General features: G+C 38.2%; 1 protein-coding gene and 1 long non-coding RNA gene across 3 annotated transcripts; both read right to left on the reverse strand.

Moving 5' to 3' along the window:
- Positions 1–14,796: 14,796 nt before the first annotated feature.
- Positions 14,797–91,232, reverse strand: LOC306659595. 2 transcript variants are annotated; one of them, XR_013763343.1, is made up of 4 exons: positions 74,973–91,232; positions 66,219–66,470; positions 64,562–64,640; positions 14,797–15,050 (listed from the first exon to the last, which is right to left on the reverse strand). It is a non-coding gene; the product is annotated as an uncharacterized lncRNA (long non-coding RNA). The 2 variants fall into 2 exon arrangements; XR_013763344.1 differs by lacking the exon at positions 14,797–15,050 and having other exon boundaries at positions 63,979–64,640.
- A 7,155-nt stretch (positions 91,233–98,387) lies between these two features.
- On the reverse strand, positions 98,388–102,189 carry LOC306660617 (glucose-induced degradation protein 4 homolog). Its single transcript, XM_079138984.1, has one exon. The coding sequence runs from the start codon at positions 102,123–102,125 to the stop codon at positions 101,649–101,651; it is 477 nt and encodes a 158-aa protein (XP_078995110.1). The 5' UTR covers positions 102,126–102,189; the 3' UTR covers positions 98,388–101,648.
- Positions 102,190–144,179: the final 41,990 nt, after the last annotated feature.

Raw genomic sequence — 144,179 nt, forward strand, 5'->3', positions numbered from 1 at the left:
GCCATGGGCTCAGGGACCTGGGTCCAAAAGTAAGGAAAGTTCAATGCAATCATCCGCCTGTGTGTGCTCCCGCTTCTGAGCATCCATTTGCTTCTCTCCTAACTAGATTGACTAAACCATGGGCATAATGTTTCCTTAAGCAAAACCAACATGAAAAATGATGAAAAATCCCCAGAACAGCAAAGCACAAAGAATTAACTAAGGCATTACTCACAAAACCATCACACAGTGAATCACTTTGGGGTAGTGGGTAGCTAAAACCGATAAGGAAGAAGCATGGCAATTAAACAGTAGGTCACATGTGGCAGCGGCCGGGGAAGGAAGTATTATCTAAGTGATGCAGGAGCAGGCTCCAGAGCCGCAGAGCCCAGCGGCTCTCAGCAGTCTTCCTGTGTTCATGGATCAGAACAGAAATGACCTGAAAACAAACTGGGCCAGTTGAAGCTCACTTAAAGATCAAACACTGAAGTAGATAACTAAGGGGTGAATTTGCATCCTATGTTTGGATGTCAGATGTTTTTATAACCTGGCTGCTTTTTGAAGGCAAAGCATATGGTAAAGTATTCCTCAGTCTTTTGATATTGAGGAAGTTACCCAATTTCATGAGGACCCTTGAAAATCTTTTGTTTCAATTACTCAGGTAATAGAAGTAAAATGTCTGAGAGTGGCAATAAAATGAGGTGAGGACTCGATTGCCTAGATTTCTATTTCTAATTTCTGTGTGATGTTTTATTAAGGGATCCTTGTCTCCAAATCTTGGCACCGTCCTCACTTCAAAAACCCTCAGTTGACCTCCTTAATGGTAAGGTCAGATTTTCCAGCAGTATTCTTACTGAACCAGCACCCACTATTATCGATTACATGACATTTATATGAATGATTATCTCATTACTGATTCTTCTTCCCCCTTGACTATAAACTCTATGAGGGCAGGGTCCCTTTCTGCTTTGCCCAGCATCACACGTCCAAATTTACCACAGGTTGAAGGCGCTGAATATATGAGGAAAACAGAGATCATTCATTGCCGGAAATTAATGATCCAGAGCTAAACCTGTCACTGCATAGAGATGGATATGGCCAGTGGTAAAAGACCTGAGGGCTCGTTCCATGTCCATCTGTGTGTTAGTTAAAGATGACTGTCTCACAGATATCAGGGGTGAGAAAAACTGGAGGTATAGTGCCAAAAGAGGGACAAAATTAATTTGGTCAAAGGAGGGAACGTAATATCTCACTCCTCTCTCTACGACCAAACTCTGTTTAGAGTTTATGTCAAGAACAACTTAATTTTCTCCAAAGTAAACTTTGGATTGGGTTTAAGTGGTTAAAATTCAATTTCGTATTTGTGGTACAAACTCAATTAGTATAGAAGTTTTAGAAAAAGGATAAGATGATTTGGTAACATTCTACCACATTCCTATTCTTTATGATCATGATGCTGAAAAAAGTCATCAAATACAAGAATTTGAGTTGAAATAAAACCCATAATCTGGTTTGGGGAAAAATAGTAAGACGTGTGTATGTCTATGTAATTATACGAAACAGTCTCAGAAAATTAAAATTGATTTTAAGAGTTTTCAAATTAAGCAGAAAGATATGCTTTGTGAGATAGGGAAATGTATTCACCAACAAGTCTATTTTGCCCCAAAGAGTTAATTAGGCACTGTTTCATAGATGTGATGCTAAGATAGGGGTTTAAACAGAACACATTGCTTTCAGTTCAGGATCCTAGATACATGGAAGTCAGAGTTCACTGCACTCATAGAGGGAATGGGAATAAGAGGTGCAAAACATAAACACTAGGAGGAATCTAAAGCAATCATCCTGAAGTCAACAAAATATCTGTTTCAATATCACCTATTACAGATTTTTAGACATAGTCTTGTCCTTTTGATTTACACAATAATATTGGGCCCATAGTATTCTAAATATGCTGCCTAAAATTCACCCCGTATTTTTATTATGATAACAGGGTGGAAAAGTCAAAGAAATGATCTTTTTTCTTAAGCTTATATTCTATTTCCATGGTTGACATGTTAACATTTGTTATTGTAAAAAAAGAAATTGACTTCTTCCTCTATAAAAAATAAAATAATGTTTTGTTTTCAGAATATTTTTTGATTAAGGGAATTAATTTAATCTTTCTACTGCAGTGTATTTTTGAGGGTTCCAATGGATTATGGAAAATGAAGAACTCCACTGCCTTCAGCCTAATGAAATACTTATTATGGGGTGAGGTAAAATTAAGGGGGCAATTAAACTCCTGATGTCAATAATTTTATAGCCTTTGCTTGATTTAAAGAGTACAATGATAGTCTAGTAGTCATCTAGTGGTTGGAAATTAGCTTTAAACTCTCTGGCTGTCATATCTAATGAGTAATGTCCCAAATGGTTCCAAATGGGCTCCCCAAAACATGACCTATATGGGGTTAGGAATCTTGGAATGTTCTCCTGTGAATATACACAGAATGAGAATTCGGTGTATCACAATCTGTTGACAAAGGTCTAACATTCTGTGAGTCTCTCATCTTACGAGTGGATTCTAAGATAATTGTGCCATCTCAACAATATGGTTTTTTTTTTTCTATTTTTCTCTGTATTTTCTCGATCTTTATGACATTAGGCCTTTGGAAAGCCCTTGTAAAAAATGTTTTCCAAGATACATATGTACTCAATCTGCACTTTGAGATTTATGATACTAATTACATGACTGATGTACTTTATAGATTAAGTGAAATCACCTCAATATTTTGACCTTAACTCATTCAGATCTGGCATGTTCTGAGTAATGTGGTTATTTCATTTAGGCTTTAGTTTATGTTTTACATTATCACCACATCTTGGCCCATCAATCACTAGTGCTGTCTTAGGGAGATAAAAGGAAAAATGTTAAGATTCAGTGCTGATAAAGGAGGTCTGAAATTAGGGGTCTTACAAATGTAGTGGTAGATGGAGGCATCTTTCCAAAAGTAAAACTGATCAAAATAACTGAGGAGAAAAAATAGCATTAGCATCAAAGTAGTAAAATTGTAACCAATTTCTCACTCTACACTAGTGAGACCACTTAAATCTGAGTGCTTGCCAGTTTCTTAGAGGACCGAGTTTTTTCTTGGTTATAATATGCATTGTGCTATGGTTTGAATGTGAGGTGTCCCCCGAAAGCTCACCTGTGAGACAATGCAAGGTTTGGAAGAGAAATGATTAGGTCATAACCTTAACTTAATCAGAGAATTAATCCCTGATGGGATTAACTGAGTGGTAACTGGAGGCAGGTGGACTGTGACTGGTGGAAGTGGTTCACTGGGGGACGTGGCTACGGGCATATATTTTGTATCTGGAGAGTGGAGTCTCTCTCCCTGCTTTCTGACCACCATGTGAGCTGCTTCCCTCTGCCACACTTTTCCACCATGATGTTCTGCCTCACTCTGAGCCCTGAGGAATGGAGTCTGCTGTCTATGGACTAAGAGCTCTGAAACCACAAGCCCCCAAGTAAACTTTCCATCCTCTATAATTATTCTGGTAGGGTCTTATAGTCACAGAAGCAAAAAAGCTGACTGAAAAGCATAGATAATCCCTAAAAGACTAAAAATAATCTTAATGTGTACAAGACAAAAATATGACAAATGCACTAAGGGAGTAGTTCCTCTTCAGCCAAAAAATACATAGTATGGTGTACTTGTACCTTCTAATTACCTCTACAATGGTCACAAGGAATTTGTTGCTCAAAATAGCTAAAGTACCCAGGTTTGTGAATATTTACTTTAAAAAAAAATCAGTGTTTGCAAGATTATTCCTGTTTAAAAAACACTTTTATTGTTGGTATTTGATTGAACTTCATAGAATGAGTCAGAAAAGGGCAAAATTTCATCCATGATATCAGGAATTGTCTTAACCCACAGCCTGTGTTCACCAAAGCTTGCCATGGTTGATTTGTTAATGTGTTATGTTATGCTATGTGTCATGCAATGATTAAGTGATCATAGTGTTTCTTTAACGCCCCCCCCCCAAATTGTTTTGAGCTTTTTCAAGATCTAGTATAGTCCATGTCAATGCCAACTCTCATGAGCATCAAGGTGGAGAAAAATATTGAAATGATTTCTATCAAATAATTTTGATGACTCTTCTCTGATCCCAAGAGAGGGTTAACTGACCCTGAAGGAAGGTCTGTGCTTACCCCTATCATAGCATTGACCATTCTGCAGTTGAAACTGCTTACTGCTGACCTGCCTCTTGCTGAGCTCCTTCAGAGCAGAAATAGTATCTTACACATGGAATGTACTCAATAAATACTTTCAAGCTAATAATTTTAATAACACTAGATCAAAACTGTATACAAAGAATGGGCTATACAAAAGCAAAATAGGGAGTAGGTTTATTTTATAAATTCCCTGATATTGTGTGTACCAGATATGCTTTAAATGATCTTACAAAAATTTGTAAGGAAAATTCGAAATTTTTATAAGGAAGCGTCCACCTGTTGCATGGACTCTTTTTGTTTTTAAGTTAAGCAATTTCTACTTATTCTAAAGACGTTTCAAAGTCTTTGTTAACATTAATTGAATATAATCCAACCAATGTTATTGTGTTCCTAGGACTTGTTCAAAACCCCCGGGCCCAGACCCATGAAGTCAGAATCTCTAAAAGTGAGAGCCCATGTCATTGTGATTACACAGTACAACCCAGGCTGGAGGGCACTGATTTAGACAGATTCTTCCATTAAGTTATTCGTGAAGAAAATGAAAGCTTAAGTAATCTATTCAAAGTCAGAGAAAATGGAAAATAGAACACAAGCTTCCAGTTTCCCAGCACAGGGGTCTGACCACCAGATGGAATTATATCTAACAACACCGGCAGATCACCCACCAGCACTGACAAGTCAGGTCCACGGCACCCATTCATTCACACTCTTGCATGCCAAGTGCTAAGAAATAGAAGATACTTTTACTTTCAGAGGTAACAATCATGACAAACTAATTAGGAAGCCATAATATGCATAATGTAAATCCAGAGAAGATATAACACGAAATATATTTAATGGTAAAAACACATGCTGAAAGAGTCACGGGAATTCAGAGAAATGTAAATTAACTCTCGAAAAGATCACTCAAGGAGGAGACAAGACTTACCAAAACAAAAACTTGAAATTACAAGTATTTTCAAAGACAATGAATGATATTTCAAGATCTTTCCCTAACAAGTCCAATAATTCTAACAGATATGTCCCTAAGTTATTTAGTATTGGTTTTATTAAAGAAGATTTAGTAGATTTGGGAGAAATTTATAGCCCTTGCACAATTTCCAGTCATAAATCAAAATGTAGATACAGTCATTTTGTCACTGAAAGATTAGGTCAATTGGAGGGAAAAAAATCCAATTAACGGCAAAGTAAGATGAGTTATTACTAATAAGCTCATGCAGCTATGAAGAATACTCTTTCAAAATATTTTTTCAGACACAAAGTAGATAACCTATTTAAGGGGCATGGTGATAATATTCACTGTGCCTCATGTAAATATCATAAAAATACAAATTTGGTTGATACTGAAGAGCATATTGGAGAACCAGAAAAGGCCAGTTTTCTATAATATTGCAATCACCAGTCATCCCATAACCGTCTTCTTTTCATCCTTCCCTTCATATGTCCATTAAACTTGAATTTCATCTCTCCTCTGACATCGTCCACTTTTTGGTTTGGTTTTTAGATTATTGCAAAGTGCTTATACTAGCACCTTGAATACAGATACTGGTTGTTACTGTGCTGTGCACTCCCAGAAATACCCAATATGATTGAAAGAGTCCATGGTGAGTGGCTAAGACATGAACCTCGGACTGCTTAAAGTCAAACCCAGACTCTATCACTTGCCAGGAGGATGATCTTGAGCAATTTACTCAACTTTACTCAACCTCTATGTATTTCAAATTCTTCATCTCTAAAATTAGAATAATAAGAGTATCTGCCTCAAAAATTTTAGTGAGGAAATTTAAATCAGTTATATTTGCAAAGTGGTTAAACCAGTGCCTTGAGTACAGCATTTCTCAATGGATTTTGGTGGCTATTTCAGTATCCTAGACTAACAATTCTTCAATGGACATTGGGTGGAAAGGTTGTTAGATGGGAAAATGATATAGAAATAAAACAAGTGATGAAAGAATAGCATATTCACTACAAACAATAGCACTTGATGTTTTTCCTGATCTACTTTAAACTTGCAATAAAATCCTAGATAACTTCTGTAAGTTCTCTTTGATCTGAAAGTTATGAAATAATTACATTAATACTTCTTGCTCTCTTCCAAGTGGCATGTAGATTAATTCTATAATATTTTTCATTGAAGCACCCGAAGATCACATTTTACAAGTATAATATATTATTTTTAAATATCTTAGTTTCTCTCCAATGCTTTCCAGAAGGATGGAGTACTCCTTTTGACAGAATCCTCAAAGAGCTGAATATGTATTTGTTCAGCTTGGCAGCCTTGGAACCTCATAGGTGCTAATTGTCTAATGGTATAATTAGAGACATGGTACTAGAGTTTGGCATCTGCAAAAGCACATATAGTGAAGCCAGATACAGGTCTTATCTGGAGACTGTAGTGAAAAGAACAAAGTATTGTGACAGCATCTTTTAAGGAAAGTGGCATTGTTCTGACATATACTGAAAAATGCCCAAATACCACAGCATAGGTTTCATGACATTAACCTATGTAAAAGCATCGAAGTGATGACTTCTCGAATTCAAAGTGACCCCTTCTCTACGATCAATGTCTTCAAGAGAGATAAACCCAAGTGTTGTGGAGGATGTTTAATGCATGACCCAAGAGAATAAAAATGAATGTTAAACACTGATTTATTAAGTAATTTCTGCAAAAGCTGCACCTAAGAGATACATCACAGGGTCTGAGTTATTGGAGGAGAATGTCCCAGCCTGTGGGAAAGCGGCACAGGCTTCTTGAATTTACAACTTGCCGAAAGAAAGGGAGGTGGGGGGAACTGCTAGAAGAAAACCTACCATTCCATTTGGAGGTGTGATAAATTGTGATTTGTGGAAAGTGCTCATTTCTAAGCCTGTGTGTTTTATTTTATTAGCTTATGCCATTGCCTGTCGCATTTAAACACATGTTCTGCCGAGGAAACTAACGGGAAGCTGCCTCTGGGATGCAGAACAGACTCATGCATCTTATCCTGAGTGGCTTTTCCTTCAGTAGAAGATGGCTGTCCGTTTAGGCCTTGATCTATACCCCAAACCTTTGCAGAATGATGCTAGATTATTCTGAACAACACTCTCCATCTAATTTCACTTCAAAGGCTTTCAAAGCTGAAAAGAGCCTTGGAGATCATCTAGTGACAACATTCTCATTTTACAAATAAGGAAGTGGAGACTCAGAGAGCTATGAGACTTGGCCAGGATCACACACCCAGGACCTGGTAGTCTGGACTGGATTCTAGTGCCCAGGCCTTGGACCAATGTCCTTTCCCTTGCTTGAGCTAATGTCTTAATTAGGTTGGATTATACTGCATATACTGCACCTGCTTGAGTATTTAATTTTTTACCTGAAAACAACTTAGAATATTGGGAAAACTCAAACGAAAAAACATAGGAAAGCAATGGTGTTGCTTATAATGAAAATTTAGGCAAAAAGGTCAAAATTCATGTTGCTCTTAAATATGTAGAGAATAATATGGTTAAGTGGTTTGATCAAAATGTTAGTTCTTAGTGGAATGAATTTGACCTAAATTTGCTATGTACATATATGAATATATCACAGTGAATCTCTGTATATCAACAAGACACTAATTTTTTTTAAAAAATTGTAAGAAAATAGCAGGAAAATCAGTAGAGTAGAGCGGATGAAATGGGAAGGAAGAAGGAAGGGAAAGGGGAAGCACCAGAGACTAAATTAGAGAAAATAATATTCCATGCATTTATAATTATGTCCAAATGAATCCTAACATTATGTATAACTAAAAAAGAACCAATAAAAAGAAAAAAAATTGTTAGTTCTCAACCAGGTAACAGAGAGAAATCTGGGAGTGGGAGAAATCTGAAAATGTTGTTTGCAAGGATTTTAAACTCATCTGATCCCATTCCATTTTAAAATCTCATTTTATATCACTGACTTCCTTACCATTCAACCAGAACACATGCTTAGACAACCACGAGTACTTCTTTCATGACAGTTAATCTGATTCTCAGCAATAAGCAAAAGAATACTCTGTTTGTGCAATGCAAAATTAACTTTACATAAAAACTTCATAATACCCACAAATGATTAAATCTATGTGTCCGGTACAGCAATCTTATTCAACAGAGCACTGGTCTTCTTTTATTTTTCTCTAAATATTTATCTACGTGTAAATAAATATATGTAGATGGCTCTATCTCTATATTCACATACATCTATCTATAGGAGTATGTGTGTGTTGATTCAATTCCACCACTGAATATGGTTGGCATTTAGTACCTCAGGGAAACTGAAAGTGATATGAATATCACTTTCCCTTAACCTTCACTTTGTTTCTGGAGCACAGGGTAGCCAAAGTTCCACAAAGTAGACTTTTTGATTTTTCAAATCTTAACTCATTAAGGCTATTTAAAAAGCTCTGAAATTCTTGGATGGGACAATCTCCCAATAGACAGTGAATGAAAATGCATAATTTAATACTAGATTGTAAAACTGATCGCCAAAGTAAACCTTGAACCAAATCAACTTTAATTTAAGTTCACTTTTATTTGAACTTTAAGCACCAAGTTCCAGTTTTCCCAAACCCTTTGCCTTGTGATGCTCAGAGTTATAAGAAGCTAGGATATCGGGTATCCCTGCAGGGTGGCATATCTGAGAATCAGCAGTGCTGTTTGAGTAATAGAAGTCAGTATCTTCCTGACGGCTTCAGAGACCCAAATGTTCGCCTGGACCAGTGGTAGTGAATTATTCATGCAGATCCCTAAAACCAAACTAAACACGCAATCAAAAATCTGTTTTTCCTCAATGCATGAATAATTCTGTAGGGGAGGAAAGATTTTTCTTCTCTCCTCCCAGGTTGGAGAGCTGAGTCTGTAAAATAAACTGACGATAGGCAAATAAGCAGAAGAAAAGGCACACGACTGTATTAATTGTTAATATGATGTGCATGAAAGCATCACAGAATAAAAAGGTAGATATCCAAAAGAGGGGTGAGATTTAAGAGTTCAAGTACCACCCTAATGGAGAAAGGGGATGGAGAGGTAGGTCACTAAGGGGAGAGTAAATGATTTTTAGGAAAGATGGATGGCCTCTTAGAAGAATGTTTAGGAGCTATGATAATTTGTGACAAACCATCAGGGTGTGATGTCGACTTCTAGTGTACTTTCCTCCCTGTTTGGTAAAACTCCAGGGAAGGGATTGACAGCAGTGGAGTTCCTTCTGACGGATGTATCCTTAGGCAGTTACGGAAGTTCATAGTTCATGGAAAGATTCTGCCTGCATTTGCCCATTTTTCAAGTGCTTTCAGCTCCAAATAATCAATATACCAACATGGCATATTTTCAGGTAGCAGGTCTGTTATGTTTTGGATTTGAAGTGTCCCCCCAAAGCTCTTGTGTTATTGCAGGAATTTTTGGAGGTGAAATGATTGGAGTGTAAGAATTATAACTTAATAAGTCTGTCCTAGTTGAATGGTGGCTGGAGGAGGTGGGTCAAGGGGTGCATGGCCTGAAAGGTTCATCCTCTCTGTGGCCCCTTCTCTCTCTCTACTTTCTGTCTGCTGTGAATGAAGAAGTGCCCCTCCACCTTCTGCCAGGATGTTCCATCTATGGGCTGAGACCTCTGAAACTATAAGACTAAACTTTTCCTCCATTGAATTGTTCTCAACAGGTGTTTTGGTCACAGCAACAAAAAGCTGACTAAAACAGTGTCCTAAACTCCTTCATATTTGGGGGGCAACATGTTCAAGTCTCACACAATATGTAATCATTAGGAAGTAATTATAAATATTGATAAAAAGAAAAAATAAAAACAACTCATAATCCCATCACTCTCAGATAGGTAGCATTATACATAGCCCTCAGAGCACATTTTTTTCCCTAAAAAGTAAATGTGAATCCTATTGTGTTTTATAACTTGATTGTTTAATTTCTCTTTAAAGATATAAATATTCAACCTTTTATATCATTTTCAATATTTGTATAGAATTTCCTTGTAAAGATGTTTGCTTTTATTTTGCAAATCCCCTAATGTTGGATATTTAGTTTGGTTTCAATTAAAGTAAATGATGCATTGAACTAATGTTGGATACTTAGTTCACTTGTAATTAAACTAATAGCTGCATTGAACTTCACTGAAGGTAAATCTTAGAACAATCCATAGTTTATCTCTTTTTTTTGTTTGTCTCTCAGTTTTTATTGTCATTATTTGAATCATAAAATCAATATATATATTCTAGAAACTTTTGAAATTTCAAACATATAACAAAATAAGAAGTTAGTAACTTATTATTTTACCATCCAGAATCTCCTTTGTGAACATTTTGATGTTCCCTTTTTTCCCTGTGATTGCTTACATTCTTTTTTGTTTGTTTGTTTGTTTGTTTTCAGTACTGGGGATTGAACTCAGGGGCACTTAAACACTGAGCCACATCCCCAGCCCTATTTTGTAATTTTTTTCAGAGACAGGGCCTCACTGAGTTGGTTAGGGCCTCGCTTTTGCTGAGGCTGGCTTTGAACTCGAGATCCTCCTGTGTCAGCCTCCTGAGCCACTGAGTTTACAGGTGTGTGAAGTTGTTCCTGACTGTAAATTACTTACATTCTTAAGTTTCTATTGTGTATACAATTCTACACTCCTTTAAAAATACATAACTAAATGTCTTTATGCCTTTTTCCATATTAGTGATGATTTACTTTCTCTCCAACTATGTGCCCTCAGGAGATGGTCCCCATGCCTGATATTCCTTCTTCCTTGCTTCATTCTCTTAGTGCTCTCATCCTCAGAGGAACATAGTTTATCTTATTCCTTAGGATATGCTTTAGAATTGCTAGTTTAGAAATATGCTAATTTTAAACATTTATTATCATTTCTAAACTGCTTTATGGAAAGGCAATATTAAGTAAAATCCCAAATAGTATAGTCCACATAGTACCTTCTATTTCACAATGAACTTCTGAATTTTCTATGTGACTGCTTAGAACCCTAAAGAGGTTTTTCACATCTTTCAGTACTGTCATTGCTGGTTATTATCATTTTCTCAGTTTTGGCAAACAGAAGCAGGAAATCATCACAGGGCATTGTCATGTTATAGGTCTTCTTATTAAATGTAGCATTTAGTGAGTGTTTCTGAGAACAAGCACCTCTAGAGTAACAACCCTGTGCCATTAAATATTAAGATAAATATAAAGTGGTTCCTCCTTTCTAGAAGCCTGCATCTAGAGAAGACTGCTGGAAACAGGAACCTTCCAAAGGACAAAGAGGCGGGGGTCGGTGGTTAAGGAGGAGCTATTTTAAAGAGGGTGAGTGCAAAATAGTGAGCTGGCCTGGGGCAGTCACAGGATTGAGTGTATTCAAAGGAATGCTCTGGGCTACTGCAGCTCCTCTAGCCTGTCAATGGGTTGATCTGCAGTTCGGCTGGTTACATTCGTAATAAGTTCTTCGTTTCTGCTTAGAAACAATGGAGTGATTTTTTTCCCTAATGTTCAGTTGTCACTTTCCTTTTATGTGAACCAATAACAGTGGGCTTTCTCCCTTCTATATATTTACCTCTGACCTGAGATTATGCAGCCAAGTAGATGCACCTCATTTTTGTCAAGTAGGGTTATCATGTTCCTGGCAGGTGTGTGGCTCATCAGAATCCTTTATATTTGTGCACATGCCTTTTTTTTTTTTTTTTTTACATTATTCTAAATGCATGTGTAGCACATATTATCAATCCCCAACATCAGTGAACTGAACTGTGTGTTTATGCAGCCGCTGATTTTCTAAGACACCCACTTGGAAAAGGGACAAAAGTTCTGAATGTACCTTTTTGTAAATCAGAAAATATACAGAGTCCAAATTAAAAAAAAAAAAAATGATAAGGGTTTTCAATTCAAAAGCCTTGCCAACAGGGGCAGTGGCTGTGCACACACTGGGCCATGAAGAGAGACCTCTGCTTCAAGCATCTTCTTGGAAGCAAGAATCACTATGTGGAATGTGGTGGCATTTGTTTCTTTAAAGAAAATGAGTTTTGCAGGATTGCAATGTGTAGTATTCATTTATTATTTTTTGTAGTATGTCTATACAACAAGAGTTTATAGAATCCCTCCTACACTCTTCCACCCAACTGCTTGACCTTACCAACTTCCTGCCTGTGCCTCTTTGAGCTGCTTCCAACTTCCATCAACTCCTCTTGCTAAGCAGTTCAGGAAGTACAGTTTACATCATCTCCACTGAGTACCAATCATCCCATGAGAGAGACAAAGGCAGAGGAAAGGTTCCTTTCACAGATGACAGGGGTAAGGGAATGTCACCCCCAAAATATGGCACTTATGCATACTGAGTATTTCTAACTGAAGAAAACAGGGAGAACCTCAGAATCAGGAAGACTTCCTCAACTTCTGCCACCTTTTGTCCCCTGAGGTGAGTTAGAAATTGAAATTGCCCTCATTCCTTCACCCCTGAAACAGGCCGTAGAATATAGAGAGGCCATTAAATGACCTTCTCTCTCACTTTTCCCCCCAAAGATCCTCATGTGACAGATGTCCTGCCCTAAACCCAGAGGAAAAGAATGTCACCCAGAGAAGTCACAAGGAATATGGATGAACAGAACTTACTGTTCACCACTCCCCACCCTGATGTTATCATTGGTTCACACCCTTTGGCTTCCATCATACTTCTGCACAATCCATAAAAGTACAATTTTCCCTAGGTCTTTGGGTTTTCGTTTCTGAAGGCACCTGTATGACCAAAAACATCTATCAAATAGATTTGTTATGCTACTTTCTTCCTAAATCATATTTTGTCCTAGGGTACTCAGCCATGAACTCAGTGATGGACAGGGAAGATAGGAATTTTTTACCTGCTACACAGATGAGGAGGCTGCAGCTCAGAGAGAATAAGTGTCTTGTCCAAGGTCTGCATTTTTTCTGAAGGACGCTCTAGGTTCCCTGAGTGTACATGCAGAAAATTGGTAGGACACAGGTCATTCTGTACCCTTTCCAAGGAAGAATTCTCTCTAGGATTTAGTCAGGGGAAGGTTGTAGGGGACTGTGTCCTCTGCTGAGCTGCCCCCTACTCTGTCACCTGGCCTCCAATATTCTCATTCAGTGCTTGCGAGGAGTTTCTAGTTAGAAGTTAACATATTCTCATAATTTAGGAAGTGTGAAGTGGGAGGGGCAAAGTCAAATCTACATGTACTTTGGTGGTGGTATGGAAGCAACGCCGTCCACATATCATATTGTTGCTGTTTCTGATCATCTTTTATTTCAGAATAACTTCTGAATTTTTTATATGGTTGCTTTGGACCTTTAACAGTTTCATTTTTTTAAATTTACCCTTTTGACAAATATTTATTGAGTCATTATTCTGCTGGATTTCTGAATTTACAAAGCGGTAAGTAAAGCAATTTCTCTGTTTCTTCTTTCCGCCTATTCCTCCTACCCTCTGAGAGCTCACAATAACAGTGTTATATTGAATTAAGTTTTCCTAAAGCCACCTCCATACATATTTTAAGTTTGGTCTAAAGGTTCCCCTTACTTAGTGAACTGCACTCTAACTTGATATGTTTATAGACTACAACCTACCCTTGTAAGTAGTTGCTGAATCTCAATCACCAGTGATCACTCACAATCATAGCCAAATTCAAATAAGACAGATAGGATCCATAACCAATTAGGTTGTTGGGGGCTGTGCCATGTGGGCTGAGCCAGGATGGCGCCTGGTGGCCAGCTGGAGGTTTTGATCACATCGGTGGGGAGGAGGTTGATTGATATAAGCACACCCAGGTGATTTATCATTGGCCATATTCAATTAAGTTCACGCACACAATGTGTGCACAGGTGTTCCCGAGTGCTCCTGCTGGGGCCTGCTCGTTTTAACCTTTGCCATGATAGGGCAGCTGGCTCCACGCCTGATCTCAACTGGTGTGGCCCCGCCCTCCGCCTCCTGGAGGGAATATAAGCAAGCGGGCAGTAGGCAGAAGGCAAGAAGCAGCAGCTAGCAGAAAGAAGAAGCAGCAGTAAGCAGAAGTAGCAGTAAGAAGAAGCAGCTAGGAGAAGCAACTAGCAGAGAGAAACAGGCAGAAGGCAGATCGTAGAGCGGAGAACTGAGAACACACCTCTAGGTCGTAGATCACAGATAGATAGCACCTAGTTCACAGGATGCAGGACGCACCTCGAAGAAGAAGAAGCAGAACTCTAAGAAGAAATAGATCTCTGATAAGCGTAGAAGCCTCTCTTTCTCTAAAACTTTCTCTATAAGCAAAAAGCCTATCTTTCTCTCAAAGTCTCTCTTCCTCTATAAATTAGTGAATATAGGAAAAGTAGTTTATTTTCAGTCCACCTCCGATAAATACCCGCGCAATTGTTGCTGCGGGCGGCGACATTAGGTTATTTCTGTCTCACTTTCATTTTATGCATGCCACTTCCTTTTCTCGTGCTATAAATATAAACTGTCATGTGGTGGTTCAGGACACTGCGGTCATATTTGCTACAGGCTACTGCTCAATGCTAGAATTGCAAATAATGTCAATTAAGGTCTGGAAAACTAGGTTTGTTATCTTTTTGTCTTTTGGCAGCAGATGCTCCGGCTTTCTTCTCCCTGCTCAAGCTGTGTTACTAGAGTGGTAGGTATTCTGGAGCCTTACCCAGGGAGATGTGGTCTGGGACACACGCTGGGACCAAGTTTATTGTGGGTGTGGAGACTCCTCTATCTGGAGCTGGAGTCTTGTACAGGAGTGGGTGAGATGAATAGGAGGCCTGACGCTCCCCAAAGAATCTTTCTTTCTGCCTTCACAGTTTTCCTTTTGAGAGCTGAAGCTGCCTGGGACCAGTGCGACACTCCTGGAGCCCGGTCAGAGGTGCAGCCGCTGCCACCTTAGCATCACTGTTTCTGTAAACACCACAAGAAATCACAGCAAGAATCATTAAATGGGATAGATTCAAACTAAAAAGATTTTTCTCAGCAAAGGTACAATCAATAATGTGAAAAGAGAGCCTACTGAGTGGGAGAAAATCTTTTCCACACCCACTTCAGATAGAGCACTAACCTGCAAAATTTATAAAGAACTTACAAAACTTTACACCAAAAATACAAAGAACCCAATCAATAAATGGGCCAAGGAACTGGACGGATACTTTACAGAAGATATTGTCTTTTTGTTATTAATTGGCTGAGGGGTCTTTCACTCAATTCTGATATAAATTGTGGAAAAGCAAAGCACAGCTCTCTTAGTGCCATCAATCAGATGTCCACCTTGGCTACTTCAGTGGCCTAGACTGGCTGTCATCGTGGCAGTAGTCAAGGCCCCTCCAGATTCCACTGCTGCTTCTGCAGGTACTCCAGAAACTTCCAGAGTTGTCAGAATTGCCCTGGAGACCTCCACTTCTGCTATGGAGGCCACCATTTTGCCATAGCTCCTGAGGTCTCATCTCAGGCTGAGGCAGCCATGACTTCAGCCTCACCACTTACACAGATACTGTGGAAGCTATTAATCAAGCAGCTGTTTCTTCATCAGTCTGGCCTACCTGTCACTATAACAGCTACTGCTGCTCTAGAACTTACTACATGGCTCTGGGAGACTTTGCTTTGGCTCATGCAGCCCACAGTGTCCCATGACTACCCCAGATGACTCTTCCTACAGCTTCTTTGGATGTCTCTATCCACCTTGCAACTGCTTCAGATATTCTCACTCCTTCAACAGGGAGAATTTCCCCGACTAATGACAGCCAGGGCAGTTGGGTCCAGTATGCCTCTGCAGAATCGCATGACAATGTTAAAAGTCTGCCAGTTAGCACACAGGAGAATGTGCACGTGCTTGGTCAGCCCTTTCAACTATAAAAGCAGACTCTCACCCCCATCAGGCCAATCCTGTGCACTGCCTCCCTGTGCTGCAGCATAGGCCCCATCTTGTTGGGATGGTTTTGTTGTATATTTGTGATCATCTAGGGTAGAGTGGGCTAAGCTGGTTGCACTAAGAACTGGTAACACCAAGGGCTGCTAGCCTGGAGAATGCTTTAGCAGTCAGAAAGCTATTGAAGAACTTTGAGGAACTCTGCAGAGCTGCAGAGAGCTGCTAGCTCCAGTTGCTAGAAGAGCTTTAGAGAGCAACCAGGGGTCTACTAGTTCTGACTGTGAGGAACTGCCAAGAGTGACTGAGAGAGCTGTCAACACCAACTGCTGGGAGCCGGGCACTCAAGACACAGGGTTATACCAAGAGCTGAGAGCGCTGTCACTCAAAGCTCAGAGATATAACACGTAGAGCTGAGAATCGCTGACACACAAAGTTTGAAGCTGTATTAAGAGTGAAGAGCCACTAGCACGTGGAACTTGGAGCTGCTAGCACTACGAGAGCTGTGCTTTGCTTTTCCGCAATTTATATCAGAATTGAGTGAAAGACCTCTCAGCCAATTAATAACAAAAAGACAATATCTTCTTCTGTAAAGTGTCTGTCCAGTTCCTTGGCCCATTTATTGATTGGGTTCTTTGTATTTTTGGTGTAAAGTTTTGTAAGTTCTTTATAAATTTTGGAGATTAGTGCTCTATCTGAAGTGGGTGTGGAAAAGATTTTCTCCCACTCAGTAGGCTCTCTTTTCACATTGTTGATTGTATCCTTTGCTGAGAAAAAGCTTTTTAAAAAGCTTTTTAAAAGCTATCCCATTTAATGATTCTTGCTTTGATTTCTTGTGCTTTCAGAGTTTTGTTAAGGAAGTCTGATCCTAAGCCAACATGATGAAGATTCAGGTCTACTTTGTCTTCTATCTGTGCAGAACCTCTGGTCTAATTCCTAAGTCCTTGATCCATTTTGAGTTGAGTTTTGTGTAGGGTGAGAGATAGAGGTTTAATTTCATTTTACTGCATATGAATTTTCAGTTTTCCCAGCATCATTTGTTGAACAGGCTATCTTTTCTCCATTGTATGTTTTTGGCACCTTTGTATAGTATGAGGTAACTGTATTTATGTGAGTTCATCTCTGCATCTTCTATTCTGAGAAGAAAATATATGAGTGATTAATAAATATATGAAAATGTGTTCAATATCTCTAGTAATTAGAGAAATGCAAATTAAACAACTCTAAGAGTTCATCTTATTCCAATTAGGATGACTATTATCAAGAACACAAACAATAATAGATGTTGGCCTGGATGTGGGGAAAAAGACACACTTTTACATTGCTGGTGGAGTTGCAAATTGGTGCAGCCACTCTGGAAAGCAGTGTGGAGAATTCTCAGAAAACTTGGAATGGACCCACCTTTTGACCCAGTTATCCCACTCCTCATTTTATACCCAAAGGACTTAAAATTAGCATACTACAGTAACACAACCACATCAATGTTTATAGCAGCTCAATTCACAATAGCTAGATTGTGGAACCATCCTAGATGCCCTTCAGCAGATGAATGGATAAAGAAACTGTGGTATATATACACAATGGAATATTATTCAGCAGTGAAGAAGAAGAATACTATGACATTTGCAGATAAATGGATGGAACTGGAGAATATCATGCTAAGTGAGATAAGCCAATCCCAAAACACCAAAGGTCAAGTGTTTTCCCTGATAAGTGGATGATGATATATAATGGAATTGGGAGGATGGGGGTGAGAGAAGAATAGAGGAACTTTAGATTACGTAGCGGGAAATGAGAGGGAGGGGGGTATGAAAATGGGGAATGAGAGAGACATCATTACCCTATGTACATGTATGATTACATGAATGGTATGAATCTACATCGTGCACAACCATAGAAACGAAAAGATGTATCCCATTTATGGACAATGAATCAAAATGCAGTCTGTAAAGATAAAATAATTTTAAAAAGATACCTTAAAAAGAAAAAAAAAAAAAAAAAAAAGACAAGGATGTGTTGAAGAAGTTACTGAGCTGAGTCACTTGACAGGACCAGAGGGTCTGGAGGGGAATTTTTCCAGCATCCCAAGGTTGGGCTCATGCAGAGGTATGGGTATCATCTGTAAGGTGAATTTGGATAACCAGCAAGAAGCAAGAGAGAAGAGTCTGCAGAGAAAGATTTGCCCTGGAGTCTCTGACTTATTGGAGTGCAGAAAGACTGATAGCCACTATCATCTCACAGGGCAGTCAAAGTAGCCTAAAGACATGTGGTTTCCTTCTCAATAGCTCCACAAGCGTTTGATTATGCTTAAAATAAAATCCAAGTTTTGCCCTGGACTGCGAGGCCCTTCATTGCCTGATTGCAGCTTCCACCCCATTTCATTCCCTCTACCCCTCTATCTCCCTTGCAGTCACTGGAATCCTTGCTGCCTTCGTGCATTCCTACCTTGGGTGTTTTCTTTGTCCATTTACTCTCCCTGCTAGATATTCCTTGACTAGATTTAAGATTCTATCCAGAGCCACCTCAGAGGCCCTCTCAGACCACGGCTATCTAAGATAATACACACTGCCCATCTTTATCATCTTCCCCTGCTCGTTATATATTTCATGGTTCTTATCCCTGCCTGACATTCAATTCTATACTGATATGCTGTTTATCTGTCATACTCACTAGCATGTAAGGTCCGTGAAGCAAGGGTCTATCCTTCTTCATCACTCTTTATCTTCAATGCCCAGAGCAATGTTTACATAGAGGAAGGGTGTCAATAGGTATATGTTGGATGAGCAAAAAAATATCAACTTGAAAATGATCTCAGGCTATATAAAATAATATGGGGGTTTCTGTGTCATCGATTTTAGAACAATTCAATCAGCTCATGTGCTATGCTAATGCTGGGACTAATTTCATTTTACCTTCAACTAACTAGACAATTCAGTGAGAATAATTAAACAAAAACTACTAAGACTTCTAGTGATAAAATTTGGGTAGTACTAAAGTCATGTATTATAATGTGCCATGAAATGAAATAATGGCATGCCAACCTATTATCCAGAGTACAACAGTCTTCCCTGAGGAAGCGACACCTAAGCTGAAACCAGAAAGGTGAGAAGGAGTTATTCAAGTCAGAAAGAAGAGTTGAGCATTTCACCTGGGGGGAATAGCATGAGCAAGGGTCCTGGGGTAGCTTGGAAATTAACATATTAAAGAAACTGAAAGAAGATTCAGAGTAGCTGGAGTGCAGAGAATGAGCAGATCGGTCAGGAAATGAAGCTGGTGAAACTGAAAGGAGCTGACTTTTAGGACCAAAACCAGTTCCCTGATAGATTTAAGAGATGGGTGACATGGTCCAATTTTCCTTTTAAAAATATCAGCTTGCATAGTGTGGAAAATAAATTGGAACATGGCAATACTGAAGCAGGGAGGTCAATTGGGAGACTGTTAAAGTAATCAAGATAAATATCATGGTAGCTTGGACTAGAGAGGCGCTCACACAAATGGAAAAAGGTAGGTAGATTCTGAGAGCCGTGAAGAGGCAGAAGGCCTGGTGACGGATGCAGGTGGGACAGGCTGTAAGGAAGGGGTAGCAAGAACGATCCTATCAACTAAAATGGGCCTGGAGTCGGGCCAGCCCCTAACCAGGAGGACAGGGATCCTCACACCAGGTAAATCAGAGACAGACATAACTGCACAGGGTGCGGGTGAAGATAAAGGCAGAGAGGACAGCGATGCACCTATAAACCTCGGAATGCCCGAGGACGGCCAGCAAGCCACCCGAAGCCAGGGGACAGGCATGAGAAGGATTCTCAAGCTCTCAGAAAGAAGCACCCTGGCTGACACCTTTATCTTTCACTTTTTACCTCCACAACGGTGGGTCAATACGTGTATGCTGTTTCAGACACCCAATGTGGGGTACTTTGTAACAGCAGTCTAAACAAAATAATGCGCTCCCGCTTCCAAACAATACCTCCCTGTAAGTTCTATGCTGAAGGACAGTGGGCAGGCATGACGGTGCCCTTTTTTACCTCTTTCACCCCTAAAAGCCTACCCCTACCAGAGACCTGCAGAAAACACACAGAGATGCCAAAGACACAGAGTAGAGAATAGCTCATCTATTCCTCTATCCATTCATCTCTATTCAACCACTGCTGCTTTGAGACCTAAACTGCTTCAAGTGCTGGCTAAAACTTGAAGTATTATCCACATAGATTGAAAGGAAGCATTTGTTTGCGGGTGGTCAGGAAAATTATAGCCAAACTCTTGGATTCAGATGAACAATGAGAAAATTTGGCTGACCTTCAAAAGAGCATTCCTAATAGTCAAGGCTATTATTGTTCAAAGAGCTTCCCAGAGAATGGCAATAATCCCCTAGCTTGAGTCAGAGGAAAATTTGCTGGACAGGACATTCAATAACACACTTTGGGGAACAATCTTAAATTATAAAGGCAAGTAAGCAGGATTACTTGATTGTTTCCATCTTCATTTTCTATAAAAGCTCCTTGTGGAACTTCACAAAATGGGTGGCCAAATTATAACCACAGAATGATATAGTGGAAGATGAATCAAAATGTCATGATTATTCTTTCTATTTCTGTTTCCAACTTTTATTTGCAAACCTCACCCTCTGAACTTCTTAGGCCTTAGCGTTTTCAGTTAATACTGTTTTTCAAAATTTTCCACAATTGGTTTTATGTTTAAGTTGCAGGAAGTTTTAATTAAGATACAGAAGATATACAGAGCCCTGTTCACACATCTTGTGGCACAGCTGTAGAAAGTAGTCTTTCAGGTGCAAAAAACTGCCAAGACAATTTGTGCGGAGTCCACATCTTTAATATTATTTTAGTAAGTATCACTTCAAACATTAATAGGAAATTAGCGAGAAGATAATGATCACATATTCTGTTTTTGAAATGCCTATATTTTGTGTTTAGTTACTGAGTTTCAGCTTTCTGACGACGTTTAAGTTACTTCTTAGTCTATTTCTGCATTTCCAGGTATCTAAATGGATTGGGGTAGGAATGGGGAGGAGACAACTATAGGGTTACTAATTTAATTAGCCCAAAGCAAGGAATAAAAAAAGCTTCAAAAAGTTGTCACAGCTAAATTGGCTTATCATCAAATATCCACTGATGCTGATCAAGCAAAAATGACCTGCTTCTAGGGAAGTGTGAACGCTGGTCCCCATTATAGAACATAAGGACTCAAATGAGGTCATCTTTATTTTTTGCACATCCATAACAGAGGCATAGGCCTCATGAGACACATGGGTCTGGTGTGATAACACCCCAAAGGCCACATCCTGGGGTTTTCTGATTCAATGGTTATTTCTGCCCAGAATGCAGGCAGGGCTTAGTTTAGTGTCTCAAATTGTGTTTCACTGTATAAAAGAACAGCTGAGGCAAGAAATCATTTCTCAAGTCACCCTTTTCTTTGGGAAGCCTTTTCACAATCCATTGACCTTTCCATCAAGTTCTGACTTTTTTTCTTCTTGAAAATCCTGAGCCTCTCAGCCAAATTTCAGGCAAAGAAAAGTCTTTTCTGTCCTTTATCTGCCCCTGAATTACAGTGATTGATCAGACAGAGGTGTGAAGGAAGCCACAGGAAGCACAGAGCCCAGGGCAAACAAAGTGAAAAAAGAAAGGGAAAGGTTTGAGCACACAGGGTGTGGTTTTGTTGGTTTGTGGTTCTATTTTGTCTTAAGGACTCAAGACTTTAGCAAGTCATTGTTAACAGGAGAATGAGGCTGGGATGTGCCTTGGTGTAGAGCGCATGTGACACCCTGCCTTCCTCCCCAGCTCTGCTGCATAGATAAGGTGCTGTAGCTGCAGCAAAGGCTGCAGGGCTCAAAGTGTGTCAAACGTTCCGTTTCTTTCACTCTTCTTAAATATGTCCAATTGAAGGGATCATGCACTTGTATTTGAACTTTCATCAGCTATGGGAAAAGGACATAGCCAGAGATTCTGAAAGCACCTGCCAATGACATGGGAGTGAGTTGTACATCCATTCTCCTGGTGCTATAACAAATTATCAAAATGTTATTAGCTTCAAAGACACATTTATTGTCTCACAGTTCTGTGAGTAAGACATCCAGGTTGATATGGCTGGTTTCTTTGCTTTGAGTCTCAAAAGTCCAAAATCAAAGTGTTAGCAAATTGAACTTTTATTGGGAGGCTCCAGGTGAGAATCTGCTTCTGGGCTCATTCAGATCAACAGCAGAACTCAATTCCATGTGGTTGAAGGACTGAGGTTCCTCTTGCCTCCCTAGAGATTTGATGCATCAAATTGCTCTGGCCTCCCTTTCCACATAATTTCTCTTCCTTTTTTTCTTCTACTACATCTACTTGATTGGCTATGCCCCCTTTCTGTCATGATTTTAATGGTTCATGTGTTTACATAGGGTTTATCTGACTAATCCAGGATAATTTCCTAGTTTCAGATCAGTAGTTTAGTAACCTTAATTACATATGCACTGTGCCTTTGCAGTAGTTTCTAGATTAGTGTTTGAATAACCAGAGTCCTTCAGGGATAACTGTACCTTCTGCTACCCCAAGGAGTGTGCTGGGAGCATGGCCTCGACCAATCGTGTATATCAATAAGTTAAACCAATATCAACAGAGGTCCCAAGATGAAGAACAAAGAGCAGGAGCTAAATACCCCAGATCCTAATGAGTTATGAGGCACAGGCTTAACAATTACAGAATGGTTTTGGCCAGCGGTAGTCTGTCACCCATGTCTGCTCTGTGAGAAGCATCTCAGAATGTGAGGACTACGTTCAGAGGGTTGTCAGGATACTGCACATTCTGAGCTCACCAGCAGGGAGAGAAGGGGAGAGGCATGCTTCTTTCTCCTCTAGCTAAGGGAACACGATTTCATGACAACCACGCACAGAGCTTGACACCGATACCCTAGAATTTGAGGAAAACAAAAACAGGTCTGATATGGGTCTCAAAAATCAAAAACAAGAGACTTCTCTGGTCTCGTGGAGAACCATGTATCACAACTACACACAGGAATAGTCTGCACTCCGAGTGTTAGGGGCAGGGGCAAGGAAAGACATGAATACCCCCAAGGATCAGGAGTAGATCTGTGGAAGAGGCCAGGGACTCTGCCCAAGATCATCTTTTAAAAGGTATGGCATGGCCCAGCAGAGGAATTGGTGACTGAGGGTAAAAAGTAATACAAACCAGATTGAGCAAGGAAATATAGAGGAAAAGCCTCTGTCACGGGGACTGGATCAGTGGATGTCCACAAATTCCAACAAGTAGCAACAAAGAGGATTTAGAATCTACCAATGCCAGATCACAACTATACCAGCAGTAAGGGTGGGAAAAAAATACCTTTATATATCTTAGGATTGTGGTTGCTGCTCCGATCCAAAAGGCAGTTTAACAAGAGAAGAGCATACAAATGTATTTAATATGCCTTTTTTTGCGACCCAGGCACCCTCGTAAAGAAATGAAAACCTGAAGAAGCAGTTAAATCTGAGTGTTTCATGCTGGGTTTGATGAAGAGTAGATAATCATGGGAAAATATAGTGGAAGGAGTTATGATCTAATAATAAAATTGGGGAAACGATCAAGGTCTATTTGTTTAGATTCTCTTTCTGTTTGTGTATCTTTGTCTCCTTTCCTGTGGGTGTAGGGTGGCCACCTCTCACATAAGGGTCTTATGACATGCTTCAGGTGAAGATCAGAAATGCCTCCTGGTTTCATGACCCGCTTCAGGGAAGAAGTATGGGGGAAGTCATAATAACTTTCCTTTGTTTTCTAAAATATTTTCAGCTTCTAATATTCAGTATGTCAAAGGGCCATATTTTGAGATAGTGTATTCTGAATCCCATTGCAAACAAGCTAGACTACTCTATTGCATACCTACCTGACATTGTCCACTTCTGTTGACCCTAAAGATAAGGTGAAAGAAAGAGGGGAAGAAGTGACCTGTGCCACCAGCAACTGGAAGAGAGGGAAGATTTTGCTTTAAGGGAGAGTTTGTAATTATGTGATTATTGCACTGGACTAGCCTGAACTGGAAAAATTATGGCAGTTCCCTAATTTTTCACCTTGGGATAGTAAAAGAGCCATTCAATATGGGAACCTTAAAAGAGAAGCATGATAAAGAAAAAATGGCTTTTGGATCTTAAATCTAGCATGTTCAAAAAAATACATGTTTTATGTGTCTTTGATTATTAACATTACTTATATACTGAAATCATTATTTTAATTATGATGAGATCATCTCTCAGCCTTGTCTTTACCTATTTAAATAATATCAATTCCTTTAACTGAATGTTTTAGTCATCTTTGAGCACCACCTGAAAATCATCTCTTTATGGAATTGGGCAAAAGCCAAGATAATTCCATAACTCTTGGCTCCAGTTTTTAAATATTCAATCTAAAAGAAGGTGAACAAAATGACTTTACAGTTATTTCCAGCACAACAGTTGTAAAATGAATTATAGTTTTCTCCAAGTTCTCTTTAAGGCCTTATGTTATGATTTAGATTTGAGGTGTTCCCCAAAAGTTCATGTGAGACAATGCAGGAAAGTTCAGAGGAGAAAAGATTGGGTTGTGAGTCTTAACTCAATCAGTGAATTAATCCCCTGATAGGGATTAACTTAGTGGTAATTGAAGCCTGGTGGGGTGTGGCTGGAGGAAGTGGGAATTGGGGGCATGGCTTTGGGGTATATATTTGTATTTGGCAAGTGGAGACCTTTCTTTCTGTTACCTGATCATCATGTGAGCTGGTTCCCTCTGTCACACTCTTCTGCCATGATGTCCTGCCTCACCTTCAGCTCAAGCTTCAAGGAATGAAGCCTGCTATTTATGGATTGAGACCTCTGAAACCATGAGCCCCTAAATAAACCTTGCCTCCTCTACAATTGCTCTGATTAGGTCCTTTTAGTCACAGAAGCACAAAAGCTGACTAAAACACTCCCTGATATGGATTAACTGGGTGGTCATTGTAGGAAGGTAGGATGTGACTGGAAGACATGGGTTATTGAGGGCATGCCTTTGATTTATATTTTGTCCCTGGTTAGCAGAGCTCTCTGCTTCCCTGTTGCCATGTTCTGAGTTGCTTTCCTCCTCCACACCCTTCTGCCATATTTTACTTCACCTTGAACCCAGCACAATGGATTCAGCCATCTATGGACTGAAACCTCCTAAACTGTGAACCCCAAATGAACTTTTTCTCCTCTTTAATTGTTTTTGTCAGGTCTTTTGGTCACAGCTACGAAAAAGCTGACTGAAACAACTTAGTTAACAGGTTTAGTTAGATAGAAATCTGATAAACCCACTAACAGCTCTTCACAGGGTACCTGGCTCCATGAAATGACAATGCAGAATAATCTTCCCACAGTTCATGTCAATCATCAACAATCATCTCCATCTGAGACACATCTTCACTTCATCTTTTCTATGCTCCTGCCCTACTTTTCTCATTCTGCAAAAAAAAAATGGCAGCTATACCTATTTAAACCCTATTCACTTCCAACTCACTCTCATCCCTAAAGTGAGAGAGAGAGAGAGAGAGAGAGAGATCCTCTTAGAAAGGAAGTCAGTGTGATTTTGACAGAAGCCCTTTAACATTGTTGGATATCCCAGAAGAATAGCCTATGAGTCAGAGAACACTGACATCACCAAAGTAAAACTCAATTTATACACTACAGCAATTTGGGGTAGCTATAAACCTGACATTCAAATAGAATGTTTTATGGCATATCACTACATCTAGATTAAAGTGCTTTTTAATAGAATACATAATTTAGAAATATAAAAGTACATTTTAATTGCCCACAAATGAGATTTTAAAGTACTAACTAATATCAGGGATATAAAATGCAAGGGATTAGATGAATTATGTTGTTAAAACTAATACTTAATTTAAATGCCAATCATTATATAAGGAATAGCAATATAGCATTAAGACAAAATTATATAAACTGCAAAAAGCTCATTTTATTGCTTTAAAGTTCTGTCATGCAGAGGTACATTGCTGCCACTTATTTAGTAGTATCATTACAGATGGTTTTGGGATCATATGATTGTTAGTGACAAAGAAGACTTGGAATATACAGTCACCTTTGTCCCTTTTTATGTAGTTCTTCGCCCATCGTTGATGAGACATTGCCATTTGCAGCTTTCTTGGCTTTACTCAGCATGAACCTATTTTTTTGATTTTTCATTCTTACCAGCAATCCATGTCTATCTCCCTGTTTTACATTTGACCAGATCAGGAGCTTTAGACTCGATTTAAGGAGATTTTTATAGCATTTTTCTCTTGCTTAGGCCTCATGTCAGCTCATCAATCCTCTGCACTACAGTTCATTTTTCTTACACATCAAGTTCTAAACAAGCAAACTGGTGAGATTACAAGATCAAGGACCTCTGGTCTATCCTGACCATTGATGTTAATAAAAATAAAACATGAGGAGGAGGAAAAAGAGGAGAAGAAAAAGATGGAGAAGGAAAAGGTGAAGGAGAAGGAGAAGGAAGAATTTGGCCAAAACTCAGGAGCTCCAGTACATAAAGTTCAATAGAAGATCACATATTGGAAAAACTAGAGGTGCTGAAGGGTAACTAGTTGACTGTTGTACCCCAGAATTCAGGGAGATAGAGAATAGCAGATAGGAGGAAATCATCACTAGAATGTTACAGTGAGAGGTCAAGTGAAATGAGAATTAAAAATGTCTTTATAATTTAGAGATATGGAGGTCTTTGGTGATCTGGCCAAGAGAATTTAGAGAGTAAATAGCATGAAAAGCATGATTTATTTGAGCTTGAGAGCTGAGGAAGCTCAAAATATAGCCAATGTTTTTTTAATTTGTGTGACCAAATGTTTAGTTTTGCCCAGGACAGTGCCAGTTTGTTCTATTGTCCTGAAGAAATTATTAATAGCTTTCTCTTTCAGTCTCGAATGTGTCCTGGTTTGAATGACAAAAAATGCATCACCCATATCATGTATAAGAGAAGAGTGGCAACTGAAGGAGGAATTTGCATGGAGGAGCAGTCCTTAGCTCTCTGGGCAAGAGGGTGGGAGCAAGGACCTGTGAATACATGTACATATGAAGGCGGACTGACCTACGTACAATTTTCCGTTCTACCATTTTTGGTTGTGGGACTTAGGGTAAATATATTGCAATTTCTGACTTAAATTTCAAGATAGCATGAGGGTTTTGTGTAAAGTGCTAACATATCATACTCAGCAAACGTGACTTCCCTTCTCTTTCTTCCCTATAATTTGTTCTTTGATCCATATTGAAATTCAACTTCATTTCCTTCCCTCTCTTTTCCCTTCCTTCTCCTTTTCTCCTCACCCTAAAGTAACTCAAACACAGTGGAAGTTTTTATTTCTGTTTCTTACAAAGTATTCTGTCCATGTAAATGTTTCATTTTTCAAAATATTTTGTTGAATTTGGTTTCCATTTATTGTTCTAGCTGGGCAACATTATTGATACCCAACTCATTCATGTCAGTTCATTTCAACTGGTATTTAGGGAATATTGCTTGCATCCCATGCTAAAAATGCTTAGACATTCTGTAATAGGTACTTAGAGGCTGATTTTGCTAAAAGCACTCACTTTTCACATGGGCCTACAGACATCCAATGGTTAACTAAGAGGATAAAAGTTTGCTATCTCTGTCTTTGTTTTGCATCTGCCTCCTTTCTGCCTTCAACTTTGGGTCAGATTCCTATTCAACTCTGAACATAGACATGTTCTAAAGCTGGTAATACTCATCCTTTAAAGCTCAATGCACCAATATAAGAGCAGCTAAGGTTGCTCACAGTTTCAAGATTTGCAGGAAAATCAAATCAACAGATTTTCAGCTGCTATCTGTTCCTGTTCCAGACACCCAGAATGGCACCTAGGAGTCTCCAATTGCCCTATACCTGAAGGCCTAACTCCATCTTGCCTTTCTAACGCTTGTCATTTTCTCTGAGTCATTATCTCCTATAGTTACCTTGGATTCCAGGAACAACAGGTCTAATCAATAAACATCCTGTAATAAGAGGGTGTCAGGCATCAGCAGCTTTCTTATAAGTGAAACCACTGTTTGACCAAGACTGTATAACCATCTTACTTCTTGTTCACACTTTTGACCCTTCCTCTGTTTGAGCCTGAAGCTCAGGCCAATGCTGCTGAAGACAAGACTGAGTACACTAGATCTCTTGTCTTCCCTGTGTGGCTACACTGAATAAATTTCTTTCCTGCTTTTCATCATTACATTTTCCATTTGATTTTTGGAATGAGTGACTGAACCTGGTTTGTTGGGATGTCCCTGAGTCAGGTCCCTCTGGCCTAGGACTTTGTCAACAATTCCATAGGAGTCTCTAATGTGATTCTTTATTTCAAAAAATAGTCTTTTTCAAGAAGACAAAACACAGTGCATACTATTTCTTTTTTTTTTTTATTATTGTAAACAAATGGGATACATGTTGTTTCTCTGTTTGTACATGGAGTCAAGGAGTGCATACTATTTCTTATGCTAGTATTCCTACTACTGCTCCTGGCCTCTGTTTGTTGAGAACCTTAGATATAAGAGGTTAAGCAGCCAGCACACACTATTGCATTAAGTCTTTAGTTTGTGCATGGTATTATTATGATAATTCCATTTTATAAATGAGAAAAAGCAAAGTTCAAAGAGGTTAAAAAAACCGCTCGAAATTACACAGCTCTTAAGTGTTCAAAACGGAGTTTGAAGCTGTATCCATCTGACATTGAGGCCCATGATCTTTCCATTTCTCAAAGGAACAAAACCAAATGAAATATTTTAATATTTGTAATTTCAAAAAAGAATGCATACTCAGATTGTCTAAAATTTTTTATTAGAAAACAAAATAAAGTCAGTTTCTAAAAGGGTAAAATTGGCTTTCATCATGTGTCACAATAAATGGCAGACTACAACTACACACTTTCTGAGCAGACCACCAGTGCTGGGGTGCCCAGGAAAGAGAAAGGGAACCCAGAGCACATTGGTGGCAGCACGTGGATAAGTAGGAATTGAATGGTCAGGAAAAATTGATCAGAGCATGTTAGGCAGGTGAATGTCTAAGATGGGCAATGTGTTCTACAACTTGTTAAACTAGAAATGTTTCCCAAGGGATTAGATGTCTAGATGACTAGAGTCTCTCCTCTCCTCAGCCTTAACTATTTAAAGCAAATTTTCACTTAAATGTTCTTGTAGCCAAATTGGACCAAATCGACATTGCTATATTCTAAAAGCTCCAAGCTCCCCCAACATGAACTGTCAGCTTTATGAACATGACCAGATGCTCAAAGTTCACAATGACAGTGTTCACTCCAGTTTGCCAGTAGCACATTATTTGTTTTCTGTCCCTGCCTCTTGAACTGAAATGACACAGCCTTTAGCATGATCAAAAGTGTCTACTTAAATCCTAGCCGAATAGTACTTGACTTTCATCGCTGCTGAAAAGGCACTGAAAGCGTAGCCCTGGTAACTGTGTCATCTTCTGCAAAGCAAGCTTGATTAATTACAAGATTGCCTCACCCTGACATCCTCCCTTTCCTCTGAAGTATGACTGGGGCTATTCCTGAACAGGATCCAGCTTTCTTTTGCCGCACTGGTGGGGCTCGGTGACCCAACAGGGACAGGAAGGAAGGTCAAAGTTAGCATTTGAATTTGGGGTGTGGGGAGCTAAGAAGATTGGAATTGGTCCTATAAAGACTGGTGAGAAGGTTCTCCATGTTCATGGCCCAGGGCTGACATCAGGGTGGAGTCCGCATCACACCTTCCCTGTCCAGCCAAGCAGGCACCATTTTATGGGCAAGCCTTCTGGAAATTGTTGATATCATTAGTGGGTGTGGTTCCAGGCACTTTTCCCGCCTTTCTTCTGAAAACAAGCACTCTATTCTTCTACACAAGAATTTTCAATCTGTGCTCCATGGAAGCTTGCCACAGACCTGTGGCCTGTTTCAGAAATGCAGTTCAGACTATGGAAATTTTTGCAAGTTTTTCTTTTTTTCCCCCTTTATAGCTTACATTGAAAGTAAGGACTTTCTGTCATGATTTTCTCCAAATTTTCACATCACTGTCTTGCAGCATGGATGCCTGCCTAAGAGCACTCCAGGAAGATATTGTAAATTAGTAAAATCCCTAGGAAGAAGACATTTTGTGTTATATTGGAGATATAGAAGGGTCCCCTGGCTTTCAGTGCCTTCAACTAAGTGTTTTCCTTCATTGCTTTGTCATATTTGTAATTATTTAGTTATTTCTGTACTTTTTAATATTGTTTTACCCCAATCTGGTAAGCTCCCATGTGAACAGTAACTGTATTTGCCAAGGTCCCACTACATAAATCCAACAACTGTTGCTATTTCTGGCACACGGCACAAGTACACATTTATTATGTACATATACCCACCCTATTCATCACCTCCATCACTGACACAGGCTCAAAACTTTGCAACTTCATCAAGATTATAAAAAATAACATTTAAAATGGAAAATTTTGATCTTTCAAAAACAGTGAAAAAAAATTTTTAAAGAAATGGTCTTTGGGTATTGAGAAAAAAAAGTCAAAACCTCCTCTGGACCAACAGAGAAAGTTGGCTTTCCTTTAGCGGATTTTCTGGTGAGTGTTATGTAGTTAGAAGCTAACTGAGCATTTCAAAGAATATCACTGACATTCATTCACTAATCAACTCTAGAGAATTTAAGATCTGCTAACTTATCCTTAATTTATCTTTAGAATTCCAATCAGAATTCCAGAATTCCTGAGTAAATCAGGCATTCATGTAGTAGTTATTTAAGTCACCAACTCACTGGAGAGTGGGTGGCATGTTCTTCATCAATATTTGAAATCAACAAGCTAACATCACATTCTTTATCAAAATGCACAATTGAACTACTTTAAATTCAATATAGGTCTATTAGAATTGGACTTGCCAGGCAACAGGAAATTTTCTCCTTACTATAAAACTTAGTAAGAAAGGGGATGGCATTGCCTGTATCAGGAGTCAGTTATGTTCTAGAAACTTGCCAAAGTGCTTTTACATATATATTCTTATTTAATCCCAAGATCAACCTTCCAAAGTAGAAATTGAAATCATATCTTTTTCTGGGAAAAACCAGTTTTCAGAGAAGTTAAAATACTTAATGTATGGAGTTAGTGTATAAAGTTAAAAGAAAATCAGATCATGGTGTAAGAGATGATCAGATGGCACAATGGTTATTTTGTGAACACTCAGCTTCAGTGATCCTTTTTTAAACAAGGCAAATTACCATCTATTAAGGATGGAATTGCTGCCCCCCCCCCCAATTCATATGCTGAATTTCTAATCCCATTATTTGGAGATAAAGATTCCAAAGCTTTTTAAAGAGGTATTTAAGGTTAAACAAGATCATAAGGATGGGTTCCTACTTCCGATAGGACTGCTCTCCTCATAAAAGGACAACTGGCCAAGGTGTGCTTACTGCCCTGTCACCCTGTGTCACTCTCTTTCCCCCACATTCCTGCACAGACAAAAGGCCACCTGAGGACACAGCAAGAAGGTGGCTACCTGAAAGCCAGGATAAGAGCCCTTACCAGAAACCAGTCCTACCAGCACCTTGGTCTTAGACTTCCAGCCTTCAGAACTATGAGAAAATAAATGTCTGTTTTTTAAGCCACCCAGTCTGTGGTATTTTGTTATGGCAGCCCAAGAAGATTAATATATTACCCAATTAGTTAACAATAATAGTTTCTGAAATTAGTCTACCATTCTAATAATTATGATTATTCCATTATTAGCAAGTGGTCATTTCTTGTCCCTTGATAAGAAAGTCATGTAGCTGGAAGTCATATGACTGGTAGCATAAGAGAAATTAGAAATTAAGTCTGTAATCTCTCCATACTCAAATTAGACCAAGAAATTTTAAAGATATATCTGGATAAGAATAAAACAGTTCATTGTTATGATAAAGACAAAAAAATAACATAAGACAAGTAAATGAAAAACTATTTCCCTTTTGCTTTGGAGTGCACTGTAGAATCTCTAAAAGGAAATTTCCTTTTCTAACAGTGTTTTACTTGAATCCATTTAGCATGATTTGAACTCACAGCCACATCAGCTAGGTAGAAGAAAATCAGCCTGACTTCTGCAGGCAATGGAAAAGGTGAAGAATTTACTTGTGAATGCTGTGAGCTCACTGTACTTGGATTTTGTGCGTGGATACAGAGTGGTTTTCTGTTAAGTGGGTAATGAGATAAAATTTAAGCAAAAGTTTAATGGAAGGAAATAGAATGTTTCCGGCAAGTGTGAAACCACCATTGGGTTCCAGGTAGGTGCAGTTTGATGGGAACATTCTGCCTGCAGATTAGAGGAAGGAGTAGAACCTTCCTGCTGCAGGGAACTTGGGCCCAGAGAACTAGCAGTGATCAACAAAAGAAATCAAGAAACAGACTAGCAGACAGATGATATTTATTGGGAGTTTATGAGAATTGTCTTTGTTTTAAAAAGAGGATTTTCTTCATATGGATATGATAAATACCACATTTGTCACCTGGTATTCACTAGATGCCCACCAAGTTCATGATTAACACTTGAACATTTCCTATGTCTCTGAAATTGTAGTGTCTTCTTTATAGCCTTCAATATATCATTTAGAAATCTGTATTACAATTTAATTTGAATATACAACATAAAAAATTTATCCAAAAAATAGAAATCTTGCTTGCACAAAACATACTACTTAAGTGATCTTTTCTCCAGAAAGAACATGGTTAAGAAAATTCTTCTTATTATTTGTATCTTTTTTTTTAAAAAAAGAGCACTAGATTTATATATATATATTTTTTAGTTGTTGATGAACCTTTATTTTATTTATTTTTATGTGGTGCTGAGAATCGAACCCAGTGCCTCACACATTCTAGGCAAGCGCTCTACCACTGAGCTTCCATTCCAGCCCCTTCTTATTTGTATCTTAATTCAAAATTATTACCAGAGTCCTGCAAACATATTCTAAAGACTGGGTGAATACTGCCATGTGCGTGTGCGCGCGTGCACACACACACACACAGACACACACACACACAACTTGGAAGATAAAACCTCTCTTTTATAACTGAAAGTGGCATTGCTGAACTTTCAACAGGACTTCCTGGGGGTTTTCTGCCTGACCACTCCCTGTGAGGTCCTAAACACACATGATTTTCTACTTTCTATTCCTATAACTTTTCAGGATTTCAGATTCAATTTTTCAGGTGATTTCAGAAACAAAGAACTGCGCATTTGTTCTCTTAATCTTGATGTTCCAAATTATAACTTAAAGCATCTTATTTAATTAGTCACGTTCTCTCAGATGAAAACATCAGACAGACAACATAACCAGGTGGACAATATTTTGATTTTTGGTCTTAAAAGAATAGTCCTTCAATCACAAGTTGATATCCATGTGTTAAATTCTCAGCTTGCCCTTAGTAGAAGATGTTAATATGAGTCCACAATGCTGCTTTGAGGAGAAAAAAGTTTTTATGGAACTATTATGAGAGGAGTTCAGTGAAAAATCTTTTTCTCCCTTTAATAGGCAAATATGGATTGTTCAAAAGTTATATCTCCAAAGATGAGAAAATCTTTAGAAAAAGTGTTAAATCACAAATAGCACCGAATGTGCATTTACCTTTAAGTATTCTGCAAAAAAATTGACCTTGACCTTCCCTTCTATAATATTTACTAAAGCGTTGTGTTTGCCCAGACTTTTACTAATATGTGTTTTTTTCTGCTCTTGCATTTCCCATCCACTTTTTATATTGTTTTTAAAGAGTATGTCATTTTATAGAAGAAAATTGCAGGTTGGAGATGAACAGAAAGGTTTTTCGAGAGGATAAAAGTGACTCTTACAGTTTTCCCTTCCCATCTGCAGGTTCCACATTCCTAGATCAACCACTTACTGAAAATATTTGAGGAAAAAAAAATAGCGTCTGTACTGAACATGTACAGACTTGTTTTCTTTATTCCCAAAAGAGTCACAGCATAACAACTCTTTATACAACAAAGATTTTGTATTAGGCATTTTAAGTCATCTAGAGATGATTTAAAGTATATGGGATGATGGAAATATGCATAGGTTATATAGAAATACTACACAATTTTACATAAGAGCCTTGAGCATGCAAGGATTTGGGTGTCTACAGGGGACTCTGGAATCAATCCCTTGAAGGTACTGACCAAACTGACTGTATTTGTTTCCAGTTGCAAAAATAGAGGCCTACTTGTTCCCTCCAAAGCCATCCCTCCTTGTCAATCTTTTGTCCTATCAAAGAGGTAAATTCTCCCAGAAACACAACACAAGGTGGTGCTGTTGTATTTATGCTAAACTAGCCGCCAGCCTGGCCACTTAGGCTATCTGGAGATTTGATCTGAAAGTGTTAAATATGTGCCAAAGGCAAGGAGGGATCACTGTTGCATATTTAAGTGTTTACAGTGAGTCAAACTTCCAGATAAGAAAAGCTAAGTAGAAGGAGTGAGGAGGAAAGTCAGCTTTTTCCCAGCGTGGAAGGTTCTGAGGAAACCATTTAACAAAAGAAAGAGACAGTACAAATGGGTTCCCTTGATTACTAAATTGTAGGAAATTAAAGAGAATTAGAGCTAGAGGAGATACGAAATTAGCCAGTGCCCATTCCCTATCTGCAGACAGGATTTCATTTATAAATCCTCAGTTAAATTTTTCTCTTGGTTTTATACTTTTGCAGGGAAGGATATACCCTAGGTCTCCAGCAAGCCTACAATCCGTGAGTGAGGAAATTGTTGTGGACAAAGAAGCATTTCCTGCTGCTCTGAATTCAGAATAAATAGAAAGGGAAAAGATTAGAGGAGGAGCCAGACCTGATAAGAAGCATAAAAGAGAGCTGGATTCTCTTGCCTCATCTGCCTAGTTGGTACAAACAGACCTCAGATTCCACATCTGGAAAGTGAAGAGGTTGGACTGACATCAGCGTTTTCCACAAATGGTTGGATCACAAAAAATCACCTGGGAAGCTTCTTTAATAATTCCAGGGCCTCACTCATAAATTTGCTCAGTCAGAAAATCCAGAGCCAGACAACAAAATTGCATTAAAAGACAAAATCCAACTGAGTGTTTTTCTTCCCTGAAAATAGAGAAGCCAACTATAAATTCATAGTCAGGCAACCCAGCACAGGTCTAACAACTGGTGTGTGTATATCACAGATTAAAATCCAACCTGCTTTATAATTTTCAGATATAATGAATATAAAAGCCCTTGAAAAATGAAAGTGAATGATCCTAGGTCCAAAAGAATTTCCTCTTAAATTTACTGACATCCTCTGTTGCACATCTGCAGATTCAACCGACTACAGATCAAGAATATTTGGAAAAAAAAAATGCACAGACTCTCATCATTGTTTTCTAAGCAATACAGCACATAAACTATATCATATTGACATTATGTTTGGTAGTACAAGTACTTTAGAGATGATTTGAAATATTTGGGAGGGTATATGTAGGTTCTATGAAAATACCATTCTATTCTATTTAAGAAACTTGAGCATCCATAGAATTTGGTGTCTGAAATGTTCCTAGAGCCACTCCTCCAGGGATTCTGAGGGAGGACTATATTCCCAACCCTTTAAGATATGTTGTGCAGATCTAAAACCAAATGTTTTCTTCAATTTTTAAACCTATCCAGTGGGGAAGTTCACTGTAGTAAATAAAATCTAAACATAGTCATTGTGTTGGGCCTGATTACTATATGTTATTCTATTTTCTTGTAACTATAACTATGAATTAGTAGATAGTTATGAAAATACTATGTTGATCATTTCAGTTTTCACTATTATAAGAATAGAAAGTACTTGACTACTATATAAGTAGATAAATCAGTTACCTTCTGGCTAGTCAGCTGTATAGAAGTTACTCCCCAAAAATGCCTTGACATAAAAATTTGGCTTTGTGTCTCCTACTTTGTCCAGTTTAACAATAGAGAATTTAATAACAATATAATTTAGATTATTCACACCCCAAAGATCTCACCTAAAAGGATCAGATCACTGAAGCACCCTTTGTTTACTCTAGTTTGTAGTATCAAGGCAATTGATTCTACTTTCCATTTCCCCTTGCTAATGCAAGGTGACCTCAATGTATTTTCTAAGTAAATTGACTAGGAGATTTAGCTTGCACATGCAACTCTTGTAATTACACTAGCAAACAGAAACTTATATACCCTCTGCAAGCATAGTCTTGATATCACTTTCAAATATTTGTTTTTTATTATTTGTAGTTTAAAATCCATTTACAGGTCTAATTAATTTGTTCTACAACAAGGTAAAGATAAATGTTTCTAATCCCGTGGATTGAAGATATAAAATAAAGCATGGAGCCAAAATTAGCATTTAGTTAAATATTTAAATAGGTCAGTGTCATAGCTACACTCCACTAAGAGTTTTTAAGCTTATCTATCCATTAGACCTTTCAAACTATTGCTGAAAATTAAGCCCAGCTACCACTATTTATCAGTGACAAATATCAATATTCCTCTACTGCTCATTCATGCTGCCTTAAATTATCTCTGGCGTCAAGTCTTGTGATTCTCTGTATAATTACATTTGCATTTCTCTGACTTTTCATAAGCTGTGTCTTCCTTCCATGATTGCTCAAGAATGCATTTGTTCCCATTATCAGGACACCAGCATGGTGGATCTTTTCCTACTGCCACTCCCAAGGCTCAGTGAATAAAAATAACCTTGTGTGCTCTGGAATGCCCTGAATCACTTGAGGAGAAAGAATGCCTGTCATTGAATCACTATCATTTGTAATGTTCTTTCCAAAGAAAAGCCATGGGGGAAAAATGCTAGAACTATTTGTGACCTCATAAAATACAAAAGAATGTGCTCAGAACAATATAGCTTTTCTTTATTATAGAGTCTTATCTTCTAACTGCACCAATTTTTTGATACTGGACTTGGTCCTGGTCTTGCAGGCTCTTAGTGTGAGGACATCAGTTGATGTCTCAGAAGTTAATGTGAAATGACTCTGTTTGAACCAGGCTGTTTACTTTCCCTGCCCTTACTTTGATTGTCTTCTAAGACTTAGAATGTCTTCTCCCTGAAAATTGAAAACTTTACTCCTTATGTACCCAGGATCCCAAACTCAGTTTTGTTATTGAACTGCAAACCATGCGTAAGTTTGCATTTCTTCAGTCGGTTCTCTTTTAGATTGGTCTTTGTCAAGTTAACTGAACTTCTCTGAGCTTGAGAACCTCATCTATGATGTGGAGACTGTATCTATCTTGTAGTATTGATCATATGGAATTAATGATTCCATGAAATGAGACCATCTTTGCTCTGGAATGACTATTGTTTTTCTCTTAAAATTCATATGTTGAAATCATATCCCTTAATGTGATGGTATAAGAAGGTGGGGTCTCTGTGAGGTAATTTAGTTGTGAGGGTAAAGCCCCCATGAATGGGATCAGTGCCCTTATAAAAGAGACTCCAGCAACCACTCTAAACCCTCTTCATCATGAAAAGACACAGCAAGAAGATGGTGGTCTGTGAACCAGCAAGTTGTGCCTTGACCCTGGACTTGCCTGACTCCAAAATTGTTAGAAATAAATGTTTGTTGAAACTACCTATTCTATATTTTGCTACAGCTATCCAAATGGACTAAGAGACTCAATGAAAAATAGTCTATATGTTGTGCATTTCTGTGCAGATGTGAGGAGTCATTATGAAATACCGGTTGTCTAAAGTAATGACCCACTTAAGAGATGTGAACATTAGAACTTGTATTTATAGGTATGTTTAAACAAACATACAAAACTCCAAAAGAATTTTAAGTGTGAATGATAGTTAATAAATGAATTAAAGCTGATGCTTTTTCTAAGTCTGCATATGAAATGGACATGGTCCTTGGCGTATAAGATATCAGGAAGAAAGCCCATGAATGCCAGAACACAGGCGACAGTGCTGTCTTGAAATACTACACATTCTTCAAATTGCAATATACTGCAGTTTGAGCATGTTCTGTGTGTCAGGCAAGATAGTGTCCCCCAAAAATTTCCACATCCTAATTCTTAGAAACTACAAATATGTTACCTTATACAACAAAAGAAATAGTAAAGGTGATTAAATAAAGAATGTTAAGAAGAGAAGGTTATCCTAATTATCTGGATGAGCTCAAGGTAATCACCAGGATCTTATAAATAAAAGAAAAAAGCAAAAAAGAAGTAGGTGTGACAATGGAAGCAGATGTTAGAGTGCTATGATTGCTGGAAAGTGCTGCAGGCCAAAGAATGCTGGAAGTCCCTGGAAACCGGAACAGGCAAGGAAACAGATTCTCCCCTTGAATATTCAGGACATAGTCCTGTCTTGGGCCTCTGATCCTCAGAATGGTAAAATAACAAGTGTGTGTTATTTTTAAGCCACTAACATGATAATGTTATAGCAGCAATAGGAAACTAATACATCCTAAGTGGATTTGTGTATTATATTATTTAGTTTTAACTAAACTAATGACCACAAAATGGGCATATATCTTAAAGAGATTCCTGCAGAAAAACTGTGGCTAGAGACAGCTCTAATGATGCAAACACAAGTGAATGACAAAAACAGCAGAGGTGAACGGCACCGTAGTCCTCAGCTTATTTTGAGATTAAGGTGATGATGAGCTGAGACATGTTCCATCCATTTTTTTCACTATAACAATTTTTAATTCTCATTTTTAAATGAGAACACTGGTTTTTATGTTGTGAATAAATAAAGTAAAAATAATAAAATACTAATTTTAAAACATATCTTTATGTCTATAAAATCTTTCTAAATTAACTTTCTGATTTTGAGATAATTGTAAATTCACATGAAATTCTAAAAATAGTATAGAGATCCAATGTACTCTCAACCCTGTTTCCCCCAATGGCAATGTCTCACATGACTATAATGACTGTAATTATACCTGGAGTACCAGTGATATTGACCTTATTCAGATTTCCCCAGCTTTGCATGTGTTCATTTGTGTATATGTATGCAGATGCATTGTTTTTGTTTAGCTCCAAGCAATTTACATGTGTAGATTCATTTAGCCACGACTATAGTCAAAGGAGAATAATTTTGTCAGCCCAAGGTTCTATTATACTGCCCATTTACAGTCATGTCCACCTCCCTCCTCTTCCCTGCAATCTTTAGCAAACAATAATCTATTTTCCAAATGACAAAATAATTTTGCCATTTCAAGAACATTATATAAATGGAATCATTCAGTGTGTAACCTTTTGGGACTGACTTTTTTCACTTGGCATACTTCTCTTGGAACCTGTCCAAGCTGTTGCATATATTAAATTCTATGGCTGCTAAACCGAATCGCCACAAATTTAGTCCGGGTACAGAGTGACTCAACCTGACTTCTGCTTAGAATCTCTCAAGGCCTAAACCAAGGCCTGCATTGCTTTCTGAAGGCTCAGGATGAAACTGCTTCCAAGTTCATTTAGGTCATTGGCCAAGTTCTACCTTTCGTCAGTAGGACAGACGTCCCCATTTCCTGGCTGGCTGTCACCTGGAAGTCAGTCTCTGCTTCTGAAGGTTGTCTGCATTCTGTCTATGTTCGGTGTGTGTTCAGTGTGTCCCATGTCCAGCAATGGCAGATACAGCCCTCTTACACTTGGATTCCCTCTGACTTTTCTTTATGCCACCTCTTCTGACTCCAGCTAGAGAAAATTCTCTGCTGTTCAGTGTTCATGTGAGTAGTTTTGATTTACCCAGACAATCCAGGACACTCTTCCTATTTGAACATCTATAACCTTAATGTGCCTTGGAAAGAAACGTTTACCATATTATTTAATATATTCACAGCCTCTTTTTCTTTCTTTTTCTTTCTTTCTTTTTTTTTTTTTTTGCAGGGCAGGGATTAATCTCTTTACCATATTGTGTGTATCAATATCACATTGTGTGTAGTTGGTTCCTTTTATTGCCCACTAACATTACAGAGTGTGGATAAATCATGATTTTTTTTCTTAATCTTTCACCTATTCAAGGACATTGGAAATTTTTCCAAATTGGGCTGTTATAAAAAAAGAAACTATGAATATTCCTATCCATGATTTTACATGAACAGTATTTTTTTATTTCTTTGGGACAAATGCCCAGAAGTGTTATTGCTTAGCAAATGCATGCTTATGGCAAGTGCATGTTGAATTTTATGAAAAACTGACAAACCACTTTCTAGAATGACTGTACCTTTTTTACATAACCACCAGTAATATCTGAATGATTGTTTCTCTACATTCTCATCCAAATTTGCTATTATCATTATTTTTTATTTTAGTTATTTTGCTACTTGTATACTGACATCTTATTATAGTTTTAATTTCCATTTCCTTAATAAGTAAGGATGTCAACATCTTTTCATGTACTTCTTTGTCATTCTCATCAGTGAAAATTCTGTTCATATCTTCTGCCCGTTTTCTAACCAGATTTTTTCCTTGTTGTCATTGTTACTGTTGAATTTTGAAACTCTTACATATCCAAAATTAAACTCAAGTCCTATGTTGCATATGTGAGTTGCAGATATTTTGTCTCAGTCTGCAGCTTTACTTTTCACCTTTTTCATATGAGCTTCATAGACGGGTTTTCATTTTAATTAAGTTCTCTTCAGTCATTTTTCCTTTTTGTGGACTGAGATTTTAATGTCAAATCCAAGAACACTTAACCTACTGATTGTTTCTGAAGACATATTTTTTTTTTTTCTAAAAAATTTATAGTTTTGTGTGTTATATTTAAATCCATGGTCTATTTTGAGTTAATTTTTGCATAAGGTAATGTTTAAGTAAAGGATTTTGTTTTTTGGTTTCTTCCCTCTGAATATCTACTCTAACAGTACCATTGGTTGAAAAGGTTATCCATCATACATTGAATTGCTTTTGTGCTTTTATGTTGGACATGTATTTTGAATTTATTTCTGTGTTCTCTGTTCTGTTCCATTGACCTATGGGTCTTTCCATCATTACCACATTCTCTTTTGCTAACTATATGATAAGTCTTAATGTCTGGAAAAGCAATTCCTCCAAGTTTAATCTTCTTTTTCAAAGGTATCTTAAGTCCTGTTCATTTTCATATAAATATAATAATTTACTTGTATACATATACAAAAATACTTACCTAGATTTTTTTTTTATAGAAATTACATTAAATCTATAGTTGATTTGGGGAGAACTGACATCTTACAATGTTGAATACTCCATTCTATGAACATGGTATATCTCTTTTTCTTTAGTTTTCTGATTTCTTTTATAACTTCTAGCACATAGTTCCTGTATATATTTTGTCAAGTTTATACTTAAGTATTTTATTTTATTTGGCATAATTGTAAATGGCTTTAAATTTCTGTCCATATTTTTATAGCTATCTTTCAAATTATTTTTATTTGCATTTTTATTTGTGATTTGCAAACTTATAATACATCTTAAATGTAGTAATGCATATAGTCAATAAATGAATATATATCAAAATGTGCTTATACCACATTTTTAAAATAATTGACCAAATGTTTCCATAGGCTATTCATTTAAAATACCAAAAAATCATTTTGTGTGCCAACTCAAAGAAAGATAAATCATATATATATATAATAATAATTGGTATATATATGTATACACATATATATGTATATATGTGTGTATATATATGTATGTATATATATGTATACAGGTACACATGTATATACCAATTTAGTTAGAGTCCAGGTTTATGTATTCTAAGTAATAAGTTTGTCTCTGAGATTCTTTGGTTTGAGAGTCCTCTTTCTTTCCTGTCACCAATGATTACATATTAGTATATCCAAACATCTTATTTTCAGTGGATCACACAACATCCCTAATGAGTAGACAGGAAGAATATACAAAGTTCTAGATCATAGCATTGTTTTGAGATACATAGGAAAGCCAGCCATGGCAACTTAGAGAGACCCTAAGCAACTTAGGGGGACCTTGTCTCAAATAAAAAATAAAAAGTGCTGTGACTGGCTGTGGCTCAGTGGTCAAGAGCCCCTGGGTTTAATCTCCAGGACTTCAAGGAAAAAAGAGAGAAAGAAGGAGAGGGAGAGAGAGAGAGAGAGAGAGAGAGAAATACATAGGATCTTAGAGAGAGAAATACATAGGATCTTAGAATATTGGTTTCAGAGCACAGAGATTTTCCTTCCTATCTTAGTCTGAGTTCTTTTTCTCAGTCCAAAAACATTTTAGAGACAGAATTCAGAATGGCATTTGGGTTGGATTTGACACAGAGGTGTATTTATGATCTAAATGTCAGTGTACAGTTTCATAGTTAGATAAGGATTTATTGTATAAATTTGATGATCAAAGGGGATCAAAAGGATTCTTTTTATAAGCATGCTTTCCTTAGGTTGATACCAAAACCAAGACCCACCTTGGATCTGTTCTTAAGAAGATCCTTAAGCGAGGCTGTACAGAACCAAAGGCCATAACTTGAAACTTTTGACAGTCACAGAGGAGAGACATGGTTGGTCACATGGTTCCCCAAGCTAAGCAGCATCAAAAGGACTTTTATAAAAACCCATTTATTAATTCGACAAATGCTGTTTTCTTCATGTGTTCATTGTACCATGCTACATGTTGAGACCTGAAACATATATCCCTTGTCCTCTTGGAGGCATGACCCAGTGAAAAATCAAGACTAAGAAATGAGCAACAGGAAAGTAATTGTAACTTTCACGTTAGAGGAAGGATGGAGCTCTATGAGCGAACATAGCGTTTTAGTCAGGAATCTTTTGGATGCAAGTAACAGAAACTCATGAAGTATATTGGAAATTGGTAATTTAATATTGGGTGAAGCTACTAAAGATATCAGGAAACCCAAAGGATAGGAAGTAGAGTTATCAGGAAGAAAAGTAGCTGCTTTCCTACTCTTTGTCCACCAGAAACCACATGACCTCGCACATCATCTTCTTTCTTGCATCTCTTTTATTCTCTGTAATCTGTTTATTATGATTATGATGATGGCAAATGGTAGTACACAAATCACCACCCATTTTCTCTTCCCATTTTCAGTATTAACTAAAATGGTCATTGTCTTACTTTCCAACCAAATTCCCAGGAGAGAACTGGACTGGCCTCATTTGGCTCATGCATCTATGAGAGCTAAGGAGACACTTCGAATCAGGTGTTCTTCAAAGGATATCTTATGCTGATTTGGGGATTTGGAGAGCGTTGAGAGGAAATGGCAACTAACTGAGACTGGGGGAAGAGAATATTATTAAAATCCTGGAGGGAGAACTGAAAGAAGTTTAGTTTGGCTAGAACTTTGGCATTGTGGGAGGTGGTGAAGGGACTTCATTCAGATGATGAGGCTGGAGAGGAAAGAGCCCAGGATCTGAAAGTCATGCTAAGGGATTGAGTTTTGGTGAGGGGGTCCTCCTTGATATAAACATTAAGACTGTTGCCCCTCACTCAAATCACCATCTATAACTGTATTAATTCTAATTGTACCCTTCACACAACTCAAGTAGAATTTTTGTTTTGGTTTATGGCATTATGGCTTTCTCTTTTTCTTCTTGCTATAACACTCCTTTTCTGGGCTTCTGTGAATCTTGGTTGATGGGCAGGTATGTAGAACACTGGTTTTTCACAGAGGCAGAAACGTGTTTAAATTGCATGACTTTTCTCATGATGCCCAATATGTTCCTTAATCTCTTAGATGAAAAATCAAAAACAAACAAACAAAAATAAAAACATCAAGTCCCAGGATTGGGATACCTACTTTTATTCCCAGAAGAGGATGGAAATAGAGTGAGAAAAAACAGAGCATTGGAAATTGTGTATTTTCAGTTTTCTTTTCTCTGAGCTTTGTTTTAAAGTGTGACCAGAAAGGTCATACCATGACAATGTGAGAAATCCTATTACAGAGTAATTTTTTTCCTAAAATAATAAGCAAATATAAGCACTAAGATAAAGGACACTGATGGAAGATATAAACTTAGTAACTTGAACTTGGTTTGTATAATGCATTTAGAGCAGGACATTCCTGAATTTTGAAGTGGTTGTGACAATCCTCACTCCCTACCCACTTGTTAAGCCACATGGGGTTTTCCAGGCTGTTTTACTTTTTTAATGTTCATCAACAGTGGCTCCAGAATTTAAAGTTTGTAACCAATGTTCTCCCACTAGTCTCTCCTCTTACATCCACTTGAATTTTCTTTTTAAAAAGAGTATCTGTGGGCACTTGCATTTCCACCACTCTATACACCTTGTGAAGAACTGGATTTCTGCATTCCTTTCTCACTCTTTTCCTGATAGTTTTAATAGCAGACTGCTAAAAGGTACTTCACTGGAGCCAAATCAAAGAGATTCACTGTACTTCTAAAAATAAATCCTTTGGAAAGGAATAAACAGACTGTGTGACTTTTAATGGCACCTCCCTTCTTCAGATGCATGTGTCATCTGTCCTTTCCTTTCAGAGACCTGGTCAAAGGAAAAGCATGGGTTATGTAGAACATTGCTACTTTGAGACAAGAGCACACTGAGTTGAGGAGATCCTCTGAAGGACAGTGTGAAAGACTGTCACCTCTTTGCTCCCTGAGGCCAAAGGAACATATCCACTGTCTGTTCGTCTCCCAATCCCTAAAAATGAGTAAGATTAACCACTGCACTGGTTTCTGGAAGTGTAGCTAAATACATGTCTGGAGGGCTAAGTGGGTGATTGATTGCTCTGTGATTCCTGTCAATCTCCCTGCTTAGGACTTGGAAAATAAAAGTTCACTAATTCTTGGGCAAAATGCCATTATTCTTTTTCGACAGACCCCTAGGGGCTACCCTCTTTAATAATTCAATAGGAAGGGTCAATGCCAGTTGAGAAAATAATTGGTTCTCACTGAAACTGTAACTTACAAACTTCGAGAATTTGAATTCATGAGTAAAGAAGCAGAGGCAATTTTTAGCAGCATGACTAAATTTTGAGCCTCTACTATATTGCAGCTTTCCTTAGCAAATTTCCTGCTGCTGATTCAAATCTATCATTGAGCTGACTTTTACCCCAACTGGCATTTCATGAATAATTCACACTTATGGAAGTACAAAGTCCATGAAAAAATTATTATTTCTGTGACTGACTTGAATAGCCAAGATACTTGTCATCTTTCAACATTAATTTTTGATGGCTTGCTCCTTGGATAACAGAAAATAAAGCCAAAGGGTGCTGAAATGACAATAAATACTCCTTCTTTTGTACTTGGAGATCTACAACTCCAGTTTTCTCTGACACATAAATAAGCATCTGAGAGAGAACTGTGGCTTCAAAGGACGACAGACCCCAGAAAAGTAAGAGTAAGACCAAAATGCAAAGGATAATGTGACATTAAACACAATGAACACTCAATAGGTTACGTGTTTACTCAACTGAAGTAAATTTGATACTTTAGTCAGTTTATTTAGAATTTAAATCCTAGTAAATGCTTCCCAGCAGTTAAAGCCAAAAATACCACAATTAGCTGTAAGCATTTTATTTTTCAAAATAAGTTCACTCACTTTTAGGATGGTGGGGGAGACTGAACAACACTCCCTATTTTCTACACATAATTTCTCATTAAGTACTCTTCTGGACCTTTGCAAAACTTATGCTTTAGAATGTTTTTCTTCTTTCCCTCTTTTTTTGGACCTGTGACTATGTAATATACCTGATGTCAGAATAAACTCTCCTTTGTGTAGTTCACAGCAACTTACCTGCAAAGGAATTCAGGGAAATTTTCAGGCCTAATGAATAAAACCCTGCAGCATTCCATTATGTTATGAAATGACAAAGCACTCACAAAAATCATCACACCTTCTTCATGCATGCGTTCCATAATATTTTCATTTTCTGGATTCATGAAAATGAAAATTTTCATTTTTTTGATTCAGACAGCTGGAATCTGCCTGCTCTTATGTTTTAAACTCTTTGAACATAAGATAATATAAAAACATAATAACACCATAGAGCTTTTCAGGAAAACTCTGAAAAACCGTTGTCTAGTTTATTTAATCAAACCAGCTCTAAAATTTATTACTTAACCTTTAGCTCGTTGTCTAAGGATACAAATAAATATATATGTAAATATATTTTTCTATACTACAATATTTTGTAGATATTGTCATATTAGGATATACAGTCATCTTCAGGCGAATGACCAAAAAATTTCTTTCTTAAAAAATTAATTTTTCAAGGACTGTGCTAAGAGCATTTCCCTAAGAGTAGAATAGAGAGGAACCACAGCAGACAGGAATGATTTGCCAATTTGCAGAATTCACACAAAATAGAAGATATTGAGATGGTCCTAACTGCTTAGTTCCAAACAGATTCTCTTTTGACAGGTATGGTAGAAGAGCTAATGAACACTCTCTTCTCGAGTTCCCAAACTTTTTTTGTTGTGCTTGAAAAAACTAATTTGTTGTTCATTTCTCAGACCACATACAGCAACACTGTGATGGTTCTGTAGGACCCCCCAAAAGGAAGACCCTTACTCGAGTCTCAGGATGTCGCGCTCCAGGAAACACGAGAGACCGGCTTGATGCAAAAGCACGAGGCACTTTAATAACGGAGCTCCGGGCCAACACGTATCTCACGCAGGAGATAGAGGAGTTGACCCCAGGCTCAGAAATCAGGGGTTTATATAGGAAAAGTTAGGAGTTTGGCGCGGGTACACATAATTGGCTGATTCAAACATAAGCGGGCACATGACTACATTGATTACATCAGCAAGTAGTACGTGCAAATTGACATTCCAGCAATGTGGTAGGGCAGTTTATTTTGGTTAGCAGGGGTCAAGTTAACCTTAAAGAAAAGGGAAGAAGGAGGAAAGTGGGTGACACCAGATGGTCCACGGCCTTGTGGAGATTGTTTATCCTCCATGGCCAGTTAGTTTTTGATGATTTGGCAGTCTTATTTTAGGCTTGTTTAGGTATGTTCAGGCCTCAGGCCTGTCCCTCTTTGTTTCTTTTCCTAAGTTCATTTGCTAGACTACAGATTCTGTGCTTTAATTATGGGCACTTAAATTTTAACTCCTTCAGTTCCTCTCTGTACCAATGCCACTCTGGGCTCTCCACATTTTCCCTTTCTGCAAGTTCTGAGGCAAAAGTCTTATTATTTCTTAAACACAGCATTAGTCCCTTGAAATGAGGAGGAATAAGTACGGGTGTCCTCATTTTCCATAGGGAAACTAGGACAGGGAAAAAGTAATTTATTAGCGAGATCTATGTTTGCTGAAGCAAAAGATAATAAAAAAAAAAAAAAAAGGAAGAGGTAATTTTCCAGATAATTGGTGCAAAGCTATTTGATGTCTTGAATAATATGGGTATGCTTCAATACTTGATATTTGCACTCCCTATTTTCATTCTAGGAACACAAAAAGCTTAGAAGATTGAGCACCCTCATTTTCTAACTCATCATTTCAATTACCGGAGGTCCTTAAGCTATTGTAGGATAGAAATCTAATCAGTGGTGATGTCTTTAACTGAATATAAATTTCACTTTTTCTGAAATAAGGGAGAAAAGCAACAAAGCAACAAAGAGAATAATGTTTTGCTGGGAAGAGAATTTTGTGGCATAAACAAGCATTCATCTGAGGGTTTGCATTTGTAGATTGCTTTCCTAAATGGAACTGAGAGGACAGAAAATTCCCTGGAAGCAAAAGTAATTTGGTACTGAATTCAATCATGTGGCATCATTAAACAGGTGTGTCTGACCAACCCAATCAGTAAACTCCAACTTAGCTCATGAGAATTATGGAAACAATGGACATAGGTGATTTCTAGAAAAGTAAATAAAGGAGAATAAAGAACCACAGATCTAAAAGTAAGAACTAAAATGAATCTTCTAGACAATCACTGTAGATTCATTTTAGAAGGAAATGAATGAGCAAATATTCATAACTTTGTATTAGGCAGTGGTTTCTCAGTTATGACATCTAAATTGACAAAAGTAAAAAAGAAATACTAGATAAAGTTGGACATCATCAAATTTAAATATTTTTGTGCTTGAAAGAAAATCATCAAGAATATAAAAAGATAACCCATGGAATGGGAGAAAATATGTGCAATTTGTATATGTGATAAAAGACTTGTATATAAGTTAGGCAAAGAACTCTTAAACTCAACAATAAAAGCACAAATAACCTAACTTACAGATTGGCAAAGGATTATAATAGACATTTCTCCAGAGAATATAATGTAATTAGAAATAATCCCATGAAATCATCATTAATCATTATGAAAATACAATGTGATGCCATTTCACACCAACTAAGATGGTTAAATTAAAAAGGCAGAGAATAACAAGTGCTGGTGAGGATGCAGAGAAATTGGAACCCTCCCATATCACAGGTGGGAAAGTAAAATGATACAGATATTTTGCAAAAACATTTTTTCACATCTTCAAAATGTTACTCTAAGTGTTACAATAGAGTTGTGACAGGTTGACGTATTTGACTCTGTGCAATGTTATAGGTCAGGCTATATGGGCAATAACTGAACAGACTCCATTTTATCCTGAAACTCCTTATGTAGGAAATGCTTCTCCTGTGGGAACACCCCACCTCTGTACTCATCAATAGTTGCTTAGCATAGCAGGTTTGACAACACATAATGGCAATTATTATATAATATAAAATTGTTCTCTTTTTGATTCCTATTTTTCTTAGACAATGTACCATGTCAACAGTGATTGTCTAGATGTTAGTAACCATTCTTTAACTTGTACCCAACTAAGGTCATTTTGACCCACTTCCTCTTCTCCTTATGATTTTAGATTTCATGATGTTAGTTTGTAGTTTTGAATCATAGCAGCAGAGACTTATGATTGATGTACTGACTTATGGTATAAAAACTCTTGCAACCCCATGGTTGGGGATATTCTCCCAATAGCCATTTTGGGTGTTGTGTGAAACAGTCAGTCAGCTGGCTAATAAAAACTCTCAAATTTGAACTTCTCAGTGGTGATCAGTCTGTCGTTAAAATTGCACCCCACAACGTAGAAACATTTTAACTCAAAGGTCTAATCCAGACTCAAAGGCTCACACTCTTTACAATGTCACTTATAATATTCCTTCAAACACAAAAGTATAGGGACAAAAGACACATCAGAAGCTGCTATGCAAGGGCAGGGAGAAGGTTGGCCACAAGTACAAGGGGTATTCTGGGGTGATGCAATCATTTTACAATTGACTGTAGAGGTGATGATGTGTTTCTCAAAACTCACTAACAACAAGTGACTTTCATAAGTTATGCCTTAATAAAATCCAGCAATTCTACTTCTAGGTATATACTCAAGAGAATTTAAAACATTCAAAGTAGGAATACTGAGAGATGATATTGGTCAAATTATATGCTATATCCTGTGCATGTACAAATACATAGCAATGAATCTCACCATTATGGATAGATAATCACAATGCACTAATATATGGAAAAATAAAAGCATAAAAATAATTTAAGAGTCATCCACATACAATTTGTCTCTGAATGTTGATAGTGTCATTATTCATAAGAGTCAGAAAATGGGAACACTCAAATAATCATAAGTTGCTGAGACTATAAACAAATAGGAAGGGAATTTAATTTATGAATTAAGAGCTATACAGTGGAATTTCACTTGGCCCAAATATGTAATGTGATAATGCTACAACATAGATGAACCTTGGAAACATGCTCAGTGAAAGATACCAACACAAAAAGTGATGTATTGTAATGTCCAAAATAGGCAAATCCATAGACACAGAAAATATATTAGTGATCACCAGAGGCTGGGTGGAGGGAAGCCTGGGAACTGACTGTTAACAGGTGTGGGGTTTCTTTCTGGGTTATAAGTCACTTAAAATTAATTAGGCTAGAAATACAAATGTGTTAATATACTAAAAGTCATTAAATTGTATACTTAAAAATAGTGAGCTTTTAGTTTATATGAATTACAATAAGTCAGTTATTTTTTAAATTGTGAAAAAAGAATTTAATTTGGGTGGCTGGGGAGAGTATAGCAGGAGTGGCATAAGAGATGAGATACAGTTTCTTACAGGTCAGAGAATTTCCACTGTGTGTGTGTGTGTGTGTGTGTTTTAAAGATTGCTCTGTTTTCACGTATTATGCTCCACCATTGGACATATCCTAACTTATCCAAAGTTTAAGAAGAAAGGATCACTCCTCTAAGTGCCAAGGAAATTTGGCAGTGCTTCCAGAAGACATGGAAAAAATCTGCAGCAGGTTCCACTGTGAACTTTGCACCAGATAATATTTCAAATCAAATTAAACTCCAGAAACCAAAAAAGTCAGCTCAAAGTATAATGCTTAACTAGGGAAAAGATAAAGTTGTTTCTCTGGGGATTTTTTAAAATTGTAATAAAAATCACATCCATCCAAACCAAAGATTGCATTAGTTGCATAAGGATTTATGAATATTTTTATGAAAAATAGAGATTGCAATGATAACATGAAGTGTAGTGAGGATTTGGTGCTAAGGGAACTCCCTTACTTTGCAGGTGGGAGAGGAAAATGGTTCAAACATTTTGGAAAACAGTTTGCCAGTTTCTTATCAACTTATGCAAACCCTTACCATATAACCCAGAAGTTCTATACTTAAGTATTTATTACAGGAGAAATGAAAACCTGCATTCACACAATAACTTATATGTGAATGTTTTTTAGCAATTTACTTAAAATAACATAAAAGTGGAAACAACCCAAATGCTCCTCATTTGGGCAATTGTAATCAAATAGTGATACTTTTCCATAGTGGGATGCTTCTCACCATTAGAAAAGGAATGAACTAGTTAGTGATAGATGCAAAGGCATGGAAGAATCCTAAATGCATTTTTCTGCATGAAAGAAGCCAAATCCAAAGGACTACATACTTTAAAATACCATTTATATTACATTCTTCCAAAGACAAAACTATAGAATCAAAGGCACATCAGCAGCTGCTAGGGGAAGGAGTAGGAGACAGTTGGCCACAAGTACAAGGGGCATTCTGGGGTGATGGAATAATTCTACAATTGACAGTGGAGGTGGTGAGGTATGTTTCTCAAAACTCACTAAAATGAGGGTGACTTGTATGTAAATTATTCTTAATGCAAAAAGAAAAACAAATTCCAATGTACACACTCACTTTGGGAGATAACATTACTTGAATACATGGGCCTGGCACAGTGATTAATTCTTAAATGTTATTAGTTTATGATAAAAGTGTTGTCAATTAAAATTTGTGAGAGTTCTAAAAGCATAACTCATTTATATGTTATATATAAATCTTATAAAATGCAATTATATGCTATCTATAACATACATATACGTAAATCTGGAGGTCATTCTAAGTGAATCATCAGGAGTTGCTTCAGATAAATAAGATTTTGGTAAACTGGCGCTAAAAAAGATTTATTGAATTTTTCCTTTGGAAAAGCCTAATCATTGTACTTAACCAGAAAAATGTTATTAATACAACTGTCAAGAATAAATTATCACAAAGAAGCTTTAGTTTATTCTTATCCCTGTTACAAAATCCTACAAGTTTATGCAAGCGTGTTTCCTTTTAAGTTATGTTCCAGAGGAGTGGGGAGGGAATAAGAGGCAGAAACTTTAAGTCCTGAAATGATGTTGGTAAGGATTTCATAAATTTGGGCGACAGATGGTATATGGTATTTAGAGTCCAATTGCTAAATGCTTACAGAATGACTCAGGAACTGATAGCTGTTTATTGAAGGGGAGGGAACAGTATTATCTTGTTTAAAATGCTGCCTGCTGTATTGCAGAAAGATTACAAATCTTGCTCAACCTTGAGTCTGTCACATTTTTAGATTTTTTTTTTTTTTTTTGCAGTAGACAGTTTATTTTGTTCAAGTTATTCACCTCATCTAAATTGTTTTTAATATAGCTTTGGTATGTTGGCCTAAATTTTTATTCGAATGGAAAAAATTGCAATGTGTTTGAAGAAGTATGTTTTAATCTATTGCTTTTCATGTGTGTAAAAGAAGTCTAACATACACTGAAAAGTTCATTAAATTTGCTTATTTATCATATGTGGATTAAAACAAACCAGACTTTGTGTTTTGACTTTCCTTAATCAGAAAATGAAATTAATTAAAGTAGAAAGAAAATAAAACAGCACTTAATGGTATTAATAGATTTTGGGTGCCAGTTGGTAGCAAGACATATGGTAGTAGAAGAGGAAAAGGCTGTTAGCAACTCTTGACCATTGCAGTTTTAAGTCAAATGCTATATGTGTAACAATAATGATTCAAAATTTTAACTGTAGCTAGTGATAACTGAAGGTGGTCCAATGGTTTATAAGATATTTAAAGTAGTAGTATTATAAATATTTTAATATACATGCATTTTTTTTCAGACAACATACTAATTTTTTTCTGTACTGAGGATAGAACCTAGGGTTTGATGCATGCTAGGCAAACACTCCACCACAGAGCTACATCCCCAGCCCTCATCATTACTTTTTGATAACAAGGATTATTTGAGACTTAAACTTTTGTGTGGGTTACGAGCCTGAGAAGATAAAGAGGCAGGGAATTCTCAGATCTAAAGTTTAAACCTTTGAGGGGAAAGGGTTCAAATGAGGAGCAAAGATAAAAAACCGGATGCTCAAGACTGAAAATGGGGTTTGGGATACATTATAATTTGGATAGGAAGTGTCCCCCAAAAGCTCCTGTGGTTAGTGCAGGTATGTTCAGAGGTAAAATGATTGGATTGTGAGAACTTCAACCTAAGCAGTCCATCCCGGTTTGAATGAACTAACTGGGTGGTAACTGTAAGCAGGTGGGGTAGAGCTGGAGGAGGTGGGTCACTGGGGATATGCCCTGCAAAGAGTGTTCTTTCCTGTGGCCCCTTCCCACTTTCCTCTCTCTGATTCCAGACCACCATGAAGGGGACAGGTTTTCCTCCCCAAGCCCTTCCACCATGATGTTCGGCCTCACTTTTGTCCCAGAGCAATGGAATTGTCCCAGCAGGGACTAAACCTCTGAAACCATGAATCAAAAAAAAACCACTTTTCCTCTTCTAGGTTATGCTTGTTGGGTATTTTGGTCTCAGCAGCAAAAAGCTGACTAACACAGGACATTAGTTTTTCTCATCTCTAAAGAACCAGGGCACTTTAAGAAGGCACTTGAGTACATTCTTCTGAACCTGATACTCCCTCCCATGCCTGCTCTTACCCCACTGCACAGAGATGAGTTATGGTCTGTGGAGAAGCTCCCAGAGCCTGTGTGAGAAAAGCTAGTTTGTGGGAACAAGATTGTCATTCTTTGAACAAAGTTGTCATTCATTGCCAGTAGCAAAGATGCCAAGACAGCTCATGTTTAAAAGAAAATCTGGGAGGTTTCAAGATGGCGGCCTAGAGGGTGGCTGCATTTCATGTTGCTCCAGGACTCAGGATTCAAAAGAGGAGATATTGAGACACTTGGGACCAACTCAAAGCAGCCGGGTGACTCTCACCCGTTGGGAAGGCGTCCCGGATGGGAGGGTGGTCCCGGAACGCAGGAAACTTTGTGAGGTAGAGCTGCCGGCGAGACGCCCCACCCCCACTGGAGCAGTGAACTCGGACAACTGGGAGCGCCGAAAAGGAGGCAGCTCGGCACAGCGCTGGGACTCGGAGCAACCACTGGGGCTCCGGCGGCTGTCCAGGGGAGGAGTGGCGAGGAGAGCTGTGTGGACTCAGGACACCAGGGCCTGCCCTGAGGACGAGGAGGAGGAAGAGGAGCGCGGCCACTTGGATTTGGAGTGACTGCACCAGAGCTACAGGCGGTTGCCAGAGGAGAAGCTGCGTGGCGAGCTGTTTGGACTCAGAACGACTGCTTCTGAACACCGGGGCCTGCCCTGAGGACGAGGAGGAGGAAGAGGAGCGCGGCCGCTTGGATTCAGAGTGACTACACCAGAGCTACAGGCGGTTGCCAGAGGAGAAGCTGCGTGGCGAGCTGTTTGGACTCAGACCACTTCTGAACCCCGGGGCCTGCCCGGAGGAGTAGGAGGAGGAGGAGGAGGAGCGCGGCGGGTCGTTTGGACTCGCAGTGACTGCATTAGAGCTCCAGGCGGCTGCTCAGAGAAAGCGAGTGGTGAGTTGTTTGGACTTAAAGTGACAGCGCCTGAACACAGGGGGGGTGCCTGGAGGAGAAGCACGGGGGGTCGCTTGGCCTTGAGTGGCCGCACCAGAGCTCCGGGCGGTTGCCCAGAGGACCCATGCTGCGGGTCACGTGGATTCAGAGCCACTCAGAGCGACCGCTCCTGAACACTCGGGGGGTTATCTGGAGAAGGAGGAGGAACGGGGAGGGTCACTACGACTCGGAGTGATTGATTGCCCAAGGCTACGGGTGGTTGGTGGGAGGTGGAGGCACGCAGTGAGTTTCTTGGACTCCTAGTGACCGCACCGGAACACTGGTCGGCTGTCTGGAGGAAGAGGCGTCTGGCGGGTCTCTGGGACTCAGAGCGATTGTACGGGGCCCCAGGTGGCTGCTCAGAGGAGGGGCCGCATAGCCAGGCAATTAGGTGCAGAGCAGGGTCCCAGGATCTAGGAGGCTTCTTGGTGGAAGAGCCGCACAGAGACAGGCTTAGGGCGGAGCGAAGATTCCAGGCCTGCGGGCAGATTCTCTGAGGAGGGGCAGCCTAAGGAGATTCATCTGCGAAGGGTGAGGCTCCCAGGCCCAGGAGATAGGGCCGGGCCCCTGGGAACTTTGCAGAGGAAGGCAGCCCAGCCCAGGTGGTAGCTGTAAATTGAGGGGAACCTCTAGGAGGGTACTGACCAGCGAGACCTCCCCACCGGGTGAGTCTTCCCTGCCGGGTGAGGTTTCCCCACAAGGACGGTAAAACTAGACACTCAGGCCCAAACAGGCCTTGCCTCAGCCCACAGCCTAGGTCCCCTTTGGATGACCATTGGTCAACAAGTGGAGGCACCTCTGCCCACTAGCAGGGATTATACCCCACCTGAAGGCCACCATTCCTAGAGAGGCAGCTTCCTTGTGGAGCACCACATTATCAACTTCCTCCAAGACTTCAGGCTACTGAAGGCTAAGGGGGGATATATATAGAAATCTTCAGGGACATTGTAAGTCAATAGAGGAAATCTGCAATATCTCAGCGGTCCACTGATACCTGAACAATATGAGAAAACAAGGAAAGAAAATGCTGCAAACAAATCTAGATGTTACATCAATAAAACCCAATGACAGCATGGCAGAAGAAATGACAGAAAAGGAGTTCAGAATGTACATGATTAAAATGATCAGAGAAGCAAACGATGAGATGAAAGAGCAAATGCAAGCATTGAATGATCGCACCAATCGACAGTTAAAAGAGCAAATACAGGAAGCAAAAGATCATTTCAATAAAGAGTTAGAGATATTGAAAAAAAACCAAACAGAAATCCTTGACATGAAGGAAACAATAAACCAAATTAAGAACTCCACAGAAAGCATATCCAATAGGATAGAACACCTGGAAGACAGAACCTCAGACATTGAAGACAAAATATTTAACCTTGAAAACAAAGTTGAACAAACAGAGAAGATGGTAAGAAATCATGAACAGAATCTACAAGAACTATGGGATATCATGAAAAGGCCAAATTTAAGAATTATTGGGATTGAGGAAGGCCTAGAGAAACAAGCCAAAGGAATGAACAATTTATTCAATGAAATAATATCAGAAAATTTCCCAAATCTGAAGAATGAAATGGAAAATCAAGTTCAAGAGGCTTATAGGACTCCAAATACACAAAATTACAACAGACCCACACCAAGGCACATTATAATGAAAATACCGAACATACAAAATAAAGACAGAATTTTAAAGGCTGTAAGAGAAAAGAACCAAATTACATTCAGGGGGAAACCAATACGGATATCAGCAGACTTTTCAATCCAGACCCTAAAAGCTAGAAGGGCCTGGAACATTTTTCAAGCCCTGAAAGAAAATGGATGCCAACCAAGAATCTTATACCCAGCAAAACTTACCTTCAAATTTGACGATGAAATAAAATCCTTCCATGATAAACAAAAGCTAAAAGAATTTACAAAAAGAAAGCCAGCATTACAGAACATTCTCAGCAAAATATTCCATGAGGAAGAGATGAAAAACAAAGAAACAAATCAGCAAAGGGAGGAATTATCCTAAAGGAATTGTCAAATAAAGGAGGAGCCAAGTTGTGTCAAACAAATAAATAAATAAAATTTAAAAAATGAACCAAATGATTGGGAAACCAAATCATATCTCTATAATAACCCTGAATGTTAATGGCCTGAACTCATCAATCAAAAGACATAGACTGGCAGATTGGATCAAAAAGAAAGATCCAACAGTATGTTGCCTGCAAGAGACTCACCTCATAGAAAAAGATACCCATAGACTAAAGGTGAAAGGATGGGGAAAAACATACCATGCGCATGGACTCAGCAAAAAAGCTGGAGTATCCATCCTCATTTCCGATAATGTGGACTTCAAGCCAAAGTTAGTCAGAAGGGATAAAGAAGGTCATTTCATACTGCTTAAGGGAAGCATAAATCAGCAAGATATAACAATCAGAAACATCTATGCCCCAAACAGTGGCTCATCCTTGTATGTCAAACAAATCCTTCTCAATTTCAGAAACCAAATAGACCATAACACAATAATACTAGGTGATTTTAACACGCCTCTCTCACCACTGGACAGATCTTCCAGACAAAAATTGAACAAAGAAACTATAGATCTCAATAACACAATCAATAATTTAGACTTAACGGACATTTATAGAATATACCATCCAACCAAGAGCGAATACACTTTCTTCTCAGCAGCACATGGATCCTTCTCTAAAATAGACCATATATTATGCCACAAAGCTAAAGTTAGCAAATACAAGAAGATAGAGACACTAGCATGTATTCTATCAGATCATAATGGATTGAAGTTAGAAATAAATGAAAGAGTAAAACACAGAAACTATTCCAACATCTGGAGATTAAACAATATGCTATTATATGATGAATGGATAACAGAAGATATTAGGAAGGAAATTAAAAAATTCTTAGAGGTAAATGAGAACAAAGAAATATCATATCAAAATCTCTGGGACACTATGAAAGCAGTACTTAGAGGGAAATTTATTTCATGGAGCGCATTTAATAAAAGAAGTAAAACTCAACAAATAAACGACCTAACGCTATAGCTCAAAGCCCTAGAAAAAGAAGAACAGAACAGCACCAAAGGTAGTAGAAGACAGGAAATAGTTAAACTCAGAGCTGAAATCAATGAAATTGAAACAAAAGAAACAATACAAAAAATTGACAAAATAAATAGTTGGTTCTTCGAAAAAATAAACAAAATTGATAAACCCTTAGCCACACTAACAAAGAGCAGATGAGAGAAAACCCAAATCACTAAAATTCGGAATGAACAAGGAAATATCACAACAGACAGGATTGAAATACAAAACATAATTAGAAGCTATTTTGAAAATCTATACTCCAACAAAATAGAAAATGTCGAAGACATCAACAGGTTTCTAGAGACATATGAATTAACTAAACTGAACGAGGAGGACATACACAATTTAAATAGACCAATTTCAAGTACTGAAATAGAAGAAGTCATCAAAAGCCTACCAACAAAGAAAAGTCCGGGACCAGATGGGTTCTCAGCCGAGTTCTACAAAACCTTTAAAGAAGAGCTCATTCCAATACTTCTCAAAGTATTCCATAAAATAGAAGAGGAGGGAACCCTCCCAAACTCATTCTATGAAGCCAATATCACACTGATACCTAAACCAGACAGAGATTCATCAAGGAAAGAAAATTTCAGACCAATATCCTTAATGAACATCGACGCAAAAATTCTCAACAAAATTTTAGCAAATCGCAAACAAAAACATATTAAAAAGATAGTGCACCATGATCAAGTGGGTTTCATCCCAGGGATGCAAGGTTGGTTCAACATCAGGAAATCAATAAACGTAATTCACCATATTAATAGACTTAAAGTCAAGAATCACATGATTATTTCAATAGATGCAGAAAAAGCATTTGATAAAATACAGCACCCCTTCATGCTCAAAACACTAGAAAAAATAGGGATAGTGGGAACATTCCTTAACATTGTAAAGGCCATTTATGCTAAGCCCATGGCTAATATCATTCTAAATGGTGAAAAACTGAAAGCATTCCCCCTAAAAACTGGAACAAGGCAGGGATGCCCTCTTTCACCACTTCTATTTAACATCGTTCTTGAGACTCTGGCCAGAGCAATTAGACAAACCAAAGAAATTAAAGGGATACGAATTGGAAAAGAAGAACTCAAACTATCCCTGTTTGCTGATGACATGATTATATATTTAGAGGAACCTGGAAGTTCCACCAGAAAACTCTTAGAACTCATAAGTGAATTCAGTAAAGTAGCAGGTTACAAGATCAATGCCCATAAATCCAACGCATTTTTATACATAAGTGATGAATCTTCAGAAAGAGAAATTAGGAAATCTACCCCATTCACAATAGCATCGAAAAAAATAAAATACTTGGGAATCAATCTCACAAAAGAGGTGAAAGATCTCTACAATGAGAACTATACAACACTAAAGAAAGAAATTAAAGAACACCTTAGAAGATGGAAAGATCTTCCATGTTCTTGGGTAGGAAGAATTAATATTGTCAAAATGGCCATACTACCTAAAGTGCTATACAAATTCAATGCAATTCCAATTAAAATCCCAATGACGTACCTTACAGAAATAGAGCAAGCAATTATGAAATTCATCTGGAAGAATAAGAAACCCAGAATAGCTAAAGCAATCCTTAGCAGGAAGAGTGAAACAGGGGGTATTGCAATACCAGATCTTCGACTCTACTACAAAGCAATAGTAACAAAAACGGCATGGTATTGGTACCAAAATAGAAAGGTAGATCAATGGTACAGAATAGAGGACACGGACACAAACCCAAATAAATACAATTTTCTCATACTAGACAAAGGGGCCAAAAATATGCAATGGAGAAAAGATAGCCTCTTCAACAAATGGTGCTGGGAGAATTGGAAATCCATATGCAACAGAATGAAACTAAACCCATATCTCTCACCATGCACGAAACTAAACTCAAAATGGATTAAGGACCTGGGAATCAGACCAGAGACCCTGCAGATTATAGAAGAAAAAGTTGGTCCAAATCTTCACCTTGTTGGTCTAGGATCAGACTTCCTTAACAGGACTCCCATAGCACAAGAAATAAAGACTAGAATCAACCACTGGGATAGATTCAAACTAAAAAGCTTTCTCTCAGCAAAGGAAACTATCAGCAATGCGAAGAAAGAGCCTACAGAGTGGGAGAATATCTTTGCCACTCATACTTCAGATAGAGCACTAATTTCCAGAATATATAAAGAACTCAAAAAACTCTACACAAAGAATACAAATAACCCAATCAACAAATGGCCTTAGGATATGAGCTTCACAGAAGATCTACAAGCAATCAACAAACATATGAAAAAATGTTCACCATCTTTAGTAATAAGAAAAATGCAATTCAAAACTACACTAAGATTCCATCTCACCCCAATTAGAATGGTGATTATCAAAAACACAAGCAACAATATGTGTTGGTGAGGATGCGGGGAGAAAGGTACACTCATACATTGCTGGTGGGGCTGCAAATTAGTGCAGCCACTCTGGAAAGCAGTGTGGAGATTCCTTAGAAAACTTGGAATGGACCCACCATTTGACCCAGCTATCCCACTTCTTGGCCTATACCCAAAGGACTTAAAATCAGCATAATACAGATACGCAGCCACATCAATGTTCATAACTGCTCAATTCACAACAGCCAGACTGTGGAACCAACCTAGATGTCCTTCAATTGATGAATGGATAAAGAAACTGTGGTATATATATATACAATGGAATATTACTCAGCTATAACGAATAATAAAATTATGGCATTTGCAGGCAAATGGATGAAATTGGAGAATATCATGCTAAGTGAGATAAGCCAATCTCAAAAAGCCAAAGGATGAATGATATCACTAATAAGTGGAGGATGACACATAACGGGGGGGAGGGAAGGGTTAGTGTTAGGGTTAGAGTTAGGGTTAGGGAGGGGGGCAAGTATGGAGGAAGGAAGTACTGTATAGAGGGTAAAGAGGGGTGGGAGGGGTGGGGGGAAGGGAAAAAATAACAGAATGAATCAAACAACATTACTCTATGTAAATTTATGATTACACAAATGATATGCCTTTACGCCTTGTACAAACAGAGAAACAACATGTATCCCATTTGTTTACAATAAAAAAAAAAAAAAGAACAAAAAAAAAAAAAAGAAAATCTGAATAGCAGCAAATTTCAATTTGCCATTTTTGTGCACTGGCCCACCTCACTGCAGCATCTTTCCAGGTGCACTCTGTCTTGGCCAGGATTCAGGGTCAGGATGTTGCTGATAGAATACATCCAGCTTAGACTCAGCTTGATATTACATTCTTTCTGGATTTTGTATTTGAAAGAAAGGAAGATTCTAAAATAAAATTTAAAATTAAGGTAAAAGAGACAATTTGCTACCTTTCTACTAATATGAAAATATATATTGATTTTTTTCCTGGTAACTTATATTTCATTTTCTAGCGTGTCACTTCCCCATGATAGAAAATTGCATATGGACTCTAGGCCTGGAATCTAAAGGTTAGTATGTTTTTTCTGGACTAAGGATTCTCTATCCCATTTTGTAAAGTACATTCAGACCACAGGACCAGATTATCTGCCATACAAGCAAGGGGAATCCAGCCTTCTCATGAGGGCAGCAGACTGCGATTTTAGGGCAGACCTGTCTACATTATTTGCCATCCTATTGATTACCATGGTTGATCCAGATGATGTAGTTGCATGAATGGATGTCCCCTTTTCTCCTGAGCACTCTTGTGGGCATTGCTCAAAGCTTCCTGATGCCTAGCCCACAGAAAGGCATTGAATGCCCATTTCATGCCTGAACAGTCAGCTAAATTTAATAGCTTTAGCTATGACATACTAGTAAGATTAGAATTTCTATTGCATGATCATGTTAGAAAACCAGATCTATATCTTAATAGCATCTTGATTTTGGTTTGCTTCTAGTTATGAAGAAAGAGTAGTTATAACTTTTATGTGCTCAGGGATTGAGTCTTGCCAACAGAGAAAGAAACTCTGCATATGGATTCTTGAAAGAAGATAATGTTTCTCCTTCAACCTATAAGCTCTCATTCTCAGACCTGGATGGAAAAGAAATATCACTCTTTGCTGTTTCATAGTGCAGAGGTAATGTAGGATGCATGTGTACCCTGGCATGGTACACGGCTAATACCAAGAACTCAAGAAATGATGCTGCTTCTATTTTGGTTTTGTTGTTAAAAAGAGAGAGTAAAACAATAATTCATTACTATGGAAAAAGCACTGGGAATAAAAAAGGAAAGAGTATGTAATTCCTTGCTCTACCTTGTGGCATTTTGTTGATTTCAGAATTAGGTTAAATCAGTATTAATAGATTTCAGACTTACAGAGCTTTTGATATGTGAAAGGCTCCTTATTCATCTGTTTCTTTCTTTCTTGAGTACCAACTATGTGCTAGAGATATAGACGGAAAGATGGATTAGACACTTCCCACCCTGCCTACCAAGAATTCAAGTTTTCGGGAGAAAGACAAAGAAGAAATGCATTGAGGGACATGCAAAATGTGCTATGGAAGCATTGTTAACAGGGGTTTAATTAAAAGAAGGTGTGAAATGCTGGTGATAAGGGAAATGTACCTGGAGTTTGTAAACCAAATATGATGCATGTGATGACAGAGTGATTAGAATTTTCATCCACAGCTGGTTAGAGAGTAGACAAGGACCCTAGGTTAATGGGAAGACTTAGAGAGCTGAGGTCAGGAAAGACCCTGCTCATGAAAGCAAGATGCATGTATTAGGGGAATAAATCCACCTATAACTGCTGGCTTTTGTAAGACAGAGTTGAAGCTCAAGACAAGGTAACATCAAAAGTGTAGGTATTATTTCATAAAGTATCCATACCAGGAATTCCAAGCTCATACATTAGGCACAGACTCTATGGACAATAAAATCAATATTAGGTTGTGAGATATCAATGAATTCACACCTGGACTCTAGCCAGTGGTTGAAACAATAGAAAATATAACCCACCCTCTGGAAAGTCCTGAAAAAATTGGGAAGGATATCAAACTTTGCTAAGTGGGCTTTGGTTTAGCTTCAGCCTTAGATAACCACTGGGGTAGATATGCAGACTATGAAGTAAGGAACAGGTGAAGCCTGTTGCTAAGTATTGGGTCAACACTGTGAGGATGTGGAGTGATCAGGGACAGTTTGTACTCTATCTGTTTCTGTGTAAGGTGGTGCTCCCAGTGTATCTAATATCAGGTCTGCATGGTGGTATGGATTGATCAACTGGATGATTTATAACCTCACCTCATTTTCAGTAAGTCTCAAGGTGATAATCAGTATAACAGTCACCATGACATAAGGTGACCATAAACCAATCAGGTACAAGCAATTTATCCAGAGTTCCTATTTGAGTTTAGATCACATCTCCAGCTTTTTGGATGCCCATTGTAAGGAGAACACTTTGTGTGGGTGCTTTGTGCATATGGAGAAATACGTGATAAAATATCAGGATTTATGACACTTCTAATGGGCAATGAAAGCATTTCTCTAGAGGGATAACACGGCCATGAAAGGATCTTTGGATCTGAATTCTTGGAGGCCTAGACTAAGGCTACTCAGGGATCAATGAACCTTCATTCAAGCTTGTGCACACTGGTACCATGACTGGTTTTTGGTATTCAGGAGCACACTACCACGTGCAGTTGCAGGGTGTATCACAGCTGCTGGGAGAACCAGGCTTCACTATGATAGACAGGAATTCTCTCACACCTCAAGGATGTGGAAGATCAGAGAATAAGTTTGAGCCACTCATGAACTGTGGCTTTCAAAGTTTCACATATGAACATCTTTTTATACACCCAAACTGCATAGTCACTCCTGGAACATTCATGTTGGACTATCATGATTGTCAATTATTAACACAAGCTGCTATTTTAGTGAGTGAACCTAAGACAGGCACAATGTTGGTATTTTACATAGGGTATTTCCTATCTTCAGAGCATAGGAAATGTTCTGACATAGAATCATAGAATCATAGTTGTGAATACATCTACTGAAACTCATAAAGGTCAAAAAAGTTGTCCCTAGAATATAGAACTTGAAAGGGTCTCAGGTTCTGTTCGAGCCGGTTTCTATTTGATGCCAGTCCCAGTGCTTTCTCTACCATCAATCTGTGTGTACATGCTTTTGTCACATAGTTGTAGCCTAATGCCCTGTTTGGGCAATTTCTGTTTTGTACTAAATTGTCCTTTAATGAGTTTTGGGGCATCCATCCTTCTTGAGTTATCTGGGAAAAAAAAGAGGCAGGTTCAGCAAAAAAAAATAAAAAACAGTGGGACTAGCATAAAGCTACCCTCTGTATATATATATATATATGTGTGTGTGTGTGTGTGTGTGTGTGTGTGTGTGTGTGTGTGTGTATCAAGCATGTACTTCTATATTACACACATACACTCACTCACATACATACATAGATGCTATCAAAATTTCTAAAACTTGAAAATTCATTGGGAAGGAAAACATTGAAGTCCTTATCAAATTCTCTGACTCTGTGAAAACAAAGCAAATGCATTTTTTCACAAGAATAGTCTCAGATGTAAGTCTTCAAGGAATCCTTCCACAGTGTGTTCCTCCAACACCATTGGGCAGACTGCAGCTACTGGTATGGAAATGCAGCCACAGTCCCTGAACAACTTACTTTGAAAAGGATTCTAAAATATAGAGCAAACCCATAGGTAAAAACCCAGAGTGTATTTCACTTTTCAAAAGAGCTTATCTATGGCCAATATTTACTACTTCCTTTTTTGAAAATATTCCCTGTTTGATAACATTGTTCAAATCCAGGACAAAGCATTACTAATGAAAATATTTCAAGAAAATCACTCAGGGTGTTGAGCATTAAGAAGATGCTTGAAAAATTATAGGAAAAAATAATAAAACAGAAATGCAATATTAGCACCACTGCGGGGATTTTAAAAACCTTTGTTGTGTGGTCGAGGCAGCTTTATGAGTTCCTTATGAGAGAGGAAAATCTGGATTACTGTTTCCTTAGTAAAAGCTAGAGCTGAGTGTGGGTGATATCTGTTATCACTCATGGAGCCAGGGCAGAATGGAATATTCCATTACATGTAAGCAGCTGTGAGGGATTAAAGGGTTTCTGGTGTCAGAGGTGAAGAGCTTCAACTTAAGGGAAACTTTTTGTTGCAAGGTTGGCTAGGAGAAAATTTGTGATGCTCTTGATATGCACATTTCAAGATATGTGGGACCTAGAATTACAATAAACGCCACTGGGAAAATCTCATGATCGTGAGGAAGGAAAGTGTGTGGTCTGAGCCGGACTCCATTCCATTGTTTCTCCTTCTATCCCTTGCCCATCTCCTCACATACATCCCATACATGCTGTATTGGTTTGTTTTCATTTCTGTAACAGAATACTTGAGGCTGAGTGATACATAAAGAGCTTTATTAGGCTCACCAGTTTGGAGGCTAAAAGTCCAAGGTAGGGCAGCCCCATCTGTTTGGCCTCTGGTGTGGACATCATGGAAGACGGCACCCTAAGGGTAGAAACACAAGCAGAGGAGGTCACAGAGTGAGACAGCCTTGCTCTTTTAAAAGAACTTACTCTGAGGAGAACTAACCCTTTGTGTGAGGGCAGTGCCCCAATGACCTTTCACTAGGCTCCACCCCTTAAAGACCCCACCGCCTGGCAATATAGTCACACTGATGATCAGACTTCCAACACATGACCCTTGGGGGACATACCGGAGCCTTAGCTAAACCAAAGCACATGTATTTGAAGCAGACAGAAAATGTGTGCTCTCAATAAATACACAGGGGGTATTCTTCTGATGGGACTTGATTAGGTAGTCTTCCATGTTCTCGAGGTTATCCTGTATCTTCCTCTTTTAACCCTTTCCTCTTAAAACAAAAGATTTGCCTTCAAGCTTTTCTGAGGAGACAGATTATACTCATAGCAAAGTAAAGATACAGCACTTCTGAACCGTGGAAGGAAAGAAAATTTTTTTCTAGGAAACAAACAAATCTGAATATGTGTGAGACTGATTTTTTTTCCTCACTCTCTGTAGCTGGGGCATATCACAGTTAAAGTGTGGCTTTAACCCAAATCCATACCTTTCATGCCTGCCCCTTGAGATCTCCAAGGAAAACAAAATATGACAGAAAATGCTAGGTTGGTGACAGTTTAACACATTAGCGATCAGTTTGTCTTTCTTACAAAGTGATGTGAATTTGTTTCCTCAAAAAGCAGGGCCTTGGAAATGTGGAGGGAAACACAAGGGGTTTCAGAAAGCCTTGTACATTTTTTTATAATCTAAAATCCTCTGAACAGGAACAAGTTTACTTTTCAACCTCTAAGAAAGCAACTACAATCCTTGCAGGTCACAAACTATCACAATCAGAACCTTCCACTCTTGGCCAGAAGATCTTTGTCAGAACAAAATCAAATTTGACATCACAATAAACTCCTAGAATAAGTTATGATATGCACACTGGAACACAGATGGAGTTTGTGGGCACAGAAGCATAGGATTTCACAGTTGACTTCATCTGTAAAACCGTCAGCTTGGGTGTCATTATAGCAATCACAGGTTTTTGAAACAAGAAGTACAAAAACATATATTACCTAAATCTCACAAATCTATCTTTGTCAGGTTTTAACAAGACTTTCCTTAAATTGTTCTCAAATCAATGTTCAAAATAACACAAGAAATTTCTTACAAGTTTCTAGAAATGCTGGGGGTAGTGGGGAAACAGGGAGTCTCTTTGATCTAGGGACTTGTATTTAGAGATTCTTGAACTATGAAATATTTGTAATCAACAGCAAAGTTTTATCACAGAGGACCAAAAAGACCTATCTAGATTTGTATAAGCCAAAACTGAGCCACCCCACTGATCTAAAAAGGCTACTTTTTCCATAAGAACCTGTATGCCCCGCACAGTGAAGGTGGTACAGACATGGTGGGCTTCTCTTCCTGGTGTGTTGACCATTGCAGAAGCATTTTGTTGTTGTTGTTGTTGTTGTTTAGCTTAGCCTGAGAAGGGGTCAGTCACACAGGGAAGGACAGTATGTGAGAAGTAAGAATTAAATGGCGATTTTAATTGTATATACTTACTTGAGGCCAGGCATCTTCCCAAGGTGTGCGTTGGGGGAAGTGGGGGCAGCTAATTCCAATTATCCTTTTGTAAGAGCCAGCTGAAGAGTTGCCAAGTAGCCATACTTTCTTTATATTCCATTTACTGACCTTAGTTTTCTTTTGACGATAACTTTTTCAGCCCCTAGTAAATGCGACACGTTGCTAGGCCTCAGGATGCAATGATGGGCATGAGACACACCACATGGGTCTTTCGGGTTTTTGGAGTGCGCACTGTTTTGGAAGAAGACAAGTATTAAGAGCAAACAATGCCCAAATTAATTATTTCATTTTATTCATCTTAAGCATTTGTAGGAGTACAGGGTATAATGAATATAGAACTTGAGTGTAATCCAGATGGGTCAGAAAGGTTTTCTTAGAAATTTATATTGATGTTATAATGAGATGAATGAGCCCCAACGTAGGTAAAGAGGAAGCTAGGGTTCAGTCCAGCAAGCAAAAGATGTCTGTCACATGACAAGGCTTGGAAACTCCAGTGAGAATCCTTTAAAGTAGAATGTGAGTTCATCTTTTTTTAGGGCTGGTGTACTTAGGTTCCAGTCTTCTAGATAGAAGCTAGATTAAATGATCAGGATCACACTGGGCTCCAACAGCCCAGTGATTCTAGAACTACTTCCATCTTTATAAGACTTTCCTTTCCTTTCTAGTTGGACTGGAAATAGGCCAGGAACTGGTTTAAAAGGATCTGAAGGACTGTTTTCCTGAGTAGTAAAGGAAGGTTCTTTTCAAGTGCCATGTACTGTTCTTGCACAGGCACAATGGCTGGAAGTGTCTCCCTAGCTACTGGCACAGGGTGACTGACAAATGAGATCCAAGGAAGTTTTCTTTCTAGACCAGACAAGGCTAAATAAGAATCTGGAGAACTCTGGTTACAGCTGAGTTTCAAAGCAGAAGAGAAAATAAAGTTTAGCAAAACAAATGACTTGAGGTTAAACATAGGAAACCTTATGGGGAGAAATCACCTAAAACAGTTCTGGGCATCAATACTGACCAGAGCTGGCACTGGGTGGGTGAGCGCACAGGCTCTGGGTTTGAGAGCCTGTGGGTCAATTGGCTTGGTTCTTTCCCTGCACCCCTGTTCTAACTGGGACATTTTCCAAGTGCATGCTTCTGGTCAGCAGAGGATCTTGTGAAATGAATCAGCACAGTTCAAAGTTCATGCTTTCCTTGACAGTGAACGTACAAAGCCCTGGCACACACAGGATCTCTTTTTATGGCAATGAATTAAATTATTCTGGAGTTCAGGTTTGAATAATGTAAATAAATAAGGACAGAATTAAATAAGAATAAATGTCTATCCAGACCCTATTTGATAGTCAAAAACTACTTAATCTCTATGTACCTTAGTTTTCCATTCATAAAATGGAGGCAACAAGAGTACCCCCTCAGAGTTATTGGAATTAAATGACTTGATATTCATAAAGTGCTTGGAGCAGTGTCTGGCACACAGTGAAAGCTATGTTTATTTTTTGAATAAGCAAATATAATTTTGAATTTTAGCCCAGGTATTTTCCCAGTATAGTTATATTTCAGACCAAGATCTCAAACACCTACCTGCCTTTTTTGACTATGTGTTAAATCTCAAGTATCTGAAATGAACAAGAGAAAAATAGATCTTTGAAAATGTTAATCCTGCATGAAGATTTAAAAACAAAAGAAATCTTAAACAGAAAAATTGATACATCGATATTTTTTGAGGCTGATTATACTAAGTGACTGATAAGTTTAGATAAAATTAAATTTAACTAGAGGGCAAACTGTATAGAACATGTGGAATATATAATGCTTGGTATAAAAATAAACATTTTCAACTGGCTCAAGTAATGTTGAACATGAGAACTAGAATCAAATGTCATAACATTGAATTTTAGAAATTGCTAGGTGGGGCTTTGACCATCCCAACAGAAGAATCCACAGCACCCTTGATTTTTTAATGTTCTTCATTCAAGCTGTGGGAATAACCTTTGGATTTCTGAACACATGTTCTTCATCACTATCCCCTATGATAGAAAAAGAAGAAGAGTTTTAAAGTCACCGTAGGATAGACTTAATTTATTGAAGACCTACAGTGGATTTTCATTGTTCTATATATCTGGGAGGTAATATTTCTTCATATGAGAGCTTACTGGATCTGGGTCAGCATTAAACAAGGAAAAATAAATTCTGGCAACCAGTTTCTCGTTTCTGTGTGTTAGGGGCTGGCCATGTGAAGGAAAATCACTACAGAGTCACTCGGGAGCCCACCACTACCTCCCCAGGGTGAACTGGGCTCATCTGAGCCTTAGTCCAGGAAGCTGAACTCAGGGAGGAAAGCTTCCAAATTTACCCTTCTGCTCTGGAGTCAAAGTCAGGCAGGGGTTTTTAGAACTGCTTCAACAGCATTTCTGTATGTCACAGAAATGGAATAGCAAAAGAAAGTGCCCCCTTGGGCCTAAAGCCTGGGCACACATCAATGCACAAAACTTCTTCATCTCCTCCGCCCAGGACTGAGTTTAGAGGGGTCACTACAGGGACATCATGAAAAGGGTTGAACAAAGGTGGCTTTTGGAACTCTCATGGGACTGTGCCACCTTCAGGCATTGCACATTTGTTTCAAGGAGAAACAATGAGAGAAATCTGTTCTTTAATGTTAGTAAGAAAAAGAGATAAGGGAAAGGAAAATTGAAAGAGAGAGAAGAGGAAAATGAACTGAGCCAGATAACAGGAGTTTAGGAATTGCTATAATTTGTTTTGTGACCTCTCTTTGCCAGACCCTGTGCTAAACCCTGGATTCACACTGTTATGTTAAATCCTCACAAAGTTTTATTTGCTGATGAGGATATCATCTGGTTTGCAGAGTTGGAAAAACTTAAGTCTGCCTAGCCCTGCAACATCCCCAGCCTTACCCCCAATGCTAGGATCTTGAAATACTTCAGAGAAGAGTCTAACTGGTCACTGAATGCAGGCATCTAAAGCCACCACCCTCAGAGCTAATTTTAGTTTATTTCCAAGGGAGGGATCTGAACATTTTCTTTGTCCTGGCAGTTTATAGACAAAAAAAACAAAAACAAAAACAAAAAAACGGTCTTCTTGTAATAACTAATGAGGTAATCAGGAAGACAGGAAAGCCGGGGAGTTTAAGGAAAGTTCCAAGATAAAGGTCTGAAAACATTGCCTTCCCAGGTCATCGATTGCTAAGAGCATGTTTGATTTCAATGACAATTCTCAGCCTGGTGAATATTAAAGGAAAAAAAGAAAAGCGATGGGTAAGACTGACCTATTATAATTTTAAATAAGTTTTCTCTTTTAGTCTTATCCCACTCACATCTAGTCTCAGGCACTTTTAAACAGAGAAATCTTATGCCAGGTCCTGATAAACTTCACGGGCCATGTACCAAGTAGCACGTTCTACTTTCCCTTGCTCCTGGTCAGCGTTCCCTTCAGGATTTCACCTCCATTTATAGCTCATTGGCACTGTTTCAATTCTCTCTCTTTTTCAGATGGAGGAATTCAGTCCTGAACACAAGCCTTAACAATACAGTTGTCCCTCAGTATCCATAAGGGATTGCATCCAGAACCCTGGCATATACCAAAATTCACCATGCTCAAGTACCTTATAAAAATAGGGTAGTAGATTCATAATAGCCAGATTGTGGAACCAACCTAGATGTCCTTCAATTGATGAATGGATAAAAAAACTGTGGTATATATATATATATATATATATATATATATATATATATATACACAATGGAATATTACTCAGCCATAAAGAATGATAAAATTATGGCATTTGCAGGCAAATGGATGAAATTGAAGAATATCATGGTAAGTGAGATAAGCCAATCTCAAAAAACCAAAGGTCGAATGATATCGCTAATAAGTGGATGAGGACACATAATGGGGGGAGGGAGGGGTTAGTGTTAGGGTTAGAGTTAGGGTTAGGGAGGGGGGCAAGAATGGAGGAAGGAAGGACTGTATAGAGGGAAAAGAGGGGTGGGAGGGGTGGGGGGAAGAGAAAAATAACAGAATGAATCAAACAACAATACCCTATGTAAATTTATGATTACACAAATGGTATGCCTTTACGCCATGTACAAACAGAGAAACAACATGTATCCCATTTGTTTACAATAAAAAAAAAACTTAAAAAAAATAGGGTAGTAGTTGCACAGAACCAATATACATCCTCCAGCTTAAATCACATCTAAATTACTTATAATACCTAATACAATGTAAATGCTATGTAAATAGTTGCTATCCTGTATCGCTTGGGGGAACAATCAATAAAATTTAAAAGTCTGTACATGTTCAATACAGTTGCGATTTTGTTTTTCCTGAATAGGTTTAATTTGTGGTTGGTTGAATTCACAAATGTAGAATCCAAGGATACCGAGGGCCAACTGTATGCATTAAATACCAAGGTATTATTTCCAACCAAATGATTCAGTTTGTGCAACAAGGGTCAGAGAGAGCCTGTGAGTGAGTGTGCAAAAAGAAGGCTTCTCACAGTCAACTTGCCTGTGCAGCTCATGGTGTCATTAGAGGAAGTTTTCCAGTATCATCACTCTGGAGGAACGAAAGGGTGAGCAAATTGGCTCCTCTGTGTCCGACATATCTCAGGACTTAACAGAGAAGATCAAACTTTTTAGAAACAATTAGATCTCTACTAGCTGCAAAGAAACTTGAGAGCTCTCCTGAGAAAAAGGATCTTGGCCTTTAATAAGGAGAGATGTTAATTGGATGTGTTGGCAAAATTTTTATGTTTCAGCTCTGCAATTAGTTGTAGTTATCTTTAGTTCTGTGCCATTAGCATTCATGGTCAAATCTGTGGGAGGGGAACATCACTTCTCCCTGCCCCTGAAGACAGCCCATAGGGCAAGGGTAGGTGTGCTTCTAAATTCCTTTCCAGTGCTTCCTCCTTGGGCTCTCACCAAGCATTCTTTTCCTAATTGGAGTACTCTTGCTCCATCTTGTTGGCCCCTCCCTTTGCTAGTCAGATTTCCCAGGCCCACACTGGGCTCTCTTATCTCTCTATCCACTCCCTAAGAACCCTTAACCCCAAAGTTTTGGTTTAGGGTTAGGATTATGTTCTAGTACCCCAAATGAGCACCTGAAACTGCAGGTAGTAATAAACCTGACATATGCTCTGTTTTTTTCCTACACAGACATGCACACATTTAGTGCCTTTTCCATCTTAATTAAGCCCTTATCACACTGTAGCCATGCCTTTTCAAGTTTGAGGTGCAACAGCAAAACAGGCACAATTTTTTTTTTCTTCTTCACACAATTTAACAGATAGAATATTTGTTCTTACAGGAGATAGAATATTCATTCTTCCCATAGGCTTTAGCAATCTCAGTATATGATTTTTTTCTTTCCTAATTAAATTGAGAGCTTTCACCTTTTCAGCTAATGGGAGTACTTAATGACTTTTCTTTGGCACATCCAGATTGCCAGCATCACTACTCTTATGCTTTGGGCTGTTATTAAGTAAAATAAGGGTTACTTAAACACAAGCACTGCAATACTGTAACTGTCAAACTGATAACAGAGATGGCTAAGGGACTCACAGACAAGGCAGGTAGCACATACAGGATTGATATGCTGGACATAGGGATGATTGACATTCCAGGCAGGATAGAGCAGGACAGCATACGATTTTATCATGCTACTCAGAACAGCATGCAAAGTAGAGTTTATGAATTGCTTATTTTCAGAATTTACCATGAACTGAGCAGTTGTGCTCCACCATGCCCTTCCACCTTGATGTTCTGCCTCACCTCTGGCCCAGATGGATGAAGCCAAACAACCATGGACTGAATCCTCTCAAACCATGAGCCAAGCCAAATCTTTTCCTTCTTTAAGTTTTTCTTGTCAGGTATCTTGGCCACAGCGATGAAAAGCTGACTACTATACCCTCTTAAGTACTTTACATAGTTTCTATATAAGAACAAATATCTCTGTTCAATTCTATAAAATTCTCAGCTGTTTCCTTTAAATGTTGCACATCTGCCAATTCTTCTGTTCTCTTTTCAAGAATCCACTGATTATTTCTTTGACTTAATCTGGTACGAGTTCTTTAAGAATTTTTTGTTTCAAGAATTCCTAGTTGGTTTTTTTCATATGTATCTGTTAATGTTTCAGTTCCATTTATGATTGTTTCATAGTTTATTGAAGTTTTCCTAATGAATTTTATTCTTGTACCTCTCTAAAACTTCTAAATCAACTGAGGAACATATCAGAATCACATAAGCTAAAAAAGTCTTATCAAAAGACATCTCAGGGACTAAGATATAGATCAGTGGTAGAGTGTTTGCCTAGCATACAGAAGGTCCTAACTTTTTTTCCCAGCACTGGGGGAGGTGGAAGAAAAAAAGAATAAAACACCTCCTTCATTTCCTTCCTCCTGCCCTCTTCCTGCAAACAACAGACTTAAACATTTAAAGATCGAATATAGACATGTTCAGTTTAGAACTGCTTCTTAGATAATAATGACCCACTGCCTACCTACTTTCTCCAAACTCTTCCTGATGTCCAGTCTCCCAATGCACACACTTTATACCAAAGTTGAGAATCGTCACTTTAAAATATGGGTCAAAAAGCACTAAGTACAATTGGTACTGATTTTATTTACAGCCAATCCATCCCAATACCAATAGCACCACTTCTAGGTATACACTGGAAATGTGGATTCTCTGGAATAAGAACATATTGGTACAAACAGATACAACCACTGCCACTTTACCTGCTGAGTGGCTAAGATATTTCAGAGGAATGAAGGAATTCTAATTCAGAAAGAGTGATTAATTTCATAATTTCATAATTTCATAGCCCTAAATAGGACCAAAATGGCAGATGCATTTTGAGGTTTAGAGTTGAATCCAAAGAAACCCTAGATGGGCTATTATTCAACAGAGGCTGTGAGTGATCAAGGAATAATTTGGGGTGGACACCAAGAGGAAGTTTAAGGGGAACAGAGGAAGGATATAAAAGGAATAACAGGGAAGAAGTCCTGGAAGAAATGTTTAGCCAACTAATCATAATGTTTCTGGTGGATCTTATTACCAATTCACAAAATAACCAGGAAAAAAGTCATTGCTCACATTTTAAGGTGTGTTCTGGGTTTTTAAAAAACAAAAAGGAAGGAAAAGTCAGACAACTCTTAGAACCCTACCCACCCACCCTGATTAGCATTTTTGAGTTTATAGCAAATAACTGCTTTAGTTCTCCAAATATGACTAGAGACTTCTTTATAAAAATATGTGCTTCTTTATAAAAATATGATCAAGATAAAGATTCACTGATGAAAGGTGAAGATGGTGATAGCTTTGGGGAATCCTCAGCTGCCCTATAAGAAGTCTGACTACTATGACAGTTCGCACAGAGGAGAGGCCCTAGGATGACAGAGGGAGTAGAGGTACAATTGCCCTCGTGAGGCCAGCAGCATTCATTTTCCAGACATCCTGGCCAAGGCACAGACATGTCAGTGAATCTTCCGGAAGACTCCAATCCCAAAGCTCTCAGATGACTAGAGCCTTAAATACTACCCTATAAAGCAGGAGAATCATTCAGTGGGCCCAGTCAACCTGTAGAACCAATGAGATAATAAATTAGAAGCTATCAAATTTGAGGTTAGTTTACTATGCAGCAATAGCTATCAGAAACAATCATCTACATTGTTTGCCCACTATTTCTTTATTCCTCTATATTTGTCAATCCTTCATATAGTTATAGAATCTTGTGGTTGAAATGAATTCAGTTGAAATCTCTCCCTTTTTTTTTACTTTTAAATTTACAGTGGTGACTCACTTTAGTTAGTTCCAAAGCTATGTACAAAGAATTATTTCTATCTACCCTACTCGTTGGCCCCCTAAGTCTTACAATATGCACTGTTGCTGTCCCTGGTTGCCATGTAACTGTTCACAGCTAAATGAATTACCTTCTCTCCCTCTGTTGCATTTCTAAGAGCAATGTGAGATTTGAAGTTGGCCAATTTATGTTTACTCTCAGCTGTGCACTAATTATTGACCAAAACATTTCCCTTAGATGGTCATATGAACCATAAATAAGAATGTTTAGAAGGCTCAGATTATGACAAAATCATTAAATATTGCAACAAGGAGTAGTATAGTAAATAATGTCCAAACTAAAAATCCACAATAGCAAAAAATTGAAAAAATATTAAATATACCTCTGAGAAAATATAATCCTCCTAGAAAAAAGCAATACCTCTGAATCTAATTTACTACCAAAGACCTTCCTTATCATCACATTAATTTCACTGCATAAATAATGCATATGCGACTTCTCCAGGTATTAGCTTCCTCATTCAACCAATATTTTATAAGTTCTTATGTGTGCCAAGCATGCAATGTGCTGGATTCTAGAAATAAAAGAGTGAGAGGAGATCTCTATCTCAAGCAATTTATAGTGAGAAAGACAGAAAACAAGCCAAAAAAAAAAAAAAATCAAAATGCAATTTAAGACTATATTCAAAGCAAAATAAAGGACACTCTACAAGAAAGTCAGTTTGAAAAGTTAAGGGGAAATTCTTGGAACAAATTGTTCAGATTGGAGCTGGGCCTTGCCTATCCATCTCCTGTCCCAGTCATGGGTTCACAGTCTCTTTGCCTGGATTCATCAGTCAGAGCAAATATTTATTGAACATTTGCAGGCCTGTCTCCTCACTAAGCTGCCATTCTTAACATTCAACAGGGATGAACCCCTACTCACCAAATGGGATTCTCTCCCAGAGACTTATTTAGTAGACTTGGTTGTGCATTCATCTCCACCCTACTCCAACATCTTTTTTTATTTAGCAAGTCAATAAACCTTTCTTTCCCTTATTCCTGAAAATAGCTAGTTAACATAAACCCCGTTGTATCTTTTGCTTTTACTTTCAATATTTCAGTCTTGAGATAAGGCACTTGTGCTGCATCCTATTTGTCCTTATATTACTGGAACAATAGTTCCTTTTCTCCCCAGTGCAGGTTCTCATGCTTATTTTCATTCATTGGATTCTTGGAATGCTAGTGATGCCATAGATCCTACAAGGCCCCTTTCCAAGGAATGTCAGTCAAATGAGGTCATTGATCATGAGACCACCAACATGAACTTGAGGAATGAGGGTCCTCAATTTCACCACAAAACTGTTAGACAGACACTTTTTAAGTTCTACCTTGTGCTTAGTATCATGAAACTCAACTTATTTTAGAGACTAGTCTCTCTGGTTTGTTTATTTTCCAGCAAAATGAGACTCAAAGCCTGCTATCCTAGAATTCACAAACTGGTGGTTCATAGGGGAATCTGCAGATAGATTTTGTTTGATACTGTATTTTTAAATATTAAAGTTGACCAGATATAAAATTTAGGAGATTTCACATACAATCTGAATTCCTATTTTCTTTTAAAGCATTGGACTTGGCACATGTAACCCACATTCCAATTGAGAACCAGCTGTTGTAGACAGGTAGCTTTGCTTGAAATGCAAACACAAGTTCTCCATCTCACCTTAGCACCTACTCAAGACATTGCAGGCATTTAATTTTTCATCCTAGTCCAGTTCCCTCACTCTACAGAAAAATAAACAGACCCAGAGAGACCTAAAGACTTACTCGGATTTAGAGCTGGTTGTTTGTACAGCCAGAACCAGATGTTCAGCATGACTCTCTGCCCCACTTTCTCCTTCCAGGTACTTTCTCTTACTTTCACCTGTGACTAACTGTTCACCATGATTACAAGCTTTAGACTGGCATTCTAGCAAGGAGAGTGGAATGACTGAGCATAAAACTCATGCAAAGACTAATCATAGCTTGAGGCTTAGCATTTTGATTTTGAAGAGACTTAATTATTTTGACTTTTTAAATTTCCAGATGCGATACCTCTTTTCTGTGCACACTGCAGCAGGTGGATAAATATGCAGGTAAAAAAAGCAACAGGCGAGTATTTATGCGGTCATTGTGTGTCCATGTCCCATCAGAAAGTTTGTACTTCCTTCTCACAATGACTTCTAGTTACCTTGATGGGGAGAATTCACTAGAAATAATATGTCACAGATTGATTTTATAACACAGATGCAGTCGATTTTCATCTTATCTTTGGTATCCCCCTGGTGGGGGACAGATAGCAAATGTTATTGCATGCTCATTATCACAAACTTCCTTGCAATGAAATGTCCTGTCAGCTCTCATGGACACTTTTCTAAGAGGTGATATGGCACTTTAACTAGAACACTCTTTCACAGGAGCCAGGAACAGCAGCAGAATTCCAAAAGACAAGCTGTCTGTTATCTCAACCTATTGGTGGGCTCTTAATACTGTACTTTTTCCCCAGGAAGCTAATTAACAGACAGTATTTCCTCTTTGTGTTCACTGAACGAGAGGCACATCTCAACAAAAGCGTGAAGACTTCAGATTGGCTAGAGCTTTTTATAAGCTTTTTCTTCCCCTGAGATGTCCAGGGCCCCACAATGAAGTGCTTTGTGAGCCTAACGCCAAGGTTAATTTGGCACCTCCATCACAGAGAGCATGTGCAGACCGTGACAGCCTTTCAGGGAAGCCACTGCCCACATGTGTTCTCTGGCTTCCTCATTGGCGTTCGGAAAGAAGGGGCTGATTTCTCCCGGGGAGCTGGGTGCTATGACAGATGAGACTTTTAAGCAAGAAAATAAATCCTGCACCTTTGGTGTACTGCTTTAAACTTAAAGACCCCTTTGGACCTGAAATTGTAAGGTAAGCAGTGCTCAGCCACAATTCTTGAACTTTGAAACTGTGGGTGTAATTTGAGGACGTTCCTTGAAACTCTTTGTTGCTTAATGTGAAACTTTAACATGCTGCCTAACCTCTTGCCTTAGGAATAACAGCTCACTGTCAAATGTGCACACACAGCAGTGATTTAAAAAAAAAAAAAAAAAAAAGTCACTGTTTAAGAAAATAAAAAGTTTTCCATAACAAAATGGTCATGTAGATTGGTTGTACCTTTACACATTTGTGGAAATGTCCACACAGCTCTGGGTTTTCTCTGTTCTCAGTGTAATCAGTATGCTTTAAGATAGGATCAGATTATCTTTGCCACTTAAGATCTGAGTGCAGGATCAATCCCATAGAGAGGGAGAAAATCAGCCCTGGTAGAATTGTAACCAAATGTCATTCCAGATCTGTAGGTCTTTATTCTAAATGTCATTTGGTGCTTGCTTTAGATATAGGAGGAGATTAGTTAAACCCTAATGCTACAATTGCACTGGTATAGCTTTGCAGGTTGTGGAAGATCTGTTGGGATCAGGTGTTGGCATATGCAGGCCAGCTTCTTGTCATTGTGGCAAATTAAATTGGGAAGTTGGGAATTAATAAAGTACAGACTGAGAGCCAGGGATTTGTCTGACATAAAATGATGTAGAACAAGTTCAACAGTGTATAAGGTAATTACTTGTCTAATGTTAACAAAAGCCAATCTTTCAGTGGAAATTTACAGGACCTTTTAGTGTTTTTGTTCAAGTTTAACCTGATTCCAAAGGTGGACTACTCAATGCTATTAGCTAACTGATCTGTTTGCCAGAGGACATCACCGTAAAATATTTATCTGCAGTAGGAGAAAATAGGATGCTGAATCTTCTTTTTGTGTTCTCACACCTTAAAGGAGAAGACATAGAGTATAATCGAGTTGCTTCCAATTTCCCAAGTCTTTGCCCACACATTCCTACTCTTCTATTTTTGCCTTTGTCCAATATACAGGGACTAAGTGAGTTATGGTTATCTCAAACTTCCCCTGAGATCACCTAGCCCCAACCCCCGCCTTTTTTTTTTTTTTTTTTTGCTCTTTATGCATCGATCTGTGTCCATATCTTCCTCCACACAAAACAATCAGAGTCCTATTGTCATTCTCACCTGTGGTACTGGTTTATATTTTTGTGTAAGTCCCCAGTGCCTATTGCTGTGATATGCATTCCCTCCTATGTGCAGACTGAGGTGAGCCTCAGAGGATGCCCTGCCTAAAATCTGAAGGTGTAACCTAAGCTGGGAAACCACCCTCCAGCCTTTTACCTTCCAGAACCAAGCTTCCTATCCTGATGGCAGGTGTTCTCGTGGCTCTGTGCTTCACACCACGTTGCTGATTAGCTGCACACTGCTTATGTAAGACACTCCTCCACCCTCGGGATAAGAATGTTGACGCTACCTTTGGCCTAGAAGGAAGAACATTTCCCCAGGAGACACACAGTAAGGAATGTAGGGTCTCAGAGGGACCATTTGAGGATTTTTCTTTTGTCACTCGGCTTCTTGCTGGGCTTAGCACACACTTCTAAATGGTTCAAGCAGAAAGGTGAACCTTCCCCAGGAAGCAAAACTAAGGCTGTTTACTTTGTGCAGCCAGGACACCCAGGATGTGGGCTCTGAGGGTAGAGTGGGCTTGGATTAGCATTCCAATGTTCCATTGCCTTGTGAAAGAGTTATTTTTAACTTGACAACATTTCTACATTTCTACAAATCTGCAATCCAAATACCCTGTGCGTGAGAACAAATATTTAAGAAACGCGTTACTTTCATTAACCAGACACGACATCATATCAGAGCTTTTCTCAGTAATTTCTTCTCTTGTTCCAATAAAATAAAAAGAAAAAAAAAAAAAGGTGAGGAACGTAAGTGAAATATATTGCCTGTGTCAGTTCAGGGAAAATTGCCTAATCATGAACCAGAAAAAGTAAATCTCAAAATTTCTCTATTTCATTTATCAAATATGACATCTGCTCTATTGAAAGAGCCACTCAGGTTCTTGGGTTTTTCACCTCTGGTTGTCTGGGGTATTTTCATCTTGGATGTACTCAAACTGATTTCTTAGCATGGGAAGCTTGAGGAACAGTCCCAAAAGGTAGACGAAAGCACAGGAATTTATAAATGCTAGGAATAAGGACTCTCTATCTTGTGCTAAGTACCAGACTCTGATGAAATTACCACTGCTTTAGAGCTCACACTGATACACTGTATCATGTCGCTGGTCTGTAGAGCTAATAGTTTTCTTTATTTTTGACTTTTCATTTTTTATTTAATGAAGGAAAGCCTGAAGAAATAGCTGAAATTAACTACTACAAAGTTGTCCCCCACTGGAAGAATCCAATCATTCTAAAAGTTTTCATAGAGATTACATGGGTACACAACTCTATGTGAACAAGCACTCAGAGATGCAATTACAGTAATTAGACCATTTTATTTTATTACTTTTTTTTATATTTTGGTACCATGGATTGAACCCAGGGGTGCTTAATCACTGAGCTATAGCCCCCGCATTTGTGTGTTTTATTTAGAGACAGGGTCTCGTTGAGTTGCGTAGGGCCTCGCTAAGTTGCTTAGACTGGCTTTGAACTTGTGATCCTCCTGCCTCAGCCTCCTGAGCCACTGGGATTACAGGTACGTGCCACTGTGCCAGACATTTTATTTTAAACAAACCCTAGGAAGGTAAGGACTAGGATATTAATTGTTAATAAGTTTCCCTGAATCCTTTGTAGACAAGATGGAAAAGAAGTTAGACATTCTGTCTCATCTAGACAAAATCATCTTACGTGTAATCTACCACCCTTGAGCCTGGCAGCCACTCTTAGAGGGCTAGCGAAAAGTTTCCTGGCAATTTATAGAAGCTTTTGTGAACATCCTTCCCAGGTGCCATAAGAACAGACCATAAGAAGAGCCAAGCAGCACTCAGCCCCTGGAATCAAAACGATTTTTTAAATAATTGTAATAACAGTAAGATGGGTCAAGGGAAAAATAACACTGAGAAATCTCTAGGGAAGAAGAGTACTAAATGTATGTAGTGTTCTTGAGTTGATTCTGTAGCGATGCCAGAGAATGGAGAATTGAGCAATTTCCTTGAGAATCAGTCAGTGTGAAGCACTTGGAATAAAATGCCTGGACAGCATCCGAGTTAGTTTGTCAGCGTTTATTTTCAAGTAGGAGACTGTTCCCTATTGTTTTCTATCTCTAGATAGTTTCAAAAGGAACTTATACACACTGCTCAATTTTCTCAAATTGACAAGGTTCTAAAATGGCATCTTAAAAAAATGGTTTGTTGAACATCCAAAAGAGATGCCAGAGGATCCCTAAAATCCAGCAGAGGTTCACCAAAAAGAAACCGTCAATCGGTCACATTTTTTTTTTTTCTTTAATGTGTTACCAGCCTGGTAGATACATAGCAAGCTTTTTAGCCTAAAGTAATTTGGTCAAAGCCAATAGCTCAATGCAATGAACTGGTTGAAAACAGGTATCTCCTGTAAGAAGTTCAATGATGAATGATAAAACATGAGCTAGCTTTACCACTCTGTAATTGTCTTTAAACATTCTATCATAATTTTTAGGACTTCTGTTTTTATCATTCTGTATACATTAAATTCATCTCCAAATAATTATTTTATCTATACTGTGAAATTTTGAACAATTAATTGCTTAGAGGATAAGGATCCAACAATAGGAGATAATTATATAAAATGAATAGGGTGGCTGAACAATCAAATACAATTCTAAGTTGTAATTTAAACAACACATGCTTATTATGGGAAAATAGTAAATAGAAACCAGAAAAAAAAAATAGTCCCATTCAAGTAGTGCCAACCAACAATTGTACTTGAGTGTGTGATAGTTTTTTATGTGCTTTCCTGATAATTATATATGATATTTCCCCTACTGCGTGGTATTTGGAACCTAGCATAATTTTTTTAAGTTTCTCCATCAACTGTTAGACATTTGCATTCATCTAAATTAACAGCTGAACTTTTAGATTGTTTCAATTATTCCACATTATAAGCAGTGCTTGATAGAGTTAATGGACTAAAAATCTATTTGAATTTTAAAAATCAAATGACTGAGCAAAAGTAGAGTATGGACATTAAAAATAAGGCACAAAATTGGTGGCAATTATATCCAACACTCTACAAAAATGACCCCTTTGGGAAAGTTACTGAATGGCAGTATTTCCTTTCAACAAGATCATTATTTTCTTAACCAAATTTCTTTTTTTTTCAAATTGCTTTTAGCTATTGCTTTTAGCTATGAATTTGAATCTGGTAGAATTCATGAGAAATAGTAGTTCAAGAAAATGTAATAGACAAAATATACTTGAGTGTCATTGAGGCATTTTATAAATCTGCCATGGCATACATCATTGGAGATAAGATTGAGAAATTTTTTAAAAACTACAAATAAATAGAAGAAAGACCAGAGAGAAAAAGGAAGAGGTTAAAGAAGGAGAGGAAGTATAATAGAAGTACCAGGGACTGAAGTAGAGCAGATTATATCTCATGCACATACAATTGTGTCAAAATGACCCCAATATTAAGTATAACTACAATTCATTAATAAAAAAGAAATATGTATGAAACTAATGCAATTAAACTGATTATTAACTTTTGAAAGAATGTATTTAGAGGATGCATATTAGCAACTTGGGGGAGAGTGACTATAATAAAACTCATAGTCCTTCTCTAATAAACATTTCTATCAATGTTTCAATAGATGCATATTTAATAAATTTCTGTATACAAAGCCAAGAAGAATAATACACGCACACATCAACAAGATCAAAATTCAAAATCCAAACAGATCTTAACAGGTTGGAATAATGAGCTATATAATAGTTATAAATATAAAATTATTTACTTTGGTCTATAAGCATGAATGCATAGCTATTTGGAAGAATTTGTACTTGTTTAATAAGACTTCAATATTTTACTTAATCATGAATTCCATAAACAAGGAAGGTTATATGGTCTTTGGTTATATCCTCTAAGTACATTCATTCATCTAATTATTAATCTGCCTAATTGTATTAGCTCAGTCCATCATATTTCTTAATCTTGTCTCCAATGATATAATGAAGAATTTACAAAATGCCCCACTGAAGTTCAATATGATCTTTGGTGAAATTATCAGAAATGTAGAGGAGTGTAGGATAGGACATACTACATGCCAAGTCTGGCACTAACTAGAGGCTCCATCACAGCCCCACCACACCCAGCTTTCATTGTTTGTGAATGCACACATCATCCTTGAGCTACCCCCATCGTAATCCTGCAACTCAAGTGTTCACCTATCCAGATGATGACTTCAAGATTTCCCACTCCAAAAGTTCTTTTATATTTAACTATTACTGAGAAATTTGTGAGCAAATATGTAGTAGTTGTCCTGCCAGGGCAGGCATGATCTTTGAATCTGTAGAAATCCAAATAATAATGATTAGATTTTGTAACAAAGGATGGTTGGACAGTCAAGGCCCTTCAGGGACAGTACTGTGGTTAAAAATAATAATAATAATACTCTTGTATTATGGTAGTGAGCATGGGCAAATTTCCAGATGGAGTGGAACAAAATATGGAAGTCTGGAAGACCCCTTTGAGTTCCAGGAGATGGTATGCTTTTACCCAGCTCAGCCTGGGCACCAATGGCTTGAGAAGAATGAGCATACTCTGATATGGATTAAAGACTCAGGAAGGAATGGAAACCATCCTTTCGCCTGTTCCTGCTGCTAGAATTGTTTATCTAGTAGTAGAGGTTTCTGCATTCCTCTTTGGTTTGTTTCTACAAGGATTCATTCATTTCCTGTGCCTGTATTCCTTTGCATCCATCTGCATCTGCTTCATTGTTGGCCAGAGGCTCAGTCCTCTGTCCTCTTCTTAGAGTGATTCTCAACAGGGCATGATTTCCATTGCTCTTCATGGAGTGTAACTAGAGAAAAGGCAATAGAGTTCAGGCTTAGGTTGATATCCAGGTTCTGCCACTGGCCAGTTTGAGGAACTGCATTCGTCTTCTCAGTCGGTTTCCCCATAGGTGAAAACAAAGACAATAATACTTGTCAGGGTTGTCATGAGAAATAAACAATGTATGATAAGCAATTTAGCACAATGACTGGATCATCCAATACTAATTCTAATTGCTTTTGTTGCTATTTTTAATTATCCTTTCTTCAAACCTTCACAACCCTTAGACTAAGTGAACACTGAGGTAAAGTAGTACAGGATCTTCAGGGCAAGGTGCAATTACAAGAACTAGCCAACTACTCCTGTGATAAAAGGTAGGACACGTAGCTCAATACAATAAGACATTCAGAAGAGAGAGAAGGGTTAGCAATGGTCACCATCCTTCACTCACCTCCTCATGCACAGGCCCAGGAAGCACATTCTTTAGTCCCTATCTGGAACATATAACCTTAGCCATAAATAATCTCCTAGACACATGGGAGCCCAATCTTATTTCTGGGAAGCTCTGTCGCTACTGAACAGACAGCAATTCTTTTTTTTTTTTTTTTCCTGGACTTTTAATAGAATTGTATAAAAAGTCCTCATTTAATTGCAATCCACCTGACTAATTTACAATTTATCCCGTCACATCCACATTCTCCCACAATAACCACCAATGGATTTCTTATGCAGTGAATCTAAGATGTTATCCTTTCATCTACAAATATTTTAGTTTGTACCTTGAATTTAAAACCCCCAATTTGGTTTTAACACTTCACTTTTTCCTTGGGCTTCATTTTCTTTTAAACAGGTATTTGAACCAATTAGTCTCCAAGTATTTCAAAGCAACAATTCTTCAGCATCTGTTAAAAGGGATAATTTTGTAATGGATCACAAGAGAAATATTTTTACCCATGAAGAGTTTTTCAGTGCCCACATTTTCAAATCTTTCAAATTGGGAAGCATTTTACAAGGGAGAACAAGTGATATTTCACTGATGGTGTTATTTTTCTTTCTCAGTGGTACATAAGGATTCATTATTCACAGCATGCTGTCTTAGAAATGAAGAAACACACTTTGGAAAATAAATGAACACATACACAGTAAACCAAAACTACCTGCTTATGCATATATATATGAATAATAAAATGAAAAATAAAGGTACGTTAATTGAGTACATAAATCCTGAGAGAGTAAATACTTCTGAACACCTCAGGATGCAACTTACAGAGTCTGGAAAAGAAATCAAATCCACATTAACATTTTATTCCAACAGGTACAGAATATACTTAATGTGGACTGTGAAGTTTAAAAATTCTCAAGATAAAGTTTTCTCTCTCTTAATAACATTTCCGTAATCAAAATCCTTTTTCCTTTATCATCGATATTGTCCTCACTTATCACCATAGCTTTCAGAAACCTTTTAAATTGAAGTAACAGAAATGGCACAGTGTGAGAATGTGATCACAGGAGGAAGGGGGGACACCAGGTGTCCCTGAGGGGCTGGGACACACACTAGTCAGTCAGATGGAAACAGCTGGTATGTTTATGTGACCACACTGTTTCTGCGTCAGCTCATTTGACAGACAAATACATCTTTTAGACATTTTTAGAACTGCGTGGTAAAGAAGAATGTTCAAAGCCTGATATGATAAGGGATCTGGGGGAAGCCATGTGACTTTGGGCAATCAGCTGGGGATTCCCTAAGCTTCATTTCCCTTCTATTACAAATTAGAAGTCTAAAGAGTTCACTGGGTATACCAGAATGGGGGCAGGGATTTTCAACTCTTATTCAACTGCTGTAGCTCCAGAACCTGAAGCTATATCTGAGACACAGCGGATGCTCAGCAGATGTTGAATGGGTGAGTGAATAGAAAGAATTTTAGCTCCCAAACTCTGGAACAAATGCAGTGAAGGAGCGAATTTATGTCTAATCGGTGCAAATGATCCAAGAATGTTCACCAAAGTGCTGACTGAACAGATGTTTCCCATATACATGATTTACCACTTTTCAAACACACAGGTTTCACTGTGGTTAATACTACATTTTAAAACCATATAATTAATATTATGTAGTACTTCGTGAAATTCTTTGACAATATAAGCAAACATTACATAGCACTTAATTTATCAGACTTAGTAAGCACTTTAAATAACATTAGCTGGTCTAATTTTTACATACTACACTATAGATGCCCAAAGTCTCCCTAGTTTGCATATGAGGACACTAAGATAAAGAAAAGTTAGGTAACAAAACTGACATTCAAACCCAAACAATCTGGTGACAATCTGCTCTTAACCATATGTCTTATTAATATTACCAGGGTGTCATCTTTCCAGCTCAGCATGCTAGCTCCTACACTACAGTGACATTGAAGAGCACTTCTAGCCCATACACACCATGATTCTATATAGCAAGTTCTGATCAATATTTGAGTAACATTAAAACAGCAGTACAAGGTGAATTCAGAGAAACATTGCCCATTTCTCCTGAGATCCATGAAGGTGATCTATAAATTTCCCTCCATTTAGAGATTAGGAAGCCATGTCATACCATTCCCAGAAATGTTGGCACGAGTCCTGGGGTTAAAAGAATGTGTTGATGTTACCGCATGGCCTAGCTTTCACTTTAGCAGCAGCCTCCCTTCCTTCTGAGCATGTCAGAGGTCATTTTTATGCCTTGGTTGATTCCAGGTCCCCATGGTCAATTGCAGAGTCCACTGACACGTTCAGCCCAATAGCTTGTACTGAACTAGCCAAGTGACATTGATTTATGACCTTCCCTCTTGGGACTTTCATTAACCAAAATTATGACACAGGGAGACCCTTGGAGAGAATCAGAGCTTGGCATTCATTTTATTTTTAGCTTAATGCTTCCCCTTTCTCTCATTTCAAGTCCGCCCTTTCTCAATGGCTGCCTCTGGAAACCAGAAAGCTTTCAGTTGGTTAAATAACATTAGTTAGTCTCATAATGGGAAGAGAAATAGGAAAACCAAAATAAAGAAGCACTTTCTCCTATAAAAGAAAAAAAAAATATCCAAGGTAGTAATTACTCCATTGTCTGGAATAATCCTATTAGGCATTGCCTTTCCATCAAAATTAACCAGCACAAAGGACCTGGCAAGAGAACGGAGCTGGTGGAATAAAATATTGCTTTCATTTAGCTACTGGTCAAAAGAGATAACTTAAATTATCTTTTTTTTTTTTCTCACCAAGAAGTACAAAAGTGGTCATCAATTCTTGACCATAACAAGATGGAATATCCATATATTGTTTTTCCTTATTTTTTGCCCTCAATTTGATAGCCTCCTGCATGTTTTATAGCATTTTATTGCATTTGGTCAAGAGTTCTTTACTCTTTTTCCTTTTTGGGGTCGAGGGGTCATATAGCCTTTGAAAATGTGAATAATAACACAGAGGTGCTCCTTTGAAAACTAACATAAATTGCAAAAATGCCAAGTGGTCAGGTATTCTCCAATTCCAATCCCATCAGACCACTAGGTAAGACATGATGAAGAATTGATCTTAAGTAAAAAGCTTGACTTCACCTTTGAAGAACCTAGGTTTTATTGTCTGTTGACTTACTAGGTCCCCAACTTTGATGTGCTGGCTCCAAAAACAAAGGGACTCCACTTCCTCTCTCTCCCCTTTATTATCACCATTGTGACATTCCCAACACAGTTTATAAAAAGTCTGTCACAAGCTGTTCCACTATATCCTTTTCATCAGGATTAGTAAAGCATGGAGATACATACAAACATACATATATATACATACACATATATGTTTGGTAACTGACATCCAAAGCAAGCAATTGTCTTGTCCCGAATCAAAACAAAAACAAGAGATGGAGCCAGGATTGAAATCCAGGTCTGTCAAATTTCTTCAAGGTAAGACAGGATTGTTAAGTTCTATCTCATGCAACCATCTGAGAATGCATTAAAGGGAATTCTCACCAAATTCAAAGACAGTGCAGTTCCATATTTTGCAGAGAAACCCTCAAATGAAATGTACTATTGATATGGAACCTCTGTCATTGAATTGTTATTTCTCACTGTGACATCAAAAACTCAACAATCTCAAAAAATGCATTGAGTCTACTACTAAATCCTTCCTTAGTGGAGAATTATATGTGGTAACAGACCACAAAAGGAAATGGGTAGAATGAAAAGAAAATCCAAGACAATTTCAAGAGTGGGAAAGATAGTGGAACGGACATATGAAGTTGAGAAATTACTATGAATTCAACACTTGGCCGTTTGCCCCCCAGGTCCCAAGTGCCTGCTGGAAAGAACCAGTGTGGCAAAAGAGATCCCTATGTTTTATCTGAAGGGAGCGGGATGAATCAAAGTAATATCCACCATTGTTGTTTCTCCTAGTAGAGGAAGAATTTGGACACCCCCCTTCCTAGTAGAAATTTCCAGGCTCTCCTCAGAGTCAGGCTTTGTGAATCACTAAAATTGTAGGAGGAGTAGGTGCCACAGAATTAGTTTTAGGAAGTAAAACAGAAGCTAAACTCTTTATTCAAGGAAGTTTGGAATCAAGGGCCTCTAGTTTCCCTTTAGAAAAGGCATTAAACTTTGGAAGGGTCCAGATCACATCTGAGAGAACCTGTCTTCCTCCATTATGCTATGAAATACATCCTGTAGAGTACCTACATATAATATACTTCCCTAAAGCATAATGACACTAAACTGGGAACAGTTTGGGGTTGGGCAAGAAATAATTACTGTAAAAGTGAGGTATCAGTGTGCCTATATAATCTTTTTTTTTTTTTTTTTCCTTGCTGGGAATTCATATCCCTGTTCTCTCCCCTTTGCTGACTTCTTTGCTTTTCCCTACAGAATACACACCATGGTGAGGTCCCTATGCATCCCACAATTTTCAGTGTTAACAAAATTTAATGTTACTTCCTCTTGTTTTGATTGGCCTCACAAATCCTGCCTGTTGGGTTGATCACCTGCAAAAGTAAACTTTATCAGTGTCTGCTTTCAAAGGGGATCCACAAGCTCAGAGAAAAGACCTCATTATCTCTTATCCTGTAAGCTCATCATTACAGTCTGGTTTCCAATTTAGGTCACTCTGTGTCACCAGGTTCAAACTCTGTCACACTAACTGGTATCTGAGCTATGCTCCCTGCATTCAAGAGTAGTTAATTCTGGGGTTTTTGGTTAATGACACTATGAAATTTTATTCTTCGAGTAGCCTTCCTGGCAGAAATCCAAGGAACAGTGCAGCTGGGTAAATTAAAGACACCCATTAAATGTTCTTATAAGGTATTTGTTGTTTATCTGAAATTCAATTTTAAGTAGGTAGCCTCTGTTTTTCTTTGTTATATTTGGCAACCCTAACAAAGAGGCAATATAGCACAAATCAGTTACTTAGTAGCTGCCGGACAGGGTATAGTGAGAACTTCCACCTTGCGTTAAACTATCAAAGAAAACAACTGCACATCACCAAGGGTCTGCACCTGACAAGACCAGCAAGCCAAGGCAGAAAGCAAGTCAGGCAAAGCACAAGACTTGGGATATTTTCCCACTGATATGAAATTATTAGAATTAGAAAGGTTTTAATAATTGGATAAATTTTAACAACTAGAGAAGTTTTAATTGTTGGAAATCTCATCCCTCTTCAAACTGAAACTGAGGATTTTCACAAATATCACTAGTCTAAAATTCTTGCTTAATATTATCAACATAAAGAAATATGAATTCAGCCAGGAAAAAATGCACAAGTGCAAATGCGCTGACAAATATTATGGTTCCACCTCGGCTGGCGCCTGCTTGAGAAGAGCTTCCTGGACAGGCAGCTTAGCCCCACGTGGCCTCACTCTCCTCCCTCAAAGTTCATCTGAGGATCTTTCAACTTTTCAAAGTCTCTGTTCAAACATAGTGTTGACATCTCTGGAATTTACTGAAGATTGTTATCAAAGAATAGCATCTGAAACCCTATCAGGTACGATTTAAGCCAATGAGTGATGGAGATTTATTTTGGCTATAGATGTGGTTTCCCAGCTTGTAATATATAACAAGTTTGAACTTTATCATAAATGGTTTATTGGGAAGGGGGAGAGACTAAATTTGGTTTAGTTAGCCTAAACATCATTTTCTTGGAGAAAGAAACAGCTAAAACTAAAACCTAAAATATAAATTTTTAAAAAGAGTTCTCCCACAAATTATGGGCCTAATGATTTCTCTTAACATATACAAATAAATGTATCTGACCTCGAATTGCGTCCCACAAAGATAGTTTTGCTTTGGTATCCCATTAGCTGGTAAAGAATCACTGGGACAAAGGGTAAAAGATGTTTCAAGAAAAAGATGACTCCAGACTAAGAGTCAGAAAGTACCCCTAAATTGAAAAGTGATTTCACTTTTGCATCGAATTTCTTATCTACCAGAAGAGGAAAAAAAATAATATTAATAATACTGTGACAAAAAAAGCACTTGGTGAGGCTGAAAGCACTACATCCACATAGCAGTCGTAGTTATACACCCTTGTTCATGGCAGCACTGTTCACAAGAGCCAAAGGTGAAAGCCACCCAAGTGCCCGTGGATGGATGAATGGACTAACAAAACGTAGAGCATACATGCAGTGGAATGCTATTCATCCCTAAGGAGAAAAGAGCTCCAACCTGGGTGACAGTTGAGAACCGTAGGCTAGGCAAAATAAACGAGACATAAAAGGAAAATATTGTGCAATTACACTTAAATGAGATACTCAGAACACTACCAAATTCATATAAATAGAAAGTAGAATGGTGGTTACCAGAGGCTGGGATGGGGCACATGGGGAGTTAATATTTAATGGGTACAGAGTTTAATGGGTACAAAGGTTTTACACTTTGGGATAATAAAAACTTCTGAAGTGGGCGATGGTGGTGGTCACACCACAAAAATATGCTATTTTATAGCGGGTGTGTAGCTCAGTGGTAGAGTATATGCTTAGCATGCATGAGGCCTTGGGTCCAATTCCCGGCACCACACACATGCATACACGTGTGGGGGGTGGAGGTGCAAATACAACTTTTTACTACCCCATACATCATAAAATTGAAGGTATCAGTAAATGTGACAAAGGAGTGGGCTTAGATATTTCAGTCAAAATACTGTGGTATATTTGTATATGTAATTTGAGGAGGTAGAATAGCCTTCCAACAGTTAGATTTAAAAGTTTCAAAAGATAATTAATGATTCTAAAGAAGTTTGTATACCTATGTTATAAAAATAAACAGTTACTTATTTTTTCCCAAAATTTATTCCAAACAGTTCAGGAAAAAAGAAATCTTGTATGTTTGTATATTATCTATATGCTGAATGAAATCTGTAGTTTCAGAGACTAGACTAAGTTAGTTCTCTGATGTATGTTTTCAACAGTTTCCAGTGATTTCAATACTCCCTGATAATACTGTAAGGTCTGTGAGTTCAGGGATCACACTGACTTCTTCAAAACCGGGTACACGGTCCCTAGCACAGGACGTGGCTCTTAGGTGCTCTAAAAGTATTTGCTCGGTAAATGAGCAGGTGCATAGGGGTGATGGGATCATATTCTAAGAATATGTTAGAGCTAAATGGGCTTCATGAGTGGACATGTCCTGACATATGTACCTTCAAGACCCTCACCAGTGATATGTAGGATTTAGGGTACTCTGCAGACAGTACCTGGGGCAGCAGGATCAGTAGAGGATATGTCTAGCCACACCTGCCCATCTCAAGTTTCAGGGATCTCTGATTTAAATTAAGCAGGATTTAAAAACCTAGGCCTTCCTTTTCTTTGGAACCTCCTTGAGAATATAAATTTGCATTAGACTAAATTATTCTGAGGACTTTCTATATTATACATCCAAATAGAGGTTTTTTGGGCCATTCAGAAAAATCTAGGAAATATTCCAACTTCCATCCCAACTTTAAAATTCTCTAACCCATGTCCCCAGTAAGCTGCCCATTCAGATCTGCCTGATTGATGTGGTTTGTAAGTTACGACCTAGCTTAACCAGAACTAATTGTTTAGGAGAAGATTATAACCCAATTTTTAATTGGAAATTTCACCTTTTTAATTTTTAAAAACACTTGTGAACCTAACAAATCTGTGAGTTGAAATTTATTTGAATATATTTTTTTATTAAAATCTTTTTTATTTTTACAGACTGCATTTTGATTCATTATACACAAATGGGGTACTACTTTTCACTTCTATGGTTATACACAATGTAGATTCACACCATTCATGTAATCATACATAATCCTGTCTGTTTCATTCTACTATCTTTCTGTCCCCCATCCCCTCCCACCCCATTTTCCTCTACACCATCCAAAGTTCCTTCATTCTTCTCTTCCCCCAACGTCCCCCCTCCCATTATATATTGGCATGTACTTATCAGAGAAAACATTCGGCCTTTGGTTTTTTGGGGTTGGCCTATTTCACTTAGCATGATATTTTCCAACTTCATCTATTCACCAGCAAACGCCATAGTTTTATTTTTCTTTATGACTGATTAATATACCATTGTGTGTATATACCACAGTTTCTTTATCCATTTGTCAACTGAAGGAAGGACATCTAGGTTGGTTCCACAATCTAGCTATTGTGAATTGAGCTGCTATGAACATTGATGTGGCTGCATCACTGTAGTGTGCTGATTTTAAGTCCTTTGGGTATAAACTGAGGAGTGGGATAGCTCGGTCAAATGGTGGGTCCATTCCAATGGCTATTATCAAGAACACAAGCAATAATAAGTGTTGGCATGGTTGTGGGGAAAAAGGTACACTCATACATTGCTGAGGAGTTGGAAATTGGTGCAATCACTCTGGAAAGCAGGATGGAGATTCCTCAGAAAATTTGGAATGGACCCACCATTTGGCCCAGCTATTCCCTCCTCAGTTTATACCCAAAGGACTTGAATATATTAAAAGTTGTAAAAAACTTACAATACCTTTGGTTCTTTCTTAGATTAGTCTTCTCTTTTCCTTCAATCTTTTTTCCTCCATTCCCTCCCTCCCTTTCTTCCTTTCATAGGTGTTGAGCAGCTACTATTTCCAAAGTCTGTTTCTAGCATAAATCTTTTTCTATCATATATGATATATGGTCTAAATCAGGGGAAAACAGACTACATCAAATCACAGTTTAGATACTGGCAGAGTGAAAAGGAGACAGATAATAAACAAATTAATAAGATCAATTACTAATGCTACTGTTTGAATACGATTATCCACACCAAAACTCATGTTGAGGCTTGGTTCCCAATGTAGTAGTATTAAGAGATGGTGGGACCTTTAAGAGGAACGACTCCATAAAGGAATTAAAGTCATCTCGCAGAAGTAGAGAGTTCTCTCTCTCATCAGACTGGATTGGTTACCCCAAGAATGAATGTTATAAAGCCAGTCCATTCTTCGTGTTTTGGCTCTTCTGCACACACCTGCTTGCCCTTTCACTTTCTTACTTAAGTTGAAGCAACACAAAGCCCTTGTTGGTGCCATGTTCTTGGAATTCCCAGACTCCAGAACCATGAGTCAATATAAACCTCCATTCTTTATAAATTATCCAGTCTCAAGCATTCTATTATAGCCACAGAAAATAAACTGAAACAATTAGAATATACATTGATAATTGCTATAAAGAAAAATAAAGTCAGAATGTGGAATGAAGAGAGGGGGAAGTGGTAGGAAGGAGAGCTTGTAGAAGGCATGGACCAAGAGTGGGCAGCAACTTACTTCAATTCTTTTATGCCAAGAAACTCAACTTCTAATGTTTCTCACTCTAAGTCTATTTTTGCAAGTTTCTCAGTGGGTCTTAAGAAGCCCTCAGAACTTAAACCCTGTGTGGTCCCAGCAGTCCTGGGGTCTAATTCCAGTACCTTCTTGTGGTTGTTTCTATCCTGTGGTCATACAGAAATTGACCAGCAATTTGCATTTGTGGATTCATTCATTTATTCATTTATTAAATGTCAATGTTCCAGTTAGTACTTGGGATGCTAGAGACTCACAGATAAAAAAGACACAAGCTTTATTCCCCAGAGGTCAAGTGTCTGGTACTATGAAACAAAAATACACAATAGTGACATAACTGATCGCACAAAAGATGACATAAACTGTATCAATGCTTGATAAAAACATACAAGGGAGTGTAAATGAGTACAAGGGAAGTAAATGAGGCAGCATTCACTCCTGTGTAGAGAGAGGCTAGAACAGGTTGGGAGGGAAGAGACAAAGAATGTCTTAATTTGAGAACACAGAAGTGATTTATAAATTCATCATCTATTATGAATGAACACATTGTTAAACTTTGACTATTACACATTGACCTTGTGACTTGATATATTAGAATTGGTCGTGAAAAAAATACCATCAATTCTTGCCTATAGGTAGATTTCTTCTCTGAGTGAACTATGCATTTTTTCAGCTCTGATTTTAGTTGCATTAATACTTAGCCAGAATTTTGGTTCATGCAATTCAAAAGTTAACTGTTGTTTATGTGCATCTACTGTGGAATAACATTTAAATTCGAGTTAACCTCTCCCTAATAATTACATTCTGAATTTAGAAAGACATTAGGGATTAGGTCTGCTTATCCCATTAAAGTCAATTAAAAGAAAGAAATATTCCTATTATTAACTTGTATTTCTAAAGCATTTGGAGTTGTAAAATGCCATGCAGTTACTTCATGATCTGGGTTCTTAGCATTCCTCAGTGGTGCAAGGGACAGGCAAGCCATCCCTTTCACAAAGAGAAATGAGTCACACCAAGAGGTGTGGCTGGTCAAGGAACACAGGGCCAGGCATTGGGAAGGCAAGACAAGAAGTAGCAAAATCTAAGGGTATTATTCTTTTTCTTTTGTTTTTTTCTTTTTTGAGGGTACTTTTTTTGGTGGGGTACCGGGGATTGAACTCAGGGGCATTTGACCACTGAGCCATGTCCCCAGCCCTATTTTGTATTTTATTTAGAGACAGGCTCTCAATGAGTTGCTTAGAGACTCACTTTTGCTGAGGCTGGCTTTGACCTCAACATCCTCCTGCCTCAGCCTCCCGGGCCTCTGGGATTACAGCCTGGATTTATTTTCAATTAGCTACAGAAGACCTAGTGTTATGCAAAAATCAAGCAGAAGTATTTCCAAAACCTTCTATTTCTAAGTAAAATTTTAAACTAACAGCTTTTGCAGAATAATTCATAGAAATTTGTATTTTTATTTTCAGTAAATTTTATTTCAACCTCCTTTATCTTGTTGTATTGGATTATTTGGGCATAATTCACATTCCATAAAGTTCTCTCTTTTAAAAAGAGTGTCCAATTCAGGGGTTTGGGCATATTCCCAATGTTGTCAAATCACCACCACTAATTCCAGAGCATTTTTCTCACCCCCCACAGAAATCCCACTCCCCTTCTCCCTTCACCCAGCCCTGGCAAGCTTGGTCTCCTTTCTGTCTCTCTGTGTTTGTCTCTTCTGCACATGTCATATGCATAGACTCACATGTGTCATGTTGGGTTGTGTCTGGCTTTTAATCATATTGCATAAGGTCTTAGGTTTCATCCATGTGACAGCATGTATGTCATTACTTCTCACAGTTGAATAATAACTTCATTCTGAGAATATATGTATGTGCATACATATATGCAATTTAAATTTGAGTTGAGTTATATGTGCACATACATATACATATATACACACTATACATATATAGAAGTGTATCACATTTTCATTATCAGTTCATGGCCTGATGAACATTTGGGTTGTTTCCGCTTCTTAGCCATTATAAACATTCATGTACATATATTTATGTAGGCATATATTTTTTAAGCTGCTTCATATATGCTTAGAAATGGAATTGTGGGGTTACTTGCTAACTTTGTATTTAACAAGATATTCACTAACCCAATATTTATTTTGAACTTCTTATGTTTCAGGCTCTGGCTTTGGGCTGGATATACCACAAATAACAAATACTGACAAGATTCCTTCGTGGTATTTATATTGTGATATATCCAGAGAAATGATAAACAAGTAAATTATAAACATGATAATTAAGGATTATGTTAAGTATCTTTAATGAGAAACAGAATCTGACAGGATGGAAAGTATCTGGGGGCTGTGGGAGGTGGAAATCTGCCAGTACAGCCTCTCAGGGAGACCATATTTGAGCTTAGGCCAGAGAAGTACCTTAAAGACTGACGACTATGTATTTCAGATAACAACTGCAAAGGACCCTCCACACAATAGTAAATGTACAATAAATACATGTTAGGCAACCTTGGTCAAAACTTCAAAACAAATAAAATACAGTAACTGAAATTTTACTAATTATCTAGAATCTAGAGTATTTTCACATTTGAAAATAGAGATAATGTCATCTGTCTAATCGTGTTGTTGAAAAGATTAAAATAAAACTCATAAAGTACTCTGTAAATTCTTAGCAGCATAAGCCTTTAATAAGTAGCAGCTGTTTTTATTTTATTTCCCCAAGAATCACAGTAGACAAAACTAGATCATGTCTCCTGTGTCCTATAGCAGTGCCCTGATCATCACCCCATGAGACCACATTTAAAAAATGAATATATTCACTGAGTAACCTGATTAAATATATAATAAAATGGAAATAACTAAGAATAGAAATAATTAAGAGAAACATCAGTTTAATTGCCACACATATCAGAAAAAAGTGTTTGGATTCTATTCTGCTGAATGCTGAGGCTGATCTCTGTGGAACCCAGCCCTTGGCTAGCTCTTCCCACTTACAGCTTCTTGGATGTGTAATCACATCATGAGATGGGGACTCAACAACGCAGATATCAGGCTTGCTGCACAAGGTCCTTCAGGATAATTTCCTATTAACGCAATTGTTGTTGTTAGTATAAAAATACAGTTTGGGAATGGTAGAGAAAACTAGGGATAGAGAAAAGATAGGTAATGGCTACCAAAATACCGTTAGGAGGTACTAGTTCTATTGTTCTATAGCATAGTAGGAGTGTCTCTAGCCTATTACGATATATTTATGATATATTTCTAAATAGCTAGAAAAGAAAAGATCAAAGGCTATTAATACATAAAAATATAAATGTTTGAGGAGATGGAAATTCTAGTTACCCTGATTTGATCATTTCACATTGTATCAAATTATGACTCCATACTCTATGAATATGTACAAATATTATGCCAATTAAATATTTTTAATGTTAAAAATGTATAGTTAAGTATTTGAATAGTTCACCAATCCATGGAGCCAAATACATGATGCAGTTCAAATGATTTATTTGGGATAGCGGGGCGGTGGCGGGGGGCGGGGGGTTGGGGGGCTGCTGAATGACCTCTGTTGACCTGAGCTACCAGACTCTTATCCAGGACAGGACAATTTTGCACTAATTGGTAAAAGTGTGACATGGGAGCTGTTTCTTAAAACATAAATGTTGGATATATTTTTCTACAATAAAGAAAATTACAGGGATTGCTAGAATAACTGAGGTAAATATTTTTGAGGTAAAATTCTTTGAGTACCATGAGATATGGATAAAAAGAAAAACGTATTTTGAATTTCTGTTGATTCCACCTTTTTCCCAAGGAGATCAAATCCTTTTGCATGAGATTGAATCCTCTGAGGAGATATAAACAAGACCCCTTTTGCAACTGTAAACATCAAAGTTAAAAAGGGCCTGTTGCAACATCTGTGAAGTATAGATACATTTTAAATTAATGTTTGGAATTGATGCAAAACTTCCTTAAAGAGACATTTTACTCTAAAATTTTCATTTTCTACTTTGAAAATGAGCCACATAGTTCTCTATAACAATTTGGAAAAACAAAATGAGAATCCATCATTTTGAAATCTTTTCTTTCATATCATTGATTTCCTTACAATTGAATTTATTTGCCCATGAAATAAATATTACTCTTTCAAAGTTTTACTTAAAAGTTACAAATAAATGAAATGTTATATTACAGGACACACTTTAGCTGTTAGAATCACTTGGATATAACATTTCATTGTTCTGAATTCAGTGAGAATATAACCTCTTTACTCTCTCAAACAATCCAACCAGAATTTTGGAATACTTAGACTTGATCTAAAGACAAATTTTTAAAAAATGGAACTCATGTGTGATTTCAAAGCTGAAAAGTGATGATTTTCATGCCCATGTTTCATGTCTATTGCAAAAGCAAAATCTTTTGTGTGACAACATAAACTAACCAAGAACCGTCCCCAGAGGCATAGTGCCTGATTTTTCCCATCACCGAGGTCCTCTGAAGCCAAGACAGGTGCTGAGCACCATAGCCAAGAAGTGTGGGCGTTGGCAGAATTTTCTGGAATCCTTAGATTCCTTTCTCCTAAATCCATGAATATTTAAGGTGCTTTTCTCCACATAGCTACTGTACACTGGGGCTGAACATTTTTTCCTGTTGGAGGATCACTAAGAGGAAGATGGGAAAGGAAAATGAAAGAGCGACAGGATATTTATTTCACTATGTCGCATATTTCTATTATATATGGGTAGCATGGTGTGCATTTTTCTCAGCCTCGGAAGAAAATGAGTTGGGTGAGGCAGCTGTATTCTCTTGTAGTTACTCAATAACAAAGAGCCCGACAGAGCAGGCAGCGGAGTGTGCACTTGGAACATGGTCCCTTTGTGCGTTCAGAGTCATCACACGATGTTTTATTCTTGTGCTTGGACTTCACTGGATTGACCAATTTTACATTTGCTTTGATAAGCTTTTTGTTCATTTAAAAAATCATTACTGTCTCTCTGACAACAGCTGGTGTCCATTATTACTCAGATGTGTGTTCTGTGTAATATCCTCCAGCTGGAAAAGTCACGGAATTCTCAATTAACTGCCAGAGTTGGCAGAAGGGAAAGAAAAGGGAAAACCCCCTCTGTGATGCTGCTGCTGGTACATGCAAATAAGGTCCCCCCAATGTGATACCGGGCTTCAGAGGAAGTGAACCATCCCCCAACCCTGGTGAGTATCCTCAGGAGCAAACTTTTGCGCACTTCAAACCCAGTCCCCAGGGCAAGTGAAATGCCATTTGTTTCTAGTCTTAAGAGACAGAACAGAGGCCAACCCTACACTTCATGTTGCTAAACAATAAAATGTTTTCCATGATACCAAGTTTCCAACCAGATAACCCTGTGACACCGCAGTTTCTCCAATGCTATTACTGATGAGTTATATTATTAGCCTCTGTCCCTTTTCCACTGCACAGTTTAAAGTGTACCCACTCACAATGAGGAAAGTGGTATATCCTTGTGTCGATTATCCGTTTGCATATAACAAAGTGCCCCACAATTTTGTGGCTTAAACACATTATTCCACTGCTAACAATTCTGTGGGTTGGCGATGCAGCCTAAGTTCAGTTGAGTGATTCTTCTAATGCTGTTCTTTTTTTTTTTTTTTTTTTTCTGCTTAAATACCTTTATTATTTTTAAAAATTATTTGGACATTGATAGCTCTGCAAAATACTTCTCCCATCCCAAACCCTCAAACCCTTTCCACATGTCCTCCATAAAGAAACAAAATATTCCTACTTTGCGCCCATTCAAATCTAATTTTTAAAAACATTTAAGATTCAAAATCAAATATTTTTCTTTCTCAGAACTTGTTAGTAATTTTAAACCACAATGCAACATACTTAATGGCATTTCTTTTTAAAAATTAGCTTATCAGACTATTTTATGAGGAAAAAAAATCAATTCAAGGCCTTAGAGAGAATATAAATTCCCTGTTTCTGAAAGCAAAAGACATTGAAAAACCCCTTTGCTCCCCTGGAGTTTGATTTCAACATTGCCAACAGAACCAGCACACAGATTGACTTTCTACTTAATATTAGGCATTGTCTAGTTACTTTTGGACTGCAGCTGAAACACTAATATAAACCTTAAAAGGATGGTGGGTGAAAGGGTAAGTCCAGGACATAAGAGGGCTGAGGCTGGGGACAGCAGAGTAGAAGCTTTCTGAGCAGTGGGGTAAGAACGGCCAAATCCCTAGGATCCCACCTCATGGCAGGTTCATTTGGGGTAGGGGAAGATGGTAGGAAATCTGAAATCTGCACTCATCTTTTAATGATGGATTACAAGTGTCAACCAAAAATATTGCACATAGTATCAGAGGCATGTAAACCACTGAGAAGTTTCAGGAAAGAATAACTACAGGTGGAGAGGAGTCCCCACAGGTCCTCAAGGACAGAGAGAAAGTTGATGTTGATCATTTGGGAGTTACTAAGAGGAGGTGGAAAAATGCTTAGTCCCATCCCTGTGATCAGTGGGCAGACTTTCAAGTGAACAAATCTTCCTCAAAGACATGTCTGAAGGGTCTGGTAAAGGTATCACATCTTTACTTCCCCAGTACAACTGGAGTACTTCATTACCTAGCTAAAACAGGAAAAAAGGAAGAATCCCTATGACAGAACCTGGTCTGACTGGTCTACAAAAGGACACCGGCAGTTCCTGTGAATGAGCCACAGCTCTGGGGGTTACCCCATCCAACTGGGTTGAGTGGGGTCTGTATCCCTCAAGGATGCTGAGAGAGGAGGGTTGAGGCAAAGAGGAATGGTGTGTCACATGAGGAAAGCTAGTGCAGCCCCTTGGCCTCCTTTACTCTTCTGTGATGTTCCTCAGCTTAACTGAAGTGACAGTGAGCAATTCATGAGTGTGATCAGAGCCAGTCATTTGATGCTTTGAGTCTTGATGCGGTTTTTCTTTTTTCTTTCTTTCTTTTTTTTTTTTTTTTTTTTTGAGATGGGGTCTCACTATGTTACCCAGGCTGATCTCAAACTCCTGGGCTCAAGTGATCCTCCTGCCTCAGCCTCCTGAGCAGCTGGAACTACAGGTACACACCACTGCATCTAGCTTGAGTTTTAAGCTCCAGAAAATATTTTGGACTCATCTCTGGAAATGGACACAAATGATTTTTTCCATTAAAGTCATCAGAGTAGCTTTTTAGAATTCCCAGGCCCTGATCTTACTGAATGGGTATGGTCTTGGGATCACAAATTTACATGTCACAAGTGCCCACTGGCTACTTTCCCAAAATCTGCTCCTTTAAGGCTTCCCCTAACATTCGGTCTCAGTAACATACAGTACATAAGTCATTAAAAAGAAAGTCACTTCTTAAGAATAAAAAATGTTCCCTACCACTCATCCTACTAAAGGGCTTTGTGCGTTCTTTTATACTACCCATGGACGTGCAACCTGTAGGTTGCTCTGCTCCTGTGGGTTATAATGCTTTTTTTCTTCCGGGGTGCTGGGGATGGAACCCAGGGCCTCGAACATGCTAGGTAAGTGCTCTACCATTGAGCCACATCCTCAGCTCCAATGTTATCTTCTTTTTAAAGCTTTTCCTCTTGTGTTCAGACTAAGTCTTATAAATCACCAGAAAAATGTCAATTCCTCAAAGCCCCGCCCGTATTTGTGGGCTACAACTGATGCCAACATACTAAGCTTCTTAAACATTTAGAAAAATAAAAACAAAACATTGCGCACGCGCACGCACACACACGCACACACACACTTTGGCACATGAGCCTCGAGTTATTTGAGCGTGTTCATGTTTCCCACCCCTCCCCCATCCCACCATTTCAGTCACTGTTTCTGGAGAACGAAGACCCCTTCTGCCTCGTGGAAAAGGTTAACACGAAGCACTGTTGTTTTGAGTAGCAAAAGGAGGAGGTACAAAGGCTAAACTGGCCCCAAAAACAGTTCTTGTGTTTAGCACTATAATTTATGCGATACTGCAAAACTTTTGTACCAGGATGACTCGTTTCAAAACTGCTGGTTGATTAAATATACATATACATATAGATATAGATATAAAAATTACTAAGTCAACATTTGCTGTTTTCAATGTGAAAATGATAAAATGTAATTCGGAATAATTGTGCATTTGCCATTGGGTCCTCATTAAAGGGACCATAAAAATAATTTTGTAATAAAAAAACTCTTATTTTTAAGTTTAGTATTGCCCTCAAGTTCAAAAGTTTGGAGCAAACGTACTGAGTAAGCAGGTTTAGGATCTGTTCCTGCCAGGGATCTGGAAGCCTTAAATTTAGTGATCCCCACGGCAGGCCCAGGGAACCTGACAGCCACATGCGAGCTTTGCATTGTTAACAGTACAGGGCTCAGGAGTGCCCGTTGACCCCACGAAGCACTGGGACCGAAGACTGATGAGGTCTCATTTCATTAGCAGCAGATGCTGCCACAGCTGGCCAACTCCTTGTACAGAGCTCTGGGGGCACAGAAGTGCTGGGGCTCTGCCTTTCCTTGGGCTACCGGACAAGCAACTGGGGGCGGGACAGGGGCCTGGGTGGGGTCCACTGAGCACCAAGGCTGAGGGTGACCCAGAAGCTGACCTTCTACACGGCTGGAGGTGGGGGCCGAGGAAGGGATGGGCATTTCAGTGATGTAGAAGTTAGCTGTGCAGGAAGGAAAAGTGCGTTTAAGGTAGCTTAGAGACAGATGACGACCAAATTGCCACAGAGAGGGAGGAGGAAGGGAGATGGCTTCCTCCACCTGCCCCGCGGGTCAGCCACGCTCCTTGGATTCTGTGAGTTAACATTCATGCTTTCTGATACGAGTCTGCTTGTGAAGAAACAGGAACACACCTCTCCTGGTTCTGGCAGGTACACAATTTTCTTGGCAAAGCTCTTTGTTGCCAAGTTCAGTTTTATTTGGTTGCCACTCTGAACCGCTGTCACCGGAATTCATAGATGGGCGCGCTGTGTTCAGGGACATGGGTCAGGTTGAGGGACTGATACCTTCCACCTCATGAAGACATAATCTCCATTCTTCAGTTCCTCATAGTCAAAGTCATCTGAATTAAATGATTTTGCATACAGATAAAAAGCCAGAAACTTGCCCCAGTGTTTCCGATCAACATCTTCATCGGCGTCCCACTTTCGAGTTAAGAAAGGATGCTTTTTACTGATTATTTCTCCTTCAAAGAAGGTTGTAAGGGTTGGATACTCCTCCGTAAGGCCTTTAATCTTCAGGTATCCACAAAGATAAGAGTTCCCTGTGTCCACGTGCTGCAGCACCACCTCTACGTCGTACGAGTTCCCCTTGCTCTTCTGGTGGCCGCGGAACTTGGAGCCGCTGTAGAGCAAGCTGGTGGCCACGCCGGGCTGCTGGGTGTTGATGGGCGGCGGCGGGATGAGCGAGGCCGCACCGGCCGGCGGGGGACACTTGGTGCGGACCGGCATCGCGGGGTCCCCCGGAGCCAGGGCTGGGGGGAGGGGGAGAGGAACCGCCGCCGCCGCGCGGGAGCCGAGGAGGGTGGCCCTAATGCTGTTCTTGTCTGTGATCACCTGCTGATTCAGTCATCTGATGACCTGATTGCATGTGGATTGTCCAACAATGACTCAATCATGGGACCGCTAATGCTGGCTATTAGCTAGGCCTTTCTCTTCCTGTAGTCTTAAATTCTCAAGGAGGCTGAGGAAGGCTTCCAAACATGGAAGTCTCAGGGTTGCATGATGGTAGAAAGGAAGCTGTAAGACATCTTGAGGCAGATGCTTGAAGTTCTCCCAGATTTACCTCCACCCCATTCAATTAATCAATGTGGTCACCATGCCCCCAAAGAGTCAAGGAAAAGGGAGGTACCCTTTACCTCCTAATGGGAGGAATGAAAAGGTCACATCACAAAGGACAATTGCGTTCTTTATAGATTCTGGAGATTAGTGCTCTATCTGAAGTATGATTGGCAAAGATTTTCTCCCACTCTGTAGGCTCTTTCTTCGCATTGCTGATAGTTTCCTTTGCTGAGAGAAAGCTTTTTAGTTTGAATCTATCCCAGTTATTGATTCTTGCTTTTATTTCTTGTGCTATGGGAGTCCTGTTAAGGTAGTCTGGTCCTAAGCCGACATGTTGAAGATCTGGACCTACTTTTTCTTCTATAATCTGCAGAGTCTCTGGTCTGATTCTCAGGTCCTTAATCCATTTTGAGTTTAGTTTCGTGCATGGTGAGAGATATGGGTTTAGTTTCATTCTGTTGCATATGGATTTCCAATTCTCCCAGCACCATTTGTTGAAGAGGGCTATCTTTTCTCCATTGCATATTTTTGGCCCCTTTGTCTAGTATGAGAAAATTGTATTTATTTGGGTTTGTGTCCGTGTCCTCTATTCTGTACCATTGATCTACCTTTCTATTTTGGTACCAATACCATGCTGTTTTTGTTACTATTGCTTTGTAGTAGAGTTGAAGATCTGGTATTGCAATACCCCCTGTTTCACTCTTTCTGCTAAGAATTGCTTTACCTATTCTGGGTTTCTTATTCTTCCAGATGAATTTCATAATTGCTTGCTCTATTTCTGTAAGGTACGTCATTGGGATTTTAATTGGAATTGCATTGAATTTGCATAGCACTTTAGGTAGTATGGCCATTTTGACAATATTAATTCTTCCTATCCAAGAACATGGAAGATCTTTCCATCTTCTAAGGTGTTCTTTAATTTCTTTCTTTAGTGTTGTATAGTTCTCATTGTAGAGGTCTTTCACCTCTTTTGTGAGATTGATTCCCAAGTATTTTATTTTTTTCGTTGCTATTGTGAATGGGATAGTTTTCCTAATTTCTCTTTCCAAAGATTCATCACTTATGTATAAAAATGCATTGGATTTATGAGCATTGATCTTGTGCTGGTGGGACTGCAAATTAGTGCAGCCACTCTGGAAAGCAGTGTGGAGATTCCTTAGAAAACTTGGAATGGACCCTCCATTTGACCCAGCTATCCCACTCCTTGGCCTATACCCAAAGGACTTAAAATCAGCATACTACAGAGATACAGCCACGTCAATGTTCATAGCTGCTCAATTCACAATAGCCAGACTGTGGAACCAACCTAGATGCCCTTCAATTGATGAGTGGATAAAGAAGCTGTGGTATATATATATACAATGGAATATTACTCAGCCATAAAGAATGATAAAATTATGGCATTTGCAGGCAAATGGATGAAATTGGAGAATATCATGCTAAGTGAGATAAGCCAATCTCAAAAAGCCAAAGGAAGAATGATATTGCTAATAAGTGGATGATGACACATAATGGGGGGAGGGAAGGGTTAGTGTTAGGGTTAGAGTTAGGGTTAGGGAGGGGGGAAGTATGGAGGAAGGAAGCTCTGTATAGAAGGAAAAGAGGGGTGGGAGGGGTGGGGGGAAGGGAAAAAATAACAGAATGAATCAAACAACATTACTGTATGTAAATTTATGATTACACAAATGGTATGCCTTTATGCCATGTACAGAGAAACAACATGTATCCTATTTGTTTACAATAAAATAAATAAAATAAATAAATAAAAAGTACAATGAAGTAATAAAATGAATAATGAAAGATGAAAAAAAAAAAAAAAAAACCCAAAGGACAATTGCATCCATCTTTGTGAGCAATCGACCACAACAAAGTACCAGCAAGATATTTGTAATAAAGCCATGACAAATTCTGTTGAGAAAGAAAATTTCCATGTGTTTCAGATTGCTATTTCTGATTTGTAGCATTTATTCTCTATTGATGTAAATGCAAATCTATCCTATATATATCATTATAGTGGAGCCTTCTGAACAGTTGAGTGTCATTATTCCATAGGAAAGTCTATATTAGAGCTGCTGTAAACAGCATAGAGAACAATGAGCAATGTCTATTCTCTGAAATAATTTGATGCTCAATTACTCAGGCAGTGTAACAGGTACCACTAATGTCTTAAGTGACCTTTGGGTTAGGAAACAACTGTTCCTTCCTCTTCTTATTTCCTTGGAAGATTTTTTTTTTTTTTTTTTTTTTTTTTTTTCAGTTTGACCTCAAGAACACTTCAGGCATCAGATGGGGAAGTCTCCGGAGTTCTTCTTGTTTCTATTAGATCTAAGTGGAGACAATGGCTATTCTCAGGACTGTCCAGGGAGACTTCCTGGGAAGATTGGAACATTCCAGGAGGCACACTCATTGTTTTAGTTACACTTTTTTTAGAACACTCGCTCAAGTTGCCACAAGTAGTTGCTAATGTGTTTTTGTTTGGTTTGGTTTAGTCAGTTATAAGCTTGAAATAAAAGAACAGCCGTAACTGGAAGCTGTTAGCTGTCAACTCTAGGAGTTGACCTCTCATTCTTTCATGGCCCAATGATGCCTTTCCTTCCCCTCCTTCTCTGTTTCTGTCTCTTCTCTAGCAATAGGTTTCTCAGAGTCATTCACGCGTGGGGATTCACATCATTGCCAGGGCTCTTCCCTCCAGTTCATAGCTTTTGCTCACTTGCAGTAATTGGCATTTATTGAACACTTACTTTGCACTTTGCACTAGGCATGGTACCGAAGGCTGTGCAATAATGATATGAATTAATTCCAACAACAACCCAATGACAACATATATATTATTTCCCCCATTTTACAGATGAAAAAATAGAGGCTAGAGAGGGCCTAATCTTGTTCCAAGTCAAACACCTAGGTAATGGCCAGACCAGAATGGAATCCAGTGCTATGTGGCTTGCTCGTACTCTTGGCCTTCTTCAGTCCTCCTTTACATCCGTGTCTTGCACCTCAGTGTTCTAACTTCTCCACCTGCAGATTCAATTCCTGCCCTTTGGCTGAAGTTGCTGCCTGGGAACTTCCCTGCTTTCTCAGAATTTTGGCTAAAGCCTCAAAACTGGCGCTAATAGGTATTATGAATCCCGAATCTTTAAAGAGAAGGTGGAGGAGAAGCCAGATACATTCTCCCTTCAGCCCTAAGCAGTGAGCAAACTGGTCTTTTGAGCCTTATCCCACCTTCACATGCAATGTCTCTTAAGAGGAAGACTGGACTTTATTGGAGGGAGGTAGGAGGGTATGGAGAGTTCATGGATGAAAAAGGGTAGCTTGAATCAGGAAAGTTGTTGGGGAAGGGAGACAAATGTATAGTGTGAACTGCTCACCAACCCCTTAAACCATGTGCAAGACACAGTGGCCGACCCCTCCCTGGATAGAGGTAGCTGAACTGTAGAATCAGGGGCCATGCTGCTGTGTCTGCTGGGTGTGTGGGCAGCAGGAGAATTCTTGAGAGAGAAATTCCTTGAGAATTTTTTTTTTCCTTTCTTGTACCTCACTAAGGAGGATTTTCAGTGTATATTTCTCCATTCACGTTCCCAAGAGAATGTCTCAGCCCTGTCTTTATTCTGGGCCACATTGTGAGTTGTCAGCCCCTGTCCAGACAGCTGTGGCCAGGACATGGTCAACTAGAGTCAAGAACAAGGCCTGTTTCCTTATGCAGTGACACTTTTCTTATGGAGGTTTGTTGACAAAATAGGTAAATACTCAGCATTCTTTCAGGCTCTCCATACTTCCATCGGGGTGTGTGTGTGTGTGTGTGTGTGTGTGTGTGTGTGTGAGCTGTGTGTATCTGGTGTGTGTATGCTATTTGAAATGCCCAACTCATTTTCCTGGCATTCAAGAGACTCCCAAGGTACAACAGTACTTGTTACATTCGTCCCTATATAGTGAGAACTTCTAGAGCTCTCCTTTCTCAGCCAGCTAGAAACAGAGATCCATCTCTTCCCAGTCCTCGGCACAGGGCAGATGCTTACTGCCAATATTTATTCTCTGTGATAGCTTTGTCCTTGTGTGTGAGTTCACCCTGAGGTCTTGCTTCAGTCCAAACCTGGACTTCCTTGATCTCAGCTTTATTTATTCTGAAACAAGGAGGGAGCTTTCTTTGTTTTTTTTTTCCAGGGTCCCTTGCAGTATCCAGAGACCCCACAGCCTCCCCTCCCATCATCTGGCCTTTGGGACACTGGAGTGAGCCAGATGTTACTAAGTCTTATCTGGGCCACTAATTGGCTGTGTGACACAGGGCAGGTTATTTAAGGTCTCTGAGCCCCAGTTGATTCACTTGTGAAAGGGGTCTAGGATAGTCACCTCACAGAGCTGTCTGAAAGGCTAATGAATAAGAACCAGTTCCTCAGGCTGCCTGGAGAGCAGAAGTGTGTGGTTCTTTCGAGTAGCCTGCAGCCTCCTACTCCACTATCTATCGGCAGACTTCTCTATTAACTTGTTCAAATGGGCTGAATGCAGCCTTCTCTGCATTGTTAATCACAGCTCCTGCCCTTCGTATTTGCTAAACCAGGGGTTGCTTTTTTGAGCTCTAATTTTATTCACAATCCCTAATTCCCACCCTCCAGACAGTTATCCTTCTCCTCTTCTCTGTAACTACTAAAATGTAAAAACAAAAATAAAAGATTGTTTCAGCAACATTCATTCATTCCTCATTCTTCTCCCCCAAGAGCATTCACAAGAGAGTGTACTCTACTGGGTTTTGATATGGACTTTTTCAATGGGATGACTGGAAAGCAGAGAAAGGAAGGTGCAAAGATGAAAAAGACAAATTATGATTTTCGAAGAGCCTAGAGCCTAGCACAGGCACACTCATTGGTAGGTGATTGCCAAATCTGTTCTCATTATATAATAGTTGTATCTTAAAATTAACTCTTAGAGTCAGTTTTCTGCTTCCTTTTTATACAAGCATGACAAAAACTTCGCAATCCTGTTCATTTCTGTTCCAGTAGCTTGTCTCTGACACAGCAGGTTTTTGCTACCGAAAGTTACAAGATTGAGCAACTCAATTTTCTAAAGTGTGATTTCCTTATCTCTACAAGTGAAAATAATAATCAGTACCTCAAGGCTTTTTCTAAAAATTCAATAACAGAAAACAAGCATCCAGCATAGTTCTATAAATACAGCAGATAATCAATAAAGTTTGGGATATCCTTGCATTTCTTAATAAACAAAGGGTAGGATAAAAAAAAAAAAAAACAATGGATTTTCTCCATCCACCACAAAAAAAGCATTCATTTCTATCTTCTCTTCTTAATGTGAGCCTGAGATCTGTCCCAACCAGCAGACCCTGATGCATATTCACTTCCACCACTACCTAAGAAGCCTTCCGCCAATCATAATTCTGAGTAGGTTTTAAGCCTGCTTGAAACCTCAGGATCTGCTATCTGAATAGTCTCATGAGTAAAGAACAGGATGAGATTTATTTGAAAAATAATGAATAACAAAGCCATCTGCCAAACCCATCATTAAATGCATAGACTCTGGTCTTTTGTGCTGGGTTAGAGAAAGCAGGGCTGTAGGTTTCCAATGAAACACTGAATGAAATTGCCAAGCTGGAAGGGAAGTAGAAGGGGAAGGAACTATCATCCCTGCTATTTTCCTTAGTGATTCATAATACATTAACACCCTCATTTGCATGGCTATTTGAGGTTATTTATATTCTAATTACAGGCTATCTGAATATTGCATTTATATTCTAATTGCAGGATTTAGGAAAAACTCATTTGTTTCCAAGAGGTGATTGTGGCTTAAGTAACAAGAAATGTGTAGGTTGTTCAGGAGCCCCAGGCACACCCAGTGGGTAGAGATCGAAATGAGAAATAGTGCCCAAGAAACAGAAAACCCTGACCCCTGTGGGCCTATCTGGGGAAAATTAGGCAGAAGCATAGAAAAGGGAATATCTTTAATTTCAGTTGAAACTAGTGATGCATGGTGGATTGTACTATAGCTTTAGGAAACAGCAATATGACCTACCATTCCTTAATCACTCTCCCTCAAGCAAGGACTTTTTTCAAAAGGGAAAAAATCAAAACCACCTTCAAATTAGTGCTTCAGGAAAATGATTTTTGGATCTTTGACTGGACTGGGTAACTGTATCTTCACACCCTATGTTAATCTTGTCTACAGAGTCTCAGAGCTTATAGAAATATTTAAGTTCAGCTTGGAAGTACAGAACAGGACCCCCCACATATTAACTGTGCCCTTTTTAAAAGCAGGTCAATGCCTCCTTGGCTTTATCCAGGAAATTCCCTGGATAAATAATTCCTTTTGGTGTCCTCCTTTCCACCCCCTTTTTCCTATTTCCCATGGAAAATATAATACAAAACAGACAAACAAAAAGAACTAGATAAAGAATTGGAAAGTTCATGTTAGAGATTTGCCTTGGCTACCAATTAGATGGGTGACTCCTGGCAAGTTTCATTAGAAAGTCTTCTCTACCTGTTCTCTGCCCAGGGAGGCTGAATCATGTTGTTCTTTCTGCCACATGGTGGTACCTACTTGGGGAATTTTGCTGTGCTGGAATGACTTGCTTACAAGTCCATTGTCTTTTACCATTCAGGACTGCCTTGGAGGCAGGAGTTTTATTTTCCTATGTGTAGTAAGCATCATAAGGGTGAAGATTCCTATTTTTGTGCAATTTTGAATTCTTTATCCCTGGGACAGCCCTGGCACATAGCAGATGCTCAAGGACATGGAGCAGCTTCTCCCCAAGCCAACATGGTCTTCACTAAGAATGTCCATTGAAAGCACCCAGAAACCAATCCGGATGCGGGAACTCAGGCAAGAGACAGGCAGAGTGTCTGCCCACAGGGTGAGAGAGAAAGAGAGAAAATGAGAGAGAGAGAGTGAAAGTGAGGAGAGGAGGGGAAGAGAGAGCGAGCGAATGGCAGTGGAGCCATTCTTAAGTAGTGGAATTTCGAGGGCCAATAACAACGAATCAATGGCTGGTGAGGAGGTTCACGGACTGTCACGAGCAGTAAGAGAGGAATCAAGTTTGGTTCCAACAAGTGGATTTTATTCATGTAATACACACTCAACTTAACATTCCTAATAATAGCAAGTCAAAAATACATTGAAGATTCACTCTCTTGTTCACCTGGAGTCCAATCCCCATGAATTTACTCAATGCAACATCTCTTAGCCAAGAAGTCAGTCAATAAGACTGAGGGATTCTTCTCAGCTGTCGCCTCTCTCAGCTCCTCGGATGTCCTTGGATGTCCTCAGGTGTTCGATAAGCCAGAGGCTGGATGGCAGTCATCGTCACGGGAGAGGTGGTCAGTCATCTGGCCTCAGTGACAACAGTCGATCAGCAATCAGCGATAGTGTGGATAGCAGCAGGGGCAGTCAAGAGACAGAGAGACGTGGAGTCCTCTGGTCACGGTGCTGATGACAGTTTGCTCCAAAAGTCCAGGGGTTTAAGTAGTGATTTCCAGCCCAGTCATGCTCTGGTCTTCATTGATAAAGACCAGAACACAACTAGACTAGGAGCCACCCTCAAATCATAGATTAAGTTCATATCGGCATTGTTCAGGAGTGTCATCCTGACGCCCAGCAAGTTTGTCATCAGGCGCCTTTCATGATTTTAGTTTTACAAGGCCAGGCAAATACCAAATACAGCTTACTATTACTACATATCACACAACTATAGCAATTCCTATTATTTCCTTGTCTCATTACAGTGGCTAACAATCTGGACTTGACTAGGAAGTTTGCGGGCTAGCAACCTAGGTTATAAAATGGTGTGTGTGGTGGAGAATAATGGCAGCAGCAAAATAGCAGATCTGATGCCAATAGCCATGACCGGCCCCACTCTAATGAGAAGCCTCTCTGAGCTCTCTATCTCACAGTGACTGCCTTGGAGTCAAGTCTCCAGCTCTCCATCATGTCAGCCTTTCACCCCTTACAGCATTTGTCCTCATCCAGCTTTCCTTTATTCTCTCATCTGTTCCTTTCTTTGTTTCTCCCTTCAACCATAGACTGCATGAGACTTTTCAGTTTTGTTCACTGTTTTACCTTCGACATCTAGAAAAATGTGTGGTTCACAGATAACTGCAGAATGAATGACTCCATCAACTCAGGAGCTGACAAAAGTTTGCACAGGTACAATCCAAACACAATCTAGAATCTCTGAGTTTAGGAAAAGAAAAAACGATTCCCTCTCACAGAACACCTGGGAGACATACGACCTCCACAAGTGTGTAAGGACAAAGGTCTTTAGAGGCATGATGATAGCTTACTTGTTATATGTGCTCTATGTGGCATGTATTTGCTGCCAGTATTATCATTCAGCAGCCATGGGAGCCTTCTGTATTTCAGTCTTAGTATTTTATAAATACATAACAAACGCTCATGTGCAATATCTACATATCAAAGTTGGATTTTTAAATATTTCATTTTATTATTATTCATTTGCTATCTCATTATATTTACAGTTCTATCCCATCTTGATTTTTCTAGAGAGTAAGATTATAGAGTTGACAACAATACAAAGGGGTTGGATAGAATCTAATATCAACTACTTCAGCAATGCTAACCTGATAGAATTTCTATAGAATAATTATGTATCTTAAGTATTCCAAATAAATGAGCTACCACTCTGTATGTTTTGGTCCATTTTCTGTTGCTCTAAAAACATATCTGAGGCTAGATCATTTGCAAAGAAAAAAAGATTTATTGTGACTCTCGATTCATTCTGGAGACAGGGAAGTACAAGAGCCTGGTATCAGCAACTCTTAGCTTCTGCGGGGGGTCTCTTGAGGTATTTATTACGTCATGCTGGAGAAGTAGAAAGGCAAAGTGGTCATGTGAAGATGGAGCAAATATGTGAGAGAGAACAAGAGGTGCTAGGTTTACTTGGTAACAACTTGCTCCGAGAGAATTAATCCATCCCAGAAGAACTAATTAATGTCTTCATGAGGGCAAAGCCCCTGTGGCAATGTAATTACCTTTTAAAGGCTCTGCCTTCTAGTAATGCCACATCAAATTTCAACGTGAAGTTTTGGTGGAGACAAACCATATCCATACCACAACAGGAAAGCAACGCCTGCAGATACAGTGTTTCCAAATTTGAACTAACAAAAACCGTGAAAGAATAACCAAACATCATTTATTTCACACTGAATTTCCAAATAGCAAAGATCAAAAGGGGTAAAATATACAAATACAAAAACAAAACAACACAAATTCAAATTCATGAGAACCTGGTAAATGAACATGGCAATGAGAGATATGGGAAAAAGTCATTAGAAGCCAAAAAAAGTTTGGCTAAATGTATAAATGGATGAATGAATCAATGAAATTAAAAGTACAGATTTAGTTAAAAGTTGAACAAGTTTGAAAATAAAAAACAGTATCTCAGTTTGGTGGAAGCAAATTAAACTACCATTTAAAGATGTCTGGACTGCTGAGTTGAATAATGGATGTTTCATGAAAATTTTTTTTCAACTTGTTAATGAAATTGTCTCTGCAAGAATTACAATTCCAAACTCAGATCTTCTTTAGGTTTCAGGTGAATCTTATGTAGTAATGCAATTCAAATCAATTTAACTCGTGTTTTTTATAAAATTACTTTTTGAAAGCAAATTATCTAGGTTAGCATCAAGTGTTATAGCTTCCTTGAGGTTCTTTCCATATGATAAAATGTGTGAGTTCATTAGAAACCATCTTTTGGTTTTTGCCAAAAACAAAATTACCCAGAGCCTTTGAATGAGCTGCAAAATCATAAGTGACTGCTTAAAAAATTCAATACAAAATGCCATTCTAGTTGAAAGTTTGGTCATACATTATTTAGTACAGACTGGTGAGACTCTGAAATGAGTTGCCAGTGAGTTCAAAGAGAAAATAGAATTATGTTAATATTCTAAACTTTCCATTTGGACAATAGAAACTAACCATTTTCCAGAAGATTGTATCTTAAATACTTTGTTGGTTTCTTACCCTACTTAGGACAAAGTTTGCTTTCAAAGCCTGGGTCAGAGGATAGCACTTCTTATTTAAATTCTCTAAAATATAAGTAAGTTCTGTTTCTTATGACCTGGTGGTAGAAATTGGAGGCCTCACCTTTCCTTCAGGTCACCTGGTATGTTTAATGACAACAACAGTTAAGAAAAAGCCAGGCATGGGGGCGCATACCTGTAATCCCAGCAGTTTGGAAGGCTGAGGCAAGAGGACTGCAAGTTCAAAACCAGCCTCAGCAACTTAGCAAGGCCCTAAATAATTTAGGGTGACCCTGTCTCAAAATAAAACATAAAAAGGGCTGGGGATATGACTCGGTGGTTAAGTGCCCCTGGGCCCACTCCCTCGGACCAAAAAAAGAGGGTTAAGAACAGTCATTGAAGTCACTCTCCATATAAAGTCACACTTGAGCTTACTAGTAGTAAGACCTTGATTAGTTATTTAACATCTCTCTGTGGCTTTAGTTTCCCCTCTTCACAAATGTGGACAGTACCTACCACAGAGGTTTGCTTTTGGGATTAAATGAAATAATGGTATCTGAAATAGTCCCAAATGGAAATAAATAAAGCTGCTATTCCTTTGTTCATGTTGCTTTTAGGAGTAGTGTGCTGCTCACAACCTCAGTTGAACTCTACTTTCAAAGATGTAAAACCTGAGCTTTGAGGATAACACTACTGATATTATTACATAATACTACTTCAGATCAAAGATAATTCTAAACTTTTAGAGATCTCTGAGGTCCCTGGAAACAACCCCCTGACTGTGGGGGCTGCAAAGCTGGGAGCCAGACTGATATTTAGCTACCAAGCATGGCAATGACCCCATCAGTTCTGATGACCCAACCAGTGTTTTTGACAGGGACATATTAAAGCAGCAATCATTCTTAATTGTCATTACTTATTTTTTTAATGGTGTTTCTATATAAAATAGCAGGTGCAAGTACCTCTTATTCTTGAGTTATGAGAACAATCTTTTGAGAAAATCCATACTTTCATTCCAGTTGTGCTTCAGACTTCGAAAGACAGGAAGGAGGTTTAGGGACTCAGGTTCCTGAACAATCACGGAATTAGGATGACTAAACTCACAGTTCTCCTGGGAGAGTCTCAGTTTGCATCTGATGTCCCTTTGGATTGGTACCCCATTTCACTCTCCAAAGCATCCTATTTTACATGATGGCTTTCATGTGTTCCTTACTTAAAATACAATCACACGTGTAGTAGCAAGAGAAGTTACTGAGTTTCTAAGTCTTTTCTTTCTAGAAGAAGAGAAAAAATCCTACTTCTTTTGTTCTTTAAAATAGAGGATTAAAGAGAAAGTATGTGAGCAGCCACTACCATCATAAATCAGTAAAAATATATTTGCTACCATGTATCTAGTATTTACTATGAGTGATGATCTGTGATGTATTTTTATATCAATTTTCTTACAGCTCTATGAGATAGGTATTGAATTTCCATTTATTGGATAAGGAAACAACACAGGATACAACACAGCATGTGATAGGAGTCAGAATTTGAACCTGGAACAGTCTGGCACCATAGTCTACACCCCACTCTGCCATACTAATACTGAGCATCTCCTTTACATGGAGTGAAAAGTCCACATAGAAGGCACTTTAAGAGGTTTCCTTGAGCACAGGGAAGACTTTTCTAAAGTAAAGGGAAGAGCTCTCCTCTGTTGGTACTATAGTTTATGGTAAAATTTTAAAAGGCCTTTAAAAAGAGTTGTAAGTGTCTCGAATGTTCCACTTCAATAGTATCTCCAAGGGAGCTGGTACACACCTCCAATGCAGACTTCCTCTGCACAGCCCTGGTGTGGGGAAGTGGAGAAAGGACAAGGCTAGAGCTTCCTTTGCAGTCAACACAGAGCATACCTGCTGTTTCACATCTCACTCCAGCCTCCATGTACAGCTGCACCATTTCCCCTGAGGTAATGAACATTATTTTTTTGTTTGTTTGTTTTCCCTGTGTCAGTAGAGTAATCCAACCATCTGAGAGAGAAATAGAAGGGAAGTGTGTGTTTAAAGTCAAAATTATGCTTCGTTAGTTTAACTATAATGCAATAACAAAAGCATGGAAAATAAAAATATCTAAAGATCGGGGGGAAAAAATGTAAAGCAATAGTCATTGAAATCATTTTAGTTGTGTTCTAACCTTAGATATTGTTTTATCTCTCATGGCTCAGTCAGGATTTTGGATCTATAGAATGGATTTTGGTGATGCAAATGGTTTTGAGATATCTGTTCAAATTTAACTTCTAAAAAAATCACTTTGGAATAAAGTACCTTTTAGGTGTCTATTACTTTGTAAATCAGACTTTGAAAACACCATGGGGCTGCAGGTTTAGAGATAGTTCAGAAGCTCTAGGAAACACCTATAGAAAACAATAAGAAGCATTCCATGGATTTACTGAACACCTTCTACCACTGGATCATTAAAGCATATTTGCACTGTGAAATCACCAATGTTGTGTAAGTCTAGAATTCATAGAGTGATTTGTTTTCTAAAGGAGTTGACATGTTCTTGGCAAATGCTTTCAGATGCTATGGATTGATGCCACTCAGAATTCTTAGCTCAGGGATAAAAAAATCAAGTCATAGCATGAATAAGATACATTAGAAGTCTAACATTCTGACATCAGGTGAGAAGTTAGTGAGGTTATTTAAACAACTCGTGTTTATATGCTGGCCATCTTTTAACGAAAATTTTTTCCAACCCATTAAAAATGATCATTGAATCATCAAATGTAGTTTTTTTTTTCCACTGAGAGATGAATTTTAAAATAAGTCTATTGTATATAAAAAAAACAAAAAACAAAAAAACACTTGGTTCAGTGACACTTTTGCCCTTTTGAAGTGATAGAGTTGACATTTTCTAGGACTAATGCTGTGTTTATGTTATGTCTTGGATTATCATTTCATCGATCATTATTCATTTCCATGATCACTACATTCTTGAAAGAAATTATGCCTTTCTCATTGACTCTTTAATAGAAATTAAAAAATTAGAATATAGTGCCTCATGGCATAGTGATCAATTCTTAGAAAGCAATAGGTCACTGATTGATTTTCCTCTGAAATACATTTTTTTTCTAGCAGAGTGAAACCTAAAAAAACTAGAAGGTTAGAAAATGAAATATATACCAGTGAAGAGAAATTGTTAAATTTGGTGATAATTTTGCCAAAATCTTTTTTTCCCAAAAAAGCACCAAAAACCTTTACTCCCCCTTTGATTCTACCCCACTTTTTTTCATTTGAGAGATGACGTACTTTTACTTTGTATTCTACTTGAATAATTCAATTTAATATAAAGATATTTAATTTAGAATATAGATATAGTGGAATGCATGCTAGAATATAGATAAAGTAAAATAAATACTATCATACTAATGATTTTCTGTATAAGATTCATGGTTACATTATAATTTATATCAACATACAATAATAAAATTCTGGCAGGATGTTATAAATTAATTCAGAAGATTCTAAGTAATACATCTAGTCAAAGTGGTGCAGGATATTGGTTGATAAATCAGCTCATTAGGGCTAGAAAAAAATTCTCCAGAGAGAGGAAGCGACAAAAATGGTATAGAAAATTTTACAAGAACTGGAAAGAGCTCAGAATGGTAGCACATACTGGTGATGTCAGCAACTCAGGAGGCTGAGGCAGGAGGATCGCAAGCCAGCCTCAGCAATTTAGCAAAGCCCTAAACAACTTAGTGAGACTCTATTTCAAAATAAAAAATAAAAAGGGCTGGGTTTGTGACTCAGTGGTTAAGCACCCCTGGTTCAATCCCCAGTACCACAAAAAAAAAAAAAAAAGAAAAAGAAAAAGAAAAGAAAAGAGTGATGGCTTATTAAAGCCTCAATGACTAATATACTATATGTTCTTTTCCTGTGTGTAAATTGCCTACAGTGTATTGATCATATGGATTAACTACAGAATGAAAGTGCTACTGTCCATTAGCATTGTTGAGTGCCATTTGCAAAATTAAGCTAGTAAATGCAAAATGTTGATTCCATTATAACAAAAACTGGATTTCTTTAGGAACACTACCATCAGAATTTCTTTTATTGTGACAAATACCTAAAACTTTCATGATGGATGATTTTCTTTTTATTTCAAATCTAGTAAAAATATCACCATGACAGCATTTTTCTTTCTGCCCTTGAAACTATAATTTTTAACTGCAAATTACTTTGGGTTCACCAAATATTAAGAAACATTTTAACTTTGTCTCTGAGCATGGTATTTTGAATCTGGGAACTGCTCATTTTTACACAGACATTTAAAGAAATAAGGAAAATTTGACAGCTCATAATATCTTCTCATTATACTCTAAAAATCTAAAACTTTAATCGAAATGTAACAAATAGAACTATCATAGAGATCTGATTAAAATAAAATACAAATATTGAAGGTTATTTCCCACTGTCTGCATTTTTTAGCCCAAAGCTTATAACCGTATCAACATACACAAGAGTGGCAAGCACTCTGATAGGGAAGGTAGTGCTTCCTTAGTCATCAACAATAGGAAATTATCTCTCCCACACTCTACTTACCAAACTAATATGAAGGGGATATTCTAAGTGCTTTTAGAGAAGAAAGACAGACAATCATGCTCTTTTAAATATCGACCTGATTTTATTAACACTTCAGATAATTATGGTCTTAATTTAGCATAAAACTTGGATATTTTGAGAAAGTAATACCTGGCTTTGCCTTAAAAGGAAGATGATACATTTTGGAACATCAGTAAAAGTACTTGTAATATTTAAATTCCTAGTCAGGGACCTTTGTGTAGGAAAGAGAGTACCAAGTAATTTTTGCTCTCCACTCATAAAACAGATGACTTATGGAATATTTCTCTCTGGACTGGACAGAGCAGTGATTTCCATCACTATATAATACACACTAGGATGACAGGAACTTGGGATCTAACTTACAGAGACTGAAGGGTTTGTTGTTGTGTCGTTTTCAAAAATGTAGGCTTGTGTGTCAAAGGGATTCATAAAGAATGCCAACTGAGTTAATCATTGCCCGAGAAGATCTGAATCTCTCTACTTGGGTAAGAACAACAGTAAAACTAGGATGGGCAAGGTGTTAGAAAAGAAATTCCTTTCCTACTTCTACTGTATTGTCTATAGCCAATGAGGTGATGAAGGAAGGTGAAGAAAGATTAGGACACGGAACTCAGTGTCTACTGAATGAACACTAAGAAAGCTCTTTCATCATCTGGCTCCATGGGGTAGATCATATCCAGGTCTAAGAAGAACAAGGTAGAATTCCATAGGCTTGGCTCTTTACAAAATATTCTTCCTCCTTTTTATTTAATTTTTCCCACATCGTACCTTTGGATAATACTGTGATGTATATTAGCAAGTCAAAGTGGGTATAGGTCACCAGGGGTATGTTAAAATATTGTTCCAAACACAATATCACATGGTAGAGAGTGGATATGTTGAGTCTCTGAAGGCACTGCTAAAGGGAAAATCAGTATGCAGTGTAGCAGCAGGCCAGTTTGGAATAAATATCAGCAAATTAACTTTTCCCTAGCTTTTACAGGAAATCTTTCCTAAGGGCTAGGAAAGGGGAGTGATAGGAAAGGGGCTTGAAAGCTGGCCAAAAGAAGGTCTCAGGGGCCCCATTAAAACAAGCAGAGGGTCAGAAGTGTCTGAGGATGCAAAGAAATGAGGGAAGCTGGGATTTGGTGGCTAATGAGCCAGGGACCAAGGGACCAGGAATTTGCAATCTGGATCAGCAACTGCTTTGCTGAGTTGTTTCAGGAAACTCACTTCATTTTTCTCTTCCTCTGGCACTTCGCCTTTAAAACAAGCTACTCATGCTTACCCCCATGGGACAGTTTTGAGAAAGAGATAATAAAAGCAAGCTTGAAAGTTTTTGCAAATATACAAAAATTATATAAACGCGAAGTAATAACAAGGTCTGTTGGCACATACGATGTAAGTTATATCAGATTCAATACAAGGCTTTCATTTGCCTTTGCCTTTGACATGCATTTTATTTCTTTTATATTCATAAACCAAATAATACCAAGCTTGAATTGCCTATCTAAAAGATTTTGCAAACTCTCTGAGATTGTTGCCATGTTAGAAGGAAATTAAAGATTTACAACACAAGATAGTGTTTCTGATAGAATGAGGCCAGGGAGAGAGGCAATGAGACAGTATTGATTTTTCACCCAGCTATTCTTTGGATCTTGAGAGCTTGGTAAAAGGTGTGAAAATTCAACATTTTATCTGTTCACTTTACATTCTTACCCACTAAAGGTATCAGTTTATACAGTATATGCTTATGTCAAAGAGTACTATATATAGTGGCCCACGTAATCTTCATATATATATATATATATATATATATATATATATCACTTATCAAATTTAAAATATATTTAACCTAGAAACCATAGTGTTTTCCTAGAAACTCCTACATATTTGTTTCTAGACTTTGAGAAAATGAAAGATCAATAAAGATCACAAACCATTTTTTAATATGTATGTTAAGGACAAACCACAAATTTGGCTACATTTAGAAATCTCTAAAAAATAAGTTGATATATTTGAAACAAAACTTCTGACTGGCAGCATTATTTTCACTTCTAAATAAGACAACATGTAAGAGCAGCTCTTAGTAATTTCATTGTTAGTTTAAACAGATATCTCTTCCAGAACATTTGAAAGAAAAGTTACCAGTAATTTCCAGCTAAACTGTTGAGTATATTTATTGATTTACAAATGAGCTGATGTTGTTGTTGCTTTATCGATGAAGCACAGTTAGAAGTGAAATCAGCACTTCTAGACATGATGTTTGCTTTCTGGTGGTCTTTGGCTAGCGAAGTCATGGTAGCCTTCTTTGGAGGAGTAGATGCAGGACCTAGCAGATAATCCAGTTTGGCAAAAGTAGAGCTGTCCACTTAGATGACTTAAACCCAGGCTCCTACCTACCCAGCTACTAATCTCAACAAAGCTGGGAAGCTGCCTGGTGACCCTCTTTTTGAAAGGGCCCTAAAATAATCATAATCACATAATAACTCTTATGTATTGACTATTGGCACTGAGCAAATGTCATCTCATGTAATCCTCACTACTCAGTTTACAGAGAATGAAACTCAGGATTGAACTCAGGTGAAGAGTTATGCAGCTTTCACATCATCAGATGCAAGCAGGAGATTTGAACACAGACCTATCTGATTCAGCATTCTCGGTGCATCCCCTGTGAAGTAGCATTGACCTGGGGGAAATGGATATGCACCCATATCAGTAATGTCTCCCTGTTGCCATGGAGGTGCAAATGGCTGGTGTAGGAAAAGAAAGAGTTAATTAGGTGCACTGTCTTTTTAAAATTTTGTTTAGTTATACATGACAGTAGAATGTATTTTGGCAGAATATACACACATAAAGAATAACTTATTCCATTAGATTCCCACTCTTGTGGTCGTACATGCTGTGGAGTTACCATGGTCATGTATACAAATATAAGGCTAGAAAAGTTATGACCAATTAATTCTACTGTCTTTCCTATGCCCCTCCCCTCTCCCTTCCCTTCATTCCCCTTTGTCTAATTAAATTATTTCTATTATTCCCCTCCCCAACCTCCTTTATTTTGGGTTAGCATTCACAGATCAGAGACTATTTGATCTTTGGTTTTGGGGGATTGGCTTATTTCTCTTAGCATGATATCCTCAAGTTCCATCCATTTGCCAGCAAATACCATAATTTCATTCTTCCTTATAGCTTAGTAATATTCCATTGTGTATAAATACCACATTTTCTTTATCCATGCATCCATTGAAGGACACCAAGGATGTTTCCATAGCTTGGTTATTGTAGTTGAGCTGCTATAAATATGAGTATGGCAAAGGATGGGGTTGTGTTTCAGTGGTAGAGTACTTGCCTATCACGTGTGAGGCACTGGGTTTGATTCTCAGCACAGCATATAAATAAATAAAATAAAGGTCCAGTAACAAAATAAAAAATATTTTTAAAAAATGGATGTGGTTGCATCACTATAGTTTGCTGTTTTTAAGTTCTTTGGTTATAGAACGAGGAGTGGGATAACTGGGTCAAATGGTGCTTTCATTCCAAGTTTTCTAAGGACTCTCCATTCTGCTTTCCATAGCGGATGCACCAATTTGCAATCCCTAGGTATGCCGTCGTCTTAGCTTTCTAACTTCAGTTCTTCAGAGAGTCTTGATTTCTCTGCAGTACTTCTTTGCACAGAATAGGTTGAGTTTTGCCAAATTTTTATTCTTATTTTGAGATTGAGAACTCTGATTGGTGAGTAAAACTGGAGTTAGTTACCTTAATGCCAATTAGAACAGATAGATTAATTTCAATGTATTTCTGAGAAAAAAAGAAAAGACCTAACTAAAACTTCATACCTCAACTTGAACTTCAAAACTTCTCAGAAGACTTTTTTCATATCTGGAGTGGGAAAAATGACTAGAAGAAAAGCAAATAGGCTGTTATTAATGAACGGTTTCATTAGCACCATATACAAAGGAGAAAGAGTAGAAGAAGTTGCATCCCTAGTTCAATTTCTGGAATAAATAACGGGAAACTATTGTGTGTGTGTGTGTGTGTGTGTGTGTGTGTGTGTGTGTGTGTGTGTAAGACAGAGAAAGAGACAAAGAGGGAGAGAATACAGTAACAAGAAAAAATGCTTTCACTCAGATTTGTTTCCTTGTGAAACAAAACTACTGTCTTAGGAAATAGCTGAAAAGTATACAAAATAAATCTCAGTGGACTTATCCTATTGTGCTGGGAATCAATTGAATAGCTTAAAGATCCATTTCTCTGCTATGGTTGTTTTTATTTCAAAAGACAGGGACCCACTGTGGAGCCCTGGAGTTTGAGCTGCAAATGACACACATACACAGGAAGGTCCAGGCCAAAGGCAGATTGGGTTCTCACATTCAGAAGGAACCACTGTATCCTCTCCACCTTTTGACCCTAACTATATTCATGAAAAACAGCAGCTCAGTCGTTTTGTCCTTAGGTAGAAAGAACATAACCATGTGTTATACTAGAGGTACCTATCAGTAAGTGGATGGATGAATCCCACCTGCATCTTAAGAACAGATACCTGAGAACCCCTAGCATATGCCTTATACACAGTACCTACTTAAATAATGCTTCATAATCTAATAATAAACACCCTTTATGATCATTAAAATTTAATAATTACACCACTTGAAAAGAAGTGCCAAATTAACACTTTCTAGATTTAAGCAGAAAACTATGATGAAGCATTTTTATTACAGGATAGTGTAATGATCTGAAAATAGAAAAAGGATCAATATTATTGAACGTTGTATCAGGCTTATTCTATTTACCTTTATCATAACTAATTTTGTGATTGTTTTTTTCAGTGTCATGAGTAACTATGGCCCTGATGTCCATAGCATTTTTGAGTGATGGCAAAATCAACTTCTTTATTACAATAGAACATATAATAGAAAGTGTAGACTTCTCAACATGGAGTTAAATACAGGTAAACCTCTATATTTCAGATTTGCTACTCTCAAGTTGGGCCATATGTTGGACCAAACTATATTCTTTCATTTAATAATGATGGCACAAAGACAGGTGGTATCTGGGATCATTTGCAAAGATGAAGAAAGGGAGTGAGTGATGTGTTTCTTAGGTTGATTTCACAGAGTAAGCACAGATTGTATGAGTTTGCTGATAGAAAATACTTCACTGCCCATTCTCACTGGGAGAGTCTGATAAGACTAGCTCCTCTTTTGAGAAGCTAGTAATAGCTTTATTTTCTTTTTGCTTTCTCCAAGTGTTTTCTCAAATACTGAAGATTAATTTCATTTATTGGTCATTTGTACCTTATTGTGTTTTCTATAATCACACTTGTGTGTAGCTGAAGGTCTGTTAGAGATCATAGAATATTTGATTGGAAGGTGGGCAGTGCAGTTTGCAGAACTGAAGCAAGACAAGATCTATCCAGTTGAGGGGATGAAAGGATTAGGCAGACTTCCATCCTTAAACAAATTTCCTATTTGTCCCTTTTTCCTTCTCTGTCTTCAGAGTAATCACATCTCTTTCTAAGATAGTTACAGTTTCTTCATAGACAATTCCAAGAGCCTCTCATTTGAAATTTTCATGCTTACATCCCACAAGAAACAAAATGTAAGAACAAATCAGAATAGGAAAAATTTTAAATGAGAATTTTTTTAATGACCATGGAAGTTATGTATATTTAAGATTTCCTCAGTATCCTTAGGTAAATGAAATCATCTTCAAAGATTTAAAAAAATCTCCAAATGTGTCATTAAACACTATCATCAATTTTCTGTGTAAGACCAGACATCCAGGTTTGACTAATTTTTTAGCATATTGCTAGATTATACTTTTAGTTAAGGACCATCTTGGTTGCTACTCACACTCTTAACTCCTTAAAGATGATTTTTTTTTTATCATTCTCAAACATGAGGCAGCTAAAATAGCTCAGCCCCCACCCATCCTCTGCTCACTCCCATGCCCAGGCTTCCTTCTACTCAGTTTTCGGAGATGGAGCTCTGCTCTGCCCCTCCAAAGGGAAGGGCCGGGTCACATCCAGGAAGCAACCCAGCAGCCATGGCTACCCTCAGGATGAGCAGAGCCCACTCACCTCCCACTTCTGCCAACACGCCCCAGCCAAGCAGGGTGACATCCTCCTTGCAGGAATTCTGAAAGCCTGCACTTGCTCTTGTGTGGAAGGAAATAACACATTCAAGCACTTAAGCCACTAAGGACATCATGAGAGCATGCAGGTGTAGTGAGGCAGGAAGAACCATTCAGTCACGTATGTCCCAGCTCTGACACTTGACTAGGCGGATAACCTTGGGCAAGTTGCCTTGGACTAAACTAAATTGTCCATAACTAAGCTAGACAAACTGTTGTTGAGATAGAAACTTTATCCAGCTCTCCAGTTATTTACATCCAAATAATGAGACTCACTTAGAATTTGATAGACATTATTGAGTTACTATTGCACCAGGCTTTGAAGACTGGAGGGAATAAAAGCTATGTCCAAGTGTCCTTTTGTCCCTTTTTTCTTTCACAAATACTGATTGTGTGTGTCTGTTTGTGTGTGTGTATACAGTTCTGGGAAAGATGTTGGTGATTTAGAGATGGGTAAGACCCAGCTGCTGACTTCAAGGTCTGGTGAGATGGGTAGAACAAAACCCTGAAGTATTCACCATGCTTTGTTTTAAGCAGTGATACAGATAAACACAGGTTGGATTCAACTACTGAAAAACAGCAAGTCAGAGCCTCACTCTGCGTGCATCAGGGCCCATGGGTGTCAAAGATTGCTCACAAACACTTATGAAATATTTCAGCAATACATCCATCAGTAGTTTATTCATTGTTATTGTTGATTAGTACTCCATTATATGAATGTGCCACAATTCCTTTATCCATTCCCCTATTGAAGGATATTTGGGTTGATTTTAGTTTGGGTCGCTTGGGTTTTTTCCTGGGTTAGAAGGCTTATGAATAAAACATCTATGAGTATTTTTGAAGAAATTATTTTTTTGCAGTTAAAAAACTTTAGTTGATAAAATGTTGCATGTTTATGGGGTACCATGTGATGTTTAAGATTTATATTAAGATTTATATATATTTGAGATATATATATATATATCCATATATATATTCAAATCAGTGTAAATTTGTCTCCTCAAACACTTTGTCATTTGAATGAGTCTTTAAGGCATACACTGTTGTTTCTAGGAGTGGATCTGCTGAGAGGTGAGATATATGTATAAGTTCATAAAGACCTGCCAAACTTTCCAGAATGGATGTAATGTATTCCTCTTTCCCCAACCAGGTATAAGAGCTTCAGGTATTTTATGTATTCACCAACATTTGGAGTACTGCGCTATTAGTCTTCCTTTAAAAATTAGCCATTCTGGTTGGTGTGAAATGCTATCTCAGGACCTTTAATTGCATTTCCTAATAATTAATGACACTGGGCATTTTTTTCACTGGGTTTGTTGATGATTCTTATAGCTTCTATTAAGAAGTATATTTTTGGCCAGCCATGGCCAAAAATCCTATAATCCCAGCAGCTGAGGAGGCTGAGGCAGGAGGATTACAAGTTTGAGGAAAGCCCCAGCAATTTATTGAGGCCCTAAGCAATTTAGCCAGACCCTATCTCAAAAGAAAAAAGGCTAGTGATATGGCTCAGTAGCAAAACACCTCTGGGTTCAATCCCTGGTACCCCTTACCACCCAAAAAAGAGTATATTTTCAAAACTTTTTCCTGTTTTTAAAATTTCTTTGCTTGTCTTTTTATTAAATGGATGAATCAATAGATACAGAATTAAATAGATTTGTGTGTGTGCACATAAACCAATATATTCTCCCAGTCTCTGGCTTTCCTTTTCATTTAATTAACAAAGTCTTTCCACAAGCAGAACTTTTAATTTTTACATTGATTAGGTCCAACTTATTAGTATTTCAGGGCTTTTTGTGTCTTCTCTAGGAAAATTTTACCTACTTCAAAGTTGCAAAATTATTCTCTTTATTTTTCTAGAAGAGTCATGGTTTTGGTTTTTAAGTTGAAGCCTCAATATTTGTGGATGGTATGGCATATTAGAACTTAAATTAAAAAAAAATCTATTTATATTTAATTTTCAAGGTGTTTTCACTGCTAGCAGTTGATATTTGTATATAGTTCTTGTATCCACAACCTTGCTAATTTCACATTTAAGTTCTAGTAACATTTTCATAGATTCATTAGGACTTTCTGTATTAATAATCATGTTATCTGTGAATAAAGACAGTTTTAATTCTAAGTTTTCTATGTTTATAGTTTTTATTTCTTTTTCTTGCTTTCCTGCAATATCTGTGACCTCTACTACTTTACCAAATAAAGTGATATGAACACAATTCTGTCTGGCCCCAGTTTTAGGGGGGAAATGTTCAATATCTTATTAAAAAATGTTAGTTGCATATTTTTTGTTAAATACATTTTATCATATTGAAGTGCATTTCTATTCTTAGTTTTTTATTTCTAATCATAAAATGGCATTGAATATTGTTGGTGTCCCTTTTTTTGCCCTTATTCATGTTTTTTTTCATATATATATGATTTATGTGATTATAAATTATATGATTCTCCTCCCCTGTTATCCTTTTCATGTGGTAAATTGATCTAAACTAATGGAATTTATTGCATTCCTGGAATAAAATCCATTCGTCCAGTATATTATTACTATTTTTGTATGTTATGGGAACAATTTACCTTGTTAATGATTTGGATTTTACATCTATGCTCATGAGAGTTTTCGGTCTTTGTTTCTAATGTCTTTTGTCAGGTTTTTCTAACAGTGCTCTATGGCCTTATAAAATGAATTGTGAAGTACTTCCTTTTCCTTTATTTTCTGACAAAGTTCATATAGAATTGATGGTTTGTTTTCCTAAATGTTTGATAGAACTGCCAGGGAAATCATCTGAGCCTGTAGTTTTCTTAGCTGTAAGATTTTAAATTCTAGATTCAATTCCTTTAATATATTGAGTCTTCTCAAATTTTCAATCACTCTTTGAGTCTGTTTCAGAAAAAGAAGTTTTCAAAAAATTTGTCAATTTTATCTAGGTTTTCAAATTTATTCAAATAATTTATATAGTTTTTTATTATTCTTGAGTATATAACAATATTCTTATTGCTGATATTAACTTATATTTTCTCTTTCTTTGCCAAGTATTTACCAATTTTATTTTTCTTTAAAAAAATCCCCAATGTTTGATTTTGTTAATTTCCTTTATTATTTACATATTTTCTACTTAATTTTGTTTGCCTCTTTGAAAAAAGTTTCCTTTCTTCTATTTGCTTTAGGTTTAGTTTGTTCTTTTTTCTCTAACTTCTCAGGATGTAAACTTAGCTTACTGTTTTTTTTTTTAATCCTTTCTTTCTAATATAAACATTTCAATTGGTAAATTTCCCTCTGAACACTTTAGCTGCATCTCACAAACTGATATTATTATTGTGTTTCTATTATCATCTAGCTCCAAATATTTTCTAAGATTTCTAATATTTGCCCTTATATTTATTCTTTGACTCCAGATTAATGCGTGTTTTTAAGTTTTATTTAGGAACATTTCTAGTCATTTTCATTACTATATTTCATATCTATATGTTTTATTACACATGCTGCATTTGTTATATACTATACCTCATTGATTTATAGATACTTTATTTCAAATTTAATCTTAACTCTAAGATTTTTGTTATTGCTGCTGTTTTGAAGTACTGGAGATTGAATCCAGGGTCTTGCACATTCTAGGCAAGCACTCTACCACTGAGCTTTATCCCCAGTCCTTCTCAAACTCTAATTACTTAAAATACATTAAAGGCATGATTTATCTTGGTGAATGCAGCATGTGCACTTGAAAGGAATGTGGGTTTTGTTTTTTGGTTTTTTTTTTGATTCATTGTACACAAATGGGTACAACTGTTGTTTCTCTGGTTGTACACAAAGTGAGGAATGTGTTTTCTGCATTATTCTATAAGTCTCAACTAGGTTATGTGAGTTGATAGTATTTTTCAAATTTGCTATATATCTGTTTTCTGTGTATGTGGTTTTTTTTTGTTGTTGTTGTTGTATAAATTCCAGAGTGAGATGCGTGATTCTTGTTGAAATCATATAGTTGAGACAGTTTTTATCCAGCCCAACTATTCTGACAATTCTTTAAATTGGAAAGTGTAGTAAATTTATATTTAATAAGATTATTGATATAGTTGGGTTCAAATCTTTCTTATTACATATTTTATATTTGTTCCATTTGTTTCTATTTATTTGCTTGCTTTTCTCTGCTAATTTTTCCCTTGCTGTTTTTTTTAAATCAATCATTTAGTATTCCCTTTTATTTTCTCTATTTTTTTCTATACCAATATTTTTTAACTAGATATCATTTTTAGTGGATAGTGTACAAATTATAATACTGAAGTCTTAACATAAAAAATAAATTCATATGGATTTTAAAAATTTTTAAATTTATTTTAATTGTAAACAAATGGGATACATCTTGTTTCTCTGTTTGTACATGAAGTAGAGGCATACCATTTGTGTAATCATATATTTACCTAGGGTAATAGTTTTTTATTCATTCTGTTATTTTTTTCCTTCCCCCCACTCATCTTTTCCCTTTATACATGGATTTAAAATTAAGTTAATTCTGTTAATAAAAGTAAAGTCCATATGATGCTACATTACTTAAGATAGCATAATTATATTTACTTTCTCCACTATGGGATTAGGTTATCATATATTTCATATTCATGGTTATTCATATTATAATCCAGTTTACAATGTTACTTCTTTACTTCTTTTCTTTCTTTCTTTTTTTCTTTCTTTTTTCTTTTTTTTTTTTTCCGGTACCAGGAATTGAACTCAGGGCACAACCACTGAGTCACATCTCCAGCCCTATTTTGTATTTTTTTTTTCACACAAGGAACTTTTATTTTATGCAGACGATTCACGTCTGCACGGGGGAAAGGGAAGAAAGAAAGAGAGAGCATGGCGCAAGGCTTCTCTTAGACATAGGAATTTCACGGGCTGAGAGGAACCAATTGCGGAGAATTCTTACAGACTGACTGATGGACCAATGACATATTAGAACGTAATGTGGGAGGCAGGAAAATTATGGCAGCGTAAGCCGGAAATTCCTGTAACGTGAGAGGCGGGAAGAATGCTGACTGACAGGTGATAGGGAGGCCGGAAATTCCTATAACTGGAGAGGCAGGGAGAATGCAGATTGACAGGTGGTGGGGGAAGCCAGATTTCTTACATTCCCCCATTTCCTTTTTTATAAAAAAATAAAAAAATCTTGCTCTCCAGTTCTTTTTGAAGCCTCTCTCTCCTTCCTGCCTAGGTGACTGGGGTTGGTTTTGCAGGTGAGATGTAAAAAGTTCATTCTCCTGCCAGGCTTCCAAAGGCAGATGATTTTCATGGACTTCATTTTCTCTATTTGATTGATCCCCTATTTCTGCATTAACTGCCTGTCCCCAATTCTGACTTCATTTACCCCTCTAATACTAGGAACTCCTTCACTGCTGTAGGGAAAAGGGTTGATGACCGATCCGACTTCTTGGAACTCCTTCACTGCTGTAGGGAAAAGGGTTGATGACCGATCCGACTTCTTGGAACTCCTTCACTGCTGTAGGGAAAAGGGTTGATGACCGATCCGACTTCTTCGAGCTGGAAGTGGGCAGCGTGGGCAAGCAGTTTGGAGGTTCCTTTTTAGAAATCGGGTCAATTGAGGGGTTCATGGTAGAAGTCTGGTTGCGGGGAGAGCAGGCTGTAAAGGCATCTGGGGATGGGTGCTTCTATGGGAGAAGAACAAAAAGACCTGAGTGCTGAAATGAGATTGATACAATATAAATGTTGCAGGATCTGGAACATGCTAATGCATATTATAAAGATGACAGAAGTCAATAATTCCTCACCAGGGGGTGGGAGAACTGAGAAGTTGTTCCCATAACAAGGCCTAGCAAAGGCTGGAGAGAACAGGCCTTTATTTGAGAGCTTTAACATTGTCTAGGTTATCAGGAATGTGAACACAACATTTAGTAGAGATCTCTATACTTCTGTTACTAGCAAACATAGATTAAGCCTACCTGTGTCTGTAGGCCTTAAACTAACTAAAAACTTCTGACTCTGGCAGTTTCTCTTGATAGTTACGATTATTTTTAAATGCCCAAGAATGGCTATACTTTGGTTTTAACTGATTTGCTAGGTGTTTAAGATCAAGCTGGTCAAAGTGACCTGTTCCTGCCTGTTAAAGAGTCAGCTAGTTTCCATAAGGGTCACTCATAGAGAACTTAAGAGCAGCTTCTTAGCTCCATTAGTGCCATTTGGTTAGGCAGGGTCTTCTCGATGACGTGGCTTTCCTTGAAAGCATTAGGGATGGCTCCCTTTTTCCATGACCCTCCTCTGCAGCAGGTGCACTGAGTGGCTTTTCCTCTAGCAGCCTCATCAATCTCCTTGGTCAGGAGGTTGTGTGACCCAGAGTTGCAAAGCTCCTTGGAGAAGTCCTCTTGTGCCCTGAGTTCAGGCTGACTTTGAGGGCAAGACCCAAATATGGACTTTTCTTGACCTTTGTATTTAATCTCAATCTCTAAATTTGATCTTAACCATCAAGCAAGACAGTCTCACCAGTCATAAAGTAAGAGCACTAGACTTTAGCTTTAATGTCTATAACTTTACAGTTATTTACCCCCTTTTATCTAATTGGGGTTTACATTATCTGTTCTATAGGTGATGGCTTACTAGTCCAAGTTAATTTATGATGTTTCCTCTTGAAGCAGTACTTTTGCAAAATATTGATCAGGCAACAATTAGAGTTTATAAGGAAAATACAAAATGGAGTCATCAACAGTAAAACATTCAGTTTGTGCAATAGCTATTTTGAATTTTGGCTGAGTTCCCACTTGAGATCACAGTAATCTTTACAACAAACATTAAACTTTTGAATACAACTTTAAATGAGTTAAAGTCAGGCTTACTTTGGAGTCATTGTAATGTGTAGCAGGGTGGTGAGGCAGTGAGGGGCAAAGTAGTATATAAACACAGATCAGATGGAGCTCTGTTCTCTGATGGAAATGTGGATCTAAAGAATTATGTCAGCAATCTTTATATGTGTGCAATGTTAGGTTATATATACCCTATTGATGACAGGTAATGGAACATTAAATGATAGGTTTACCATTACAGACAAGTTTAATTTGGAGAACAGCAGCTTGATAAATTTTCTGCTTTAAAGATTTGTATACCTGGAAAATATGAACACATTTAATATACAAAGAATAATGTTTTTAAGTATGTTACTCCATGGAATAGCTTTATAAATTAATCAGATGTCTCTAACAAACACATTTGAGTAATCCCATACATGTTGTTTATTGTAGAAAAACCAAGACATCAGACAAGTGTGCCAATAGTATTTGCTGTCTCTTTCCTGTTGAAGAAAATTCCTAGAAAAATTGATGTTAGACATTTTATAAGCATTAATATTTTATTAGTGTAACCACCTAGAGACTTGTGAGTTAATTCTATTAGTTTACCCAATTTAAATTGAACCTCATTAAATCACATGAATTAAAAATATTTGGATCCATTTTTAAAATTTTAATTTTTATGCGCACTTATATTTAACACAAAAACAAAGGCCTTGTAATATTTATTTCCATTGCAGTGTAATGAATGTTCAAAAATAACTCTAGAGTTGGATAAAAAGAACTGATAAAAAATTATTAACCTAGGTCTGTAGGATTAAAATTGTGAGCTCAAAAATACAGCATTTAAGAAAAAAAAGTCCGGGAAGAAAAATGATAATGGTTATTAATTAAAGCATGAGAAAATGAGAAGGAGAGAAAAGTTGAAAGGGAGAAAAGTATTCTGAGTTGTAGCCCAGGAGAAATTTAAAATGGACACTTTTACACTTTTTTTTTCCCTTGGGTTTGAAACTGGTTTCCTACTGCGCCTTTCTTCATTTACATTTCAACGTAACCCTTGACTGAGATCTGAATCTGAAAGGGGCTAATATGTTCTAGCAGAAACTTGATGCTTAGGTCCTTTTAATTTCTTGAGCCTGCAGGGAGAGCTAAGAGAGAAAGAAAAGATTTGAAAATAAGGAATCAGCCAAGAGAACGTGTTCAGGTTTTACTCCCTCCACGCCAGCCACCTCCCGTAAAGGAGCTAGAATGTGTGTACGAGAGCACGTGGTGGGGGGACTTGGAGGGCTGAATGGCAGAGCAGAAGAAGAAACAGAACGAGGCAAAGGAGAGAAATGAACAGGAGCTTCTGCAGTAGGAGGCCTGTAAGGACATGACTCATCAGCTGGATTAAACTTAGAAGAGAAAGGATTAAAAGGGAGAGGAGAAGCAGCAAGAAAGAAAGGAAAAACACGAAGGGGAAGTCCCTTTCCATTCACCAGGCTGCCCACATATGTACTTAATTATAACTAGTATAATTAGGCATATAATTTTACCTAGTATAAAGCTAGAATTTAGGGTGTCATAAATAGACCATTCTGACTTACTATCTAGAGGACAATTTAGCTCTGATTTAGGGAATAGGTGAAGGGGTTTGAGATGATTTAAAAAGCATCTCAGGGGCGAGTTTGCTGAGCTGGAACTTCAAACCCTGAGAAAGAATCTCAGCACCATAAAAACCAGGAGTCCACCCAGCAACTAGGACCAGCTATGGGGACCAAGGAGATACCCCCACACCTTGGCAGTCTGGTGGCCGGAGCCGCTGGGCAGGCGGCAGAAGCCACGAGCAGGAAGCCACGCGGGGCAGCGGGAGGAAACCGCGAGCCAGGGCAGAGGGAACCGTAGGAATGGCCACTTCTCAGATGGGGGGGGGGGGCGCAGCCGAGATGTGTTTAAGTGGTAAGGGGCCTGCCTAAGGGGAACTCACCAATTCTAGAGTCCGGTGTTGTATGCAGAAAACTTCCATTTACCTGGAAGGTGAGCCTGTATCCACGGGCACCGGGGCTATCGGATGGGATTCCGAGTGCTTAGCGGAAAAACCCATCCCCGAGTCTTCGGCACCAGATGTTAGGAGTTAAGGCGCAGTTATGGTTCATCGCTAGCTCCCAGAAATGCTCCACAGATACAGGTCTCACACAAGGAACTTTTATTTTATGCAGACGATTCACGTCTGCACGGGAGAAAGGGAAGAAAGAGCAAGCCATTTTGTATTTTATTTAGAGACAGGGTCTCTCTGAGTTGCTTAGTGCCCTGCCATTGCTGAGGCTGGCTTTGAACTCTCAATCCTCATGTCTCAGCCTCCAGAGCCACTGGGATTAAGGTGTTCACCACCATGCCCAGCCTTACTATTTCAACAACAGTCTTTTTAAATAAGAAATTAAGAGATAAAAGATAGTGTTTTATAGTTACCTATATACTTGTTATCTCCAGTTCTCTTCATTCCTTCCTCTAGGTCCAAATTTCCATCTGCTATTATTTCTTTGCAGACTGAAGAACTTCTGTTAGTATTTATTTTAAGCAGGACTGCTTGCAATATATTCTCTACTTTTGTTTATTGAATATCTCTATTTTACCTTCTTTTCAAAGGATATCTTCACTAGATGTAAAATTCTAGGATGACATTCCTTTTTCTTTTAGCACTTAGAGATGTCTTTACTACCTTCCTGTCCATTATTTTTGACAAGGAGGGTACTAGCAATTTATATCACTATTACTCTCTGTAGGAGCCTCTTTGTACATGTGTAGTGTTTTTCCTGGCTGTTTTCAATATTTTTCTTATATTAGACTTCCAGCTGTTTGCTCTTATGTATCTAGATGTCATTTTATTTGTGTTTACTCTCTGTGCTTTATTGAGTTTCTCAAGTCTGTGTCTTGATGTTTTCACTAAATTTGAGAAATTTGTGAGGATTATTTCTTAATTTTTTCCTGCTTTGTTCTGCCTCTCCTCTTCTAGAATTTATATTACACGTACAGTAGAGAGCTAGACAGAGTCCGTAGGTCCCTGAAGTCCTGTTCATGTGTTTTCATCATTTTTCTTTTTCATATTGGATAGTTCATATGGATTTGTCTTCAAGGATTTTATATGGATTTGTTTTTCTTTTTCAATCTTCCATTTTTTTTAAATCCTTCTGACAGATTTTTCATTTCAAATAACTTTCAGTTTTAGAATTTCCATTTTCGACCATTTTTATTTCTCAGTTGATATTCTTTATCTGTTGACTCATTATTTCTACATTTTACTTTAAGTTTTTGGATATCTTTATATTATTTGATTTAAAGTTCTACCTTCCTAATCCTAATATCTAGGCAACCCCTCAGTCTGTCTTGACTGTCTTTTTCTTAGTTTCGTGTTACATTTTCTTTCTCTTTTTCATGTAGAGTAATTGATAGTATATTTGTCATTGTGGATAACACATTACAGGGAGCTTCATTTACAAGGTCTTTGATTAAATAAAGTTATATGTTGCTTGGAGAGCAAGTGAATTACTTGAATCCTCTCTGTCCTGTCAAACTTTGTTCTACCCTTTGTTAGGGCTACCCTAATTCAGGTGTTTGTTTTGGTCATAAAGTACAGTCCTTGGGTATGGTCTTTGTTCATATAGTGCGGTGTTTTTTTGAGGTCTGACTTAAATGCCTAAGGTTCTCAGAGATGCTTGACATTCTCACGGTGCCAGGATTCTTTCAACTTTATTCTTTCAATAGCAATTCTTTCATGGAATCTCCCCCTCTGAATGCACAGCATAACACTCAATGTTCCCTGGGAAACTCACACACATATCATTAGGGACTCTGCTCTCCTTGGCTACCACCTTTCTAGTACCCTGCCTTGATAGTTCCAGATGTTTCAACAGTCCTGAATTCTGGTCTCAGCTTTCTCAGCAGGAGCACTCTGCACTACTTGGGTGTTATTTCCCTGTACTAAACACAGAACGAGCAAGAGGCTCCCAGCAAGAAGCTAAGACAAACATGGGTCTCATCTCATATTTCTGTATCTTGATTTTTCTCTGCTCTTCAGTGATTTGAAATCAGATTTTTTTCAAGTTTCATAGTATGCCAGAGAACAAATTTGACAGCAGTAACTTTATCATAGCTAGATGCAATTACAGTTTGTATCTTCAATGTCTAGCTCACAATAAACAAGCTTTCAGTGTAAGATGAACAGATACATTTATCAGTGGATATGAACAGTTGATTAGTGAAGGCATGGGTAGAAGAAACTTAATATGTCTTTTCCCAACATTGTTTTTTCCCCTTACAATTTCTCACAATCTAATATACTATGTATTTTAATTAATTAATTTATTTTGTGTGTGTGTCTGTGTGTGTGTGTGTGTCACTCCTTCTAAAGTATAAGTTTCATGATAATGATACTAAGTTTGCTTCTTTCACTCAGTTATAGTACTAGAATAGTGACTGGCATATACAAAGTACTCAATAAATATTTTCCATTAAAGTTGGTTGGTAAGTTTTTTTGGGGGGAAGGGAGATTAATAGAAATTGAACTCAGGGGTGATTAACTACTGAGCAACACCCAGCCCACTTTAATTTTTTATTTTGAGACAGGATCTGACTTAATTGCTAGGCCCTCACTAAGTTGCTGTGGCTGGCAATCCTCCTGCCTCAGCCACCTGAGCCTCTGGGATTACAGGCATGTGCCACCAGGTTGATAGGATGTTTGAGAATGATCTAGTTTACTTTTTCATAAGTATTTAAACTAATGAAATAAAGTTGAATAAGTTTAAAATCTGCCAATAGATAGTTTAGGCTTTACTGGAGAATCATTTTGGATTAGTGAAGGAATAAGGGTAGAAGAAACACGATATGTCTTTTTAATTTAACAACTAGAATGTTCATTCCAAGCTATACTATTCCTTTTTTCTGTCGTCAATCTCATTTACACTTGCCAAGTTTGCGCCTGCTTAGAAACTTTGCATCCTTGCTTTTTTGCATGGATGGTTTCTTGTGTAATTCAGAACTCAATTCAGATGTCCCCATTTCAGAGAGGGCTTCCCTGATCTAAAACAGAATCACCTCCACTCTGTTTCTATCATTAACACCATACTTGATTTTCTCAAGAGAACATACCCCTGTCAGAATTATCTGACCTGTTGTTTTACATATTCATAGTCTCACCTGCCTTCTCAGGGGACAAGCTTTGTGAGAACTGGAGTCTTAGAGGGCCTCTTCAAGGTAATGCCCTACATCTAACTCACTGTTTGGTCTTCAGTGGGCACTCAAAAAATCTTTCTGCTTGTAGGCAGAATTCCAAGATGATCTCATGTTCTCCATCCCCTGGATTGTGATTATGGTACGCAACATGGAAAAGGGATTTTGCAGATGTAATCAAGTCTACTAATTGATTGGGTTGAGGAAAGGTAGATTATATGTCTGAGCTGTACCTAGACACTTGAGTCATTTTTAAGTAGGGAGTTTTCTCTGAATGTCATCAAAGAAGGGAGTCAAAGCAATTGGAAACATGAGAAAGGATTCATGGCTCCAAAATCCTTCAAGGTGAAGATGGGAGCTGGGTACAAGGAGGAGAGAATGGCCTCTCTGGCAGCAGCAAGGAAATGAGGACCTCGGTTCTCCAGCTGCAGCACACAGCATTTGCCCACAATCAAAATGAACTCAGGAGCAGCTATTTCCCAGAGCCTCCAGATAAGAACCCAACCGGTTGAAACCTTGATTTAACCTGAGACCTTAAACAAAGAACACAGTGGAGACTTCATAGCCTTCTGAACTCTATAGGACAGTGAGATACAAACTAGACATAATTTTTATTTTGACTTATTTTTTATTGGTGCATTATAATTATGGAAAAGGAGAATTCAGTGTGATATGTTCACACACACCCGTGATATAGTTTGGTTAATTTCATTCTGCAGTTCCTCCTCTTTCCCATCCCTCCTCCCACCCCCTTGTTTACTTTCTGCTCCTCAACTGTTCTCCCTTCTGTTTTCAAGAGATCTTCCCCACCCTTTTAAAAACATTTTCTTATTTCTCTCTGCCTTCCATATATGAGAGAAAACATTCAATCCTTGACTTTCTTCTACACCTGGCTTATTTCACTCAGCCTGACGTTCTCCAGTTTCAGCCAATAAATGGACACTATTTTAAGCTGCTAAATTTGTGGTGATTTGTTATGCAGCATGTTATGGTTTCAAAGTGTCCTCCAAAATCTCGGGTGTTGGAAACATAACCCTTAAATTTGTGTATTAATGGTATTTGGAAGTGAAGTCTTTGGAGAGACAAAGAGGACTAGATGAGATCCTGCGAGTGGGCCCCCAGGCTGGCATTTGTAAGAAGAGGAAAACAGCCCTGAGCTAGCATAGGCTTGCCGCAGGAAGCCTTCTGCCATATTATGTTGCAGCAAGAAGACCCTCATCAAATGCTGGTGCCATGCTCTTGAACTTCCCAGCCTCCAAAACTATGAGCTAAATCAACCTCTGTTCTTTATTAATTAATCAGTCTTGGGTAATAGACTAAAACATACCAAGAGGAAACTAACAATCATTCAATACTGGTGCTTTCAGCCACCTCGTAGCCTCTGCAGTCTGAGTGAGCTTTGCCCCCTCCTTTACAGAAGTGACAGAGGCCTTTAGGCTTGTAATCCATTGATAGGATGAGTTGTTGCAGCTGCTGGACTAAAGTCCCTGTTTCACTTCTGGCTGACAGAGGCTCCCTCTGCTAGAAATGTCCCTTGACAATCCCACATCTACAAAGGACTATGGGTTTGTAATTTCTTCTTGCTGCTCTTACATTAAATCATGTCTACATAAATCATCTTAAATATTCTCAATAACTCTGTCCCTTCCCCTAACCTTTCTGCACCATTACATTTTCTAAGACAATTCTTAATCTTAAATTCTTCCCCTTTGCTTACGTTTATAAAATAAACATTCTTTCACTTGTCATTCAAGTTCAAAACAATCTGGTTCCAAGTTCAAAATAATCTGGTTCCAACACACTTTTAATTTTTTTTTTTTTTAACCCAGGGCCTCAGACAAGCATTTTGCCACCAAGCCACATCCCCATATCCCCAGCCCTACAACACACATTGTTGAGCTTCATTTTCTGCTCAACTCTCCATTCTTCTTGCCCTTAAGTGAGACATTCCCCTGCTCATACCATCCTGTTACTGTGCCTTGGCCAAAATATAATGGCTTACCACACCAACAGAAGTCCCTCAACTTCCTGCATCATTCACACTTTTGGGAAATCTAGCAATTTGAAGCTAAGTTAATTGCCCCTACATTTATTAAGCATTTTCTGATATTACATCTCTGTGATTCAGATTAATTCATACCAAGTACAATTTTATGGCTTATATACAAGGAGGAGGACACCCAAGCTGCTGAGCACGTAATGTAAACTGAGCAATGTTCCAGGTACTAGTATTTCATTTAATCCTTATCAATCTTGTAATGTTAATTGTTAACTCAAGGTCACGCAACCAAGTGGTGGACTTGGATTTAACCCCTGGTAGTCTAAAGGAAAGAAAACAAAACAAAACAAAAACCCAGAAAGAGTAGGGACAATTAAGAATAAAAGGACTCAGTGCCCACTGCTCCCTTTTGAACCAAACTAATGGTGCTGATAACACTGTGTGGGTTGCACTTACTGTGATCTGCGTATCTCCACATCCAGATCCACCGTTCCTCAGGGTCACTCACTCTTACACCTTTCCAACATCCCTTTGCCTAGTTCACATTTACATGTCATTCAGGTCCCAACTGAAACATCCTTTCCTCCCAGGAATTTTCCCACCTGTCCTTTCCCCCAGGCCCATAGGAGGTCCTCTTGTTATGCACCCTCATTATCCTTTATACTCTTCCTGCATAGCATGTTCACAATTAAAGAATATTCCTGTAGTTACTTACTTTATTTCTTATTAATATCTAGGCAATTACTTATTTAGTTACTGAAGGAGGATCACATTTAGGAGCAGAAACCACTTCTTTCTTCTTCTCAAGGGTATCTTCAGTGTCTGGTGGTGTGTGGTTCATGGTGAGCATTAATGTATATATTTGCTGAGAGAGTAAACAATCACCCAAATGCTTACCTGATATCTAACAGACTTTCCCTTAGCTTGTCTCCATCATTGCTAAAATATTTCTTCTATGCTCAATTAATGAGGGATGGATAGATGAACAGACAGAAAATTCTCCAAATCCTCCCAGTATAGATTTCCGATACTGGCATTCAGACAATGGTACATATATAGAAGAAAGAGCAGAAAGTCTTTATTATCTAGTATCCTTTTGGTCCTATTAAAACCATCTACTATGCCTATAGATCTCACCTTAGGCTGAGGCTGTGAAGGAGGATCTATCTATCCTCCTTCAAATCTATCTTTCTCCCTCCCATCCTTCTTTCCCCCTTTCCTTTCTACCTACCTCTCTGTCTTCCTTTTTAAATCTCATATTTATTATCATCCTTTCACTTATTATCTCTCATTCTCTTTTAGTCACTCTTTCTTTCCCCTTTCCTTTCTGCTTCTCTCTCTCTCTCTCTCTCTCTCTCTCTCTCTCTCTCTCTCTCTCTCTCTCTCTCTCTCTCTCTCTCTCTTCCTTTCATTATCTTCCTAAAGCAAATCTAACCCTGGCAAGAAATGTGTTTTTAATATGCTTGGTGTGGCTTCCACTACAAAGTTAGATATGTTCAATAATAAAATGCAACATAAACAATACAAATAATGATGGTACTACATTAACATTAAGCTGATTCATTTAAGGACTGGCAACATCAAGAATTATTTCAAAGAAATTTAAGATGGGAAGATAATATAGATATGCAGTATGTATCAGTTGGTCTGAACAGTACTTACAACTGGTGAGTAATTTATTTTCCCACAGAGCTTTTTCCATCTGAGAATGCACCCAAACCACACTGAAAGGTCTCTTTGTTTGGGGGCAGTGTGAAGCAGTTGGAACGGTACCTCCAGTACCTCTGTGTCATGATGGTATCTCTAACATTGTGGATTTACACAGCACCGGGCTTCGTAGAAGCTTCCTTGTATTGTTATTTTAAAGACAGATTTGTGCCAAGGATCTGGTACTCTGCAGAGGATGCCAGATGGTTACCCTGGAAAGTTTCTTCTCAGAAACAGGAGGGTGTTCCTCTCACTAACTAGCCCAAAGGCACAGCAGGGCTTTGCCTTGCCTCTATACTATTCTGGGAGCCAGTTCTCAATAGAGGCATTTTTCTGACAATGGGAAGTATTTTTCTTCTATTGGTGCCAAGAACATAGTAAGTAGTCAAAGATACTGCATATTGATCTTTTAACTTTCAAAAATCCATACCTCAGCTCAATTTTCCTCTGAGCACCAGCTGCCAACTGCTCTCTCACCATCTCCTCTTTTATCTCTGCTACTTAACAGCCAAAGCAGATCCATGGATTGATTCCTGCCTATAATCACCGACATTTGCCCTAGGCCAAATCAACTTCCAGCCCTAAATCCTCCCTCTCTCTGTAAATGGTACCACCAGCCACCAAATTGTTTAAGACAAAACCACAGAGGTTCTTCTGGATTACATTTGTTCTATAACATCCTATTTAATTCACTAGTTGGATTTGATTGGATTTGTCAGTTGATCCTACCTTCAAATTTTATCTCTAGTACTAATCTACTTTCTTACTGATTCTTGGACTATAGTCAGAGTCAGGATCCTCTTTTGCCTAACTGACCTCTCTTGTTCCACTCTTATCCTTAAAAGTCTGCACCTAGCAGCCTAGGCAAATGTCAGCCAGATCTGTTCACTCCCCTGACAGAATATTATAAATATTCCAAAAATATTTGTAATAAAATTATATTTGTTAGCCCAACCATTTGCCCCATGTGATCTATGCTTTTCTAATGGAAACCCAGCTACTACCCCTTTGGCTCACCACCCTCCCAGCCCCACCGCCTTGTCTTTGACCCTTCAACACACTGAGTGAACATGAGCTCATGAGCTTAGTGCTTGCTGGTCCTGTTATTTAAAATGTACATCTCCAAGATCTGTTTCGGACATTCACCTTCTTATCTTTCAGGTAACAGATCAAACACTACCTCCTCAGATTGCCTGGCCTCCTTAGTCCTTGACCATATTACTCTGCTTTAGTTTTTTCATAACACTTGACTCTCTAAAATTATGATTTATCACATGGATTTATTGCCTAGCTCCATCCCTAGTTTATAACCTTCTGGAGCTTGGAGTTCTTGTCAGTCACTGTAGCATCCCCAGAATGTAGACACATGTGGCCACAGCATCAGTGCCCAGGGGATACCTGTTGACCAGCTGGCTGGCTGAAAAATGCAAGAAGGCCAGCATTTGTCTCCATGGGACCAGGCATCCTTCTGAGTCCTGAGATTCAGAACATTCACTGAGCAATATTTTGGGTGCGATAAGCCACAGACAGCATGAATCTAATTCCTATTTTCCAGGAAAAAAATAAAACAGAAAATGTATCCATAGAGATAAGGTGCATTTAAGGCAGCATTTGAATCCCACTGGAGCGTTGATTTTCAAGCAGTTAGGGTGCTTCAGGTTCCAGCTTGGAAAGATGAAACCTCTAGCAACAAGATAAACTGCTTTGGCTCAAACAGCTTTGTTTTATTTTTTAAAAATTTGGCATGTACAAAAAGGGATGTCTGAAAAATAGAACCCTACCATTAAAAAATAATACAACTGGGTATGTGTATGTGCATTTAAAAGTCACCTTTTGAACACCCAAAAACAGAGGGTAGATGTATTTCTTATAACCTCTCTCTTCTCTTCTCCCCGTACGGTCCCACTGTTGCTGCCCTGGTTTACATCCCTGCCCTATTGTTTGGGCCCTAAGAGTATCATCAAGATCTTCTGCCTCTTTTTTTAGACCTTCTGATGACCCTGTTTGTGTTAGTCATCTTTTTTGCTGCTGTGACTAAAAGGATCTGACCAGCACAATTGTAGAGGATAAAAGGTTTATTTGAAGGCTCACTGTTTCAGAGGTCTTAGTCCATAGAAGGCCGGCTCCATTCATCTGGGCTCAAGGTGAGGCAGAACATCATGGTAGAAAAGGGTGGCAAAGGGAAGCAACTTGCATCATCAGAAAGCAGAGAGAGAGAGAGAACAACTCCACTCTCCAGATACAAAATATATACCCCATAACCATGCCCCAATTCCAATCTCCTCCAGCCACACCCTAAAACTTCAATCAGGGATTAATTCACTGATTGGGTTGAGACACTTACAACCCAATCATTTCTCCTCTGAAACTTTCTGCATTGTCTCACATGTGAGTTTTTGGGGACACCTCATATACAAACCATTATACTGTTTTTACCCTGCTGCTAAATCAGCGTTATACCCCGAAAGCATAATTCTAAACCTGTCGCTTCTCACTTACCCCTGTGCTCTCTGCACTCACTGTTCACCCAGCCTGGGCTGTGAGGACCTCGGGTATCTCACTCCTCAACAGCTCTGCAGCCCACAATCCTCCAGACCAGCTGCAGTGGTGTTCCCTTGAAGTTCACCCAGGTCTGAAGCTCTCCTTTCTCAGTGCACGGGTGGGCCAATTCTACTTGAACTAGCCCTGCCTCTGGTGCCTTCGGCCTCCTGATTCCTCACTCCTACCTTACTGCTCCCTCAGAGGCTCTTCTCCCCCTCCTTCTAAGCTCACAGCTCTTTGTTTGCACTCTTGTTGTGACACTGATCATGCCACTTTCTCATTTGGACTGTCATAGCTTCAGCCTGCATTGGTGGAGATGTGATTTAAAACAGAGGGTCAGTTTCAGGACCCACTTCAACTGCAATTATTATCTGTACAACTTCAGACTCAACCTCTTTCAGCTTCCTCCACTTTACCTATAAAATATATAGTCATCCCTCAGTATCAGTGGGGGATTCGTTCTCAGAACTTCTAGTGATACCAAAATCAAAATCTGTGGATGCTCAAGTCTCTTATATAAAATAGTATAGTATTTACATATAAACTACATACATTCTCCCAAATACTTAAAATTATTTCTGGATTGCTTATAATAGCCATTAAAATGTAAAGATCATATAAATAGCTATTACACTGTTCAGGGAACAGTGACTAGGAAAAAAAAAGGCTATACATGTTCCATACAGCTTTTTTGCAAATAGTTTTGACCCACATTTGGTTGAATCTGTGGATATGGAGCCCAAGGATACAGAAGACTGACATTAGTTTTATTCTTACTGCTGCTTGAGAGCAAGGATTATTCCATTCATCATGATACCAAACCAATAGCCCCCATGCATACCAGTGTCTAGCAGAGCCTGTTCATTTCAGTAATAATTTTGAGAAAAAGATAAAAGACACTATATTAGTTACCTTTGCATGACCGTAACAAAATACCAGAAGCAATTAACACATAAAGAGAAAAGATTTATTTAGCTCACAATTTGGAGGTTCATGTCCAAGATTAGGCAGCCTCATCGCTTTGGGCCTCTGACTAGTGCAGCACATTATGGTGGGAGCACATGTGAGAAGAAGTCTCTTATATCACAAGCAATGAATCTGATACAGATGGAGAGGCTGGGTCCTACAATTCCTTTCTCAAGAGCATGCCCCTAAGGACCTCCCATATGGTTCCACTTCTTAAAGGTCCTCAGCACCTCCAAATACAACCGTCATGGAGCCCACTACTTAATATATGAATCTTCGAAGGACAAACTCCAGCAGACTCATTCTGACTCAAAAATACCTGAACTTGAACTCTGAGTTGCTTCAGAAGAACGTTTTCTGACCTGGAGGTGGGGGAGTGACTGAAGAGCTAGCAGACTACTTATTAACTATTGTTATTTGCATAACGGATTGCTTGGGCGTGGGTTGAGCCTCTGACAGAGCAGCTGTAAAAATTAGGAAAGTCATGGCTCTTGTTCAGGCCTGAGCAGTCCTGCCCCCAGTAGATTAAGTCCTCTGACATTGTCTACAAAATTTGCCTAGGGCCCAGGAGCACTTTGAGAGAGAACTTGAATGAGATTTGAATTGAGACATGTACAGGTTTGTGTAATGGCCAGGATGGACAGGGATTTTCCCAGTAGTGGGATAGACAGGAGGAAAAGAGAACCAGCTCTCTGAAGAGATGCTTCAAGGAAAGGTCCTGAAGGTTGGTCTTGTTTCTGCATCAAGGCTTACATGATGCAGGGAATAGGCGATTCAGGAGAAACTGCCTTACTTTCTCTTTCCCATCTTTGTATTGGGTCACCATGTCTAGATTATCAGGTTGTGCATTGACCCAAAAGCACACATAGGAAAGCATCATTTATTTTGTAAATTTATAGATCTTTTTTTTTTTTTTTTTTTTTTTTTTTTTTTTTTTTTTGCAATGTTCTATCACAAGAAAGTCAAGTCTTAAAAAAAGAAGGGGGATTTTTCTAACTTTTTGTTTGGGCTAGGAAAGACCCTAGGAAGGCACCCTTAGAAGGAAAGGGCTATACATAGTGGAAAGAATTATTCTATTGAGTTTTTGGGGTTTTTTTAAATACTGGGGATTGGACCCAGGAGTACTTAACCACTGAGCAATAGCCCCAGTCCCTTTTTATTTTTTTTTTTTTTTTATTTTAAGACAGGGTCTAAGTTGCTTGGGCTGGCCTCAGCCTTGGGATCTTCCTGTCTCAACCTCCCAAGTCACTGGTATTACAGTCATGCACCACCATGCCCAGCTTATTATTAAGATCTTAATAGTTATACTTTTGTATATCCCTGCAAGAGTTGATTTAAAGAAGTAGAAGAAGTTTGCACCTTGGTCACAGAGGAGGAAAGTGCTGGAACCCAGTGGTCTGCAAGTTTTTGATTGAGGCCTGTAGGCAGAAGAATAAAACAGGTACAAAGTAAGTAGGGAGAGTGGAAGTTCCCAGTGCAGGACAACAGACCTGCTACTCCACCCTCTGAAAGAGTGTGCATTGCCACTATTAAATGCAAATTCATCAGACCATCTTTGTTTCTTCTTACCATCTAAACTGCCCTCCCCAAACTCTTTTAAGGGTAAATATTGTGTATTTTAATCATATTCATCCCTTGAACTCCTAGCACAAGACTAGTGTACATTTATTCACTAAATCTAATTGATTGACTGACTGTTGCCTGTAGGTTTTTAAAGTTTTATCCCAGAGGCTTCATATATCCCATTTTCTCTTCTTCCCCTTTGTGTTTTCTTCCCAGTCTTAGGAACTTTCCCAAGGAGCTGATAATATAAACCTTGACTCTGCACAAATTAGAA

This window comes from Sciurus vulgaris (assembly GCF_902686455.1).
Source record: "Sciurus vulgaris genome assembly, chromosome: 4".
NCBI classification, from domain to species: Eukaryota; Metazoa; Chordata; class Mammalia; order Rodentia; family Sciuridae; genus Sciurus; species Sciurus vulgaris.

Excerpts from the sequence above, each read along its gene's own strand:
- LOC306660617 (XM_079138984.1), bottom strand. The coding sequence starts at position 102,125 with ATGCCGGTCCGCACCAAGTGTCCCCCGCCGGCCGGTGCGGCCTCGCTC.